This window comes from Uloborus diversus, chromosome 4 (assembly GCF_026930045.1).
Source record: "Uloborus diversus isolate 005 chromosome 4, Udiv.v.3.1, whole genome shotgun sequence".
Classification (NCBI taxonomy): domain Eukaryota; kingdom Metazoa; phylum Arthropoda; class Arachnida; order Araneae; family Uloboridae; genus Uloborus; species Uloborus diversus.
Genome location: NC_072734.1, coordinates 55,730,330 through 55,874,508, shown reverse-complemented (window position 1 = coordinate 55,874,508; position 144,179 = coordinate 55,730,330). Strand labels below are relative to the sequence as shown.

At 33.7% G+C, this 144,179-nt stretch overlaps 1 protein-coding gene across 1 annotated transcript; it reads right to left on the bottom strand.

Annotated features, from left to right (window-relative positions):
* Window positions 1-23,165: 23,165 nt before the first annotated feature.
* On the bottom strand, window positions 23,166-88,167 carry LOC129220579 (calcitonin gene-related peptide type 1 receptor-like). The gene is made up of 6 exons (XM_054855010.1): window positions 87,898-88,167; window positions 36,376-36,516; window positions 28,545-28,636; window positions 25,780-25,883; window positions 24,155-24,284; window positions 23,166-23,180 (listed from the first exon to the last, which is right to left on the bottom strand). Exons 1-6 carry the CDS (start codon window positions 88,004-88,006, stop codon window positions 23,166-23,168), a joined length of 591 nt encoding a protein of 196 aa, XP_054710985.1. The 5' UTR covers window positions 88,007-88,167.
* Window positions 88,168-144,179: the final 56,012 nt, after the last annotated feature.

Here is a 144,179-nt window from a genome sequence, read left to right as displayed (position 1 = left end):
TTAATTGTGAGATGACACCTTTTGATACACCCATTGCAACAGCTACAGTGGTGGCACTTTAACCTGCTTCCAGTCGTCCAACCGCTCGTCCACGATCGTAAGTATTCAAATGATGTCTTGCTGGCATTTTACTCTTAAATATTTCAGGAACCAAACAGAATTTCACAGAATTTTTTTCTAACATCCAGCATTTTTTTTTTTTTTTTGTTAAACACCAACCAGCGTGAATTTTCGTACCAATTTTGAACTTTTATGCACTGTCTTTTATACAGATAACGAGTCTTGATCTACCACGCCATCTGAACTTGAAATTATTTCCATTGGTTAGCTGTATGAGGCATAAATTTGCATAAATCGCTTGTTCCGTAGAAATTGTCAATCCGTGTAGTTCCGTTCTTGCTATTGTATTGTACAGTGTACTTATCAAAAATTACTGTACAGTTTAACAATGTCACGAAGTGAAAAGTTTAATTTACTTACCTTCAAAAATTACATTATTACAAACATAATTAAGCAATATTTAAAATAATATATTCATAAATATATGAAAAGAACGCCAAATGTGAGATTTAGATAAATGAATCCAATACAAATTAAGTTTCTTAAGTGAAAAGAACGTTCGATAAAATCTCGAACAGAAAAGGAAACATGTCTGTGTTTCAGTATCGACAATTTAAGACTTGAAAGAACACAACAGCTGTCGCTTTAAGGATTGTTAATCACTAGTTCTGCTTGTATCTCCGAATCAAAATTTCGTAACTCGTTCGAAATTCTTTTCCACCGTCTGCAAAGTGCATCTTTGATTGCTTTTGAAGGAACATGTGTCGTTATTGAAGATTCAACAGCTCGATTCCTTGTATTAATGCTTCAGAAAGAAAGAAATTAGTCCTACAATTTGTGAAACGTAGTTCTCGCTGATAAGTCAATTTCAAAAGTAATTAAAATAAAATTCGGAATTCTAGAGAATACTAAAGTAAAAAATAAAACATCCTAGCAGGCAAAATTTTTTTTAATACCAGCGCAAAATGAAAAACAATCAAACCAAAAATAAATAGCAGAGTTAGGGAAATGTTAGTAAATTTATTTGATTTCTTAAAACGAAATGAAACATGAAGCTTTTCAAACAACGATTTATTAAAAAAAAATACTTAACCAGTAATTGATCAACTTTTTTGAAAAATTATACTTTAAAAATGAGTACAAAAAAATTAAATTTTTGGACCAGAATGTTCTTTCATCCCAAAACTCGAACATGTTTGGAACTTGCTCAACACCTATCTCCCTTACAAGCAATGCTCTACTCTGAAAGAATTCTGCTGGATGGTTCTGTTCTGATGAATTCATTCTGAATGATCTATTTTGAATTATATATTCTACATGTCTGACAGACTTCCTGAATATTGTACGAGTATTCAATCGTCAAAAAACCATATTCACCATTAAAAAGGCTTTTCTAAATTAACGTTTTGACTGTTTTGAAAGAAACAGAGTTAGTTCACTTACGGCTTTACTCGAAAAATTATTTGTGCCTTTAGTTGGTGCAGCTTCTAGTAAAGGCAATCTGACAAGCGACGTGATTCTCGTACCGGTCGAAAGTTTCCCAGTGTCGCCCCCCGTCGTCCCATTCAGTTATTCCCTATTCCAGACTGATGAGTCCGCAACAAGAACGAAACTGCAAACTCTGGATAACAGGGCTGTCGGTATACAGCATGTAGCTTTGCTTTGACCCTGGCTAAGGCCCCTATATATACGAGCCGACGCAGCAGCTTAAGATCAGCCTTTTTGGATCGGAGCGCGTGCTTGAGTGGTTGTCTTTTCTGGAGAGTTATCGCGTTGGTGAATGTTCACTATAAGCAATTATTAGCGGCACATGAATTGTTTATAAAATAAAATATTATTTTTTGCAAATTTGACGAAATCCGAAACTTTGGTGTGGTAACCCAAGCAGTGCAACAATGAAAAATCGGCTTGGGGGCGGTGACTTACTGATCGTTATTCGCGTTAATGGGTGAATGAAGATACTGAAATTGTTGCTGACGCTGTCACATAGTTGTGACTATAGTAGGACAAAATACTTAAGCATAACTTTATTATAAGTTTAGACTGCAAAAATCAACAAGCAAGCACAACATCAAAATCAAAACTATTGAGCTTACATACTATCATTTCAGAATAATAATTTAAAATAGAATTGCGTAAAACCTTGATTTTTACCAGAACTATTTTTACCAGAATTACTACTTCTGTTGCCGGCAAGAGATATCCTGCGAATGCTCCAAAAGTTCAACAAAAAATGTACCTGCTTCAAAAACGAAAATTTATCTCCAATAAGTCAACAGATAAGTAGGGTAAAGAAGGGTAAGATGACAAATTAAGCATTTCTATACTTCGTTTATTGATATCAACATCTCTCTGAGAGTAAATTTATATTTTTTAACTTTATAAAGTATGGAATTACTCGACAACATTTAGCAATATTTTTTCTCACTAATTATTTACAAAATTCAAGATTTAATGTAAAGGACCATGTGTTTTGTATGTTTTGTTTGAAATTGATGTCTGAAAAACGCCTAAACAAATGCGTCTTTAGGACATCAATTTCCATCATTACTGCAACCGAACAACTAAAAATTATTTTAAATTCCTTTCAGGGGACGCAAGTTACGGAGAGAAACATTTTGAAGACCCTTCTTTTCAGACAGGCTGGGAAGAAAAAAAAAAGAGGAGGGGGAAGAGAGGGGAACTTAATTTTCTAAGCAGTAAGCTGCATCTGTTAAAAAGATATTAAATTTAAAGATTTCTTTTTGAAAAACTTCACATCTTTTTTCCCCAACATAATTTGCTTTTCTTTTCTTTTTGTTGAAATAACCTCATTCCCAAGACACTTTCTTTTATTGAGTAAAAGGTACGGATCACCTGACCCCATCTAAACACCCCCATTACCTAGTACTCAGCTAACACAGGGATCCCAAACTTTAATGATTCGCGGCACCCTTTGAGGAATTAGAATTTTCTCAAAGCATCCTAATCTGGTTATATATATATATATATATATATATATATATATATATATATATATATATATATATATATATATATATATATATATATATATATATATATATATATATATATATATATATATATATATATATATATATATATATATATATAATTGTTACTATGGTCCCTTCGCGGCACTACTCACCTGTGCGGCACCTGGTTCGAAAATCTCTGATCTAACTTTTTATAATTTTTTTTATCACTATTATCACTATCATAATTCTTTCTTTTTTTTTTTTTTTTTTGTACCTAACAGTTTGGAAATTATTTGTGAGCAACTAAACTCAAAAATAACTACCTTTAGCAAGAAAAAAAAAATTCCGATTTCGGAGGGGGCCCGGGCCCTCTTAGTCCCTTCCTTATATACGCCTTTGTATAACTATAACCTTAAAAACACTGTTATTTTATTAAGAAAAAGAATGCAAACATAAAACTATCTTGACCTTGATGATATCAGATGTTTCAATGAACTTCCATCTGAATGTTTGCAGACACAAAAAACAACTGTTTAAACAACTTGCCTCAATCAGAAAAAGGCGGAATAGCAGAAACTTTGTTTCATGCTTCCAGCCTCTACCTAGTACTGCTACCTGTCATGGAGAAAGGCTTTTAAATATATACATTGAGTTATATAGGACCGGGACGGAGTTTAAACACTTTTTTCCTCATGGGTTCATGTAGCCCTTGGAGGCTCAAGTAGCCCCTTTTTACGGTATCTATTTTATTTGAGTACAACTCTAGAAATCAACAGTTATGCAGATAAAGATTTTTAAGTTTCGTATACTTCTCATAAAGTAGGAAAAAAAAAGATGTTCACGCCATTGAACCTCCCAATTTCTCTTACTTTTTTGGAGACTCAACCAAGTCAGCAAAACTACTTCCGTAACCTTGAAATTCCTTCAATCTTCCTTTACACCCATTAAAGTCCCTTACATTTTCCCCTCAGCTCCCTACTTGCTCAGTTGTCCCAGCTCTGGATAGATTGCAAAGAATCAAAAAAAAAAAAAAAAAAAAAGAAGTTGCCTCCTTACTACTATTCTCTGGACTCAACGATGTCTTAATATTAGGGGTTATAGGTTCGAAGCTTAATATTAGGGGTTATAGGTTCGAAGTTTAATATTAGGGGTTATAGGTTCGAAGCTTAATATTATTATTATGGTCCCATCTTCCCTTAATACACAAAAACGTGATAACAATTTTATTTTCAATGCTGTTGAGACTCCGCTCAAACTTTCAAGCAAAGGTTTTCTTTTTCTATGTTTGCGTTTTCCAGTTTCATTCTTTTCAGAAGGGGCAACACGAGAACGACTGCTTGTTATTTTACTTACTCCGAGAGCGCCAATCATAGGTCCCGTAATGATCCAGACGTACGGAGAACGTCCATAGCCTTCCCAGCAGTCCGTGTTCAGATGCGTCGTCATGGTAACGCACCAGCTGATAATGAGTGCAAGGGGAATACCTAGAGGGGGAAAATTGGAACAGTTGGCCCATAGGAAATAAATTGTAAATGCAATATTTAAAGCAAACAATGGTTTATTACAAGAGAAAAATACTATATCAAAGAATCATGTTAGAAATCTCAGGTATATCAGTGTGTAGTGAGGGCACGGGCTTTTTTATTTTCATAATTTGTTAGCATAGAAAATGTAAGTTTAAAATACTTTTTTAGTAAGATTTTACAGGAAAAAGTAAAATATTTATTTAAAAACCACGCAGTGATAATACAATCGAAGAACAATTCTCAAGTTATAGATTCAAAAAAAAAAAAAAAAAAAACCGAGCTGATGTGTGCATCACATGACTTCCTTTTACGCCAATTTAATGATAGTAGCGCCTTGGAGTAAGCAAAGAAACACTAAATATTTTCACGCCTAGTTTCTTGCGACCCGAAGCAAAAAAAAGTTTTACACAAAATTTTGTTCCTCATTATTGGCAATTTTAATGTGATTCAGTGGTTAAAACTCTTTTAAATGTCACCAACATTGGCCAAATTAAAACCAGATTTAAAAATTTGAAAAAAAAGAAAAATATTGCCAAATTTTTCGCCAAGTTGGCGATAAAACTTGGTGGCCAAAAGTATGGCGATATATAGCCAAGTGTTTGACAAAGTATAACACCACACGAGTTAGCATTGAAATTAACAATGATTTCCCCCAAAAAAGGTGTAAAAAACCCCCTTAGGAACATCCGAATGCAACCAAAAGGGAAGGTAACTAGATCCCACTAAGAGTCTACGTACAAATTTTAATCAACTTTCTATGACATACCGTTTTTGAGTTATGCGAGATACATACGCACATACGTACATACATACACACATACGCACATATGGACGTCACAAGAAAACTCGTAGTAATTAACTCGGGGATCGTCAAAATGGATATTTCGGGTGTCTGTACGTTCCGAGGCATATATCCACGTGTGGTCGGGTCGAAAAAAAAAAAAAAAAAAACTCACCATTCATTCGGGTTGAGCAAAATGGAAATTAAGGCCGATTTTTGAGTGAATTTTTTTTCGCGAATACAATAAATACTTCCTTTTTTGTAAAAGGAAGTAAAAAGGGTGCAAAACAATAAAAATGTTGGAACATAAGAAACGGAACTGACGCACTAATGGTGAACGATAATATAATTTAATGAACTTTGGTCCTGTTGGTAGATCAAATGAACTCGGGGTGTCCCAATGGGAAGTCACGGGAAGTCACTGTGACTTCCCCAAAAATTCCTTTATTCGGAAAATTTTGTCTGATGATTTCGCAAAATTATCATCCTTCGGCGAAATTTGGAGTTCCATTCGGCGAAATTATCATCATTCACAGGGAGTGGACTCAAATAAAATTTTCTGAAGGCAAAGTGAAATTATGAGGAAGCTCGACCCTCCTCCCTTAAGGCCGTAAAAATTCCTTAAATATGCATACGAAAATCAATAAAAACATTGAAAAAAAAAACATTAAAAAAATTTTTAGTTATTTTTTTTTTAATTTTAGAATGTGCTGTCAGTCCAAAATTTTCGAAAATTTCGGATCACAAACACCCTTGCATCATTCGGCGAAACTACGAGTTCGATTCGTTGAAAATGTCATCATTCAGCAAAATTTGGAGTTCGATTCGCCAAAATTATCATTACTCTGGAAAAATTGAAGTTCCATTGAAAGAGTTCTATAATAGGGTAGAGACTGAATCTGGCAACAGTTCCATGTTCCAGCAAGGGGAAAAATTAGAGAGGCAGAATACAAAAAATTGTATTGATTCCGAGTCAACTGAAATATTTACCACTCTAATTTTTATTACAAATGCTGTCCAACCACGGATTGCATGGCATTTTCAAATGTCCAGATAAGACGAATCTATGTGAATAAGGGGGAAAAGTAAAAATTTGATGCGCATATTCCGCTCATTTGAATGAGACTCTGCTTCTGCAAAAGCTGACATCGGTAAAAAATCATTGATTCGTCCATTTCCGACTGTAAAACGGATGTTGTCTTTCCATACAATCCGTGGTCAGACAGTACCACTCTAATCTCTCTCAAACCGATCTCCTGGTGGCTAATGGAAGCGATATACGAGTCGTTCCTCTACCCTATTATAGAACTCTTCGTTTTTATTCGGTAAAATTTGGAGTTTTATTTAACAGTTGAGAATTTTCGCTCTACCAATAATTTAAGTTCGTCAGTCCCTGAATTTACTATGAGATGGGATTTGAATTAACTTGAAAATCTGGCACTTTACGTAAAGTTGGATTTGATGCTTAGGTGCGAAATAACTTTTCGACCTGTCGAGCTACTGATATGTGTGAAATGGCTGCAGTCTATGAATTGGGGCATGTAAGCGGAAAAATTGTTTTTTGTTGCAATTCTTTGAGGAACATATCAGAAAACAACTGAACTAGAACATATAGATTCAGTGGAGGTCTGGACCACATGCAATATATCAGATAGCCATGTTATCACATCCAGAGACTGCAGTTTCGTTCTCATTAGAACTCTTCTGTCTGGAGTAGTGAATAACCGAGGGCGAGGCCGCAGGTGCGGTTTGCCTCAAAAATCGAAAGGCAAAGCTTGAGCATTAACAGTCACCCGCTGTTGAGATAAATTTCCTTTATCAAGCAGTCTCTTGGTGCTCTCAGCTTCATTGAGATAACGCCTGCCTCGGTTATTCACTATTCCAGACTGATGAGTTCTAATAAGAACGAAACTGCAGTCTCTGGATGTGATGACCGGGGTGTCTGATGTATTGCATGTGGTTCTGCCTTAGCGGCGGTAACTTAGTGCTAATATCCAAGCTTTTCCTTCAGTTTTCGAGTCGAACCGCACCATGGTTACTTGACACGTTTTTGAAAACTACAGAAAGAGGATTCCGAAATTCTCAGAAACGTTTTTGAAAACATGAATAGCAGCCGTCCCATAAATTAAGAAATGTTTCTGGATTTTTTCACAGAGAAAGAACACATTTGCGCTGCTTAACAATTAGGAAGGCTATTACTCCCAACCAGGAGAGGAAGGTCACTGTTACCCTCCCAAAAATGTCCTTATCCGGCACACTTGGTGTAACGATTCGGCAAAATTATCATCATTCGGCAGAATTTGTAGTTCTATTCGGCAAAATAATCATTTTTCGGCAAAATTTCGAGTTCCAATCGGCAAATTCAGAATGTTTTTGCTCTCCCGAAAAATTAAGTTCGGTACACCACTGCTCAGAACAATAAACACTTGATTTAAGACAGTTTATTAAAAGCAGATTCATCACACTTCCCAAACTATTCATTTGCGAACTGAATATAACCTTTCTCGAATCACAATCCTTAATTAAAGATTATCGCTCTGACTGCATTTCTTTGTCTTGCATGAGCTTTTACAACACTTAGCTCACAAATATTACAGAAACTAAATTTCGGCTTCTGCCGTTGAAAGGACGAGAAGCTAATTATACTTCAACTACTTAGTTTTCTCTTTGAAGTCGAACAAAAAGCACTAATGCTAATTGAGTAAATGACTAATATCTTCTACAAGCATGAGGAATACATATTGATTATATCCACAGCAATTCTCGGTAATTAATGGCAATGAGGTTTTGAAATGCATGCAGTAAATAACAGATTTTATTAATAGTGGCTTCAAGAATCTGAAAGTAAATATTTTATTAAACAAGCGATATAAGTACGGGTTGGAAAATAAGGACAGCGCTATATTTTAGTAAACGATGCGTATTCTTAACTCGACGTTCAATACGGTTGGAAGTTTGATTATTAGTTTCTTTTTTTTCTTCAACTGAAAGCATTTATATTTACTTAGAAATCATTTACGTCTAATGTCTCATCAGCCGCTATGGGTTTAATCAGACCACTTGAAGTTGATTACGATACAAAGGTTATTTCGATAATTCTTTCCTTGAAGGATTTTCGTTCTGAAAAAGAGAAATTCAGAAAATGCTAAGCAGGTTCCAGGAGGGATGGAACACAGATGCAGCCACTATACCTCAACTCCTCGTTTGTAGAAGTGCAGGGCTGAGGGTCAGACGCCAGGTCTTCTAATTCCAAACGTTCGACCATTAGCTGCTGGTCGAGTTTTGGCAAGAATTTAGCTCATAGTGATATATATAATTATTATTTAGTACATTAAATATGATTATTTTTGTTGAAAAACAGGTGCAATCGGAAATTCTAACCTAATCGGAACCCTAAAGCAACGTGTCAATAACGCAAAGAAAGTCATTTTCAAATGAAACTACAAGTTAAAAAAAACGAAAGCTAAGAATAATTTTTGTGTTTTAAGCCTTGAACGATGTTTAAGAAGCCCAGTGGGCTCAATGACAAATGTTTTTACCATTGCGACGAAAAGTTAGTTGCCGATCTTCTTTGCAATTTCAAGCTTTCATCTATACGAGTGCAATCTCATACCGTCAATTGTAAACATGGGTTCCCGAGCCTCCGCTCTTTTATCGTAGGGGATGTGGGGCAAAGTGAAATTGTTAAAGTGACTGAGCTTTTTTCAAAATGAACAAATTGGAAATTTATTTTGAAAATTACGGTGCATAAAGAAAGAACGTTCTACTTTATAAAAAAAAAACTTACATTGAAACTTTTTTTTTTTTTTTTTTTGGCCAGTAAACTTGCCCATTGGGAAAAAAAGGAAAATGTTCACTTTTTTTCCATGTGGCAAAGTGAAAAATAAAATGTTTTTATAATGAAATATTTTCTATTCAATAATAAAAAATATTTTCATCAAACGAATAATAAAAATGGTTATGGGAATGTAAATAAAAGGATAAATGAATAAATGAAAAAATACTAAAACAATAAACTGAAAATTAAGTTAGTTGATTAATTAATGTATCAAGAAAAATAAATGAACAAGTAAAAGAGTGAATGATTGAGAAAATAAATGAATGAATGAATAAATATATAAGTGAATTATTAAATAGAGGAATGCAAATGAATGAATTAATAAATGAGTTTGTAAATGATTTAGCAAATGATTGAGCGAGTAAACAGAAGAAAAAAACTATTTCATTTTGCCCCATCCACTTTACCCCACATCTACTTTACTGATTGCCGAAAATATTTAAAATACAAATAAGCTTAATATTAACTAAATAAATACTGCACCGAGTATTAAAAAGTCCCAATTTTTTCAAAATTGTGTGCCCCAATTAATAACAAGAACTTCATCACTTTCTAATAAGAAGAATAATTTTTGACTTGTGACGAAATATTACAATACGAGTATATTTTTTTTTAAATTGCCAGTACTATTATATACCTTAATCTATGGTGGTATTTTTTCCTGACTGTAATATATATTACATGTGATACGATATAGTCAAAATATTACCAGATAGGTGGCGCTAAAAGTAGAGTAAATAGTTCACCATTTCATTTTGTCCCCGCTATTTCACTTTGCTCCACATTCCCCTACTATATTTCTTCTGTTCATACAGTTGCAACTTATATAGCTTATATACCTCTTGCTTATGAAATGCAGAGCGGCTAGTGTTACAATTTGTAATTTATCATGGCAATGACAGAGGTTGACACCAAATCTGCTTTCTGGAATAAATGTTTTTGCCTACGCACTGACTGGTTTTCAATTTTCAGTGTAAAAACAATTCAGAAACGTTCCTCGAAAAGAATGAGCAGCTAATGTGCCTAAATTCTGCCAGTGAGTGACGTATTTAAAAAAAAAAAAAAAAAAAAAACAGAAAGGCTCCCAGCTAAAATTTAGTGACTTTCCGGAAAAAAAACTGGAATATTTCATATTTCTGAGGAATTCATAAACGTTCCTAATAAAAGTAAATCACGTTTTGGGGGGGAAAAAACAGCATTCTTCCTAGAAACGCTGCATATGTTTATAGTAAGGCCCCTAAGTGGATGAACCGACGCATCCACCATTTTGGAGCAAACTTGATCTGATTTACTAGGAAAAGCTCCTAAGGCCTTAGAAAAAACTGGGCCAAAGCTAACGCTGAACTACAAGTAAACATGCGGCCCCTTGTTTACCTTCACTTCCTGCAAAGCTACAGGATCTGGAGACTTTTTTTTTTTTTTTTTTTGGAGGTGCTTTTGGATCTTAGTCAATCCGCACGGATCGTAATGTAGCTGATACTGAAACATTTGATAAAAACTGCGATTATAATTTTAAAACTGGGAGTTAAAATTATTTTTCACTGCAGAGAGAAGTCCGCATTCACGTAACTTAAAGCTATTTAGGAAACCTTTTCGATGAGATTTTTGAATTTTCCAGGGAATTTGGTCCAAACCTGTGAAATTCCGGAATGTTGCCCGGAAATAATCTGAGAGGTTTTGTAATTTTCTTAGTGTTGTTAAATGAGCAAGAGACTTTAAAACACTGTACTCTCTTAAAAAATTCCAGCGATTTTAACTCAGACTGAGTAAATTTTCACTCCTTTCCAGTGTCGAAAACGCACTTTCCTTATAGGAGTGAATTTCATTCCTTTTCCGGAGCGGTTATTTTCACTTTGGATAAGCTAATTTCACTCCCTTTTGATAAGTGTTTTTCACTCTTTTTAAAGACTAAATTAATATCCTAAATGAGTGGCTGCTTTCCGTTTTGGAAAGCCGCTATTTCACTCTTTTTTAGAATAAAATAGGTAAAATCATTTCACTCTCATTTGGTGAAATTTTTTTAAAACGTGTTTTCATGTGCGAATGCTGTGTACTTGAATTTAAAAATGTTTTTTAAACTGTTATTTCATTTGAAAAAAAAATTAGTTTTTAAGTTAAAAAAATGAAGAAAAAAAAACTGTTTTTAGTGTTTCCGAAGAGGATGCAGAAAAACTGTATGGTAAGTACGAAGAATTTTCTTTTTTATTAAAACTTTTACTGGTAATATTTCTTGAACTACTCGTATATCGTTACAAATCACCCACGTGCAATATTACGTACATTTCCGAATCTAAAGATTGAAATAAAATTAAAAAACTCACACAGTTCCAAATAAATAGATTTAAAATTTTGAAACTCTATATTGATATTCTCGGTTGTGCCTTTTTACATTAATAATGTTTTAAAAGTTACATCAGTCCAAATTAATTTAAAAAGTCACTCATAAATTGTGACAAGATACGTTTGAATTCAATTTTGTTTCTTCGGGGCCATTCATTAATTACGTAAGGACAATTTCGGCAATTTTTGACCTTCCCTTCCCCCTATGTAAGGGTATGTAAGACTCCCCCCCCCCCACCTTACGCAATATTCTTTTTTTACTTCACAAGAATGAAATAACAAATATTACACCACTGGAATCGTTCTTAAATTAACTATCTTTTTTTTTTTTTTTTTAAACATTTTCGAGTAAAGAAATGTTTACTGTAAGGAATCTAGACCGAATGTTTTTTCGACAAATAATTTTTGTATATGATGTGATAATTAAAAATAAGACATGCAAAACACAGTGCGATTCTTTTATTATATTTTACACGTTTCATTCTTTGAAACACAAGTAAAAAACAGCTCATCCTATAATACATACTTTTACCTTCCTGAAGCAAATAAAATACAATATTTCCCAAACCACTTGACCGCGGATTTCTAATGTAAAATATCGGCTTGGAAAATATTATGTAAGAATGGATCTACCCCCCCCCTCTCCAAGCAAGGGTATGTAGAGAATTTTCCACCCCCTCCCCGTCAGGACACTTACTTAATGAATTGGATGTTACACATATGAATGAGTGTATTGTACAAAGTTTATGATACTCTTTAAAGTTTATTATGCACACAAACAATATTTCATTGATTTAAAATATACGCAGTGGTTGGAGCTCCGACCATCGGGAGCGGATTCGGTATCCGACCTATAGATTTGCGCATGGTCGGGTCTGTAACACCTGCCTAAAATATATATACAGTACACACACACACACCAAAGATGGTAACGACTGTTTCAAATGTCCTATTTTTGATTCGATGACAGAAACAAAATTGTTGATGAAAGTTTCATTCGTTTGGAAGAAAAAGTTACAAAAAGTTCGCCGTAACATTGCACGTGGATGATTTGTAATGATATACGAGCAGTTCAAGAAATATTAACAGTTACAAGTTTTAATAAAAAAGAAAATTCTTCGCACTTACCATGCAGTTTTTGTGCACTTCCTTCAGAAACCTCATTCGGCAACAAATATTGTTTAAATTCATTAAATGAAGACATTTAGCTAGCGACATCCACTTGGTACTCGCGACCAACGTTGGGTAAGCCTAACGTGGAGGTATAGAAGATTCTCCCTAAACAAAATCACGTGACAGAATCGAACCAATGAAAATGTTTTTGAGTCCTTTTTAACCGACTTCAAAAAGGAGGCGGTTATCAGTTCATACCGTATGTATGTTTTTTTTTTTTTTTTTGTTTGTCCACTCACAGCGTCTCACCTAATGAACCGATTTGATGATTATTTTTTTAATGGATAGGGGATGGCTCAACTTAGGTCCCACTACTTTGTTTGACCATATTTGTTCTTTAGAAAAAAAGTTTATGGGCAAAAAACAATAAATTTCATGCAATTTCCCTATTAAATGATTAAATTTAAAACCCATTGTTATGAAGTTTGGTGCCATACGACAGTAACATTAATAGTAATTGTGATGACAATTTTGAATGAAGGCTTCTCTGAAGCAAGCATCAAGTTTCCTCAGGGGGATATTTCGACAATCGGGAATCTGGCTCTGTCTTCTCATTTTTTGGCGTAAATAATTTTATTTTGGTAACCCTGCTAATTTATAGCAACAATATGTGAATTATCGAAATCTTCCCTTCTTCAGTGTTATTGCTCCATAGTGGGGTAAACCTAACCTGGAAGCGAGGGTGATGCAATGATTAGGATCTGCTTAGACTTCACAATATGCTACCATTAGGTTTGCCTCAACTACAGTAGTATTTTTTTCGTTACCATCTATGCCAATAACAGATGATCAGGGCTAAGTAAGAAGATACAGAATTGCATAATAAGCAACTTAGATGCTGTGAAATGAAAATTAGTTAGGAAAAACGTAATACTTAAATAGTTATAATTAAATTAACTACACATGAATTCTAGAAAGGAAGAAAGATAAGTTTTTAGTGCCAATCGCTTAAAGTTTAACGCTTATTTATAGTTTTTTTTTTTTTTTTTTTTAGTATGGAGCATTTTTATAAAAAAAAAATAAGGTGAAGTTTCGTGATGGTAACTTCTTACTATTTCTGAAATACCTACATTTACACTAAAAAGAATGAAATAAAAAATTTTTGAAAAAAAAAAATAGAACCGACTTCAAAATTGCTCTAAAAAGTGAAAAATAATTTTATTCTTTAAACATCATCGATAATGCTTTTAAACATAATTTTTGAAGTTGGCGCAAAAACAATACATAAAATCATTCACAGACATAACTCAACTACAACTATAAATTTAACCAGGTCCAGTTTCTTCACTATCACATACGTTATGCTTTGCTGACAACATATTTGAATAACGATATAAATGCTTCGTTCGTAACTTTGGATGCTTTTCTGAAAAAAATTATGAACGAAGCATGGTTACACTGGATTTTACGTTTTGTTTTTTGCGCCAACTTCAAAAATTATGTTTAAAAGCATTATCGATGATGTTTAAAGAATAAAATTATTTTTCACTTTTTAGAGCAATTTTGAAGTCGGTTCTATTTTTTTTTTTCAAAATTTTTTAAAGAATGTTTTTATATTTCGCTCACCAAACGGAGTGTTTCCGAATTTCACGTGAATAAGGACGAATTTTAGTCTTTGTTTTTTCGTAAAGCGTCTTTTTTCGATAAAGCTAGCACTCAGAAAGAATGAATGCACCCGCAATAGATTTCACTCTTTTTAAGAGTTATTTTTTCGTTCTTTTGAATTACTGTAGTCAATCGGAAAATGTTGAAGCTTCTGTGATGAATTTAAGATAAAATACATTTCTTTTAAAGAATGATAATAATAATAGGTGATAGCATGAAGTTATTTATTGTTTTAAATACGTAAGAAAACGGTGGAAAATAAGGCGTTGCGTATGTATATCCTATCGTTCGAAATTTTAAGCTCGTATTAGCTAACCAATTAGAATATTGTTACCCTTATCTTCAGAGTTGCTTCGAAATCTAGTTTTGCTTAAAAATGTCCATAATTTGGTACTGTTTGGCTTAATGAAGGAACTAAACAAGCATTCGGCATACATTTCTAAGAATTTCTACTGGTTAAAACTAAATGTAAGATAAATTAATGCTAGTGAAAAAATTATGCTTAGATAAAAAGGTAATTTTTCCTCCCGCAAATTTATATGAAAGCTTTCATCAAAGGATGTGATACTGAAATCAAAGGCGAATTAAAGAGGTCTTATTAATAGCAGATCTTTGTACTAAAATGGAATTATCTCGCTAAACAACCACACAAAAAATGCGAAACAAACATCCTCCGATGCCGATAATATCCTCATGTCAAAGGAAAATCAATGCTTAATCAGAAGGCTTCAACATAATACGAAATAAAGGGAGAACGAAAGCTTTGATCCTGTTTCAGTCAACAAAAAGTTTCGAGTTCCCTTAATCATAGTTACGCAAATGTCACAATGGCAGATGCACCATTTCTATTGGCTCGCTTTGTCGTTTACCAACTACTAAGCCAATCAGCGAAGGGCATTATGCGCAGCGAAGTTAGTTCTTCGATACGAAAAGTAATAATAACGATGGGTAATGACGAATTCAATTGATTTAGTCATTCCTCTATTAATCCTGATTAATGACATGCCATGCAATTCATCAAATGCAAAGCAATTTCTAAGAAATAGTACAGTCGTTCAGGGTAACTTTGATTCATAATGTAGGTATGTATTTTTTACCACACCACTTCTATTTTAATGGTGTTGTTGCAACAAATGGCAAGTTGATGAAAACAACTTGCAAAAACATATTGTTCCTAATATTAATTTAGAATCTGATTACATAATACAAATAAAAACTTACAATATTTGTTAGAAGTAAACAAAAGCAAAAATAATAATAATAATAATAATAATAATAAAAAGAATAATAATAAGAAGATTGTGTAGAAAGCAAAGCTGAAATAAGTAAAAGACATTTTTTTTCACTGAGTTTATGTTTTTTTTTTTACTGATAAAGAAAATTCATTAAAAAGATCTACTTTAAGTTTAAACCTAGTTCATTTTGTAATTTGATGTTATATAAAAATTTTTTTTTTACAATGTTAATACACTTCTACGTAGTTATGTGAAAATTTAGAGCAGGCCGTGGGGGGCCTGATCGGTAAGTCGTTGGACTCGCAACTGAAAGATCCAAGGTTCAATGCCAGCTAGTCGAAGATCCTCAGCGTTAATAATGGATGAGGCACGTTAAATATGTCGTAGTAACAAAAGTACTCCCAAGTGAATCAATACCTCTGAGGAGTGCTGTACCAAGGATTTCTCGGCTTCTGGTCTGGGTCAAACGCAGAACTGTGTTTAGGCCTTATCCAACTGGTTAAACCACAAATAGTGAGGTACGAGACACTGGAACGTGATATGATGGGTGAAGATTTAGACGAATTTCAAGGGTAGTAACTCGGCCAGAGTTTTACTTTCTGATTGGTAAGGATTTGGTAATAACAGTTCTTATAGGGGGGGGGGTATAAACTCATATTATAATTGGAAATATTTATTAAAACCAAAGGTTCTGCAAGGTTGACTGTTAAAACCCTCCTCGATGTGCTTCTTGGAGGTTTTGTTTTTATGGATGCCATTTTCAGTTTTCGATTATAGTGCCACCTACATGTCTTTAGCTAAAACTGTACCAATGGGGGGAAAACTTGATGAGATAATAATCAAAATGATAATAATAATAATAATGATAATTAAAAAAATCTGTGCGAATCTTACATAGTTCTTTCAATAAATTTTCTTTATCTGTGCAATACTTTATGGATACCCTGCACAGGGTGTTTGAGGAAGAACTTCCTAATTTGAAATGAAATAACAGCAAAACCGTATGAGATAGAAAGATGAAACAAGTGGATGTTGCTCATATAGGTTTGGAATATATTTTACACTGGTTTTCAAAAAATATTTCAAAAATTGGGTATCAGAGAGCGCTGTAGCCAAATGTTTTTTTAATTGGAGTAGGGGGTGAAAGTGTATGGGATTTGACCTGTTCAATAACCACACTTTTATGAACGAACCCAAAATACATTTGACTACAGCGACCTCTAATGCACAATTTTTGAAAACCGGTGTACTAAAAAATTAGAGACTTCTTTGTCAAACATAGCATTTGTTTCCCCTTTCATTCTCTCATTATTTAGCTGTAACGTCATTTCAAAACAGGGGATTCCGTTTTTAAACACCTCGCATTTAAAAATTTAATTCGGGTTAGGAAGATCATGGTAAGAATGAAAACTTCCGTCTTTTTGCCTCAGCCTTAAAACATATTTTGCATGTCGAAAAACATCGATTGAAGGAAAAGTTGCAAACCTCAAGTAACATTCTAGGTTTAAAAACTAAAAACACCCGAGAGTATTTTTTGCAGACAAAAATTATTTTCAAAACTAAGTCAATAAGAATTATCCTTGTATACAGAAGGCACTCATGAAAGTTTAGCTTATTACCAAAATATATGTAAACGTGAGTTAAACTATTAAAGAAAGAGTTCGTGTATACTCAAAAGGAGTAACAGGTCCTTCAATGACCCTTCCAAGAAAGCCATTTGGGATATGTTTACAGTACAATAAATTTTATCTCTTGGCGTAAGGCTATTTTTACGAAACATCTTACAAGAGCCACAAAGAAGTGTATGGTGTAAACGGTATGAAACGTAAAAATGGCACATTGAACGAAATACAGTTTTCCTGAATTAGAGCATTTAAGGTTTTATATTTTTAAGAACGCAGGTGGAGTACCTCACGGGCGCTTTAAACTCAGTCGTTTCCTGTTGATGTGTAAAGTAATAAGAATACACGCAACAAGACTCATTCGAGGAAAATTGAAACAGATCGTGAGTATACTACGTTCCGTTACATTGTGCTTGTTAAAAAACCATTTTGCACTTGCCAACATTTGAAGCTAATGGTCCAAAAAATAAATAAAATAAATAAATAAAGGGAAAGAAAACTTCACATATATGTCGCAGCAAAATATTTATGAGTTACAACAACTTTTCTCGCTTTGCGTAAATCATGTAGTAGGACCATTTTGAAACTCTCAGGTTGCTGGCTTACCTATTTATTGCAAAAAACAACGTGGAAAAACGCATTTGCGAAAATAAAATCGAATTGAGCACTTAATTTTGCAGATACAAAAAACGCACGATTTCAAAAGCACGAAGTTTTCATAATTAAATAGCTTTTATAATTTAACCTGGACACAAAATGTGTTCATTTTAATTAGAAAAAAGCTCTTGTTGCCTACTTTTGTGGTTAAATGTGGTTTTATTAAATTATTAGATAATTTTTCTAACATAGCCGGACTTTTCGGTGTTTATTGCGATTTTAAAATGTAAAATTCTTACTCTTAACGTTAAGATAAACAAACGTCAAATCGACTTAAATTTGAAAAATAAAACTTAAAACGTAAAACTAAATTATGAAACATACTAAATATGACTCAAATATTTTAAGAATACATAAAAACAGACTCAAATTCAGTAGTAGCAACAATATTTCTGTTTAATCACAAATTATTAGTAGCGAAAATGATTCTAAATTTACAGCATTATTTGTAGAAGAGCTTGATGATGATGTATGAAAATACCATTACTAAGAAATAAGGAATAGGGGAAGATTGCCGTCAAAGCACCGGTTCCTGGAATGGGCTACGAAGATATTTCCCCTTCCAAAGTTTATGCATGTGCGGAATCAGTTCTAGTACCTTCCTTTATCTGAAAACAATCTAACACAGAATCGCCAAGGATTTAAACGGGAACATAAATTTGAAAGAGTGCATTTTCAAGTACAATTCCCCATATTTTATGCTTTATCAGGAATCGTCATAACAGTTACAACTACTAGAATATTCAAAATGGCCCAGTTGCTAACATTGGACCGCTAAGTGTTTCTAGAAATGAACCACCTGACAAAGTGATTCATTCATATCAAATCAAGAATATTATTATTATTCCATCTCAATTATCGTTAGTTGCTCAAATTTGTTTAATAAATATGATAATAACGGAAAACACATTTCCTAATAATTCATAGAAACTAATTTAGGTTATTATAACTTCAACTTAAAAAAAAAAAAACTTTTATAATCTATTCAATATTTTTAAGATAAATTTTAATACAGTAACAAATATTTTTGCGGTTCCAGATAAAGTCGAAAAGAGTGGAGTATGGATATCGGAAAATAGAGCATGGAACATGCTATAGCAACCTACTGGATAAGTGAAGCCTTAACGAAGTCTGACGATAATATAAAGGCCCGAAGGCAAGTGAAAGTCAAAAACCGTTTTGCTGTTGATGGGAAACAACTTATTGAGAGTCTGAGAGATATACCACCTGAAATAGAAGAAGAATCAATGAATCATGTTCTCAAACTAGACGTGACGTTTTTGGAATCACTTATAACGCTTTGCGGGAATTAGTATTTCAAGTGGCTGAAAGAAATAATTTATCCAACAGATTTAACCAAAACAAAAAGTCTGGAAGAAAAAATGGTGTTCTAATTTCACGCGACGGCACCCTGAATCAAAACTAACAGAGAATACTACAGTAGCTAGAGCCACTGGTTTCAATAAAGAAAGCGTCAATTTCTTTGAAAATTTAGAGAGCATTTTTGACATCTTGATGGAACAAAAATGTTCAACATTGATACAGGGTTTCTCAACAGTTCAAAAGAGGCATCAAAAAACTTCAGCTAAGAATGGTAACTCACAGTTTGAAACATTTATCAAGTGATGAACGAGATGTAATTACAACAGCTGTGTAATGTGTTAGTGCTGCGAGGCTTTTTGATCATTACAAGCTAAATAATAATAATAATACCAATGAAAACCTAAAAAAAAAAACTTTTTTGAATCATTTATAATTTTTTCTGCGTTTATTCATCTCCCGTAATAACTATTTGTAATTTACACATTGATAGTCCAATTTGAGAATGAAATCCATCGATGTAAACTTGATGGTCTATTCACAGCAACCGGCTGCCCTGAATGCACCACTTGTTAGAATATTTATTTTAAATTTTGATTTTTTATTGAATAAATTTTTCATAAAAGTGAATAATCTTCTTTAAAGAAAAATATACTAAGTAACTATTCCTATAGTTAATGTAAAATTTGAGTGTCAACTACTTTCGAAAACTATTAACAAATGTTATTTGGTCCATTGGCGGCATCCTTCCTCTAATGAAAAGTGACTTAAAACGTCTTCAAACATTTTGAATGAAGCGGCCCAGCCACTAAAAAAAGATTGTCAACACCTGCACTGATGGGTAGAGTAGAATCGTGACAACTAGGCACTCAATAACCTGGCATTTGCAGAAACTCTGTCATTTGTCGGTTTCACATTAAGCCAAATTTTCGGCACTCTACTGTAAATAGATGTTAGCAATATGCGCTTCCGGTAGCATGTATTTATTATTGGGAAAATGGAATGCAAAGGGTTATACTTACAGTCAAAAAGGCATTTGGAAGGGGCGAGTTTTATGTGTTAGTATTGTTTTTCTATGTTTATGATTTTCCTAAATATGAACATGAGGACCTGGGGGGTAGGGTGGCTCAAAAAAAAAAAAAAAAAAAGCTAGAGTCCAGGACGACCCCTATTTTTTGGACTTGTTGATAATATTATGCTGTAAACGTTTTAGCTTCTTACTCACATTTTAAGAGGGTTCTCAATGGCCCCCCTCAATTTAACATTAGCCGTAGCATAGAAATTGTCACAAATTTAGAAACATTTAATTTTCCCAGCTGTTTTTTTTGTAAGTAATTATTTTTTTGCAATGTATATGCATATTACTCGTGCATATTATAATATGTAGCATTGTTTTTTCAGTTCAATGTATTTGTTTAACCCCCTTCCCCATACTTATGAAGTTTGGGGAGGGTGTTGAGCACCCTCTCTCAGTTGAAATAGGAAACTAAAATTTTTCCAGCATATTACTGTCCACAAGTCTAAAAATATTGCGGTGCGCCTGTTATCTAGGAAAAACATTTTTTTACACATATTTTTGAACCACCCTACTAGGGGACCATATAAAAAATAGAATTGAAATCTTTCCCTAACTCAACTCTGCATCTAACGATTGCGAAAATGGAGGTCAATCACATTAGACTCGGACACGCTGACCATCTAACGAGCAATATCGAAAAAGAATTGCTTGCTTAACTCACAAATATCCGTTTATGGTAAAAATAAACTGCAATAATATCCTGTTATCACAAGAATTCGTTATAATAATACTCATATATTTTTTTCTGATCGATAATGTTCATTTTTAGCAATCCCTAGATCCCGGGAATGCTTTCTTCACCAGATTCTGAGAATAGTCAACGAATGTGTTTGTCTAATAGCATATTTGGGGTAATAAATATATGATACTTATGCTTCAGATGTAATTTTTCTTATAAGATATCCCTGGATTATTTCATTTTTATGCTGAGCAATAAACAGTGAATATTTCGCCCTTTTGCGTGCTGCCAAGCATTTCATCATGGAGGGCAAAAATGAGTCTCAGTAAAAGCAAAATTCTATTTTTATTGGGTTACTGGTGAGCATTTCAAGTTGCTTTCATATTTATTTATCTTGTTATTTTTATATTTATTACTATATCTTGTTGTTTGTGCGTGTTTTGTAACAAAACATTAGTCAAATTAGTAGTACACATTAAGAAATCTAACAACTTTCAGATGTTGTTTTTATAAAAACATTGCATTGCTTCCTTTCCAGTTTTAATTTTTAAATTTCTGAAACTGAACTCAATACATAATATGCTAAAACTTTTCTGTTTCTTAAAATGCAAAGAAAAATTGATTCATTCAATCGCCAAACAGACGCGAAAACATTTATTTTGTAGAAATTACCACCAAAATGAAAAATACGCGGAAGAGATATGGAATTTATAGTAACGATTTTTTTTACGTAGTTTTTTCAAGCTTTCAAAAAATGTTTTTGAAGAAATTTGTCATGTATTTGTATAAAATAAAACATGATTTTACATCTTTTATTTTTCTATTAAAAATGTAGTCAAGAAAAACTATTAAATTAGTCTAATTAATCCGAGTTATTACGATTGTATCTAATCTCTCCATTGATGGGGATGATTGAAATTTTTATTTTATTCATAAAAACGGTTTTTAGCTAAAAATAATTAAAAAGTGTAAATGTGCCCGTCATTACAAAATTTCCAGGAGGGGGGGGGGCAAAGGGTATCTGTTCAATGCATTTAATAGGAAAAAACATCGCAACACATACCAAAATGCATAATTTCAATAACCTTTTTTAATCCGTGGGGGGGGGGGGGCGGATCAATTGACCCCTCCCTCCTCTCCTGATTGCCCAAATGACGGGCCTGACACGTTCTCAAAAAACATGGGTTGTGTTGATTCAACGCTGCCTTAGTGCTAGAAGCCTATCGCATTTGCCTCAAAACGTTTACTCCTTTTATGGTGATAATTCGGAAAACAGCGCTACCCAGCGCCCATTGTAACGAAGTCGTTGCTATGGCGATGAATCCAAACAGTTCAAATTAAATTAGTAAATTGTTAATTTCTAAATTTAGATTTAGAAATCAATCAATTGATAACTTCTCCGATATAAGATTCTAAGTCTCCTATAGATGGCAGGGATCTCCGAACAGTTTTGAATGCGTTTTCGCTCTATGTTAAAATTGAGAAAATGATATAGTATTACGGGAGCGTTGAATAGTTATAATTACAGAAACAGGGAGATGAACTTACCCCAACCGATGAGATAGTAGAGTTTGAAAGGTGCATCCTTTTGGAAGATGTTTGTGGTGATCCTACTGTGTAGCAGCATTCCTTCCACAAACATCCAGTTGATGCTGGCGAGCGCCGCGTACATCTTCACAGATACCACACTCTTGCACAGCAGTTCTAGGGAGAGAGACAGGTAACCACAATGTGCTGGAAGTGATTTTTCAAGGCCGTTTCTTAAGTTATTTACTCTGCCATAATGTCTACCGATTTCGCTTTTTTAATTGTTGCCATAATTTAGGGTTTAATTTAGCGCCAATCGTTCCCAGGAGTGGATTTTTTTTTTCTTTTTGGGCGAATAAAAATAATTTTATTAGTGCAGCGAAAAGAAAGATAAACCGTAATAGACTGCCGCCTGCGCATTTCGCGTGATTTTAATTGTTGGGAAATGATCGAAATGATGTCTCAACGACTTAAAACTTTTAACTATTGACATCTTATGTTTGTTAACAAATAAAATGTTTGTTCAAGCAAGGCTTTTAAAATAACTTTCAATTTTTGCTCTTTGTTTTGCTTTTGCGATAATTCTTAAATTGGGACGGTCGTCCAGTTTTTTTTTTTTTTTTTTTTTTTTTGCGTGTGTAATTTTGTTTTTGTTGGCAGTATTGCTTCCTTGTCAAACATGGGGAGGGAGCAGAATTTATATGAAAAATATAGAAGAAAGCTTCGCGATAGCCACAACATACTAGTTAGTTCAGCAAATGCTAAAGTAGACAATACAATTAAATTAAAAAATTCGTTGAAAGAAATATAAGATGTGTAATTTTTTACTAAAAGCTTTTACTAAACCGTCTATATTTATTCAACTCTTAATTTTTAATTTGAATTTTATTGCTTATTTTTGCTATATTTATTGATTTATTTTAAAGATGCCGAACACCGAAGCCATTAATTCAAGAGCCCTCCATTACTTTTTTGACAGTGATTTCATATTGCGATAGTACAATACAACTTTCTAAATGTTCAAAAGTCATTGGTTGTTTAGAGTCACATAAAGAACATTCTATACAATCCACCATTCTTATTCCAAAAGAAGGTCTCGTAAACAATCACGTCCATTGAGGTATCTATAGATAGTCACTACAGTCTTCTTCGATAATACCTGAGAATCGTTATGTCCCTTCAAGTCGTTATGTCCAATTGGATTCCTGAGAATCGTTATGTTTTTTCCTCTAAGTCTTCCATCTCTGCTTAAGAGCACGTTGCACCATATTTTGCTTGAGAATTTTCCTGAGGGTCATATGTTAACAAATAATTTCGTTGTTTGGAAGAAAATTAGATGATTTATGCATTGTTCTACTAAGACTCCTTTCTTAGCCATTGTGTAACAGTTTCTTTATTGCCCACAAATTCGCAGTGATCAGGCTATTTTATAACTAACCAAAATAAAGACGTAAAGATTCTCTGCAGTTTTTGAATTTTGTAATCAAAAAAGATATCATGTACTTGTTTTATTTCATACTTTTTTTGTGAAAATCGAGATTCTAGAATAGTCTCCAAGTTTTTTTTTTTTTTTTTAATATTTTGTTTTTAAGAAAACAAATGACTGTATTTTAAAGGAATTTTCACTTACGACTGAGAAATTCCGTTTCTGTATGCCTGACTAATTAATAGTAGAGGAATATGGAGCAAACCAAAATTGTGTAAAATATTTTTATCAGTTTGCAGATCAACTTACCAGATCTCTATAGGATGGTATATTCGGCCCGCCCACCACTGGTAAGGATATGACAACAAGCATCAAGGAGTGGATGATGAGAGCTACCACAAGATTCCTGTGCACTCGTAGCCGAGAACACTGCAGCGATCTGCAATTTCAAAGAGTCGAAGATATACATGAAAAGATGAACAAAAATAATTCAAGCGAGCATATAAGTGCTTATAGAAGAGTTAAAAACAGGTTCTTTTTTTTCGAAAAATGTGTTCGTCCCATTTCCAATTTTCATTAATCAGAATTTTCTCAAAATTAAATGGCTTGCTGCAAGAATGAGGTAAGCTCCAGTTTTAATGTTTTCACGAAGTCCGCTTAAGAGCTTTAAACACCAAATTACATTTTTAAACTTTTAAAAATGTGATGACCCTTCTTGTACACACGGTATCACTAAAAGTATTAGGACACTTTCAGAAACCTATATTTTTACAAATTCCTCAAGGAACAATACACTAATTGTAAATTTTGTGTAAATGAATGGGTGATTTACTTTTTATTGGAAAATGGTAGATGAAGCATATCACTTATGTGACAAAAGTTACAGACGATTAATCTATTATTTCTCGAGAAACATAAATTTGTGAAAATTTCACGATACTTTTGGTGATATAGTGCATACCTGTACTAAAAAGCATACAAAGGGAGTTATTAAAATATTTAAAGAAAAAAAAATGAACGATGTTTTAAGTTAAAATTCAGACCTTGTAGGAACATTTATATTGGAGCTACTTCATTTTTGCAGCAGCAAGCACTTCAACTGTCTTAAGAAATAAAGTTTTCTCAATATGTAGTTAAAAGTTAACTCAAACCTTTATTAAAATATTAGAAAAGCTGTATGTGAGTACTTTTCTTTTATTACGTGATTTTAAAGAGCAGACTTACAGACTGATATTTAGTACCTATGATAGCCTTACAGGTACTGATTAGGTTGAGACTGGTGTACTGTAGAGTTCAAATGTCATTTAAAATGTATACCAAAGTACAAAAAGCAAGATTAGTTAGTAAATTTTAAAACGTAAGTACGGGGTTGACGAACCAATCGAGCAGTAGGCGGAGCTCCTAGTATGTGATGAAAAACGGGTGGAAAACAGGTGCAGTATTGAAGCTTGCGTGAAAACTTTAGTGTATATATTATTTTTCGTATTTCTTTCATTTTTTTAATTTGTCAAATCGAAGAAGGAAAATATCCAATACAAAAGAGGAATTTTTGAAAAATTAAGGCTCGTAAAAATATCAGTTGTTGAAAAACTGATACAATGAAATTCTACACTTCTAGAAAGAATAGTAAATCAATAGTTTAAAAAAATCCGTGATCAAAAATCACTATTAAAAAATACCAAAACCAATTCCTCCTCAGCACTTAGAAACTAAGGAAATGAAATAGAAAAAAAACTGAATTCATCTTTTCCCATATCTTTCTTAATCAGCGTTAAACTTACAGAAAAATAAGTTTGTTTTTCTTCTGTTTGTCTGAAAAACTGAAGCAATAGAAAGAAATACAACAAGCTCTTATCCTTCTAATCTGTTTCGTTTTGTGTCCGATCGGCTGTCAAAAACAGAAGAGCAATAAAAAGAAATTCTCTAATGCTTACTTGAAGTAGAAGAAGATGAAAATGGTGACTGCGAGGAAAAACAGAGATATTAAGGAGCACACAAGTAGGATGAGAGAGACAGTCAGAGGTGCTTTTGCTACCCCCTGTAAAGAGAAAAGAGGGATAAGTATGAGGATAACGTTTTATGAGATATATTTTGAGAAACAGTTTAACTTTTATAGCACAAAGAAAGTATTAAAACTAAGCATGACAGAAAAATATTTGGAAATAGGAACTTGATTAGTAGCGTTACTACATGGCGGCGGAAGAGGTGGGTCGCCACGAGTGACACCTGAGGAGGTCACAGCTAAAAGACATTATGAAAATTATAGATTAGTTCAATTCGGAAATTTGCCACCTCCCTGTATATTTTACATAATTCATTCAACTGTCAATAACTCGAAATCCAAAAAGACCGCCTAAAACTTTCGTGTTATTGGTAGTTCGAGTTATGGGAAGTTTCTACAGCCTTCTCAAGAGTAATGGACGATAGAAAGGAATATTCGAGTTATCGAGAGTTAACTATGTTTTACCTATCACACGTATGTATGGGGCCTCCGTTGCTCTATGATAGAAGCGTCGCTTCATATGCCGGAGGTTGCGGGTTTGATTCTGCGCTGGTGCCCTGGATGTTATTTCCTCTCTATATGCTGTAAATCTTAGTTGTGTTGTCTTATCTGCTAATAAAGAAGTCCAACCTTTCGAGGCAATGGCACCAATCTTTCTGTAGTACTTTATTACCGACACGCCAACAGCAACAACACGTTATGTATTTTATATTAAACAGTATGTTCCTCACACAATGAATTCAAAATTTATCTCTCTATCTTGATTCACGTAACGTGATTTAAACTTACGTTGCACCAAAATAACAACGAGCAGTTTAAGAAAATTGTATGAACTTGTTTACATGCATCATTAAAAAGGTTATTTTTTTCTTTGCGTGTGTGTGTTGGTCTAGGGTGGAAAACACCCCAAATTAATTACCTCTACTAGTGACTCCAGTACTGAGAACGCCACTGCTTTAATGTCATGATAATTATTTTATTCTTGTCGCCTTTAGACCATATAGCGCAATAGTATATTAAAATGATATTTACTTGTAAAAAAATCAGGTAAATAATAAGTGTTTGTATGGTTTTTTCAAATTAATATCAGTGACATACTAATCAAATCGAAATTTATAAGCAGGGAATTAGAAAATAATCTTACATGAAAAAGAGCCCTAAATGAAAGAGAAAGTGAAAAACAAAACTGAAAGTAGTGGAATGTAGTGCAAAGTAAAATGGTTAAGATAACTTACTTTTTTCAACACGAAAAATTTGGAAATTTGCTTTGAAAATTACGGTACATAAAGAAAGTGCAATTTTTTTTATAAAACTTGCATTGAAACTTTATTTTCAATTTTTGGCGCTAAATTTATACTTTCAAAAAAGAGTAAAATTTGCACTCTTTTTTTATATTGGACAAAGTGAAAAATAAAATATTCTTCTAATAAAAATTTTATTTTTAGTAATTCAAAATATTTTTGGTCTAATAGAATAAAATAGAGAATGAATGAGAAAATAAGTAAGTTATTAAATGAAGGAACGTAAATTAATTAATTAATAAAGGAATACGTAAGTGATTTCATATATGATTAAACAAGTATGTGAAATGAACTATTTCACTTTGCCCCATCAACTTTACCCCGTATGCACTTGACTTATTGTACAAATTATTTAAAATTAAATTAAGCTAAATAAAAAAAAGCTTAGAAATAAGTTAAGTAAATAAATAAATACTGCAGCGAATATTAGTTTATTGTTACTTTACGTTCAAAATGTTAATAACAAGAATTTTATCAGTTTATAGTATTTAAATTAATTTTTGATTGAAAGCAAAACATTGCAAAATGAATATCAATTTTTGAAAATCGCCTGTATTATCATATGCTTGAATCTTCAGAGATAACTTTTTCCTGACTGTAATAGACTACATAAGGTATTAAATGGCTTAATGGTAAATAGCTTGGTGGCGCTGAAAACAAAATAAATATTGTACCATTTCACTTTGCCGCACATTTCCCTACAACATTAATGGCATAACAAAGAGATGATCTGCTGATATAATGAAAAAAATTTCGATTATTAAAGCTGGTTATCTATACTAGCTAACTTCACAAGTTCTTGCAGGTCAAAAATCAAAGTTGAAACATCCAGGAATAAAGTGCAAATCTATGCGTAAAAATGTCTCATTTGGGCTATTGAATTGATTATGTTAGTTTCAAACTTTAACAAACAATTCATGAATTTGAGCTCACAATGCACTGTAGCGTAAAGGAATAATAAAAGTAGTGTTATATTTATTTTAAAGCACATTAAAAGAAAAATGGCAACCTACATTGTTTATCGTACTAACACGCGTCTCAGAATGTAAGTTATAGGGCCCTTAATAGGTACAAAAGCAATTTTTGCCCATTAAAGATATCCTCTCACGAAGTAAGCTTATGGAATTTGGGACATAGGTGGCAAAAAAGTGTAAAACTGTAAAAATTGATTAAAATGCATACATGCACTGCAACAGCTACGTCTTTCCTGTATTAGTAATAACACAAACGGTACTCAATGGACTTATAAAACCAGCTGTATACATAATCAACTCCTCTGTATAACACCAGCCTACTTTAAAAAATGTTATAATCGTTTTTATGATAATATAGACTATATAAGCATCTTTAAGCACATTACAAAACATGTTTTGAGAAAACGTCAATTCATTCTTACCGTGGTTGTGAAATTCAAGCACTCGTTGTAATTGGTCCAGTTTCCCCATAACCATTCTCCATCTTTATTACACACTCTATACGCTTTGGCTTCTGTAATAAAAAACCAAGTTCATTCAGAAATAATGCAAAGAGCCATTAACACACAAAACAATGGACAGGAATAGCTTTTCTTTTATTTTGGAACTATTAATACACGATGACTGCAGAAAGACAAGACAAAATGCTTTGAAAAAAAAAACATATCAAACAGGGAGTTGTTTGGGAGGTTGTTACATAGTACTCTCCATAAACCATTAAGACGACACTTTCAAGTTGATGAGAAAATTAACGCAATTGTTATATGCACATTAAACTAATGTTTATGTGCATATAACTTGTGTTTGTGCTAATGATTATGTGTTAATTAATGTTGAAGCTAATTCAAGTTTAAAATGTGTGCTGCAATATGGTACCCGTATAAAATCTGTGAATTAGTTAAGACTTTATGTTCATCATGTTTTGTGAAGAAAAGGAGATTTACTGGAATATGATATGCTAAAAAATAAATTAATGCTAAATGACTAATAAGTAAGGGTAAATACGTGATAAAAAAACGTGCTTTGTGAAAGGTGAATTCCAGCCAGGAAGGACAGTTTGAACAAAAAAATTGATGTATTTCTGTCTGTGAGCATATCAATATATATATATATTTTCAAAAACTAATGCATAGACCTTTATACACATCATAGTAAGTTGCTAAAAAAGCCAAAGCCAGGAATTTTTTGCCAGTAACTTTTCTTAAAAATAAAATTTAAAAAGCGGTAACGAAAGGACATTTTTGCAACATGATTTTCACTCAATCATGTTCTCTCCAAAAGTTCAACCAAACTATAAAAGGGAAAATTCTATAAAAATTAGAGCACATACGGGAGTGTTCAATCATTAAAATTTCGCATTTAGTTTAAAAAAAATAATTATTATTTTAAGCATATAAATTATGTACTTGTTAAGGGTAACGGAAGGACAAGAAGTCGAAAAGAAATTAACTTGGTAAATTTCAACTTACATCTATTCAGCTAATACAGCAGTCTGAAACAATGACGTCTAATACCTGAGCCATCTGTTACAATTCTGATCCTTGAAATATTCAAAAATATTATCAGAATCCGTAGAACATTTATCTTCTTTGTCAGGGAATACAAAGATCATTCTCACATGCATTTCAACCAAGATATTTTTACTCCTTTATCTTCGATATGAAGTACCTGTCCAACATTGCCCTTTGTTAATTCTTTTTCCTTACCTTCAACTAACAAAACATGTCCAAATATTATAAATCCTTTCCCATATTCTCATTATTTGGTGCTTTTGATTCAGCTGTATATTCTTTTTAATATTATTTATAACTGTCAGTCTGTTGACTGTCAGTCTGAAGTGAAATCTCCTTCGATTCGTTGAAATACTGACTTGATTCAATAACATAACTTGCTACAGGGTTCAACATATTTTGTGGGTCAAGATGAGAATGGATATTACTCCATCTTTTTGAAAATTGATCTTTGAATTCACTGATCTCTTCGCAGTATGATTAAGGGTTGAACTAATGCTTTCAACAGCCCTTTCTTGTGTTAACAAATACGAAAGCAGTTTCAATATTGTATTGTTCCAGTATAAGTATCAAGTTTGTAAGCAATGGTTTCTGCTTAAATTGGCTTGTCATATAACAAACATGTTATACCAAAATGATTTTCACATGCTTAGGAACTTTTAAGTGTAGTTTTCATGATTTTTATCACATACAATAGAATAAATAAAATCACAAAACATTTTTTTTAAAATCAAATAAAAGTTTATTTTTTAAATGAAAAGCACACATAGTTTTTGTACAAATATTACTTATATATGTTTTAAATGTGCCTACTAACTTTAAACAATAGTTTGTTTTCCACTAGCATTTTAAAATTTTACCCTGTATCAGATTATAGATAAAATATCCTTCCGTTACCGTATTTTTTTGTCCTTCCGTTACCATTAAAAAACCATGTAAATTAAATCTATATTAAAATACCAACTGAGCCCCTTTGACAAGGAATATAATTCTGCTTTGCATAAGAAAAACATTCGTTTCAATAGGTTCTTGGTGAAGTAAGTGAGATGTAGTATTTTGGTAACGGAAGGACACCAAACTGTCACCTCAGTAATAGACCTATTTCACGGTTAATAAAAAATTAATTTTAGATTACTTGCCGAAAAGTTTAACTAGACATTCAAAAGATAAAAGCTAACCTAAATATTATATGCTGACAACAAGTATATTGAAATTACAGTATGTAACGAAAAAGAGATTTTTTGATCTGTAAAAACACAAAGAGAAAAACTTGATTTTGTACTTAATTTTCCAAAAGTCATCAAACTATTGGGAAAAACAGGTTGAGATTCAAGAAATTTGTTTATCTCTTAAGAGAATGGTATATGGCAAGTGTCAGAATATTAATTTTAAAAATTCAAGTATCATGTCCTCCTTTTTCCTGGAATTCACCAAAACACGAAAGCGACATAAGAATCGAAAAAATCGTAAGTTTTGTAACTTACGTTAGTCCAGTTCTGAGGCACAGAATTTTATATAGAAAAAATCTGTACCTCATAACCGGAATAAATTAAGTCACACAATAGCGACTTTACAAGGGGGACAGGAAAAGGTTGTCTGACGCCTGCAAAAGATGGAACACGCGCTCTTTTAAAGCTGGTAAATAATTTTTAAAAGGTCTTTTTTTTTAGAATTTCGTTCACATGGCTTGATGCGGAATTCGCAACTCCAATAAACTATAGGGCGCACTGCAGCCACTGTCCTAATGGCGGATGAAAAAGGTAAAACCAAAAAACACAGCCCCGTAACTTATAACTTGCAATGACGCTTAGTGAATGACATTAATTTTTCATCTTGTTTGTGGGACAGCTTTTTTTTCTATTCTTCTGGAAACTACATTACATCATAAACTGTCTGAAGACTGTAGTTAACTGTAAAGAAAACACGTGGAATGGAATTTTTTTTAACCTTTTTCTTTAGTATTGTTAATCACCGCAAGGTAGCGTACTTGAGTTCTGAAATTGCGAATAGAATTCTACAATCTACATACGATGCACTAATAAACGAAAAATCGCAATTTTTTGGACTTGCGACAGTCTTCCTCTGAGGTACAGAAATGAAGCCTATAGGAAGTGACGTCAACAACTCTTGGTTTGTAAGTTTCCTTCCGTTTCCTTACTTTGCCATGAAACACAGGAGAAAAAAAAATCAAACACATAAAAAATATAAATGCGCTCTGGCCCGCGAGAGAATGAATAGCTGCCCTCCAGTAAAAAAGAAATGAGCATCACTGATGTGTGCATATTTTTCTTAGAGGTCATCAGTCATCAGCTAGCCCCCCATATTCATAAAAAATGGCTACCCAAAAACCATGTCTTAGTCGCCATAAGTGGCCGACCATATGTTTTTGCATTTTCTAAAAATCGTATCGTATATCATACTGCGACAACACGCTTCAGGAAAAAAATGGAAGGAGCAAGTCCAATGATTGGACTATAGCAAAAGTTGACCCAAAAACCCCAAATCACATGACTCGGCAACGACAAAGGGTTGGCCTGTTTTGCGTGAAATAAGCGAAAGAAACCTGATTTCTTCCAATGTTTTTGCTTTAAAATCTATCACGTGACTTGAGGTCTTGGCTTCACGAATGAAATTCTTCACTACCTCCTTTTTATCTCCTCTGAATTTTCTAGTCCTTGATAGTCTAAGATCCGGCTGCAGAATTGCTGCACTCATCGAGTATAAAGTCAAAATCAAATTTTTATAATGCATTATGAAAGGGGCAATGTGTTTTGGCTAGGTTGCCTAGCAAGAAGTACCCGCAAGTGTTTCTTTTATCAAATTAATATTGTTTGACATTTTGGGAAAAAATTGACGCATTTGTTATTAAAATAAACTATACTGTATTTTAAAGAAATATACCTAAAGAACTTGAAAAGTTATGACTGCCGTTGCGTAACTGACCGCTACATATTCGCAGCTACATGCAAACGGGTACTATTGGTGCACATTTATGCACTCATAAAGTATACTCATCATTTATTTATCAAATTAAAGCTATTTTTTTTCTGAACGTGATAAACTAAGGTTGCCTATGCAAAAATGATCACAAGTGGGGGTTGCCAGCTTTTAAATATTGCTTAGAATGAAAGAGTTAGCGCTTTGCAATATTCGTTCAACAGGGATGGCGATAGCCCGCTCTGCGCATGGGCGTATCCAAAGGGGAGCAAGGTAGGGCAGCTCCCCCTCTTCGAAAATAAAAAAATATTTTGAATTTAAAAAAAAACTTTAAATTGACGGTTGTTTGAATTTCTGAATTTATCAAAGAGTTCAGATGTAGTAACTTGTTTCTGAGTTTGAGAGTGTATACATCGTCTTTGGAAGCTCATTGAAAAGAGAAAGTAATTGGTGTCTAGTTGGGTTAATACCGCACTCAATTTAGAATTTCATTGCCTGCAAAATCTTGGAATAAAAGGGGGGGGGGGCGCTCCCTCCATTTACTAATTCCTGCTATAAATGGTAGCCAGTGGCTACTATCCAGAAGTCCTAGTCTACAGCTTTACACTCAAGATATTTTGATAGGGAATAAAACATTTTCTAAATTTTATGTCGCCTTAAAGCTAACTAAAGAGGTATTAAATAATTATTTTTATTAGCAACTTAAATGCAAAGAGTCAAAAAGAGAACAACGGGATCTGAAATTAAAATTAAGGAATTAATGAAAACCCATTGATCCGAAAAGAGGCAAGCTTGACAAGTTCTAAATAAACTTTCAAACTCTCGAAAATCGATAATAAAGCGATTTCAAAAGCATATTTGAATGGCAGAAATGAATAATCTCATTCCGCTCTGAATAGTCTTGTAGATTTTAACAAACGGCAAAAGTGCATCGGATGACGTTTTCTACTTGAATTGTTAGTTCGATTGTCTGCATTTTTCGTTTCACTTTCTGCATTAAACGACGTATTGGCAGGCGATGGAAAATAAATTCCGCTTTGGTTCAAGAAAAGACTTGAGATATTTGTAGCAAAACTTTTGTCTAAGATTAAATCGTTAAACGTTATTTTGAACTGATTTTGACTTTAAGTCAAGTAAATCTAGTTCTGTCAACTATTTTAACCCTTTTTGCCTAGTTTTATAAAAGTTTCCCGTTTTCCTTTTGGTTTTATATATAGGGTGATCTAAAAATCAGAAGAGTTTTTAAAATCTTCTAATTTTTAAATGATTTACGATAAAATAATGAGATTTTCACATAAATGTTCAGCAACATAAGGGATTTTAGCTTAGAATGGAAACAAGATTTTTTTTACATTCGTTACATTTTTGTCCGGAATGTGCCATTGGAGTTTACCTAATGAAATAATATTATGCAGCTCATTTTCATTAATGAAAGAGTCTCAATGCAACAGCTATTCAATTAATTGCCAATCATTAAAATTGACACTCCCCCTGCACAGTGTAAAAAGGAATCTCATAGAGTAAATCTGATACATGAGGGCGTATCGCTTCTATTAACCAAATCAAACAAGTTGACCGATCTCTATAAATAGAGTCGACTCTCGATAACTCGAAGCCATATAGCTCGAATAATCCTTTATCTTGAAGCTTTCATTCGATCCCGAAATAATTCGGTGCTTTCAATAGAAAGTTGTCTCTACATGTCGAATGTACTCCTTGAAAGTCGAAGTTTTTACGCGAGTTTCGTTTCCACTTTATTCATATAAATGCAGTTAAACTAAGGGAAATAAAGTGTTTTTTTTTCCTTTAACACATTGCTTTGCTTATAAACTTGTTGAGAGGGGTAATTCATCTATAATAGCGCTCTTAATTGCCACAGTTGCAAGATTACGTGAAAAGTAACCAATTGGACTACTTTTTGTCTGGCTGCCGAACAAAATGTTTTTGCTGGTTAATCATTGAGAAACTTTAAATTTTGGCAAAAATAGAAAAAAAATAGCTTTTATTTTTTGTATTTACCAAACAATCAGCTTTTAGGACAAAAGCTAGGTTTAAAAGCAATGCGAACTGAAATCATCGAGAGAAAAGAAATTGGGCCTATACGGCATACAAAATTAATATCATTTTAAGATGCGATAAAGAATGTTAACAGTCAAAAAAACTTCCTTTTTCGAAGCATTTTCATTTTTTTTTTCTTTGTAAAGATATTTTTGCGTGGTACTAAAAATTAGTTGTAGCCAAACTATAAGTGTAATAGTCTATCAATTATGCACTTTCCAAAAAAATATATCTATCATTCTTCAGAAGCCTGGAAGAGAAACTTCCGATAACTAGAACTACCGATCACTTGAAGATTTTAACCGATCTTTTGGGACTTCGAGTTACCAAGAGCTAACTGTACTTGAATTGAATATCCCAACGCCAAGAAGTCACAAGATTTAAGATCTGGAGACCATGGTGGCCATTTATACCGAAAACATCGGTAAAGGACATGCCTGTCTCCAAATGTCAACCTGTAAAGTGGTCATTTGAAAGATGATTAGTTTTTAAAAAACTTTAAGTTTTTGACAAAATTTTATTCTGTGTAAAAAAAAATAATAAAGGCTAAAATAATTGAATGATGCCAGTTTTGATCGGTTTCAGTTTTCCATCAGTTAACTAAATAATTTAACAAGGGATCTCCCTTTTGAAACCCGAAACGAGAGACTTTAAATAGCACTGCAGGTCCCTTTTTAACCATCATCATTGTTAATACTCTATAGTCTAATGTATAGTGTTAGTATTTTTTCATTAAATTTTATTAAATAAGTTAATTATGTAAAGTAATTTTTTTTTCTAATTTGTTTTGATGTTTCACTAATCATTTCTAAACAAGCTATTTTGATTTAAATGCACATTTTGAATGAATATTGTTTAATCCTGTAAAAACTAAACATAGTAACTTCGAAGAAAATTATTTTGAGATAATGTCGAGCAATTAATCATCCCATATAGTTACTGATTATAAAGAGAGCGCAATTGTTGTAGTTTTGTAAAAAAATCTTTAAGATGTTTAGGCGCTACAGTAACTGAATTGATAAATAAATAAAGCGTAAAACAAGATATTGGTATTTAACTCAAATTGGAGAAAGGTTTTAGTCGGCAAAAACTTATTGATTATCCTAGGAGACTACTAAAGCGTCTTTTTTTAGAGGTATAGAAATTTAGGTTGGCAACACTGTTTGATACGAGTATGTGTGTCATTTTTATAGCTGTCACTTGTTTGTGTTCAGTTCGGTTTGCCATTTCATCATGAATAGACAACAAGACGGTGCAACATGCCACACAGCGCGTGTCACAATTGATTTGTTGAAAGAAACGTTCCGTGAACAAATAATTTCGCGTAATGGACCCGTGAATTGGCCTGCAAGATCATACGATTTTACACCGCTGGACTACTTTTTGTGGAGCTATGTGGAGTTTCTGACCTGCACCGATAATCCACAGACGATTGACGCCTTGGATGAGAACATTCGCCACCATATTACTGAAATACGGCCTCTATTGCTGAAAAAAGTGAGAAAATTGGACTTTTCAATTGGACTTTCTCTGAACCAGCCGAGAAGGTCTTATGCTAGAAATCATATTTAACGGCAAAGAATTATCTTTCGAATAAAGCAACATTCATGGCAATTAACAACATTTAACTGTGTTTAATTTGAACCTAAAGTTCTGTACTTCTAATAAAAACACCCTTTACTAACTTCTGGAATTAATAAAATACCAGAATGTCTTAAATTACTTCTGAGCATTCTAAGTGAGGTACCTGGTGGAAGAACGACACTCTTCACGTCTAGAGAGTCCACGTACTGTAGTACCTGTGTACAGGACCTCCAGGCTGTTTGCCCAGCTGGAATGGAAGGCCAACAGAGCACCGTGTCCCACGCAGGATCGCAGAAGACGACATCTGCAACAAAAATCCGTCCTTAATTCCATTTGCATACAGCCATATTAATCAAAAAATGAACAAAAAACCAATTCTCAAAAATATGTACCGTTACGAATAATATCCCAGTTTAAACAATACTTAGGAGACTTTTTAAACTTTCGTTTGGCGCCTTTTAAGCCTCTCGCAAAATTAAATCACCCCCGGGTTACCAATACGAGGCGTACGCGCGTAGACTGAAAGGAAGCGATAAGTGTCTGTGGCAGGGGATGGTCCAGGGTCCTTTTTGATGCAAACCCAGTGCTTTAACCGCTGAGCCAAAAGGATATTAAGGCTCAGGGACAAAGTTAGGTTATGTGCTTTCTGAGCGTACGCCACAAAACCAACCAAAATATAGCAAGCTTATTACTAACATATCTTCTGTTTGCTCATTAGCAAAAGGGGCTGTTACAAACGTACTCTTACTCTAATGCGCTTACTACCATACCAGTTTAGTTATTTAACGCATCAATTTTTATTTTTTAATTTTGTTTTTAATTCAAAGACATCACAGGGAAATTCAAAGCCGATTTGCGAATCGTAAGAAATTTTTGTTGGCGGATAACAGAATAGTTACGAACACGTTCTCGTTCAAGAAACGTTCTTGGTCATCATGGCGTGCCGATAAGTTTTAGATACATTCTCGTTCTCTCCAAAATATGTTGCTGATTTAGTAAAGTTCTGAATAGAAAATTTAAAATTGACTTAGGCTTCTATATTGTATAAGTTGTACAAATTCTAATTCATCAGGTGATAGCTGATTTTAGAAAAATAAGTTTTCACTAAATCAATTTTAGCTAGACTGAATACACAACGCATATATCAAACACCTCGACTGCACATTCAGATTATGTAGTTTCACGCATTCTGCAAAAGACATAACCGAGCAGGAGGCCCATATCATTCATTGAAACTGAGATAATCTTCAAACAAGCAGCGAAAACTAATTGAGCACACCAGCGAGATTCAGCAAGCATGCAAAGTAATGGTAAAAACTCAGCTTATAAGTTCTTACCAGGGAACCACACTACTTCAGTAATCATGTAAAGTTCAAAATGGTCGCATTCAAAAGAGCATATTTAGACATTTTTTTGACCCATAGACTGTGTGACCTCGCCCCTCGTTTTCGCGATATAGGGTCTTAAAGTCTGCCGAAATCTCAAGAAAAACACTACAACCAACACTGCAATACTAAAAACAAACATTTTTTCACCTGAATAACATAATCCATTTTCATGTTTATTTCAATTTTTGTTGTGAGAAATAAAAATTTTGATCGAAAAGTCACTCCTTGTGGCTTGTTACATTTCTGTCTTTCTTCAATTGAAATTCGCAGTTCTAAAACTTGAATATGCCACTTGGCGGTGATCCAAGAAATTAGCCAAAGATGTGAAACATTTCAATTATTCGCGGGAAAAGCAAATTTCTCAATGGACAGGTATACTGCGGTGTGCAGGTAAAGGGCAGTATCAGCAGAAATTAGTTTTCGAGATATTTGAAGAAATGCGTGTCGGATTCAATACAAACCATCAGGAAATCTTCGAACTAGACTTTTTTCCGCGCCTTTTTTTCAGCGGAAACCAAATAAGCAAGCTTGTACAATAACGCTTCCGTACAGTAGGTGACAAAAATACAAAATATATATATATATATATATATATATATATATATATATATATATATAAATTGCAGTTACTGCCCTTTACCCGCCCTTGACAGTGTAAGTGCGTAGATTTTTGTTTGACCTCTTTCAGCAACCATTGACTAGAGACTGCAACGCCGCCTGTAAGTTATTTGAATTGCGAATCAAAGGCTAAATCAAAAGACAAAAGTGATCACAAAAAATTAGCATCGGTGTGTGTATTTGTAACATCAATCGCACATGCCAATACTGCTATTCGTCACTCTCTTAATAACAACATATCTAAGCAAGCTACTAAGTTATTCTCCATGAAATGTTATTCTTTGCTAATGCTTCGATTCATTATTTTGATGCAATTTTCCTCATGAGGTATTCTTTTGGACAAGAGCAAGTCAGTTTATGTCGAAAACGTGGGGGAGTATTATTATTTACTGAGCGAATTCCATTAGTTTTCGCAATACGTATATTCGATATTTTTGTGTGGATGTCAAAAAGTAATACCACGAGTTTCATTTTGAGCAGTTGAGAAGAGCCGGATTATAAAAAATAGTTTGGGTTTTATTTTATACTAGAACTAGATGGAAACATCAATTCTAAAAATAGCGAAAAGCCATTTTTCAACTTCAATTTCATATTATAATTGATTCCGTTGAATTCAATCCATTTTAAGAAATGTTCTTTTTAATCGTAAGACTGTTTTCATATGTCGAAGAAAAATATTACTTTTTTATATTGAATAATGTACAAAAAACATGAATACATTATAATATAAAACATAAAAAAAAATCTTTGACTGTTATAATGAAAAAGCACTTTTTTATGAATAGTACATTAACAAAATTGATTTTTGAAAGACGATTCTGCATTCACATAATGATTTACTTCTTTAAATTACGGCCTGAAGCTATTTCGGGGTACGATAAAATGTATAAAATGAATAACATACAATTTTACGTCTTTGGAATTGGTTTGATAAATTTGTTTGTGATTTTGTATAGCTCGAATTATGTCGAAAATTTAGAGACTTATTATTTTTTCTTGAGTTTTAGAATTAGTGAAACTAGAAACAAAATGTTACACTTATTATTATCAGGAAATGTAGATTTTAAAATATTTTAATATTTGGGCATAACATGAAATAAATTCACTTGGAAATGAATAACATAATGACGCGAAAATTTTCCATTATGCAACTTAAGAGAAGGGAAAAAATAAAATATACAAATTTAACTATTAAAATCAAATTTAGGCAGTCAAAACAAATCAATAATAGAAAATACATGTCTTTTACAAGACTTTGTTTTCGAAAAAATGTTCAGAACTTTCTGTGCAATGAAATAAGCAAAATATTTCATCAAATAATCTTCATAGTTAAATGTCAAAAAATTCTGAACCTCGAAAATAATTAATAGTTTTATCTAAAGTAATATCGCTGTTCCAACAATATGAAACCTGACCTTGAAAATATTTACTTCTTTTCGGAGAGTTCAGTGAAAAGGGAGGGATTATAGATTTTGAGTTCAGGTTGGGTTACCTTCGTAGCGTTGTTGCTAATGTATTCCTGCTGAAATCCAGGCGAATAAAATGTCCGCTTTTCAGTAAACGCCCCAGGAAGAAATAATCATTCAAAAGTTGTGTTATCGAAGCGAAATCCTGCTGTTGATAAAAATTCAGTACTCATTGCACATGTGTTCTTTAGAGCAGCCATTCATACCTATGCAAATTTGTTACATTTTAGTTTTAATTCATCGAGTTCTTCATCATGTACGTTAAATTTCATTGGTTAATAGTTTATTGAGCAATCACATTGCTTATTGTTCTCACTTGACCGTTTTTGATGTCCTATGTTTTTATCCCCCCCCCCCCCTTACTCCCTCTGCAGCACCACCGCCGGCCAGCCGCCTCACGATGCTGCTCCTCTAGCGAAAACCGTCTTCAGGTTGGACCACTTGCCTACACACACACACACGCATACATACACACACATACACACAAACACACATACACGCACACTAATGAACACATACACACAAACACATATACACACACCTACACATGCACACACACGCACACATACACACACATACACACACGCACACATACATGCACACACACGCACACATACATACACACACACGCACACACATACACGCACACACACATACACACACTCATGCATGCACACAGACACACACACCTACATACACATGCACATTCGTGATTGCGAAAAACATAATTTGAATTCCAGATGTCAAAATTTGAATTAACTTTTATTATTTTTTCATCTGCGCTTAATTAAACCGAAAAGTTCAGCTAAAAATATTCAATATTTTCTTTTAAACTGTAAATTTATTTGTAAAATTCATCAGCATTTACGAAGATAAATTTGTAATGCTATGAATTCAAGATGAATGCACGAATAAAAGTATTTCAAGATGAAAGATTCGTCAAAGTATCAGTTCATCACGATACGAATTTATTACTCGTTGTAGCCATAAATGAGGCAGTGAGAAGCAAAGGGATGCAAGTGGCAAAATTAAAAATTTGGAGATAACTAGTACAAATGGTAGGTGAGCCGTTTCTCTGTTTTGTGGCAGGAGGTAGTACTAGTAGTCCTCGTACTGTTCGTTTTCCCTAGCCGAGACTTAACGCCGATTTGCACATGCGTCAGGTCTGCTCTGATTTTATCAAAATAGGGAGGGAAACCCGGAAGTAAAAGGTGCAAACTAACATGTTCAGCAGTTCTTCCATTGTAGCATCGAACAAGACAGCGACAGCAAGTGCGAGCGGAAAGTGCCCATCCTCAACCAATCACCCCCTTTTGAAATGGAATCGGTCCTGAGCGGAAGTCTTTGCTTTCGAGAACGGACAGTAGGTGCTGTTATACAGTATGAATTAGAAAAACTTTTCGATGGAAACCCGCAAAGGACCTTATCTTTGAACGTGTTTTACTCAAAACTTAAAAATGTCCACTTCCATCCCTTTACTTCTCACTCTCTCATATGTGATCATTATTTACTGGGGTAAATTTCATTTTTTTATGTGCTCTTCTATCAAGACGCTAATAAAAATTTGTTATTTTGTTTCTTTGCATTTATATTAATACTACTATGGATATATATATATATATATATATATATATATATATATATATATATATATATATACTTTTTCCAAATGTAGAGGAGTTTCTTCAGTTCGATATTCGCCCTTTCATCGTCATGAAATTGATACTTGTTTATCTACCAAGTAAATAGGTCATCGTTGACAAGATTCACGGCAACTGGCTAACCATCAATAGATGGCGTCACCAGTACATTCAACTTTCGTTCTTTAAATATAAGACTGAAAAGGATGAAATGTTTTCCCAGCATCTTAAATCTATTGTAAATTGCTTAACCATTAGCTGTGGAACATTCGAGCCCAACGAATTTTAAGAGCATGCACTTTACTCAATGGTGGGACCTTTATAGCTCCAGGCATCAAACCTAAGTTCCTCCGGTACCATGTTCGATGCTCTAACCTTAGCCTCCAGTACTTATTAGATGTTATTCTCCCTCGAAAGTAAACAAATCTTTGTTTTAGTTTAAAATAGATCGAAAAATAATGTCGTATATAGCAGTGTAACAAAATTCGTGCTAGTAATTACGAATGCTTACACTTTTATTTCGTCTTTTTGCAGGAAAGAGCATAAACTATCGTGGTAGTCATTCCAAAAACGACCGTTAAGGAATTAATTCTTGGTCTGATTTTAATTAATCGATTACTTCCAAAATTAAAAATTATGATGGATGATTTATTTTCATCACCACCTTAAATGATATCATTTTTGAAAAAATATCTCATCGCGTATTTATAAGCAGTGCATAGTTCGTACAACAACTAGCCAAATTACTTCATTAAGATTTCTGACGTAAGTATAATTTAATAAATTACATAATAAGACATGGTTAGAAAGAAAATAAACCCTTTTGAAATATTTTAAACAAAGACAACAACAGTATTTAATCAAGCAACAAAATGCCTTTGCTTAATAATACAGCGGACGCCGATAACCAAGTTCATCCTATTAAATGAAGTGATGGTGATGAAAAAACAACACCCCTCTCACCGCACTTGATCAATACACCCGAAGAAGATTGAAGATTTTTTTGCTTTAATATATCAGAGTTGAATTGATTTTCGTTGAAGAATGACACCAAATACACTGATAGTTTTTTGTTTTTTTTTGTTTTTGCCCCGAAGGGCAAGTAATATCGTCCTCCCTTATTTTTTTTCTTCTTTTTTGCCGTGAAAGGGCATTTCAGGATATATCTTCATGTTCACGAATAGATAGTTTTCTGTTCTTTAAAATTGTTTTGCTGTTCTGTATCAGAAAGAGATGAATATTCATACATTTATTTTGAACCTAATGTGACATTTACGTTTCTCAATTTGCCAGACGATCTTTGCTATTTTTTTTTAAATTTATCAATTATCTATCAATTGATTGCTGGAAATATCGTGTTTCCTATAGTTTTTTAGAAATGTGGGCTCATTTGGTGCCCAGTCTTGTGTTTAAAAATCTTCTGTGACAAAGGATTTACGTAAACTTTTTTCAAAAAATAAGATGTGACTTTAAAATTCTTTCATTTGTTTGTAACTACTTTTAATAAGAGATATAAAAGAGAATGTTAACCAGAAAGAAAAGCCAGCTTTTTACAAGATGCCTGATCTAGGAAACTCTTACAGTGCATCCACATTATTTTGAAATCCAGCGTCGTACTATTGGTATTTAATAGTTTAAAGGCTTCTGTTACTAGTTATTCTACTAAAAGTTTTGATCAAGTGCTTGTCAATGTTGCGTCGTTTACTATTTATGATATCTTGAGCTATTGAGTTTTTGAGCATGGATTTCAAAAATTGAAAACAATCGTCCATCATTACTCTTCGTGCAAATAATAGACTTAACAAAATCGCCTAGTGAAACAGATAAATATACACAAAGATAAATGAAAAAGAAGCCAAGTTCGGTCGAAAGGAAACTCGGGTTGGACGGTGTCATCGTCAAAAGAGCTCAAATCTAAAGGGTACCAAGTGCCATAGCAGTTCCTGATATATACGTATATATAGATGTTGGATTTTCCCATGTTCAGTCTTCAGTCCGTCAGTGTAAAAAATGGCTTTCAGATCTTAATAATTCAATTAATGTAAGAGGTATATTCAGAAAATTTAAAATTATAGAGCAGACCACTGTTTCCTAACCGGTGGTTCGTGAACCCTCAGAGGTTCGCGAGGTATACAAATATGGTCCACGAAAATAATACTATAATGGCGGATTTTTGACACGCTTTCTTCAGTTTCTCTCTCTATTGCTTTTTATCAGATAATATTCAATCCAAACTTGATAAAAACATTTGTTAAAAAAAATCGCATAGGAGAATATGCGAACTTTGAAACATCTTTTAATAACTTTTGAAAATTAATTTCATAACCATTTGAGTATGACAATCCCTATACCGTTTCCGTTGCGTTGCTCCAGAAATGCGGAGAAATGTGATAGCGCCTGTCGCGTAGACCCCAAGGTGGGGGAAAAGTTTTGTGAATAGGCTAAGAGATAAAAGGTGTGTATCAATGCAGCGAATACAAATGACATGACTAACAAGTGGTTTTTCCCGCGTCAAAGAGATTTTGAGGGAGTCGGGGTACTCCTTTACAGAATTGGGAAAATTTCAAGCCAACGAAATTATGTTTATCCTTTATCTCAAGCCAGGCTCAATATTCAAGACATTTTAGTACATATTGCGTCTGTACTAGATGAAGAAATTGCATTGCAAAATAACCCAAGGTCCCATGAAACAACGCCGCGACAACGCCGCGTCACTAAATAAAAAATGCGAGCTTTGAAAAAGTTAAGCATAATGTATATTTAGAAGAAAATTCCAACATTTAGAAACCAACTCCAGACTCAGACACACTCAGTTGATGGGATACTTTTGGTGGCCATAATGTGACGTAAACGATTCTTTTTCGAATTGTTTCCGAAATGAGTAGTAAAATTTTTCGATTGTTAAAAATAGTGCAAATAGAATTTTGTGCTGTTTGAGCATTTGCGTAAATTAGTTGGCTGATTATGTTCCATTCTAACAGAAGTTTGGATTCTTTTAATGTCGATAATTTTTATGCATCGTGAAAGCCGAGAAACAATATTATGTGGTTTTAGGGAATCTTTTTGCAAAAATTTTAACGAGATTCCTGATTGAAAGAATAAGTTAGAAAAAACATTACTTTAAGATTTGAACAGTCCGACGAAAAGTGAAAATTATAAACGCAATTGTATATATCGATACAGAGATAAGATCATAAACGAAATACAGAACTGAGTTTATGAAAGCCTTCAAACATGGCGCAAAAAATCTTATAACTGTTTTTCATTCAATTTATAAGCTTCTGCTTTTTCTGCTGAAGCTTCAGCTGAAAAATCAGCGCTTTCGATGGATATATAACTTTAATATGTGCAAGTATGTTTTCACCCCATATTAGGGAATTCATATGAAAATTGGATCTTAACCCTTCTATGAGGTTTTTTTCCACATAGCGGGTCAAAAATTACGCTGTGTGAATTTTTGAGCATTTAAGAACCCCTGTGCTAAATTTTAAAAAAAGTCGACGTAAACTGGGAATTTGTATAAGAACCATACACACACACGCACACAAATAAACTTCTTTTTTTTAATACATGTTGTTCCCGTTTAACCTGCAAAACGTCTATTTTCGCTACCGTTAGTCCTAGATGCAGATATATATATAATATATATATATATATATATATATATATATATATATGTATATAAACTCTAGGTCTGAACCTAGTTAACCTAGGTCTTTAACCTGGGGGCGCCGCCTCAGATTAAGAACCTTTGGGCTTGAGTATTTTGCTAAGGTAAAGCACAGTGAATTTAACTGTTTAAATATAAATATTGGACAGAATTATTAATGAGATTTGAAATAAGAAGTACGATGTAAAATGCTATAATTATAAAACATAACTCAAAGTTTTATAAATAAAAAATATTTGCTATACAAAAACATTATTTGGTTCAAGTAAATTTGTTATGATTTGTTTCTGGGATAAAAAAAAAAACTTTAGAAAAAAATTCCCAATGAAAGTTTTGACTTCTCAAAACATATTTATTTGCTGAAAATAGACTTGAACACCGCATTTGGTTCTAAGTAATTGCTCATCACAAAATAATTAGCAATAAGTGAAAGCCTCCTTAGACGGCTATAATGATCATTTGGATTGAAAAAAAAGGTAAAAGAATTGTATCGAATTTCCTCAGTAACTAAACAAATAAGAAAATAAATATAATTTTTAAAACAGAGAGAAAAGAATATTTCATTTAAACATCATTCTCCAAATAACTCCCTGCACAAAATTAAGTGAAAGGCTTTTTTTTTGTTTTGTTTTGATGTCGATATAATCTAGGAAGAAAACGGTAAAAAATAAAAATGTCTGAAAATAAAGAGCGAAAGCAAGCATGTTTTCAATCAAATATGAAAGAAAAAGAGTAAAGTATTTTTTCAAAAAAATACAGCACATACACGTTTAATGATTAACTTTAAAGCTCAGACTAAACATTATCGGTATTATTATTCCGTAATGAGATTGTGAAGATTTATTTTCTTCTTAAATTTAGAGTTTTCAATGAAAAACTAAATTACTCTTACAAAGATGTTCAAAGAAACATTTTGCTAAATTTGGTTACTAACTGCTCTTTTTGTTTGATATTTCCCTTTTTAACCCATCAGAGTAAATATGTTTTTTAATGCAATTTCAGAATGAACTGTGAAAAGTTAAGCGATCCACTATCATATGTGATTATGTTTGTGACGATAAAAAGCATTTTATCAGTTGACTGGTTTTTTTTTTCTTTCTAATCTTGGAATTTCATCAGTCTGGAATAGTTAACTACCAAGCTGGAGGCAGAATATATTTTTAAAGCACGAAGTTTAACTAAAACATAAAAAATAAAGCTACTGTTTTTTTTTTCATTTTTCAATACAAGAACACAAAGTATTCCCTTCAAATGTATTGTGTTTATGACAACTGACTCAACAGAGATCAAGTTGCAAAGTATTAACTAAAAAAATTGTAACTTGTAATTACTCTTCAATTCTTCTTGAAAATATTTAAAAATAAATGCATTTTTCAATAAAATAATAGTTATAATAGGTTTGCTAGATACCATGTTGCCATCTTGTGATAATCGGTTAAAAAATCATTTCATTATGAAAACAGAGTTGATCTGACCTGATCTTAAATTCAGGTTTTTCCAACATAGATATGAAGAAAATATATCAACAATCATCGTAAATGCTGTTGTTCTGTTCTATCAATAAACAATATTGCAACTTCAGGATAACATAACGTTTAATTTCTTCGCAAAACCCAGACAAAAAATAAATAGAAGGGAAATACAATGCAAAAATAAAATACACTGGGCCTGTTTTTGTACGGTGGATAGGGACCGCATACAAAAATCGCATTTAAAAAATCGTTCGTTTTATAAATACCTTCGTCCAATTTTTTTTTTTTTTTTTTTTTTTTTGGGGGGGGGGGTGCGTGCGAAAGTCCGTGCAGAGGTGCAATAGATGGTGTCAGTAAAGTCCTAGATCGTAAGCGACACGTCCGCTATCTCTGGGATGAACGTTGCTTTCCTCTATGTCTGTTACGGTGAAGTAGCGTATTTTGTTTCTTGAATGTGGTATTTCTTGATTGCGAATTAACATGTAGTTAATAAGAAACCGCAATTAAGAAGCAAAACACGCTACTTCACCATAGCAGACATAGAAGAAAGCATCGTTTATCCCCAAGATGGTGGACGTGTTTCAGGTGTCAGAAGCGGCGCAAAGTGTTGTCATTAATACCGGCATCTACGTAAGACAGATCGTTGGAAAGGTGGCGTGTGCAGTGTTTATTTGACACAAAATAATTTGTGTAGGTGCAAACTGCTTCGAGAAAATTTATTTTCAAAATGAGTGTCGATAAGGTGCATTTGCGTCATGTTATGCTTTATGAGTTTCGAAAGGGAATAAGCGTTGCGGCAGTTATAAAAAAAACTCAAGAGGTTCATCAAGATCCAGTACAAACCAAACGAACTGTGTAAAAATGGTTTGCGAAGATTCGCCGTGGAGAGTTTGAATTTGAAGACGAGCTACGCTCAGGTCGATCTTCAGACATTGAGAATATGAACCGAGAAATCAAACAGAAACGTCCAATTTTGTCTAATCGCAAGGGCGTAGTCTTTTATCACGAGAACGCCAGACAACACGTTTCGACACACGCTGAGCAAATTGAATAGCCTGTAATGGGATGTCTTAACTCATCCACACCGCATTTTTCTGATATTACACCACCTGATTATCACTTGTTCCGGTCATTGCAAATTCATTTAAATGGAAAAAAACTTGACTCTTTGGATGCCCTACAAAACGTCGGCGACGTGTCTTCGTTCTTCGAATCTAAACCGCACAAGTTTAATAATCAGGGCATCCGTATGCCGCCAGAACGTTGGAAACAGATTGTAGACAACGTTGGATTGAATAAAGAAGTTTTTTGTGAGGGCCACAACATACTAGTTTAATAGACGACAAGCATTTCCTTCCCTCATGAAAATTATAAATTTTAAAAGAAAAAATATTTTTAAACTGATCGCAAATTTGTTTTAATTTGTTAAAATTTACCGATCTGGAAGTGTGCTTAGAATGATTTTTAAATGCGCAAACTTTACAGAAAGGCGATCAAAAATCAGCGACCTTTTCTACTCTTTTGTAAAAAAAAATAAATAATTGAACCAGCAGTATACAATTGAATCATTGTTCTTCGTGGTGTTTTTTAGACTTAAAATCTGCTTATTACCACTAGGAGCAGATACTTCTCATAAATTCATTAAAAGTATAGATTACAGATCATGTAATATAAATAAGGTGATACGAAATATAAATGACGTACAAAAAGGGCTATTTTTTATATTTACACCATTATATTTATGTAAAATAAGAAACAGAAACATTTAACTTTTATAGCCAATGTCTGTTTACACAAAAAATGTTACATTATTTCGTTTTAAAAAGAAATTCAAGTCAGGATGAAAACGTAAAGTTATTTTTTTTATTATTAACGAGTTCACCGATTTAATAATGACATAAAAATTCGAATAAGGTAATTGATATAACGAGAAGAAAAATGTGACGTCTAAAGAGATCTTTGCTTAAACAAATGAGAAGAAAGAAGAAGCTGTTGTATGTTATTACAACAGCAGAAAAAAAACTTCTCGACGAGCTGACAGATCCTTTAAAATAACGACGTTCGCTCAGCTAGAGATATGTGAAAGATATATGACGTCACTCAAAGTTTTACAGTTACATTTTGAATCTAGAGACAGGTCACGAAACGTTCCGATTTAAACTACAGAATGATTGATGACTCAAAAAGTTTTTGTTTCTAACATTACCATGATCTCTACATAGTATAAAATGAAGTCTCCAAAAAGCGTCTGTGTGTTTGAACTCGCAAAACTGGAGAACTACCCGGCTGATTTCGCTGAAATTTTCACAATTTGTTCCTTTAAGTCCTGAAAAGGTTTGCAGACAGGTTCGAAAAAAATTCAATGGATAGTTCTTTTTTTATTCCGATTTAGACCTATTTTTCACAAAAATTCCCGAATATGGGGGTGAAAAATTACTTGCACATATTAATATTAGTACCTGGACGACCGAGCTTCGCTCGGCTTTAAAAGAATTATTTTTTTGTCAGCTTGTGTTTTTCTAAGGTTCAATACTTTTCTAAATAAGCTTGAAAAGCTTCACGTTTACGAAATATTAAGCAATCGACCTTCTTATAACACTAAATTACCAAACAAAGAAGATTCTGAATGTAATTAAATCAACATTTTGCTTTAAACTATCTGTCACATTTGTTTCCACTATACAATTTTCTTGTCAGTAATTAAAATATTTTGACCTTGGAGCCAGTTTTGCTGTGGTGAAATCGGTTTTTAACGGAATACTTCCTTTCATACTATGATGCGTTTCATTATTTTATTTCAATCGAGATTTCTTTTTGAATAAGTTCTTTTAGTGTAGTTGGTCACTTTACGCCAGAAAATGCTACATATAGCATGATATCCATCCAAAATGATGATCCACAAACCATTCCAACAAATGATAACAACTGTCTTAACAAAACATAAACAGTCTCAAGACATACGTTTCTTCGAAATAAAATTTAGATGCGTGATTTAAAAAACATGTTAAGCTATTTGAAGTGTAGAAAGAAAATAAATAAATAAAATAAAATAGGACGGTCAAGCAATAGTTTCACTTAAAAAAAGAAAAAAGCCTTACGTCGACTTACATAATGCTTTTGAATTTGTTTTCAGCCAAGTGTGTTTGAAATTAACCAAAGTGGCCAATATCAGCCAAGCCTGGCAACCCTAAGCAAGTTAAAACTTTAAAGCAAGAAGAGACAAATTTTCATTGTTATGGTTGCAAATCGTCTGCTTGATGCGTCAATTCACAGTTTACTTCAAGGCTTAACTCAATTAGACTTTGTATTAAAAAACCTTTTCTTGTAAAAAATCGCGTTTTTACAGAAAAAATTCTGATGTAGATCAACTTAGAATGCTAATTTACAATTAAATCCAAAATTTCATCCAAATCGTTAGAGCCGTTTTCGAGAGACGAAATATATACATACTCACAAGAATTGCTCGTTTAAATATATAAGATGTATCAGTGGAAAGAGTAGAGCTTCCCGCGTTCTACGCAATTTGTTTCAATGCTCTAACTTACTTACGGCGGGGGTTATTTGTTTTCTTAGCTAAAATTTGTTTAGGCTTAGCCGAAATTTCGGCACTACTTTCTTCATTGAATCTATCAATAAAAGTGAAGGAATTGTACCACAGTTTTCATTTTGACACCATTATAAAAAGCGACATTTTTTACTCCAGATCTATTTCGACCTACGGTCAAAAACTAAGCTTCTATCTCGAAAGGAAAAAAAGTTACAAGCCTTTTTAAATTAAGCTCAAAAAATCTCATTTGCTTTCAAATTGTTAACCATTTTCTTTCGCATTTTAATTCCTTAAAATTATCTTATTCTGTGTTGTTCCCATGGTTACGCTTTTTAAATCCATCTTTCTTGATTTAATTTCTTTAAAGTATTTTAATATCTGTCGTTATTGTTTGGGAGGGAAACTTTGCATAATGTTTTTTATTTATTTATTTAAGCCTGATTGTTGAATATACGTCACTTGATACAATTTTTATTTTCAAGGTAGACCGGGCAAAGCCGGACAACACGGCTAGTACTTCATATATGTTGGTAAATTTAATAATTAATAGCGTTTTACTCTTCCTTAGACTTTTTTTTTGTTTTTAATACAAATTCAATTTTTAACTCGGGATAACTTACACCCAGAAAAAATCCAAGTTCAAAATCTTATTTTATTTTACTAGAATGCACTGTAAGTCCACCTACCTGTTTTAAGCCAAAAAGCAAATGACTGAGCAGTGATCCTAACAGATAACGTTAGCGTTGTATATAGTTGATTTTTTTCTGTCTGGGATGCAATTAAGAACTATTACCTCACCAAAAGTGAAAAAAAAAATCCATGTTTTGTTCGACTTATATTTTTATTTATTTATATGTTTGTAGTAAGTGTTACTTTATATTTAAATTATATGTATATGAATTTGCGTGCAATTTGTTTGTTCTGAATGCAAATTCATACTTCCCAATTTTGGCACAGAGGTACTTGAATGCCCAGAAATTTACATAGAATAAAATTTCAAAAGTTCCAAAACGTTCTAAATTTAAATTAAATTAAAATCTCTGTTTTGCTTCGAAATTTATAACACGTTAAAGAGTAAAGTCAGTAAAAAACTGCACCAGAGGAAATTATTACGAAGTAGAGGAGCTACACTTAGACTACTTGTTTGTAATAAAAAAAAAATTGAGAATGCTTCGCTCAAGTTGCCTCAGACTGTCAAAGAACCAGTGAAGCAATAAAAAAGTGATACTGTCAAAACGTCCTCTTTCAATCCTATTTAAACGCTACTATGAGTTAGTATCTAGGAGGTAAGGGGTTAGGTGCCTCGTAATAGTTTCGTCGGGAGCCCTGATTAGCCAGTCGGCCATGTTTTCCCCTATCCAACGCATGCAAACAAATTTTGCTTCTCAAATGCTCAAAATTCACATTAGAATGTTTTAATCCCCCCCCCTCTTCTTCGAATACTGTCTAAAAGACCTTATATGGAGATGAAACAAAAACTAGAGAATGCAAAACAAGATATACATCTGATGGATAACGTTTTTACGGGGTAGCCAATCAGTAATCTTCAAATTATTGCTTGGTCTCTAGCAAAGTAAAAGTTCTTTATATGCTACCCTGCGAACACCCGGGTAATATGCTACTACGAGTAAACCATTAAGGACAACGCAATAAGAACCCAATGTTGCAAAAACATTACCTGTTAATGGTTCAGAGGTAAAGAGAAATCTGTTATCAGAGAATTAGGAAGTGCGTTTCTAATAAGCGTCAACATTGACAATTTATGGTTCAATTACTTTTTTTTTTCAGGTATTTTCTAGGTTGGGAACAACTAAATGCATAGCAAGTCAGTGAATGGTACTGTACGACTCTTCTTCAAGATTTCTGATATCCAAGTTGTGTTTTGTCTAATTTGTATTTTTATTGGAAATTTTTAACAGAATTAAGATAAAACTTAAACATCCGAGTGAAAACGTTAACTCTGTGCTGTTCAGCAGTTTGACTGGCAAAGTTCAAGGAACTTCAAATAGCTCTAAAACTAAATAATTTTAAATCGGAATTTTGTAACCAAGATTATTAAACCTAAGGGCGATCGAATAATGCTTTTTCTTAATATAGGCGTCTGTGGGGCAAAATTGGAAGTTTGTTTCAAAATGTGCAGTACATGAAGAAACGAGAAGTTCCGTCTAGAACTAAACGAGCCTACTTTCCGGTATACTCTTATCTACATTCTAGTATCTGATCAATAATCCGATTTCTAGGAATAAAATATGCCTTACTCATCTAAAGAATTAGATGCCTAAAAAAATAAATAAATAAACGAACAAATAAAATAGCAGCACCTTTTAAACAAAGCAGCTAAAACACTTTTTTCCATTAAAAAAAAGTCCTTTACCCGCTTTGAAAAAGAAAAAAATAAAATTAATAAGATCATTAAACTAAATAATTCATATCAAAAAAAAAAAAAAAAAAAACTTTGTTTTTCCCCTGTTGCAAAAAAATAATTTTTTAATGAACTAATGTACTTTCCAAAACAAATAAAAAAAATAAATTTAAATGTCAAAAAAAAAAAATCATCTGTGCATATCTTAATGTAAAGGACTTCGAGTTTATCCGCCGAAAACTGAATACAAAAATTAAAAATTTAAAGTGGAAATAAAAACAAGTCATATTAACAATAAGTATTTCAGTTTAAACCATATGGTTGCGGAGTCGAAGTCAATCTCATTTTGGGATAAAAGTGTCAGATTCGGGAAACGAAGGTAATTAATTCAAAGATACATAGTTGGAATCGGTCCCTTAGAGTATGCAACTCTGACAATGCTTGCGGAGTCGGAGACGGACTCATTTCTGGATAAAGGAGTCGGAGTTGAGTCAAATATCCAAGAATCGGAGTCAGTCATTTTTCCTCCATATATAAATTTTTGCTAAAACTACGAAATCTAAGTCGAAGTCAGGGAGTCGGAGTCCGATTAATTGTCGGGCACAAAAGTCGGAGTCGGTGTCAGGTGCCCCAAAATTCTCGGAGTCGCAGCCGGGAATTTGTCGGCAAGAACTATTTTCAACAAAATTTGTTTGAAGTAAATCCGCCTTCAAGTGCGGAATCTATATGGACTTTCAGTTTCCCCGGTAGCGCTTATGCTAAGGGATTTTAACTGTTCAAAATTGACCGGATAATTGTTCAAATCAAAAAGATATTTTATATAAGTTGCGCCAAAGCCGAAATCGGCCAGTTCGCGAATTGGCCAGTTAATTCGCGAACTGGCCAACATTGCAAAAAACTTACCGGCAAAAGTCCGAAATTTTCTTCATTTCGGGCTTTGGCTAGCCAATTCGCGAAGTGGCTATGGACGATCGACCAAAGTACGAAGAGGAAAATGAAGAGCAGATTGTATTACACTGTTAAAAATGCAGCATTTTAAAATGAGTACTACTTCTGTGCACTGTTTTTTTTTTTCTTGACATACACTTGTTACAGAAACGAGTTCAAATATGAGGGATACTTTTGTGTTAAAAATGAGTTCATAATACATAAAAATATTATCTCGTGTTATTCTACTTTTATATCAATGCTGTAATAGATATTATTCAGTGACAATATATGATGTAATAATGCGATAGCGTAAAGAAGAACATTTGCTCCCTTCAAATGAGCGAATTATATCTTAAATAAATGCGTTGTGTTAAGTGTGCGAATGCAAAGGTAAATTGAATTAAGGACGATCGACTGTCTTTTTCTGCTCCGTAGACCTTTTTTTTTAGCTTGTAATTAATAAAAGTACTCTCATAATTTTCGAAATGGCTTATCGCACCAACGCACATTGGAGCCAAATCCCGAAAAGCTGACCAAAACCTCAAAAATGAAAATTTGATTCGGGAAATTTTGACTTGTGGAATAGATAGAGGAATAACTGCTGTGTTAAATTTCAAAAGGAGAAGGGTCTATCCTCATACCTACGCTTGTGCCCTTCTTCAAAACTACTATAAACTACTACCTAACGTAACTGGCAACCCTCGTGAGTTGAACACTAATTTAACTAAACACGAAATTGGTCTTTAAATCTGAACCTACTCAGTTACTTTAGGAGGCCTCGACTTCAAAAGGTTATTAAAAATTAAGAGATCGTATATAATTAGTTAGGTATTAAAATAATTCATTGTACGGTAATAAAAATCAGTGTTTAATTTATAATTGGGTGTTTAGTTTAGTTGATTTTTTACAGGAACTGTAAAATAAATTTGATTTATCCTTTTGGGTAAAAAATCGTATGTAAGTATGATCCATTATTTTTTACTTTTCAGTTCCTTTTTGTTTTTTGAAGTCGGTTCTTTTTTTATTTGAAAATAATTTATTCTTTTGCTTTTTAGTGGTGTAAATATAAAATGAGTATGTGGTTCACTCTTTACGTACATCTCGAGTGAGAAAGCACAGGAGATGTTTTAGCTGAAAACAGCTAAGATGAACAAAATAGAGAAAGAAAAAGAGAACAGCGTCTCGGAGACTTCCGAAGACTGTGAAGAAATGCTTTTTCAAATGCGTAATTATTTGCAAAAAAAAAAAAAAAATGTCTTCATCATCAGTTTGACTTTATTGAAGTATGCTTTCCGAAAACAATTCACGAGTCACTAAAAACAACCTAAATCGCTTTGACTTTGCCCATAGAATTTGAAGAGTTTTCTTGATTTTTCAAGGATTCCAGCTTCAGATACTGATTTGATGACCATGGGATCACCTGGGAAGTATATACTTTTTCAAACGAGAAAAAAAAAAAAAAAAAAAAAAAAAAAAAAGATTTTTCCAAATTGGTAAATGCGTGTTTGAGTTTACAGGGGACATACATAAAAAGATTCTGACGAATTGAGAACGACTTTTTTGAAGTCGGTTAAAAAAAGAAAAATTCTTAATGCGCATAACATTTTATACGATTGGCACTAAAAGCTGATCTTTGTTCCTCTCCAGGATTTATTTGTGTGCTAATTTAATTAGAACCATTTAAATGTTAATGGTTTTCCAAACTATTTTATATTTCACAATAATACGTGTCACGTAACTCGTGAAAAAAAATCACATTTCTCTTTACTAGGCCCCGTTATAGATCAATACCACACTAGAAACAGAATATCTACTGTGATGTTGTATATGGGGCATTCCAAGGTATTTTTAAAATTATGTAGAGTCCGTAACGTGACCTTTTTTTGCCATAAATTTTTAATTTACCGTTTGATTTGCAAATTATTTTAATTTGAGCTGGTGTGTTGGTAGGAAAAGATCAAAATAAAATAATATGCTAATCAAACAGTAAATAAAAAAGTTATGGCAAAAAAGGTCACGTTACGGACTCTACATAAATGTCAAAAATACCTTGGAATGCCCCATGTATGAAGATCAAAATACTACTAGACGCTATGAGTTTACAAACAACAAAGCGCGAGTATGAAATTTATTTTATAATTCCAGTACAGAAATCAACTAAACTGAACACCGGATTATAAAAAAAATACTGATTTTAATTACTATACGATGAATTATTTTAATACCTAACTAATTATATACGATCTCTTAATTTTTTATAACCTTTTGAAGTCGGGGCCTCCTATAAACTACTACATAACGTAATGACAACCCACCTGAGTTGAACACTGATTTAACTAAACGCGAAATTAGTCTTTAAATCTATCCTCTCCCTCGATTTCTCCAGGATCCCTTATACCCGGACTTGAAGACCATTAGACGACAGGGAGAAGTATACCGTTTCAAACAGAAAAAGAATTTTCCTAATCTGTGCAGGCGTCTTCTAGTAATCGGGGAGCATAGTACATAAAAAAATTCCAACTAAGTCTGTAAATTAATATTACCCTAACTGTAAATTAAGCTGTCGGCGTCATGAAATATTAAATCTAGAATACTAGTTAAACTTCAGAAATCGAACGCCAGTTACGATATATTTATTAAGGAACATAAATTTAATCTTCGGAGGGAGCGGCGGAGGAATTTTTGTCTTAATTACCCCTTGAATTTAACGCTAAATATATTTCAAAATTGAAATATTAAAAAAATAATAATAATAATGACTAAATGAAGTTATTTATTAGGAAAAAAAATTATAATAAATTAATTAATCAACTTTTTTCGTAGCAAAATACATTTAATTTAGTTTTTGAGTAAGAAATACATTAGTAAGACAAAATTAAAAGTAGCAGGCGGCGCCATGAAAATCAAACCCCGATGCGAGAGAATTACATACGTATTGTTCAAAACAAGATACCTCCGTCGAAAAAATGCACCGTTCACGCCAAAACCATGTGACCTCCTTTGACGTATCTCGCAGTGACGACAGCTGGTCTAAGTAGCCACAACGGTGTGAAATTTAAAGTTTCTTAGATTTCTCCGGGACCCCTCAACAGATCCAGACAAAATTAACATGGGACCATCTGGGAAGCATATCCTTCCAAACAAAAAAGGAATTTTTACAATCGGTCCAGTATTCTTGAAGTAATACGAAAACACACATAAAAAGCCGCAAGCCCCTTAATCATAACCTCCTTTTTTGAAGTCGGTTAATTACTAATTCACGATCCACAAATAATAGCACATGCATTACTACCATATGGTCAATTACCATAAGATGTGCAAAAAAGCAGAAACAAAGATATTAAAAGATATTGCGAAGATGTTTTTTTTTAAATGTTCGAGAGCTAAAACTATAGAAGATATTTTTCAATCGGCTCATGATATCTTCTGATCCGTATATTTCCAGTGTTAGAAAATTGCCACAAAAAAACTAAGGAACTTATACAAGGAAGCTGTCGAATTATTACTCTAAATTCCAAATCTGAAATTGATTTTAACTAGTTGATTGATAAAATGTATTTTATTTCCAGTACAATAGTGGATTATTTGATTCTTTGTTCTCATTTTTTTTCTTTCTTTTTTCTTTTTCTTTAAATATTTTTTATTCCTTAATTCCAAAATATTTTTTATATATGTAATAAATAAAATATTTTCATTTTGAAGCAGATATTGATTATTATAATCGGTGATTTCAAAAACCACCATTTACTAATTCTTATAAAATCCTTACATTTTTCGCATATGCTTCCATCATATTGGATCCGCCATTTCGTTTACAGTAATTTTGACTTCAGATTTATAATCAGCGACCTCAAAAACCCCTATATATCAATTTTGGCACAAATCTAAGTTTATTTGAGGTTTTGGCCAGCTTTTGGGGATTTGGCCCCACTGTGCAACGCAACGATGTGACTAGCATGTGAGTACAGACTAATCGCACGGACTCGGCGCTAAACATGCTAAATATCCCCTCTTCGCTATCTCGTTTTTGAATTGTCATTTATAAACAAATGAAAGCAGAAAGAAACAAAGATATATTTGTAGCTTCTCAAATCTCAAACTTTTATCTTCCAACAAAGCATATTTCAAGAAAAAGAAATCAGACATGAATATTTAGTTAATTTCTAAATGGAAACAAGTTTACATTAGTTGTGCAATAAGTTATTTCTAAAACATGTGTTACCGACGATTAAGTTGCTATATTTGGATTTTCATCACTACTTTATAGCTAATTTTTTAGTCATGATTCATTTTGGCTTGGAGATTTTCTCTAAGAAGTGGTTTCGTAGAAATTCGAGTTTAAGAGGGATTTTAAATAGAACCGATTTTAAATAGAATTCTGAGAAGGGTTTCACACACTAAATTGCTTATTTGTCATTAGGTTTCGCAATGAAAATGATGTTTAAAATTTGTGTCACAAACACTGAAAGGTTGAGAAACACGGCCTTAGGCTTAACCTCAGCTGAGACCGGTCAAGCATTATGTAAGCAGAAAGGGGAGACTAAGGGCTGATTCTTTTCTCTGACAAGAGGAGTGGGGTCACAAAAATTCTTAGGCAAGCATTAAATAATGAAGCAATTACAGTGCAACAACAAAAAACATGGGAAAATAACATCCTGTGACGTACAATAATGTCATAAAATCTCATTTAAGCAAAAGAGGAAGGGGATATAATGCTTGCTTATTTTTTCTCACAAGGTGGGGGGGGGGGGGGTGGAGGTACAAAATGATTAAAAAATGCTTACACAATACTTGAATGACACCTTATTAGCGATCGCATATAATTTCAACTGAAAGTATTCTCATATAGAGGTGCAAATACGAGAAATACATACTCATAGCTCAGTCGAAGAACTAACGCCAAGGAAAAACTGGTCGAAATTTTGAATTTCTATTTGCACGACCTTTACAGGGACGTGGTAGCATCCTCCGAGCCCAGTGAGATGACATCATATCAGCCTAGTCGGAAACTAGGGACCCGACTCGGGCAAAGTAGTATAAATTTGACTGGTTTTATAGGGTGAGGTGGGCCTGGTGACGAAAATGACAAGGGACTCGATTTGATTCTTGGCGGACCTCGGGCACCCTCCTTTCTACTTGCACGCCGCGGCGTCACATTGGAAGCGACAGATGTGTCGTCTACCTGTTAATCTAAAATCTTCCGTAATCATTTCGGGCTTTGGCCAAGGACTTCCGGCCACTTCGCCAAATGGCCAGCCAAAGCAGGAAATACAATATTAATTGCAAGTAATTCGGGCTTTGGCCAAACCTCTTGGCCAATTCGCGAACTGGCCGAACTTCGGGCTTTGGCCGTAACATATACATGTTTTTCATCAAAAGCTTTTTCCCACGAGTTTGTTTGAAGCAAATTCGCTTCTAAGGTCGGAATTGCCTAGAACTTCCCCTTAAGCGGTAATGTTTAGTTTTTTTGAACTGTTCAAAATTGAACGAAAAATAGTTCAAACCAAAAAGTGAAATATAGAAATGAGGTGTCCTCGCCGAGATCTTTCGAACAAAAAAAAAAAAAGTTCGAATCGGACTATTCACTCAAACGTTATTAGGGGTGGGACAGACAGACCAACAGACAGATAGCCCGACAGACATTTTTCCCGATCTTAAAACCTTACTTTCCAATTTTTAGCCTACTTTCCCAGATAAAGTCAGAGAAAGAAGAAAAAAAATTAAAAATTAATTTGAATTTTCACGTCAGAAATTCAAATTATGTGTTTCGCAATCACGTGTGTGTTGCAGGCATCAGTGTGTGAGTATGTGTGTGTGCGTGTATGTGTTTGTGTATGTGTGTGTAGGTAGGCGTGTGTGTGTGTGTGTGTGCAGGCATGAGTGTGTGTAGTTGTGTATGTATGCGTGTGTATATAGGGTATGGACGCAACCTGGAGGCGGTTTTCGCTATAGGAGCAGCATCGTGAGGCCGCTCGATGGTGGAGCTACAAAGGGAGGCGAGGGGGGAGGGAAACCATAGGAATTCAAAACAGTCAAGTGTGAACAATAAGCAATGTGATTGCTCAAAAAGTATGAAAGAAGTAGGATATTGAGATGAGAAAAAATGTCTGTCGGTCTTTCTCTCCCCCCCCCCCCCAATAACTTTTGAGTAATAGTCTGATTCGAATTTTTTTTTTTTTTTTTTGTTCGAAAGATCTTGGCGAGGACACCTCATTTCTATATTTCACTTTTTAATTTGAATATTTTTCGTCTAGTTTTGAACAATTTAAAAAAACTTAACATTAGCGCTTTCGGGGAAAGTCAAGGCAATTCCGAACTTAGAGGCGAATTTTCTTCAAACAAACTTTGTAGGAAAAAGCTTTTGATGAAAAACGTGTGCATAAAACATATTTTTTGAATTGAACAATTTTCCGTTCAATTTTGAACAGTTGAAATTCTTTAACAATAGCGCCTACGGGGAAACTGAAAATTAATGTCGATTCCGCACTTGAAGTCGGATTTACTTCAAACAAATTTTGTTGGAAATAGCTCTTGACGATAAACTCCCGACTACGACTCCGAGAATTTTGGGGCACCTGACTCCGACTTCGACTCCTGTACCCGACAATTAGTCGGACTCCGACTCCCCGACTTCGACTCTGACTTCGTAGCTTTGGCATAAATTTATACACGGAGGAAAAATGACTGACTTTGATTACTGGATATTCGATTCCAACTCCGACTCCGAAAACATTGGCAGAGTTGCGGACTCTAAGGGAAATGACCAATTCCAACTCCGAGTCTTTAAATTAAATATCTTCGGCTCCCGAATCTGACTATTTTTTCCCAAAATGAGATTGATTCCGACTCCGACTTCGTAGCCATGGTTTTAACTGTGAAATAATTATTGTTAATATGACTTGTTTTTATTTTCACTCTGAATTTTTAATTTTTGTATTCAGTTTTCGGAGGATAAACTCAAAGTCCTTTATGTTTCTACATTAAGACACAGACATTTTTTTTTTTTTTTGACATTGAAAATTATTTCTTTAAGTTGACATTTTATTGTTTTTATTTGTTTTGGAAAGTACATTAATTCATTAAAAAAATATTTTTTGTCAACACGGGAAAAACAAACTTTGATATGATGTATTTATTTTAATAAGTTTATTAATTTTAATTATTTTTTTTTCTTTTTGAAAGCGTGTAAGAAATTTTTTTTAATGGAAAAAAAGTGTATTCACTGCTTTGTTTAAAAGATGCTGCTATTTTATGTGTTCGTTTATTTATATATTTATTTTGACGCATCTATTTTTTTAGATGAGCGAGGCATATTTTAGTCCTAGAAGTCAACTTAAAATAGTTAAAAAATATGTTTCATACAAATTGCGATTTTAACTATTTTTGAGAATATTGATCAAATACTAGAAAGTAGATATGGATATACGGGAAAGTAGGTTCGTTTACTTGTATACGGAACTTCTTGTCAATTTTTCGATAATTATTTATTTATTTATTTATTTTTTAATTATTTTTTTTTTGCGATATTTTCTAGATGCATTAAGCCTTCTTTCATGCTTATTTCTTCTTTCTCTGACTTTTACTGGAAAAGTAGGTTAAAAATCATTTATTTAATAATAAAACATGCATTAAAACATTATTTTTCACTTTTGGCAGGAAATTTGAACATTCAATAATAATAAAAAAAACCATGAAAGTTTTTACTTTTATTTTGCATGGGGCAACTTGACAAAGGAAATATTATTCTTATTAAATACTTTTTATTTGGTTATTAAAACTATTTTTCATGAAGAGAATGGATAAATAAACAAAAAAGTAACTAATGAAACAATAAAAAAATAAGTAAATAAATGAATTGTTATTTAATAAATATGTTTTATTTATTTAATATGTTTTTAAATATGTTTTATTTAATGAATTATTATTAAATAAAACTGAATGAATGATAGTGAATAATTGAACGAGGGAATGCAAATGAGTTAACTAATAAAATATTGTATAAGTGTATTAAAAACTAATGAAAAATTAAGCTAAATGTTTTATTTCATTTTCACTTCTCCCCGCATGCACTCAACTAATTGATCAAAAAATTTGAAATAAAAACATGCCTAATATTAAATAAATAAGGAGTGCACCGAATATTAGAAAGTCCCAAAAATATATATCAAAATTCTTAGTATCAAGGAAATTTATCGTTTTAAAAAACAGCAAATAATTTTTGACGTAAAACAAACTATTACAATATGAGGTTCAATTTTCGAAAATTGCTTATTCTGTATAATATGCTTTAAATAACTTTTTCTTGAATGGAGTTTACTACATGTGTTTCTACGAAGTTAAAATATTACTAGATAAATGGCGCTTAAAACCCAGTAAATATTTCACTTTACCCCACACTCTGCTTCTCAGGATATTTTGTAGATGCGTAGCCTTTCAAAGAACGAAACAAAACAAAACAAAAAAACTTTTTGGAACACATTGCCGGTGTAATTTCACGACTATTTTTTGGGTCAAATTTCTGTGACCTCATCGTCCACTTAATACTACATCATAACGACATTATTTTGCTGAATACATAATTCAGAATTTCAACTGATGAAAACACTTGAACTCCGAAAATCATCCCAACAATCCGTATTTGTAGGGAATTTTGAACGCTTTAGAAGGAAAAGGATATTTGCTTTTTATGGAGAAAGTAATAACCTCTCTTCTTTTCAAGGCGACTCCGCCCCGAGCGACGCCTGAAAATCAGAGCTCACGAGTGTTTTTTCGAAAGAGTTCCACTCCATCACAAACAAAAATCCACTTTCACAGTTTACTGCCAGTCACTTTAATTGCTTTTTGTAGAAAGTCTCTTTTATCTCTACGAGTAAAAAAAGAGGATTCAAAGCATTAATTTCTTTGTTATTGCTTTTTTGCCCGGTATTGCGTAAATGAAAATAAAAATCACTAGAAAAATAAGTATGTCATAATTATCGTGGAAAAACAACCAGTGGGAAAAAATGTGTTCAAATGAGATTTCTTCCCAGTTGAATGAGTCTTCTGCTTTTTCTTTTTAATTTTTATTGCTATCATGTCTTCTACATTAAAAACAATTCAGCTGAAATGAAATATAGTCGAAATGCGTTCCAAGAACCTTCGCGTAAGTCGAAATTTCGCGTTGTGGAAAAGTGTTGTGTCATATGATTTTTTTATTAACATACCCAATCATTTTAGACATTTAAACACGTTTGAAACTATTTTTGACCATTTTTTAACTATATATTACCGTTTCTCACATAAAGAGCTCAATTTTTAATGTATTTTTCTTTTTAAGTTGCATTATTTAACATAAAATACTGTTACGATACACAAAATCAATGATCAATGGGAGAGAGATTTATAAAAATAAAACAGTACGAAACGTACAGTATGTAGTAATACTAAAGCACTGCACTTCAATAGTACTATACAGTAGATACAATAAGTTACATTTATAACTTAAAAATTGAAGATGATGATTTATCCTGCGCAATCTGATCGTCATTCTAATATATTTTTAAATACAGTAGCTTCGAAATTGCTTTTATAACATTTACATCTATGTTAATATTCTTCTGGGACGCCCTGGATTTATAGATTGCCTTCTCTTGACTTTTAATTATACGTATGAAAGATTCACTCATCTACCTAATTGTCGTGCTACCTTCGACCCACTTTCTAGTTGTTCAAGCTTATCAATAGTCTTTACCTTTTCTTAAATTGTCGCAAACGCAATTGTCGTCGTTGGTTTTAGTTTCCGTCTTCAAACTTTACATGAAACAGCGTGCCTAGGTGCCACAATATTTCATCACCTTTCATATTTAGAATTTAAAAAAAAAAAAAGAAAGAAAAATTAGGAGTAGTGAAACATACACACTAACGATGCTATGTTTATAGTGCGATATGTGGGAGCTTGCGCAGTCAGTGATGCTGAAAAGATGAAAGCACATTCACGAATTAGTGTTTAGTAGTCAATAACAAAACCGAAACTTAGCATAACAATTCCTTTCCAAATATTTTCGAGTTGAGAGCGAAAAATTCGCTTTAGCTCTAAAATTCGTTGCTCCGGAAAAACTCGCGTTATAGCCATTTCGCGTAAGTCAGATCGCGTTCTAGCAGGAGTCCACTGTATATAGATTGATATTAGTTGGTGTTTGCTTCCCTTCAAAGTAAGTGCAGAAAAATTCCTTGGGTTTTTTTTTTTTTTTTTTTTTGGTAACCAAAGATTTCAATTTATTCCAGGAGAATAATTTGTTTCCCAAAGACACTTTGGTTCTGCTAGAAAATATTTCAAATAACTAGGTATATATTAAATAATTAATTAAAGCTTCATTTCCCCTTTTTTATGAAATAAACTCAAATCTTCTTATCTACTCTCTTCGGAACTAAAAATTCCTAAAGATTTGTACGACTATTTGAAACACTATTCGGTAAAATTTTTTCTAATTTAATCTTAGGGAATTTTTGGAAATTTATGATTAGTTATGCCTTATTATACTAGAGGCCGAACTTAACGCACTAATAATTCACAGATAAAAGAAGGAAACTATAATGGTTAAAATGTCTAGATAAATAATTTTATTTCAATCTCAATTATAACAATGTAATGCACAGATGGAAAATGAGCTATTCTTAAAAAAAAAACTTTTAAAACTCAAATTCTTAAAGTATCGTAACACATAAATATTTATGGTGTATAGTTTCGCAAATAATATTGTATTAAGGTGAAATTACACTAATTTCAGCGTGAAAAAAAATATGTACTTTTATTAGGTGTGTCACGACTCATTTAAAAAGAAAAAAAATCGCCTAACTGGTCAAAACAACAAAGTGCTTATTTGATAAATTAAATTTAAAATTTAATGTTTGGTTTTTAAATAAAGCAATTTATAAAATAAGATGTGTGCCAAACAAATGAACTAAACCATTAAGGACATTAAATGCTCCGCCAGCTCAGTCATTCCATCAGAGGACTGTAGTTCCGTGCTTATTAGCACTCATCAGCCCGGAATAGGAAGTGAATGAACTAGAGGTGAAAAACCACTTAAGAAGCCAAGAGTGCTAAACAAACTGGTGGCTAACATAGAATTAGCACAAACCAGAATAGTGACCGAAGCAATGGTTTGGTTCAACTCGAAGATTGAAAGCAAAGCAAGGTATTTTCAATTGAAAATAAAGCATTAAGTATTTCAACTTTAGATGTGTGAGGAGGTCAATCTAATTGTTGGATCTGTTTCAAGTTTGATGTTTTTTTTTTCTTTCTCTGCTGTATTTATATTTAAAATTCATTTCCTATCACTACTTTTGAATAACAGTGTGATCTGTTTTCATATATATATATATATATATATATATATATATATATATATACTAGCAGTACCCGCACAGTGATGCCCGTGCTAAAAATTTAATGGAAGTCCGTTGAATAAAAAAAATTGACGCCCCCTCCCCCTCTGATGTGAAACGATCGTTTTTCTTTGTATAAAATACGTACAAACCTTTTCAAAAAAAAAAAAAAAAAAAACTATTTAAGTTTCTTCGGAATTTAAAACTTTTCGTCAAATCATTAAATTAGATATACAGTTGCTTTAAAACTCTATTTAGCGAGTGAAGCAGTTTTTACTGCAATTTAAAATATTTCGCCAAATAAACAAAAAAAAAAAAGACATAAAATAATATCTTTCAAATGTAAAAATAATTCCGCAGCTCTATTGTTTATCGCCAAACTTACCCAGCAACCCCGCTATCATAATCCATCCGTCTCACGAAAAAAAAAAAAAAAAAACATCCCGTGGAACATTCAAAAATCATCGTCAGAAAAAAAGAAGAAAATGTCGTACATTTCACTCGGATAAAAACAAATCAAAAGTTTCTTTTCTTTCGAAACAAATCACAAAAACAATGAATTACATTAACGGTTGCCTTAAAACAATAATCCTAGACTGAACCCCTGCTCAGCGCCTAACGTACCAAGCGACTACGCTATCGGAATCCAGCCCTTTTGCGAGTGAAGTGGATGTTTTTTCTTTGGCAATAATAAATGTTTCGCCAAACAAACAAAAAGGTATAAAATCACATTAACAGTAGCTATCAAATATTTATATATTAAGAGCTGCGTTGCCCGGTTTTGCCCGGTCTACCTTGAGAACAAAAATCATGTCAAGTGACCTATATTCAACAATTAATTAAAAGAATAACTTAATAACTTAAAGAATAACTTAAATAAAAGAAAAAAAAAACACCATGCAAAATTACCCTTCCAAACAATGACGACACATATTAAAATACTTTTAAGAAATTAAAATGTGAAAGATCGATTTTAAAAGCGTTGCCATGGAAACATGAAATAAAATCAGTTTAAGCAATCAGATGCAAAATAAGTAAATAAAAGATGGATTCAAAAAGCGTAACCATGGAACCGCGAAAATAAAATGGTTGACAACCTGAATCAAAATGACATATTTCGAAATTGATTTAAAAACGCTTGTAACTATTTTTCCTTTAAAGATAGAAGCAAATTTTTTCGACCAAAGGTCGACAGAGATCTGAAGTAAAAAATCTCGCTTTTTCCAATGCTGTCAAAAAGAAAACTGTGGGACAATTCCTTCACTTTTTATTGATAGATTTAATGAAGAAAGTAGTGCTTAAATTTCAGCTAAGCCTAAAATAGTTCGAGCTAAAAACGCATATTACTCCCGCTGTAATTAAGTTAGAGCATTGAAATAAATTGTTTAGAACGCAGAAAATTCTGCCCTTTTTAACGATATATAATATTAATATGTGCAAGTAATTTTTCACCCCTTTAATAGCCAATAATAGGCAATTTACTTGAAATTTGGGGGGCCTAAATGTGAATAAAAAAGAACTATTTATCGGATTTTTTTCGAATTATAGCCTATGTTACTCAGTAAGAAAGCACCTTTCATTTAGTGAAAAGAATTTTATATATATATATATATATATAAATCTTCTGTGCGGACGTTTGTCACCATAAGGCTTTTAAAACGGCTGGACCGATTTTGATAAAAAATTTTGTGTGTAATCAAGTTGTGGCAAGCATGGTTTCGAAGCGCGATGGATCGGAATCGGAAACGTTTTTGTTAATTAATTAATAATTTAAACCTTGGATGGTTATATCTCTCAAATGATTAATATTTATTTTAACCTAATATTGAGCGAGAACTGAAACAAATATTTAACCCGTTGCCAAAGGACAATAAGAAAGCCAGCTCTGCTTTTTGTAATGAAATTTCCTCCTGTGATAATGAGAGAGAGAGAGAGTAATGCCTTCATTTCTTGAAAGCAACGATTTTAGGTCCAGTAATATATCTATACATATAATAAAATAAGATGTTTGTGTGTGTGTGTGTTTGTGGCGCGCATCCCGGGAAAACGGTAAGGCCTAGAAAGATGAAATTTGGTACACAGGTGTAGTTTTTGCTGAAGTTGTGCACCTCGGGCTTCGATTTTTGATATTTTATTTAGAAAAAAAGTTATTTAATGTTTTATGTGATTTTTAACACTTTTTAGTACTTTTAAACTCACAGACCCTGAACCAATCGCGCCAGACAAATATTTTTTGCACTATAGTGTCCGAAATTTAATTTTAAATACGATGAACAAAAAAATTTTGAAGATTTTTGTATTTTTTTATGAATTTTTGAAAAAACCTTTATTTTGCATTTTTTTCTGGGTTTAATTTTTTTCTAAACGCATCCCGTGAAAAATATAATAACCGCTTTTCTACAATTTTACTATGTAGTAGCCAGAACATTTCGCCCTCTACAGAAAAAAAAAGTTTTCAAAAATGTTCAAAAGTTTTTTTTTTTACAATTTTTTAAAGGCAAAACGAAGATATGAGCTATCGCTTCACCGAAGATCCGCTGACCGCTGCGAATATGACGTAACACAACCACGTGATCTAACTGAAGTGCGGAACTTGCTTTTTCTTTTCTTTCCTTTCCAAGGATTCATTCGCTTTTTTTTTCTTTCCAGGTATTTCATTTGTTTCCCCCCCCCCCGGATGTTTTGCTAAACATTCGATTTCGGTTAACCAGACGGACCACATCGGATCGTTTTGGTCCCAGTCACTTTTTTTTTTTTTTTTTGAATTTCAATAAAAACAATGATAGGTTCACGCAAAACTCGTATTTTTCGTCGTAGTTAAAGCACCGATCCGATCACATGGTTTAAGTTTTTCTAAACAAATGATCGGAAAGTACCCTACATAATATTTGTTTCTCGGTTCAAATCCATCAAAGTTTTGGAACCAATGGCAAGAATACTTTAAGGATCGTCAAACTAATCAGTACATTATTAAAGTAAAAGATGGTGGAATTTGAAGACGAAACAAATTTTATTTTCGTCCAAATAAATTACAACAGGGTAGCTCTGTACACACAAGATTAGTGCAGTGGAAGATTTTTATCTTTGATGGAAAGAACAAATTAGGCAATATATAAAGTTTTCGTTCAAAAAGATCAGACCGCTAATCGGTCGGAGTTTGTTTCACTTACTGATCGGCTGGATTACAGGAACATGGTGGCTTGGTGACTTTGGTCATAAACAATACAGTTACGTGATTATTTGTTTACTACTATTAATGTAATTTATTGCATTTTTTGTTCATTTGGTGAAACATTTTAAATTGCAAAGATTTTTTTTTTTTTTTTTGGTTTTTAAAGAGTGTTTAGTTATTTTAGTTGAAGAACGTGTTTATTTTAAATCGGAAAGGGGAGAGGGGTGATTTTCGCTAATTCATGGAACTGTTTTTACATTTATCATTTTTTTAAACGATATCCCCATTCGATTGTTTTATTCGTTTTCATATGGGGGACGTTGCAGCGGGATTACCCGTTTGTTCTGGGTGGGTAGTTAGTTTTTTATACTTAATATCTACGATGATTTTTATCCGTTGAGTATGTCTGAAGGAACAAACCATACAATCTATGAAGATGTTTCAGGTACGCGAGGAAAAATAGTTTATAAAACAACTGCTCAGTGGGCATTAGATAAATCAAGTTGTAATAAATACACGCATTCTTACACCAAGCAGCTTAAAACATTTTCCATTTACTTATTTTTTTCAACAAAACGGTTCAAATACTTGATAGTTTATTGAAATTTTTCAACATTTCAATTTACAAAGTTTGAACAGAACAACGTCTGTTGGGTCTTCTAGTATATATATATATATATATATATATATATATATATATATATATATATATATATATATATATATATATATATATATATATATATATATATATATATATATAAAAGCTGAGAGTAACTACATACGAATACGGGGAAAGGGGACATAAAAGGATTCATGTGCAGTTTTGGAATCATCTTTTACAGATTAGAAACAAGCTATTCTGTAGGACTCGACCGATGCATCGGCCTGGCCGATGCATCGGCGCCGATGGTTCAACAATTTAGCCATCGGCATCGGCATCGGCGGCCGATGCTAACTTGCGGCAAACATCGGCCCATCGGCCTTAAAAAACATCAAAAAACCGATGGAATTGGCCGATGTTTTGGAAAAAAAAGGACCTTTGTTGTTTTACTGTTTAATACAAAGTATTAAAAAGTGTTATTGTTTTCATATAAAAGTTATTGTGTTCAGTTGTTGAGTAATTGTTTTCATATAAAATTGTTTACTTAAATTTCAGTATGAATTTCTATTTTAATCACCCCTGAAAGAGTTTTTAATACTGCATTCAGGTACCAAACAAGTTAATTATTGCGTTGTTTCTTGCGGCTGGATGTACGTATGTATCTCTCATAAGTCATAACTCAAAAATGGTAAGCTGCAGAAGGCTAAATTTTCGCATATGGGATGTGCGTACGTTCCAGTTGTGCACTTCCCTTTTTGTTTTCGATCGGGTGTTCTAAAAAGCCTATTTAGTCATTTTTTGTGGCTATTAATTACTTATTTCAATGGAAAATTAATATAGCGTCTCTGACTGACGATCCTTTGGTGATGTATTGCCGAATTGGAGGCCATGGAAAAAATATGAGAAGGCGAAACCGGTTTAGTTTCATTTTAATAGACTCCCATTAAACCGACGGTAATTTTTAATTTTTCGATATTTGTAATATGAATCATAGTAATGCAGTCTTTTCTGTATCGCTTCGGTGCGGCGGAGCTACAAGTTTGGGGGCCGTCGAAATACATTTGGGGCCCTATTTCTCTATCACAGAAGTTGAAAAACATTTATCATAAGCATTTTTGTAACTCCTACGGTGCCCCTATATGGCTATGGGGCTTCTCGTGCAATCGCATCATTTGCTATTTTTTTAAATCCGCCACTGCACGTCAAAAGAAACTCGGGTGCAAGTTTTAAAAGGGTTTTTTTGCTCAATGTTTATGATTGTTTTGAACTCTATTTTTATGACTATTTTTTGTATTTCCGAGAACACTTGAGTGCTCCTCTTCTCACTCCCTCAATTTCTGAAATTAAACTCTAGTTTGTACTTCTTAGTTGTTTAAAACTAACACCATTCTTAAAATTAGAGATTTTTTTTTTCAAGCTTTATATATTGTTTAGGAAGAATTTAGAGCATTAACCCCTTCAGTCGGAATTATGAAATATTGGACCAAAAATTTTGATATTTGGTACACAGTGTACTATGGTAATGGGTATCTTATTGACAAAATTTTGAGTTTGTAGGAGAAAAATTAAAAGAGTTATGGCACGTCCAATATTCCTGACTTATATTTTTGAAATCAATATTTCATATACAAAAACGATAAAATACCGAACAAACTTCATTATACAATGTTCTACAAACAATTATAAAACATAATATAAGCGTTTGAAACTATTAATTAAAGATTGTATATTTTTAAAAAAATCAGGTAAAAACCTCGCTTTTCAAATGAAAATCCATTGTTGGAAAAATGAGCCACTCTCTATCTCTCAATCCTTATATGTCAGTGTTGTCAACCCCAAAACGAAAAAATTACTTCAAATTATAATAACTAGAATGTAAAGAGTCAACTACAAAAAAAATCAACTAATTAAATCAACTATTAAATGATTAGCAGCTGTTTAAACAGTGTTGCCAGATTGGGGGAAATTTCCCCATTTTGGGGAAATCTGGTGCTCTCTGGGCAAATTTTGGGGAAATGGGTTTTGAGGGGAATTCTTTGGGGAAACATTTTTTTCTTGGGGAAAAGCTGGGGGAAAAAAACCTCGGGGCAAAAATAATTTTTTTCGTATTTAAATTCGCATCAATAAGTTGTTTGTATCAAACAGCGTTGATTTAGCTTTGCTCAACTTTATGGAATTCGTGTTTCGCATTATGTGGAATATTATGCTACGGAATTCGCATTAATGTTCTGCGTGAGTAACTAGTTATGATACGTGAATTAGGTAAAAATAAGTGATGAAGAACGTTCTTGGATAAATGTATACAAAAATCATAGTTGAAATGTATATGCAGAAGCAGCGTAGTAAATGCGAGTAGAAAAAAGTATTTGGTTATTTCTTATCTTTCAGTCAGGCGCTTGTATTTATGACTAGTGGCACCTGCACGGATTTGCCCGTAGTAGAAAATTAAAAGGTCTTTTGGTTCCCCTGTATACTTACAAATAACGCATGATGAATATCTCGCCAATTGGCTTGCGGACATCACGGTTCCACATTATGATCACTTGGTAATTTACTCGTCCATTTCATCATAATTTTGCTCGGAAAAATGTTCTTAAAATTAGAATAGAAAAGGAACAAAATCGAATTTTCGAAAAATCGCTTAAAGGTGCACACCCCCATGCTACAAACTAATTCTTTGCCAAATTTCATGAAAATCGGCCTAACGGTCTAGGCGCTATGCGCGTCACAGAGATTTTGACAGAGAGAGATCCAGACGAGAGACTTTCAGCTTTATTATTTGTAAAAAAAGATAAAGATAAAGAAGACAAAAAAAAAAAAAAAAAAGAAAGAAAAGAAAGCGAAAGTGTTTTTAAAAAAAAAGTTGGGGAATTTTGTAAGAAAATGTGGCTATTTGGAGAAAAAAAAAAATTTTCAAGAGACAAAAATATTAGAGGAAGTCGATTCATTTTATGAAAATATAAGTAGAAAAATAATTTTTGAATTTGGGGAATTTTGATAGAAAACATCGCTTTTTGGGGAAAAGTTGAAAGGGAATTGGGGAAATCTGGATTTGACCATCTGGCAACACTGTGTTTAGTTTAAAAGTATGTCCGGTGTACCGGACACCAGGTCTGAAGGGGTTTATGTAAGAAATTGATTAAAGACGTTTTGAATGGTGACATAATTCGGAAATCAAAGGCACTTTTGAATTTTTTCTTCGAAAGTGCTGAAATAGATTCAGAAACTCTTCCGAGACGTTGATGGTAGCGGTTCTGTACTAAAAAAATGAGACTGAAGTTGGGGGCCAAAGTTTAATGTTGTGAGTTACTCCAAAATCGGAGGGTGTCCCCCCAAACCCACCCTCGTCGTTTCAAGCATTTCTTAAATATTTAGCGATTATTTATTTTGGCTAAGAAATGTCATTTTGCGTATTTCTTATACTTGTTTCAATGATCCTTCAAATTCCTGACAATCTTATCAATTTATTTCTGTTAGATATTTTTGAGCAATCACGATTGCTTATTGTTCTCATTTGACTGTCCTTGACGTTAGGCTGATTTTATTTCCCCCCCCCCCCCCGCTTCCCTCTGCCGAACTTCCGCCCATCGTCCTCTGCAGGCGCGGCTCCTCCTGTCCTGAAAAATGTCCCCCGAAATCCGCTTCTCCTGGTCAGTGGCGTCCATGTCCTACACAGCTCACACGCACACACACACGCCTATGTGCATACACAAGCCCATGCACACACGAGCCTACACATGCACAAGCACCTACACACAGAGAGACATACACGCCTACGTGTGTGCACAGGTCTACGCACACACAAACCTACATATGCATGCGCGCCTATACACACATACACACACACACAACTATACACACGTAACCACCCAGGAGAAGGGCAGGTTTTGGAGGTCAGGAGCAGTTTCTGGAAACAATAACTCCAATAAGTAGTGTCCTGTCGCAACTCGTGATTGCGAAAAACATAATTTGAATTAAAAATATCAGAATTCAAATTAATCTTTTTATTTATTTATTTATTTTTTGCCATCGGCCAACGGCATCGGCCATCGGCCATCGGCCATTTGGAGGAAAACTATCGGCCATCGGCCATCGGCCATCTTTGAACAATCGGCCAACAATCGGCATCGGCCCATCGGCCAAAAAATGCCATCGGTCGAGCCCTACTATTCTGACGGCCATCAATTTCAGCTGAACACAGGAGTGGAATTTCACATTTTTCCTGGGTCGGGGGGAGCTGGGATTTATACTTAAAGTAACTTATGCCCAAAGCAGGAAGAACCAAGCCCATTTACACAAAATATTTTAAGTTTTCCGAAGTCAGGGATACCATTGACCCCCCCTCCTTACCCGCCCAAAATGACGGACCTGCATGAACACAACCTAGCTGCGGAGAGTTTTAAGATAAAAGTGAAAATGAGTCCAAGAATTAAAAGGACGGGAAACATTTTTACTGATTTTAAAAAGGAACAAATAAGTACGAAATGAAAAAAAAGTGGTAAACAAAGAGAAAAAAAAAAGCAGAAAAAGTCACATCTTAATCTTTTTTGAATAAGTGTAAATCATTTACACAATCAACACGTGCTTTCACTTTCCACCCAAGATCCGTTAAAATCCATCAACATGTATGATTAGTTTTGGCTTTCAACATCTGCATTAAATTTTAACATACTATGGAGCTGTTATTGAAAGAACAAACAATTTATATTTAGCCCCTTTCACTTAAGCGAGCAAAGGGTCTGAGGGAGCTATATATAAGCGCGAGTATCTTGCTGACAAATTTATTCTTGTGGGAAATAACAGAGTTGTGCAGTAAGTGAGGAAGCAATCAATAACATTTAAAATAAGGAAGGGATGGTGTTTTGGGAAAGGAAACAAAATTAAGACAGACAAAATAAAAAGGAAATTAAATAAAAGGGCAATCAATTGTAACTTGAAGTAAATATAAGCGAGTCGAAATTGCATTGAAAAAGTTATATCAGTTTTCAATATAACTTCATACATGTAATTATAACAAACATATATAACTTTCTTATTTTCAATGTTATACTTCAAATGATATATTGTTCACTAAATCAATATTGAACACGTTCATATATATCAATATAATCATGTTCATATAGATCAATATATATATGCATGAAGTTCAATGTATACTTCATATATATATCAATATAACAATCATATATACCTTCCTTATTTTCAATGTCGTATCAATACATTGAAAATAAGGAAGAGATAGGGTTTTGCGAAAGGAAACAAAATTAAGACAATCAAAATAAAAATGAAAGGAAATAAAAGCAAGTATTGTAACTTGAAGTAAATACAAGCGAGTCAAAATTTCATTGAAAAAACTTATATCAGTTTTGTTTAACTTATACCGAGAGTTAAAGCACTATAACTACGGATCTTTGATTTTACGAAAGTTATATAAATGTGATACAGTGTTTACCACTGAAAGAGTTAATTGTAGTGAAAAGTCATAGTTTCCGTTACGAAAATAATTACAATTGTAATTTTTTACAATCTGCCAGCGGATTACGCAATGTACTTACATCACATTGTGCTCTTTTTGAATATGATTCACGAAAAAATTCATCTAAATTATGTAATTATTGTATAATAAATGTTTCTCTTGTGATGAATTACACGTAAACATTATTATAAACTATGCTATTTTTTGTTTTATATTACAAGTTAAATTGAAGCATTCACCTATTCTTATTTCTCATTTACGTTTCTAAAGTACTAGAACACTTTCAACCAACTAAATTTGTGCAGTTGCAAAATTTATTAATGTTGAACATAAATATAACGTCTTTGAAAAAATGTAGTTGCTGTTAGTATAAGCTGCTAAAGCAAAAGAGTAAACAACTATTCATACAAATATTTAGAACTGGCAGCAAAATGCATTCATTTTGTACGGTTCGGTTTCGATATTATTTATTTTTTTCTTTAAAAGAAAAAAAAAGACACAACAAAGTGTAGGATGAATAAGTAAAAGAATAATAAAATCATGACGAAACAGATAATGGGGTTGTTTCCATCAATCAAAAGTAGTACTTCTAGTTACTGAAATTGATAGAATAAGCAAAAAGAAAAAAAAAAAAAAACATGAGCCCAGAAAATTCTTTCATTTTCCCCAACAGTTTTTTTTTTAATTATTTTTTTCAAAATGTCCGATTTTGCAAACAAGGCGCTTCTTGATGACGTCACAAATGATGCTATTTGGCGCATTTTGTACCGCGTTTCCACGTTATGATAATCAAGAAGCGAATTAAAGTTACGCTCTACGCTTGCTATCAACCATATCGTTGCCAATACACGTGAGTAAAGATGCGAATTAAATTTTTTGCTCTGTGAATGGCAACACAGAATGGCATTTCATCATTTGTGATGTCATCGGCAAGAAATGTAAAAAATGTCAGCGCAACGATTTAAGTAATTTTTTTTAAATATTAAACTTAAACAAATTATTTGAAAAATGTTTAGATCCTATGTTTTTAAGCATGTCCTTTCAGAAAAAAATACTTTTAAAATTTTGGAAACGACCTCATTGCATGTAAAAATTATTTCAATCATTAAATACAGCGAAATTGAACAATTTATTGCTCGATTGCTTAGAAAGCTATAATCGGCTCTAATAAATTTAAAATTAGTAAAGTTTTTTTTATTTCCATTTCATTTTTTAAGCAGATGAAAGAAAAAAAAGGCATAGGTGATTTTACTTTAAAAAAAAGAAGTATAACACTGCCGTGGAAAGGTAAAGTGCACTACCCGCAGAAATCAGTTTCTGAGATATTTGAAGAAACTTGTTTCGCGGATTCCCTAGTAACGACAGAGAAATGTTGAAATTTGACGTTTTTTTTTCGAGCTTTATTTTGAGCAAAAGCCAAATAAACTAGCTTTTACAATAAAGCTAAATACAATCGAGGACAAAACTTTAAAAAAAAAAAGGAAAGAAAAAGAAAATTTGCAGATACTACGCTTTATTTTCCCATGGCAGAACAAGCGAAGCGAATTAATGAAAAAAAAAGTATGTTGAAACACCAGCAAATAACGATTATCACATCTTACTGCAATAAAAAAGTTTAACAAAATAGTTAACTACACAATAGTCTTTCAAAATTGTGATAGATATAGTACACTAAAACGCAAACTTGCGATTTTTTTTTAGGTTTTAGACGAAACGAAAAAAGAAATACGTAAACCGGGGTACTTGGAACCGAAATTTCATATTTTTATAGAATAAGTTTTATACTGATTTGTTCAGTAAACTCATAATGTGCACTGATAACCTTGTATTTATCACTTTTCAGTTATTTTGCTACCACCTGAACCTTTTTTTTAAAACAACTTTAACCCTTTATACATTTTTTTCTATTTTTAAAAATTGGGTAAATAAGTAACCCCGCGCTGAGACTATTTGTTACAACTCAGCAAATCCATTAGAAAATGCCGTAAAACATGCCTTGAAATTAGTTCTTTAGCTTTTATTAACAAAATTAACTTCATAATTACTATTATTTTTCATTTATGGCAACAATTAAAAAGTGGATTTCGAGTACTATTTAGTTTTCTCGTTGTGTGTAATCTATTTTATTCATTAAAATGTACAATTTCGTTGTGAATATGTTTAAGTCAGGCGCAGAAAGAACAAGAGCGGGACGACAGAGAAAAAGTGCATGTGATGTGAGAGTTCGGAATGTAAAAAAAAGAGAAAAGGCAAAAGTTTGGCATCTTTCTTGTGTCTTTACTACACGATTTTTTTTCTTTTTCCAGCTAAGTTACTGTTAAAACTAAAATATTCGAGAATAGAAACATTAGATACTTCCACTCCCAAATAAACGAATTTCCACATGAGCTACCACTCTCCATGACTTCGTCTAATCACGATAAAAACTAATACTAGTGTCACGCAATAGCCGGGCACGTCAAGAGTTATCCAACTTTTCTCAGCAACAAATAAGCGCGAGATCCAACGTTATTAGATACGAGAAAAAAGTAAACTGTCGACTCGGGGTGATTAATTTCTTTAATACTGAAAGAAAAGCAGCTTTAAGGACCGGCCAAGTTTTAATCTTGATCGGACACAGACGGTATCTATTGTTACCTTTACTAGATCGGGAAGTTAATCTGGCATCAAGTGCCGTTAATTAAATCCCTTGTTAAAATTCTTTCACAGAACTGTTGCACTTGACATTTGCTCTTCTGTGAGTTTGATTCAATTTTCAACGCGTAGGCGTTGAAGTGCCAATATTTCATTTCTAAACAGCTGCAAATTTGAAGATAGCCTCAAAAGTTATTCATAGATACTAGTTACAGCTGCAGTTTTCTCTCTATTATAGTTTAGTACATTCATTGTGATATATGTTTGTTATATCTAATTAAGTATTAATTTCATTTATCCAGAAATGTTACCCGCCGTAATAATATTGACATTATGTAGAATGCAAACAACAAGTAGTACATATTTTGCAATCCATGATGAAATGTTAAGATCTATCAACATATATATGCTCCAGTTTGTGAAAATTGCAACACCATGAAGGAAGCATCATAGTTGAAAGAAATTTAATACACAGTTGAGTGGTAATGGTACAAATAAATGATTACATTTTCAAACCAAACAAGCAATAAAAAGAGATAGAAATTAGTATTTTGTGTGGCCACCACGCGCCGCAATAAGAGCTGCTACACGACTCGGCATGGAGTGAAACAAAGTTTAAATATCTGCTACTGGCCCCTGATATTAGGGGCCAGTAGCTTTATTCTGAATTTTTTCGAAATTGAAGAGTTTAAAAGTGAGAAAGAGGTGAATTATGACTGACCTTAGAAAGTTTTTGAAGTTGAATCTTAAAGGCACAATTTCAGGCGACAGATAAAATTATTCCTATAGTGGCTAACCCTGATGGGTAATAAAACTCAGATTAGTATATGAAAGTAAAAGTAAATTTATTTTTAATTTTGGGAAAGCGTTTTTATCGATTTTTTAAGTGTCAAATTTGAAAGATGTGGAATGAAAACATGCGAGCCTCATGGAACCCCTAAGAGGGTTTAGTGGAACCCTGGGGTTCCACTATTTAAGAAACGCTGATCTAGACCAATTCTAACTTTATAAAATTAAATCATTTATTTCGCAAATTTCTTACACTTTTGAAAATATTTTCACGGTCCACCGAAACGGAAAAGTACAACTTTATCTATCTTTTCGCATTTATTAAATTAATTCTTACCCAAACTTTCTACCTGTTTCCACTTGAATCAGTGGCTTAGCATTGTATAGCCCAATGACGTACCTTTTGGCATTAAACCAAATAAAATGAACATAACAATCAAGCATGATCCGTTAGAATAGAAACATAACAAGTGTTCAGAAAACTCGAGATTCAGATAGTTCTCTTCAGAATCCCTCTTGCGTAAATACTAGTTCATCTCTGCGATTTATGCCCCTTCTACTTACGCGAAACCTTCGAAATTAAATTTAAATTTAACTCAATCGTGCTCCTTTCAATTAACGGAGGCCTTATACGGCCCCGAAGCCATTTCATATGGAGATATCTGCTTTGAGAAATGGTGGGAGAAATTTCCATCTCAGCTTTATGGAGATAAAAGCTGACTAAATTACGTTCGTCATGTTTTGTAAACAGGAGTGATTGTTTATGGTTAATACACATCTGACGCTTGCAAATTTTGTAAAATAATGGGGGCATTTCCGAAATTGTAAAAGTATTTTTTTCTGAAAGAGCATGCTTAAGGATATGAGCATTTTTAAAATAATTTACAAAGATTAATATTTTTTTTAAAAATTTGTTCGCTTCTTTACTCACATGTATTGACAACGATGCGGTTGATTGCAAGCGTAGAGCGCAATATTTAATTCGCTTCTTGATTATCTTAACCTGGAAACGTGGTAGACATCAAGAGTAAGCATTCAGCGCCGAAAGTTCATCACTTGTGACGTTATAAAGACCACGCCTTGTTTGAAAAATTCGAAATTTAAAATAATTAATTAAAAACTAAACATTTTGAGAAGAAAAGTTTGTCCTTGCACCAGGTTATTTTATTTTTTGTTCATTCTATCAACTTCAGTGACTAAAAGTAGTACTTTTGACTAATGGAAACAACCCCATTTGCAAACCGTTCTACTACTCAACTCATAGTAATGGTATTGATATAGTAGATAGAAATTTACATTTAGGCAATTCTTTCTGCTCGTAATATTTGGAAGCATATTATGGAAGCATTTTGATTAAATTTTGCCCAAAATATCCTTTTTGCTCACCTTCGAAAGTTGTCTCGTTTTTACGGCACGAACGTACGTGCTTATGCACCAATGAACGTATGAGCAATCGAAATAGCCATTCTCACCATCCCTGTATAACTTTTCACGAATTTTCTCGTGATGTTTGTATGTACGTATTTCGCGAAATTGAAAAAAAAAAAAATAGTATTCTATAACATGTGAATGTAGGTGAGAAAGAGAATAAATATTTTACAGGTAAGTTGTTCCTTTTGAAATATATCAGTGAAGAAAAAATATGAGTATATTTAGTCAAAATACCTGGTGAAATGGAATGTTGCAGCGCACCGATGGTAGCCATATTAGACAGACCAGTGGGGCGTCTGCTATATAAAAAGCTGAGTAAGTTCATCACTGATTGACTTTTGAAAATATATTCCTTTTTGAACATTATTTTGTTTTTTTTTTCGCGAATTTGAATAGATATTGTTTCGTTCTTTTGTGGTTTTATGCAAAAATAGATTCAGCCTAATATACTTCGTTAAAACGATTTACGTTTCGTCATCTAAGCTACTAGCACCAGAAAAAAGAGCAATTAGATCCAAGAAACTTATTGCCTTTATTCATCTGCAAAAAAAGAGCAATTACCCCCATATGTATATGTCCTTGAAAAATTAGTTATAGGTTCGGTAACGAAACGTAAAATGTTTCAGCGAAGTATATTAAGATGCTTAATCTATATTTGCATTAAAGCACCACCAAACTACACACAATCTTTTAAAATTCGTGAAAAAACCTAAAAAGTTCAAAGGCAAAAATATTTCCAAAGGTAGATCAGCGATGCACATTTTCAGCTTCTAATATACCTCACGCCACTGGCTTGACTAAAATGGCTGCCATTTGTGAGCTACTACATTCTATCTCCCTTGGTATTTTCCTGAATATATTTATCTTTTTTCTTAATTGAGTTATTTCAAATGGAACAACTTACCCGCAGAACTCTTAGCCGCGCTCTCCCCTACATCTCCTTTAACTCCAGCGTCGTAATGGTCACATATATATACCTATATATACATACATACATACTTATACCTAAGTGCATACATAGGTATACATACATACATACACGTACATTACAGTGTCTCCCCCCCCCCCCCCCAAAAAAAAAGAAATTCTTCTATGAAAATTATAAGAGGTTGTGCGACTTAGAAAATCGACTTTCGTTTTTTTTTTGGAACACTCTAACGTACAAACATACACTGGTGTCCAAAAGTTAAGCATAATTGCTATTTGTTTGAGTAATGAATGAAATATACATCGGAATAGGAGGAAACGTAATATGCGAATGCAACACGATTACAAAACAAGGAAATTACTCAAAACAAAACGGTACTATTTACTTTTAGTATCCAAAAAAATAGTTTGAAAGAAGATTAGCCATATGAGGAGCTTCCTCTTTACACACACACACACACACAAAAAAAAAAAAGATGCTGCTGCACAACGATTACTCATACTTTCTATGAGACGGTGGATGAGTTGTGGGCTCAAACAGTTCCAAGCATGCTGGAGAGCTCTTTTGTAGCTCCGGAATGGAGCTTGGCGGGGGCAAACGTGCAGCAAGTTGTCTCCTGAGCATGTCCCAGACATGCTTGATAGGGTTCAAATCATGAGAGTTCGCAAGCCACGTCATTCGTTGAACATTTTCTGATTCAAGGAAGTCATCGACCACAGAAATACGGTGACATGGTGCGTTATCATCATGTATATGAAGTCAGGACCGACAGCACCTCGAAACAAGCGAGAATAAGGTACAAAAACTTCGTATCAGTATCTTTGACCAGTGACTGGACCTGTCTCAAAAATATGGAGATCGTTGCGGTCGTCCAACATAATGCCCGCCCACACCGTTACTCCCGCTAACGCAAAATTATGTCTTTCTCTTATCAGGGCTCCCAACACATTTTAGCCATAGAAAAGGGTAAAAGAGGACCACTTTGAATCAAAAAGGGGACCAAAGAGGACCAGTTAGGATTAAAAAGAGGACCTTGGGAGGACCATTCATAGTTAAACCCAGGGTAGCACCAAACGGCAAATTAGCTGCCTGGCAATAAATATGTGAAGATAATTCGTTAATTAACCAAATAATGATTTTTAATGATAAATCCTTATCACCTTCTGTACATCTGAACTTCTTATCCATTGAAATATATTATTCACACAAACATTTGGATGGGGGGGGGGGAGTGACAAGCAAGCATGTGACTGACCATCTTACAGAATAACTTTAATTCTAAAATAAATTTTCTACTACTTAACAGGTAAAAACTGGCTAGTTAAAAATAAATACCCAAGTGACCGATCAATCAGTGCATACCTAATAAAGACCTTTTAGATACAGTTATTACAGTAAACACCTTAGTACATAGTAGTTTACAAAATTTTTCACATAACCAGTTTAAAGAGAATTCATTTTGATATAAGGTACCACAAGACAAGAAGATATAGTTTGGAGGCCAGGAGGTCCCCCTCCCCCTCCACAGCCCTTGGTTTTTACACATATTTCCAACCAAAATATGGTAAGTTTATATACATATGAGAGTTTATGACTAAACACCAAAGCAGGAGGTAATTTCTGGCTACGCTACTAACTGACTAAGCTCAAAAATATTAGAGGTTTGCAAATCATTTATTAGTATGCTAAGTATCCAAACCATTTCTTCATATGTATGTATTATTTTTTCGGGCACCAAAAAAATATTGTAACTGTCTTCAAGTGCATATAAAAATAAGTGAGAAAGAAATTTTTTTTATTAAAGTCACCATACCCAAAAATATACAAATGCTGCTTAAGTGATAAATACACTGAATTTAAATTTGAGCCTGCTTTTACTGGATAACTTAATGTAATGAATAAATGTGTAAGTTTAGATTCATGGAGATATATTTTCAAATTGAAAATACTCATTATGAGTACTTAAAAAAATAAGGATACAAAGTTTTTTAGTTTTTAAAAATAAAATTAAATAAAAAAATTTGAGGTAGCACATGTCAAAACAGGTTCCAATTTTAAAAAATATTAAAATAATTAAAAGATGCAAAAGGATTGAAATCTTGCACAAGAGAATCAAATTTTCGCGAAGTATGTTCACTGTTGGCATAATTTCCAAAAAAAAAAAAAAAAAAAGAATATTCTCTAAAACTAAACATGACTGAAATTGAACATAAAATATGCTAGTCTAGGATAGCATATGTGATAATAACATTCGATTGCGCAAAATATCAAAATATGTACAAGATGCAAAACGATTGAAATCTCAAAGACAAGAAGCAATTCCTCGCGAAGTTCGAGTAAGTGCAATGGTTCCAAAAATAAGAAAGTTTATTATGTATTAAAATTAAACAAAAAATAAGCTATTCTATGATGGCGTATGTCAAAATAACTTCCGATTGCCAAAAATATCATAACATTAACAAGAGCAAAAAGATCGCGAAGTGCGAGTAAGTTCAATGTTGCCATGGTTTCGAAAAAAAAAGTGGTTTATTACCTATTAAAATTAAACAAAAAATAAGGTGGCGTATGCCAAAATAACTCCCGATTGCCAAAAATATCAAAATATTAACAAGATGCAAAAAGATTGAAATCTCAAACACGACAAGCAATTTTCCGCCAAGTGCGAGTAAGTTCAATGTTGCCATGGTTTTGAAAAAAAAAGTAGTCTCTTATCTATTAAAATTAAACAAAAAATAAGCTAATCTATGGTGGAGTGTGTCAAAATAACTTCTGATTGACAAAAATATCAAATTATTTACAAGATGCAAAAAGATTGAAATCTCAAACACGACAAGCACTTTCGCGAAGTGCGAGAAAGTTCAATATTGCTACGGTACCAAAAATATAAAAATTAATTGTCTATTAAAATTAACCAAAAAATAAGCTAATCTAAGGAGGTGTTATGTCAAAATAACTTCCGATTGTAAAAAATATCATAACATTAACAAGATGCAAAAAGATCGCGAAGTGCGAGTAAGTTCAATGTTGCCATGGTTTCGAAAAAAAAGTAGTATCTTATCTATTAAAATTAAACAAAAAATAAGCTAATCTATGGTGGAGTGTGTCAAAATAACTTCTGATTGCCAAAAATATCAAAATATTTACAAGATGCAAAGAGATTGAAATCTCAAAACCCAGCAAGCAATTTTCGGCGAAGTCCAAGAAAGTTTGATGTTATCATGGTTCCGAAAAAAAAGTTTATTATCTATTGTAATTTAACATAAAATAAGCTAATATAAGTTAATGAATGTTAAAGTAACTTCTGATTGTCAAAAACATCAAAATATTAACAAGATGCAAAAAGATTGAACTCGCAAACACAGGAAGTAATTTTTCGCGATGCTACATATCGAACACAAGTTCAGAAAACTGCACTGATGAAACATTCTTGATTTTTTTCAAGTGCGTACGAACCCGTGAAACATATCCGTAGCAAAATGCTTTGATTTCACGTCATAACTCTTCCCCCAAACTTCTCCATTTGCTAGATTTCCATGTTACAGCGGTGGGAGGAGGAGTAATGACGTCAATCTGAAGCAAAAGATGGCTGTGAGCGAAATAATACCAGAAAGTCGAGTTCAATAGAAAAGCGGCGCCGCGGCAGCGTATTCAGGCTTAATATAAGTCAGCACACAGTATCTTTTAATGTAATGAAAATTTTTAAAATCTGATTTTCTAGTAAAAACAATACAAAAGCGGACTAAACGGACCAAAATGTTAAAAAGCAGTCTAAAGCGGACTTTACCCTAAAAAACGGACTTTGGCGGGAAAAGCGGACCATTTGGGAGCCCTGTCTTATGTTTCGCAGTGGGAAACGAGTTCCCTTTTCTCTCCATGAGAATCATTCCGCAGAGTAAAGGGGGACTCATCACTGAACATCACATTGGCCCACTGTCCCACACACCAATGCCGATGTTGCAAGCCCCAGTTTAAACGAGCGCGTTTATGCGCTACGTGAGATGAAGTCAAACTTCTGGTCTTCTGGCATACATACCAACATGATTGAGTCTCCTGTAAACAGTTTGCCTTGAAATTTTAATTCATGTGGCGGCACTGAAATCCGAACGCAGTTTTCTGGCACAGCTGACCCTATGACGTCGCACAGAAATTGCCAGAAATCGATCGGGCGAGTGGTTGTGACTCTTTGTCGACCTGGTACTGGTCGTCGGTTAACATCTCCCGTGTTTTGAAACATTTGCCACAGTCTCGAGATTACACACTGAGGCACATTAAGAATACGAGACACTTCGGTTTGTGACCGTCCAGATTCTTGCTTTCTAACGATCCTTACCCTCTCAAACTTGTCCAATTGGCTCCTTTGTGCCATTATTAATCCTGTTTCACCAAAACCAATGTTTCTTGTCACAGCAGTTGCATGAAACACGCCTGAATTCTCTAAAGCGTGTGAGCCGTTTTATCCACATTCAGAAATCCGACCTGTTTCGCGCATGACGCCATCCACTATGATATTTTTTTTATAAACATAATGTTTCTCCACAAGTAATTTCATATAATTTAACAAAAATGTACAATATTTTTCTCGCATTTTATGAATTATGTTTAACTTTCGGACACCAGTGTATGTATAAATACATAGTACTGTAAAAACTTTTATTTTCGCTAGTCGCAATTTTCGTAAAAAAATGCAGATATCGTTTGTTTCGCCAGCTGAAAATTTCGCGAATTTCATATGAACAAGACCGAAAGTAGCGAAATCAGCCGTCAAAAAATATTTCACGAGGCTAAAATTTTCGCGATCACGGCGAGCTCGTGAAAGAGCAACATATAAATCTATGTATTGTTTTGACCACTGATTTGGAAAAGCAAACTTCCAGTTTAAAGGCAGAAATGGACGCATCTATTGATTTTCAGGGATGCTAGCTTTTGCAGATGAATGTTAGCCTTTAATTTAAGCAGAAATCACTTTCAAATAAGCGCATCAAAAATTTTTACTTTTCCCCCTCCTTCAGACAGACTCGTCTTAACTGAACGTTTACCAATTTCATATAATTCGTGCTCAAATTGTAGTATTATATTTTTCAGATTGGATGATACCATTTTATCCGACAATCGCTTAAACACTTTGAAATCAGTATTAATGAAAACCTGCAGTTTAACTGGTTGGTTTTGTTGGCGCAAGAGCCTTAATAGGCTATACTGCGCGTAAAGGTACTTTTAAAGAACTAAGAGAGTAAAAAAATGCCAAAAGTGCAAAGTTGCTTGAAATATGAAAGACATAAAACTTCTGGAATTTATAAAGAATTTCCGAAAGAAAGAACAAAGAAGTTTTGAATTTTGGAAAATAAGCCGAAAAATCAGCAGTACAATAACTTTTAATAGCAAAAAACACATATTATTACAAAACAAAGAGCAGGCAAAAATTCAAACTGTTGGAGGAAGGAGAACAATTGGGGATAAGAAGTGTCCCCCAGAAGTTCCTTCAAAAAATGATGAAACTGATACAAAAATTTGAAACAAATATGATTGAAAATTTATTAATTGCACCTGATGTTTAGAATGCAGGTGAGAGAAAGAGAGAATGAACTTAAACAAAAAGGGAAAATTTTAAATCATAAAGTAGAAAAGAGGATTATACTTCTTCAATGACGAAATGTCGCTTTTAATCACCAATAAAAATGTTTACAAGAAATGCTTTTATTGAAACAACTAAAATTTTACTCAAACTAATTTTTTTAAAGCTATTAACATAGTAGAGCTTTGTAGTGCATTTATAATTCGTTAACCAATTTCTTAAACACACTAGTTACTTATTTAAAACAATATGCGTAAATAATTTCCCACTATTGGAGCTAATGATAAAAGTTTTATCTTGCATTCTATGCTTTTAGATCTTATGTCTCCCCCCCCCCGGAAAAAAGCACTCTCATTTAAAAGTACACGAATCTTAGAAATAAATTATAAAATGTGTATTGTAAAACATTATCACATGCAAATTAAAAATCGGTTATATTAATACCTGTTGCTACTTTAAACTATCGCATCCATTTTTCAATTTTCTTGAACGAAGTCATGAATAAAAGATAAACTCCCAAAGAATAAATATTGCTTTCAACCTGTAATGCTATACGAAACAAGATATGCATCTGGTGATCAAAAATGCGTTGTTCATTGCAAATAAGCAAAAATTCTCTGAAAAAAGGTTTTTCATTTTGATATTTGTTACGGAATATTACTTTAAATTTTAAAGTGATTAAAGGGGGAAGCCGATTATTTATATTTTCCCCCTTAAACAAGATAATTAGCAAAACACACATGATTTTTTTCTTAGATTATTCCATCATATTGAATGATCAATTTTATTAAACAATATTGGTTCAAACAAAACAATGTTGTACAAATAATCTTTAATAAAATGTCTAGAAATAAAAGTAAATTAACTTGAATTTGCTCATTAAAAAGTACATTTTTCGCAACTACAAACAGGAGCCAAATTAGAAATACCACGATTACTTGTTTCTAAAAGTTAAAATTTTGAATAAATTTCATTACTTCTTTCTAAAAAAGAACACTAGTGAATCGTATTAGTTTAAAACTTATACCGTAATGCATGAAGAAAGCATCAAAAAACGAAACTTATGCAAAACCAATGTGCACAATTTTAATATTGAGGGAAATTTTCCATTTAAAGAAATGTAATACTAAAAGGCATAAATTTTATTATAAAAAGGGAACAACACAAAGGTGGAAAACATATTATTAATGGATTCATAAAAAATCTTTGATGTAAAAAAAATAAATCAGGTATGACTTTAATAATTGCATCCTTGCGTTAAATGTTAAATAATAACATAACAATGTAAGAATAACCATTACTAATTCCCAAATTTTGTTTTTTTTAATGGAGAAATAAAATGTATTGACTGAAAAAAAAACCTTGGGTTTACACATGCGAAAAAACAGATGATAATATTTAACTGAAGAGAACGATCTTCATTGGACAAGTCACAAGGGTTCACGTGGCTACTATGTACTAATCACAAAGTCAATGATTTTGAGAAATGCCAGGCCTGTAACTAGCTGACCCGTGCACAGCATTAGCACTTGACTAAAGGAATTCAGAACCGTTTTTATCTGTTTTTTTTTTTTTTTTTTTTCAATTTTTTAAATTACATCAAAAATGTGACCATTTTGTTCATTTTTTTAAAAAGTTATATTGCGATTTACCGTGTTACAATTAATGCACCGTTTCCTGATTTTAACAACAACTGAATTGTAGCTCAGAATCTTGCAATAAGATTCGATTGCATAATCATGGAAACTTGAATTAAAATTCAGCTGATAAAAATTAGTCATCCAAACACTACATTTTCTGGCCTATGGAAAGATCGACCCAGTTAACTTACATTCCTGCAATGAGTGCAGATTATATAGAAGTTCGGATCAGAATTCTATTGAAGAAAATCAGTCAATCAAACGATATTTTTCGGACCATGGTTATTAATTTAAAACCTTCATATTATTAGCACTACGCTCTACAAACTAAGCCAATTGTTCTTCATTTCGAGATGCTATGTAGCGAAGCCATGTGTAAAAATTCAGTCAATTAGCAACATGTGCAGATTATGCCAAACATACTTTTTAACATTTAAAGTTGATTTATAAAAACATAATAAACTAACAGGTCATAGTTGACTAGGTTAACATTTGCGCATAATTCGAATGTTTACACAGCCACTTCGTCACAGTAGCACACTTTTCGGCTATGGCTCCGAAACCCACCGATATTAGTTTGTCAGAGAATATGTAAGGCAACGACCTAGGACACGTTTTGCTCTGACTTTTAATTGTACTTAGCCTTGCCATTAAAAACAAAAATTAATAATAATTGTAATTATACAACAAAAATTCTATTACTATAAAACTTTTGAACTTTCGTAAAATTCACAAAATTTTCCCCAACTGAAAAATTTTAAATTTAAACTAACTCCACCAAAACTAAATTCTCAGCTAAGGAAGAATTTTAAATAAAAAAAAATCACTGTAGGATTACTAAAATATAATACTAATAAATATTTAAGTGAGGTAACGAAAAAGAACTAACTGAAGCTTTGAAATCAGTTTCCCCACCTTCACTAATTTATTGCTTATGTACATCCACCAAACTCTTACAAGAAATGCGAAAAGTACTTACCATTTCCATTTGTTTCATTCCTAGCATAATGCTGGAAACAGTCTTCCGGCGACTTTGGGACATAAAACTCCTCTTGTCCGATATAAGTTGATTCCATTCCTCTAAACATGATTGTCACCAGACAGCAATGCTTCGTTTTTTTACGGGGCAAGTTAAAGCTTTGGCACAAAAGTAAATGGTCACCAGTCAGATTGTCAGTGAACTTGCACTAATCTCAATTTCACGAAGATGACGGAATTGAAGGGAAACAGAGATAGTCCATGATAAAATATATATTGCAGAAGCACTAATCTCAATTCTACCAAGAATTCATCACATAAACTCAATCAAATCATCTTGCTCTATTCTCAATTTCATACACATCGCAAAGTTGAACAAAAGTGAAGTTATGCATTGATCAAATAAGTCTTCAAGTAGCACCAATGTTCTTTGAGGTAAACACAAACAAAATGGTACCTGTATATCATTACCCAAGTTGCAATGGCTTCATGTCTGTACAGTTAACTGTTAGCACCGATGAAAATGTCACTGAATTTTAAGGAGCTCAACTCTGTAAATGAATCTGTAAGTTGGGCACCAACAATAATTATCCTTACTCAAGGATTACTACTCTTAGTTTGTTTTAAACAACGCTTTGAGCTGGTGTATTAGTTTCGAAAAAGAGTTTTAATAAATGTGTGTCTGTATGTTTACGTTTCCCACTTAAAGTAATTGCTTTTCGCACTTTTCACTTATTTAATATATTTTTTGGAAAGATAATGTGTTCTTTATTCTTCTCCAGTCAAGTTAAATACACCTCAGTTCTACGTTGGCTAAGCTTGGAGTTTGCTCATCAGTAAAAAATTATGTGCAATAGTGATAATTTCAATGAAGGAGATGCTTTTAATAAAAGAGTTATTAATGACACATCCCAAGTAAATCTTCGCTATTTACTTAGATATTTTACAAGGAAAAGTTATCTTAAAATTCATTACAAATTAGTCCTTGCACCTTTCCTGTAAATAACTTTTTTCCATTTATAAAAAAAATGAGTTAAAACATCTACCTTCTTAACTTTTCGTGCGTCATTTATTTTTCGTAAATGTTTTTCGTAATTTAGATGTTAATTTTCTGCGTTCACACTTCTAGGAACCATGAACTCTAGTAATGAATTGTACTCAATGGTGCTCATAAAAAGCAGAACTTTTCTACTAAAATTTTGAACATGGTCTTGTCTACCAACATCGTACAGAAGTAGTCATAGCATTCATATTTATCTGTTGCTTTTATGACAGTGGAAATGAATTTCCTCTACTTAAAGATATATTGAAAATATTTGACTTTTTACTACCAGTATTGAATTTTCTTAAAAGATGGACACAAATTACTTTTTAAATAGTATATTCCAACTGCCATCATAAACTTGGGCATACTTTCTTAGATAGAGAACCTTATTAAAATTTCATTGAGGAACAAAAATAACCAGAATTACTTTTCGGTTGCATAGAATATCGTCTGCAATTTCGAATCTTTCTGCATAGAAGTGAAACAAGTATATATATTTTTTCAAATGCCTGAAAGATATGAAAAATTATTCACTCCCGAGGATAGGATATTGAAAACGTAGTTTTTTTTTTTTTTTTGTAAGCAAGAGTAATTTTTTTAATAAGACGTTCTAACGACAATAAATATATATATGTATATATTTTGGTTTATATAAGATTTTGCTGTGTTGTAATAGCGGTAAATCTTGGCAACGCACTATTAAATATTTTATTTTACATATTCTGCTCATAAGGTAAGTGTTTTCGCAACAACTTGTTGAATAATTTATTTTTGATACACTGATGAATTGCTAATAAAAAGTAAATGTAATGTCCCATGAATTATTCGGAATTTAAATTTGCAAAATCTATGAACTTAGAAACTAATTGATATACTAACAACGGTACTAAAATAGTGTACAATTAATCTTAAGCAATATTGAATAACATTTGAAACACATTTTTTTGTTAAGGATTAAAATATATTTGGAAGTTTAGGCTGTATTTTGATTGAACTTGTTATTTCTCCTAGTAAGACAAACTCTTTGCTGTTTGAAAAAAGCGTATGTTGTTTAGTTTGAACTACGAGTATAATGTCATATCTAGCATTATTTCTAAACGTTTGAAAATAATAATGGAAAAAAGCCTTATGATTAATGCAAACTTTACAATTAAAAGCTAGACTTAGATGAAGTTATGATTCGAAAATCCTATTGAGAAAAAAACAAGTGTCTCTGAAAAAGGTTTGTTTTTTATTAATAAAGTTACTTATTTGTAACAAATATTCTAGTTTGAATTTGAAAAAATTTAAACTTTATATTTGAAAATCAAATAACCTTTTATAATAAGTAGTGTAAATGAAAAAGGCAAAAATTTAAAGTTTACGATAACGTATATTTCAATGTCGAGGTTAAAATAATAGAAAAAGTTAAAATAAACACAAAATTTCTAATTCTTAAAAGTATTTTAACTATACATATCTATGCTTAAGCATTCATAATAATTTTAAATCGGCTGGATAGAAAATAAATAATAATATTTTTTTTTTATCGCGATGCAGAGATTAATGATGGCAAAAGATCAGTTGATAATTAATGATATATTTTTAATGCTCTTTTTCACTCGATAAAGTAAATGATTATATTTCTCAGTTTTCCTTTGTTTGCAATTTTGTTTTACCAGAGGAGTTAAAGCAAACTCCACAAAAAGGAATTCTTTTTTAGGATGAATAGGTCTTTGATTGGAGAATTATAATTATTTTTTCGCAACTTGAATAATACACTCAATTTATGAAGTTTATTCAAAATACATAGCAATAATTTTCATTTATTTCCAGCTGAGCTTTTCATAAAATTCTTTTTTTATATAGTCAGGCAAATGAGCGATATTTTTTCATTGCATTTCTTTGTGAAAGATAATTCGGATGTAAAATTCCTTAATTTTCTGTAATTTTTTTTAATAGTTATTAAACTATTCTTAGAAGCCTTTACAAACTGTAAAAGTCTTTCAAGCTTACAATACCAGACTCCTTAGATTTCAATTCATCTTTTGAAAGGATTCCTTTAAAATATTTCAAAATAAATTTTGCAGACAAGGTGAAATTTAGACACAATATTTCTGATTTTCCAACAACCGTCTACCTCACTGGGACTTCTCAAAAATCGGACATCGATACTCACGCAAGAGTTAGCGTCGTCTGCAAGGGGTGTCGTGACCACCGCACTCCTTGGAATCGAGCCACCGAATGGTCTTCGAATGCTGGATGGCGCGCTTTTCAGGAGCAGCGCGCATCAAGTTTTGAAACGCATGCGCCACCTAAGTGAGGAAGATAACTTTTATCTTCAAAGAGGCCCACAAATCGATGGTCGACATTCATTCATTGGCTCTCTGAGTTGTGGGTGTTTGTAGGTGGTTGAAAGGTATAAGATGGGGACACTTGTTTGCGCTTGTCGCTACTTCCATGCACAGATTTCTCCATGAAGTGTCCCGTGAGATCCGTCTGTTTTCGGTAGAATCAGATGTAGTCATGGGTCACACAAAATTTTTTATAATTCCTACAGTCTATAATTTTGAAACCATATAGAGTGCTTCAAAAAGGACTGATGGTTTTCAAAATGTAACTGCAAGATCTCGATGGCAGATAATTGGTAAAATTCATTCTTGCGGATTACGAACGAGCGAACTCAAGAATATTTGCCTTCAAACAGGACCGAACCTTGGGTGACGGCCACCCGAGTGGAATGACCTAATGTGCCGCCTCAGTAGAAAATTTTGCACATTACGTCGTTAGCCATCTTCCTTTAAATTTCTGTATTAAGTTCCAATTTAAAAAAAATAAAAAAAGAAGAATGATTTTATAAAAAGTAAGAAAAGTTTTATAATGAGGAACTCTTTATGTAGAGTGTATTACTGTTAAGAAAGTAATAAGATTCCAAACATCACAAGCCGTAAAAACACATTTTAGTCTCTCTTCAGTGACATAAGAGGAAGGACAGAGGCGAGACGACTGGAGCATCTCTTCCTGAAACGTTTCGAAATTAACGTATGAAAAAAAGTATGAAATAAATCTTCAGTTGTGTAAGTCTTTTAGAAGCAGAGAATCGGGAACGTTCAAGGTATTTCCACGGAGAAAATTTTAAACTTGATGTCATAAATTGCAATTTAAGATGCTTTGTGGAAACTTTATAAGTAATCTTGGGGTTTCCACCAGACATTCTTCCAAAATGAAGCCAACCTTAACTTTGGAAGGATCGTGGCTCTTCCCTAAAATTCACCATAGCTAAAGTTTTAAACACGCAATTTTGTGCTATCTTTGTTCATGTCATGGTAAGGAAGGGGGGGGGGGATTCAGTCGTCTTCTATCTAAAGTTTTCGAAACAGAAGTCTGACACGCAAATTTAAGCTGTCATTAGCGAAAGAATGGGTACCGGTAGCATTTACGTGGAAATTCCTCGGCAATATAGTTTTAAAACATATTTTCTGGCTATATTTGGTATCGTAAGAGGAAAGGTGACGGAATTACCAACCGAAATTTTGGGAACCGGAACTGAAATCCATTTTAAGCTATTTCTGGGGAGGAATGATTTGGGGGCTTCCCCAAGTAGATATTTCTTAAAACACAGTTTCAGTCTTTGGTGACTTTAAGAAAGCTGAGAAACTTTAGTGGATACAGTCGACGCTCGATATAACGACCATCTCCGTCCCAGAGAAAAAGATCTTTATAACGAGTGGTCGTTATAAGAGGTATAATTTTAAAAAATGTACACAGTCATCATGCAAGCCCTGTTGTTCCATTAAAAAAATGGTACTTTTCCAAACGTTCCAGTTTAATGCCCAAATTACTTTTATCATAGGAATTTTTAGAAAAATTGTGCAAAATACTATGATAGAATATTAAACAAATTTTAAAGTAGAAAATATAGGGAGGAAAATGTTAGACACTTACGAATCTGCTACTACTACTGCTACCACTACATTTTCTGAAGAAAAAACCAGAAACAGATGTTTGCCTTTTTAGCAGACGTGATTTTTGCAAAACATTTTCCGTTTCAGATGTACCCTTTTCTTAGGAATGTGGAAAATTTTCGATTTTTCCTCCCATTATTTTTTCTGTGTTAGCTGTGGTGAATGATAATTCCCCCCCCCCCTCTCAAAGTTGGATTTGACATTGAAAACTTCAGGCAGACCTCCGTAAACAATAATCAAGGTCATTTCAAGCTACAAATTTGTTTTATTGGAAAGAACACCAGAAACAGCGTCTGCTGAATTCGGTCGTTGTATTGGATTAGACGATACAGAACGGTCGTTATAACGAAGGCAAATTAACGTAGAGTTCATAGGAACAAAGTTAGGACTTTTACCACTGGTCGTTATAATGGGACGGTCTTTATAATGTGTGGTCGTTATAATGAGCGTCGACTGTATTTCTGGAAATTTTTCGACATTAGTCTGAAAAATACAATTGTATACTGTAGGTATAGGTAAGAGGACTGCTCTAATGTCGCGAAAAGTTCACTGTAAAAACGAATCAGAAACGTTCACGGAAAATAATAGGCAGCTGATGTGCCTTGAATGTGTGATGATTATCCTTGAAACTTTCTTGAATACCGGGAAATCTCAACTGTTAAAGCGAGTCATGTCTCGGGAATCTTCTAGAAAAATTAAGTAAGATTAATGTAATTGATTATAAGCTTCCTGATTTACCAAGAAAGCTCCAGAAGCATTAGAGCAACCACGGCCAAAGCTACGCGAGAATTGTAAGCAAAACCTAAGCATATTCCTTGCCTGCAATTCCTAGCAGCAATCCAGGGACTTATTTGCTCCCATTAGGAGCTTAGTCAATCCGGACGGGCGGTAACCAAGGTGGAGCCGATACACTTAATGCAGTGTTGGGCATCAACTAAAAAAATCAACTAAATTTGTAATTGATTGATTAGTTGACTAAAGTAATCTGACTCCCATTTAGTTCAGACTAATATTTTAAAAATTTAATTCAATTGCAGACGAAGATTAACGTTAGTTTAAACTAACTCGTTAGTTGACTAAAAAAACTAATTTAGTTCAGATTGATTTAGTTCAGATTAAATTTAGTCAGACTAAAAGTAATCAGATTAAAAGTAATCAAATTGATTTGATTACTTTTTTAATTCAGATTACATTCGTAAAATATAAATATCACATGAACAGAGGCACATTTGTATTTCTACGTGTATATATATATTTATGCAAGCATACACGAGTTAATGCGTGTACATACGACTACGTGCGGGTATATACGTATATAAACGTGTTATCCCGCGTATGCTCGTGTACGGAGGTATATTTGAAATTTTAAGTAAATATACATATTTATGTGTGCATACACCAGTAAATACGTGTATATACGAGTATGTACGTGTATATAAGAGTATGTACGTGTACACATGAGAATATGCGTCTAGATACGTGTTTCCCCGAGTATACTCGTGTAAAAAGGTACATTTGTATTTCTACGTCATATTCCAGCGTGCGTATACGAGAAAGTACGTGTATATACAAGAATGTTCGTGCACACACGAGAATATGCTTATAGATATGTGTTACCCCGAATATACTCGTGTAAAGAGGTACATTTCTATTTAAACGTGTATATACATATTTATGCAGGCATATACGAGAAAATACGTGTATATACGAGTAAGTACGTGCACACACGACAATAGGCTTATAGATACGTGTTTAACCCGAGTATACTCGTGTAAGATGGCACATTTGTATTTCTACGTGTATGTGCATATTTATGCGTTTATAAGCGAGTAAATACGTGTATATACGAGTATGTACGTGTACACACGATTATGCGTATAGATACGTGTTACCCCGAGTATACTCGTGTACAGAGGTAAATTTGCTTTTAATTGTGTATATACATATTTATGCGTACACACTAGCTAAGATACGTGCATATACGTGTACACATGAGAATATGCGTATAGATACGTGTTACTCCGAGTATACTCGTGTAAAGAGGTACATTTGTATTTCTACGTTTATATACATATTTAAGCGTGCATATACGAGAAGGTACGTGTATATACAAGTATGTTCATGAACACACGAGAATATACTTATACATACGTGTTACCCCGAGTATACTCGTGTACAGAGGTAAATTTCTATTTAAACGTGTATTTACATATCGATGAATGCATATACAAGAAAATACGTGCATATACGAGTAAGTACGTGCAGACATGATAATAGCCTTATAGATACGTGTTTAACTCGAGTATACTCGTGTAACATGGCACATTTGTATTTCTACGTGTATGTGCATATTTATGCGTTTATAAACGAGTAAATACGTGTATATACGAGTATGTATCTGTACACACGATTATGCGTATAGATACGTGTTACCCCCGAGTATACTCGTGTACACACGATTATGCGTATAGATACGTGTTACCCCAAGTATATTCGTGTACAGAGGTAAATTTGCTTTTAATTGTGTATATACATATTTATGCGTGCACACAAGCGAAGATACGTGTATATACGTGTACACATGAGAATATGCGTATAGATATGTGTTACCCCGAGTATACTCGTGTAAAAAGGTACATTTGTATTTCTACGTTTATATACATATTTAAGCGTGCATATACGAGAAAGTACGTGTATATACAAGTATGTTCGAGTACACACGAGAATATGCATATAGATACGTGTTAACCCGAGTATACTCGTGCACAGAGGTGAATTCGTATTTAATCTAGTACATGCACTTTTATGCGTGCATATACGAGATAAGACAAGTATATACGAGTATGTTCATGTACGCACGATAATATGCGTATAGATACGTGGTTAACCCGAGTATACTCGTGTACAGAGGTACATTTGTACTTGTACGTTAAAATACATATTTATGTGTGCATACACGAGTAATACGTGTATATACGAGTAAGTACGTGTATATACGAGTATTTTTGTGCATATACGTGTTGACTCGACGATATTCGTATATACAGGAATTTTGTATTTCTACGTGTATATACCTGCAAGTACGTGTGAACACAAGTAAATATGTGTATATACGATACATATTTGTAAACACGAGTTTATACGTATAAATACGTGTTATCCCGAGTATATTCGTGCACGGAGATATGTTTAATTTCTAAGTGTATGTACAAATTTATTTGTGCATACACGAGTAAATACATGTATGCACGAGTATATACGTGTACACAAAGGAATATACGTATGGATACGTGTTAATCCGAGTATACTCGTGAACAGAGGTAAATTTGTATTTAAACGTATATATACATATTTAGGCAGGCATATACGAGAAAATACGTGTATATTCGAGTAAGTTCGTGTACAAGCAAGAATAGATTTCTAGATTCCTTTTTTAGCCCGAGTATACTCGTGTACAATGCTACATTTGTATTTCTATGTGTATATGCATATTTGTGCGTTTATACATAAATAAATGCGTGTATAAACGAATATGTACGTGAACACACGAGAGAATATATGTATAGATACTTGTTACCCCGAATATACTCGTGTACAGAGAAATTTGCTTTGTATATACATATTTATGCGTGCATGTAAGAGAATACGAGTATGTACGTATTCACACGAGTATATGCGTATAGATAAATGTTACACCGAGTATACTCGTGTGTAGAGGTACATTTGTATTTAAGATTGCACATACATTTTTATGCGTGCATACATGAGAAAATACAAGTATATACGAGTATGTACGTGCACACACAAGAATATGCGTATAGATACGTGTTTAACCCGAGTATACTCGAGTAGAGAGGTACATTTGTATTTTTGGTTAAAATACATATTTATGAGTGCATACACGAGTTAGTACGTGTATATACGAGTAAGTACGTGTATATACGAGTGTGTACGTGTATATACGGAGCTGTACGTGTTAACCTGAGTATATTCGTGTCTACAGGAATTTTGTATCTCTACGTGCAAACAGAAGTAAATACGTGTATATACGAGTTCGTAAGTGTAAACACGAAATTTTACGTATAAATACGTATTTCCCGAGTCTATTAGTGCACGGATTTATATTCAAACTTCTAAGTGTACACAATGTTTATCAGTACAGCGTTTACAGACTTTCAGGGCAGATAGAGTACACCTAGACGGGGGAAACACATAGCAATGCATGGTCGGAAACACTTTCCTGGCGCGGTAGTGACAACACCAATCACCAAAAAGACAAAACACGAATAAGAAAAGAGAACATGTTCAGAATCTTTAGTACAGCAAAAACCTAAGGAAAAAGAAAATTAAGGGGCCAACGATCATCATCAAAGAAGGTATTCGAAATTACGACCCCGCCCGTAATATTGAAATTTAGCAAAAATACCGGGCGGGTCCCGGACTTCCTGGTGGAACAAAAACCACGTGTGCGCATGCACCGTCATCTGATGCTTCGGTTTACGTAGCAACATCTGTTGTATGCACCAGACAAATCTTACCAGTATTTTTGCTGCATTAAAAATAATAAACATGTTTTCTCCTCTTAATCGTGCCCTGTCGTACGCTTTGTGTCGTCACTGTCGCGTCTAGGTACACTGTATCTGCCCTGAAAGTATGTAAACGCTGTAATGATACATCCTGTACACTTATTTATGTGTGCAAACACGAGTAAATACTTGTATATACGAGTATGTTCGTGTACATACTAGAATTTGTGTATGGATACGTGTTAACCCGACTAAACTCGCGTACAAAGGTAAATTTGTATTTAAACGTTTATATACATATTTATGCATGCATATACGAGAAAATACGTGTACAAACGAGTAAGTGCGATTCCACACGAGAAAAGACGTAAAGATACGTGTTTAATCTGAGTATACTCGAGTACAATGGTACATTTGTATTTCTACGCGTATATGCATATTTATGCATTTTTACACGAGTAAATACGTGTATATACGAGTGTGTACTTGTACACACGAGAATATGCGTATAGATACGTGTTACCCTAAGTGTACTCGTGTACAGAGGTAAATTAGCTTTTAAACGTGTATATATATATATATTCATGCGTGCATATAAGAAAAAATACTTGTATTTTCGAGTATGTACGTGTACAGACGAGAATATGCGTGTAGATACTTGTTTAACCCGAGTATACTCGTGTACAGACGTACATTTGTATTTGTAAGTTAAAATACATATTTATGATGCATACACGAGTTAATGCGTATATATACGAGTAAGTACGTGTATATACGAGTATGTGCGTGTATACACGTATGTAAACGTGTTAATCCGAGTATATTCCTTTACACACTAATTTTGTATTTGCCCGTGTATGTACATCAAAGTACGTGCAAACACAAGTAAATACGTGTATATACGAGTATATAAGTGTAACTTGTTATCCCGAGTATTTTGGTGAACAGATGTATATTTTTTTGTCCAAGTGTATGTCAATTGCAGATACAAAGAGGGGTCATGAAGGTCAGGACCCGCTCCCCCCCCCCACACCGCGGGGAAAATTTTGAACGTTTGCTTGAAAAATACAAAAAAATATCGAAACCATGAAAAAATGTAATAATCTTTTTGAATTTTTTTTTTTTTGGGGGGGGGGGGCATTACTGTAGAACCTCGATAATTTGAATTAATTGGAATCCGACCCAATCCGGAATATCGAAAATCCGGAGAATGAAAAAAACAAAACAAAATAAAACATACTCACTGAAAATCACCTTAAAAGGAAACACATAGAATTACAAATAAACAGTAAACATGTCCACTTTGTTATTACAAAGTCTGTAATCTTCTCCTGTGACAGTTCAATTTTTTCCCTATCGAGTAAAACAAATTGATTCAAAAGTTGCATTGCGAAGAAAAGGGAACTCAATCAACGACATAACACGGTCTTGCCCGTGAGAGGGTTAAATAAATAACTATTATGGAATTTTGACGATCGCTCTTTAAATGTAAAGGGAAATCGGTCAAATCGATCGAGCCGGATTATCCGGTGATCCAGACTAACGGGGTCCGTGGCGCCGACTTCAAACTTGTAAGGTTTGTTTTTGAAAATTTTCGTGTTTTAATAGGTTTTTGAAGGTGGGGGAGCCCCCCAGAATATGAGGGACTTTCTTATTTAAGGAGGGGTATCCCCTTACATAAGTTACTCAGAAACAGACCATGCATCAGCCATCTGGATTTAAAAAAATCAAACATTTTATTCCAATAAAACCAGAAGCAGTGTGGTCTACGGGGGGGGGAGGGGGGGCGTGGTCAGTGGAGTAGTTGGTTCAAACTTAAAATTTTTAGCGCTTGTTTTTGAAAAAAAGTTGTACTTATGTTTTTTGGGGGGAGCCCCCTTCCCCCGTAATTTGAGGGGGGTTCAATCTGAGGGGGGTATCCCCTTAAGTAAGTTACTTTGAAACAGAACAAGCATCGGCCATCTGGATAAAAAAATTCAAGCATTTTATTCGAATAAGATCAGAAGTGGTGTGGCCTACAGGGGGGGGGGAATTAGTGGGGCGGGTGGCGCAGACTTCAAAATTTTAGGGTTTGTTTTTGGAAAATTTTCGCGTTTTTAACCACCCCCCATAATTTGAGTGGAGTGAATTTCTTTTTGAGAGGGGGGGCATCCCTCATATAAGTAACTGCAATAGGGAATAGGCATCGGCTATCTGGATATGAAAAAAAATCAAGCCTTTATTCCAGTACTAGTGGTACCCGCACGGCTTTGCCCGTAATAGAAAATTAAAAGGTCTTTTGGTTCGCCTGTATATTTACAAATAATGTATGGTGAATTTTATCGCCAATTGGCTTATGCCCATGTTATGGTTCCACGTTATGGTAATCTCGTCCATCTTATGATAATTTCGTTCCTAAAATCGGAATAGAAAAATAACCACATCGAATTTTCGAAAAATCGCTTCGAGGTGCACACCCCCATGATACAAACTAACTTTGCCAAATTTCATGAAAATCGGCCGAACAGTTAAGCGCTATGTGCGTCACAGAGATTCAGACATCCAGACATCCTCCAAACAGAGAGACTTTCAGCTTTATTATTAGTAAAGATTATGTGTAAAAGGGCTTAAAAGTTTAATAAAAAATTAATAAAATCGAATTTTCGAAAAATCGCTTCGAGGTGTACACCCCCATGCTTCAAACTAATTGTGTGTCAAATTTCATGAAAATCGGCTGAATGGTCTAGGCGCTATGCGCGTCACAGAGATCCAAACATCCATACAGAGAGACTTTCAGGTTTGTTATTTAAAAAGAAAGGAAAAGGAGAAAGATAAAGAAGTAAAGAAAAGAAAGATAAAGAAAGATAATTTTCAGAACAAATTCTTTCCCATTTTATTAAATTTCTGTGAAAAATGGGCTTAAAATTGGAATAGAAAAAGAACAAAATCGAATTTTCGAAAAATCGCTTCGAGGTGCACACCACTATGCAACAAACTAACTGTGTGCCAAATTTCATGAAAATCGGCCGAACGGTCTAGGCGCTATGCGCGTCACAAAGATCCAGACATCAAGACATCCTCCGGACAGAGAGAATTTCAGCTTTATTATTATTAAAGATTGTGAAAAAGGGCTTAAAATTTTAATAGAAAATTAATAAAATGGAATTTTCAAAAAATCGCTTCGAGGTGCACACCCCCATGCTTCAAACTAATTGTGTGTCAAATTTCATGAAAATCGGCTGCACGGTCTAGGCGCTATGCGCGTCACAGAGATCCAAACAGAGAGACATTCAGGTTTGTTATTTAAAAAGAAAAGAAAAGGAGAAAGATAAAGAAATAAAGAAAAGAAAGATAAAGAAAGATAATTTTCAGAACAAATTCTTCCCATTTTATTAAATTTCTGTGAAAAATGGGCTTAAAATTGGAATAGAAAAAGAACAAAATCGAATTTTTGAAAAATCGCTTCGAGGTGCACACCCCCATGCTACAAACTAACTTTGTGCCAAATTTCATGAAAATCGGCCGAACGGTCTAGGCGCTATGCGCGTCACAGAGATCCAGACATCCTACAGACATCCTCCCGACAGAGAGACTTACAGCTTTATTATTAGTAAAGATAAAGAAGATAAAGATAAGGAACACCAAAAGCAGTATTGTGTACCAAATGGGGGGGGGGGGGGTAGTGTGGGTCATGTCGCAAACTGCGTCACTTCAAAGGGGGTGTTTTTAAATATTATTGATTTTTTAAGGTCTTAATTCGGTAAGGGGGGCGACCCCCAACCCCCAATGTCCCCCCCGTAACACATTAGGAGCTACTTAATATTCATTGGGGGGGGGGGAGAAGAGAAAGGAACCCCTTAAAGAATCCAAACGCAATCTGTAGTTTTAACAGTGTAGATATTTTTCAATCTGATTAGATTTAGTATAAATTTTAATCTGACGAAATTTAATCTGATTACTTTAGTTGACTAAATCAATCTGATTAAATTAGTTTGACTAAATTCAATCTGATTAATTTAATCTGAACTAAATCAATCTGAACTAAATTAGTTTTTTTAGTCAACTAACGAGTTAGTTTAAACTAACGTTTATCTTCGTCTGCAATTGAATTAAATTTTTAAAATATTAGTCTGAACTAAATGGGAGTCACATTACTTTAGTCGATAGAGGATTTAGTTGATTAATGCCCAACACTGACTTAATGAACACGCTCAGTCAATATTCAAACTGGTAGCAAAAATAATTTTTACACCTGTGAAAAGTCTGCAATCGTGCATATTTTAGCAATTCAGGAAACTTTTTTTGCGAAAATACTTGATTTTACGGGGAAATAGGTGAAAACCTCTTAAATCCCGAGATGCTCCGCGGAAATCACCAGTAACGTTTCGGAATTTTTTTATAGGGTTATATAAGCCAGGCGGTTTTGCTCCAAAAATTTTAGACATTGAAATTGAAGCCCCCCCCCCCAAAAAAAACGCATTTTTAGGCATTGTTAAAACAATATGAGAAAGAGCTGAAGGGGGTAGGAAGGGGGCGTGAAGGTGCTCTTGGGAACTTAGTTTTTGGTCAATTTAGTTTTGTAAAGGAAGGGTTTAGTGGTTCCGCGGAGTCGAGTAAAACGACATTTTAGGCTATATGTGTTAGGTTGGACCAAGAGAAAGAGAGGATCCGGTGGTCCTTCAACGAAAATTCCTTAAAACTGATGATTTAAAAAAGCATTTTTAGTCTGTTATGAATACGTTAGGTGAAATTAGGGATCTATCTCGAAAATGCTTTGAAATTAAAATCTTTAATACGCTGATTCATCTTTGGTAGTAATGTTAGGGAATGGGATCCAGGGATATCCTCCATAAATGTTTAAAAATTAAAGTATCATCAAGTCTTTTAGACAGTCTTTGGTGACGTTAGGAAAAAGACCAAAGTTTGGGAGTACAAACCTTACACACAAAACACATATACACATTTAAGAGTCATATTTAGAGACTTTACACATGAGGGGACTGTAAATTGTAAAAAACTGAAATCTCAAAGAAAACATAAAACAATATCACATTTTAGGCTATACTTTTGGTCAAAATAAGGCAGAGGGGGTGGGTAGGAGGCTACGATCGGGTTCTAAAGGTTATTTGCTCACCCAGGAAAATGTTCCGAAATTAAAAGACTGAAAACGAAATTTTAAATTCTCTTTTGTCTCGTCAAAGGAGTCTTGGCCTTCTTTTGGATCTGCGATTCGGAGTCACACTTGAATTTGCCATCCAGGGTATGGGCCCTGCTCTTCTACCCAATTTGAAACTGGGCAGTGGATTTAAGATTTTAACTATCTCCCAAAAAAATTGCTGTAAAGGGAGAAAATTAATTTTGCTTCGTTATTCATATATATTTGACTCTCCGAAAAGTGGAAATTATCCATTCTCTTCCCCTTCATCCACATAGTTGAGAGTAGAATTTTTTGTTTGAAGTGCTCGCGAATGGATCCTCAGAATAGTTTTTCTTTTCTAAAATATGTTTGATAGATTAGGGTTCATATAATCTTGGAAGGAAGCAGTAGTGGCTACCCCTGGCTTCCTGTTTAGGAAGCAGCCCCCCACCTTAAAATTTTGCATATGGGCGCCCTTGGTTATAGCTCTAGTTCAACATTCTAACCAGAAACTATATTAACATTCAGAGTATTTTAGGAAGAAAACTTTTCATTTGACGATAAGGATATTAAAGACTATTTAGTTTTATGGCTCCAATACTGTTTTGTAAACTGTTTCAATGCAATATGATGCAATACAAATACGTCTTTTCTTTTGAAGCTGTTTCCTTTTATTGATTTAACTTTCAATAAAAATCATTTTTTTTTTACCGATTATCAAGAAGATAACTTATTTATTTTTATACTGACAACAGATATGACATTTAAAGTGTCTAAAACATTTTCTTTACGTTAATCAAAAACTTAACAGTAAACAGAAACACAGTTTCTGTTTACTGTTAATTAATGACACTGTATTATAAAAGTTTTTCAATGTGACTGAACACAAAGACCCAGGAGGCTAAAATTTACTACATGTACAGACATGTCCAAGTCCATGCCTGCACGATAGCCGCCAGTAACGCATCTCGGGGCTCAGTTGTTCATTAGCAGTGACAAATTAAAGTGTGAACTATTGCATCGTGGACACGTAGTGAAGTAAGGGCTGTTTTGAGATTTTATTTTGCACGTGGTTTAAGTTATAGATCAATGCTTAGAGGAAATGAATCTTGCATTTCATAATAATTAATGAATGTCCAACTGACCCATGGTGTGACTTGGTGCTTAAAGATGTTAAAAGTATTTAATAAAAGGCCCCGTAACTGGTGAGGAACTTGGATGCACTTAATGATATGCCGAACAAAGCTCAAAACAAAGTTAGGGTCTTTGACGATGAGGGTACACTGATAAATGTCAGAAAATCTCGATTTGTGAAGGGAAAAAAAAAGATCGCTGTATTTTTCAGATCGAACGGAACTGTAGATCGTGTCATTTTGACTTGACAGAACGTGACAGGAGACAGTCACAACTAGGTGGTACACGGAGCAGTGTCTGCCTAAAGTCATCGAGTTCATGAAAAATCTGCGCCCAAAGTCAAGAATAGACACCTAGTACCTCCACCCTGACAATGCTCCAACTTACCGTGCCAGAGCCTTCATCAAATGTCTTGCTCACCCTTCTTACAGCTCAGACCTTGCTCCCGGTAACTTTGCACTTTTCCTGCTTGTGAAATTGAAACCTTAAAGGAAAACGTTTTTCTGATGACGAGGACCTTCTGAAAGCTCGGAACAACGAATATACCTCTCTCCGGATGAAACTTGGAAGAGTTGGTTCAAGGACTGGTTTCAGCGAATGGAAAAGTGTATTAAATGTGGTGAAAATTATTTTGAGAAAATTAAATAAATAAAGATGAATTGCGAAACCTTTTTCGTACTCTTTCCAAGACACAACAAAGATATTCTTCTTTGATATCTAGAGACAAAAATTCGTTAAGTTTTGATTTTCGCCGATTATAAGAATGGAAGTCAACAGGGTTAAAAAAAAAACAATTATTTTTAAAAGTTAACACCAAATCGGTTTTTAATCATGACAAGTATGTGATTTGTCTTCCAAAATAAAAAAAAAGTTCAATAGTAGAGAAAAAAAAATCTATTGACTATTTTTATTTTGTTTAATGCGTCGTTTGCCATCCCGGCATAATTTATGACACTATTGTTTCCTAAAAGCATTAAAAACTAATGTTTGAAATAAATGTGTTACATTTTTATCCCCGAACTTTTGCTGCAAGCAATAACAGCAAAGTTAAGACTATAAAAATTATTTTGAAGCAGTTATTTGCTTTATCGCTGTCATGGGATTAAAAAACGACTTGTCTTTTTTTTTTTTTTTTTTTTGGTTTCATAATATGGGTAATGTATTTATTTTGTTTTATCGTTCTTTTTTTCTTTACATAGTAGACTATGTTGGCTCCAAATGGAAGAAAAATGCTTCAAGACTTTTAAAGCAAACTAACATTTTTCCTCTGTCCACTAGAAAAACTTTCTAAAAAAGCACTATTCTCTGAAATGTGTATTTTCTACGTGTTTGAACTGCAGAAAGTAAAAATGTAAGTTTTTTTTCTTCTTTGGAAAAGAATTAAAAATGTTATTTATAACATCTAATTGCTCTTCTAAAGGAATTTTGATACACTTTATAATATTGTGCGGATATGAATCCATAATTATTTATCCTTTTACTATTTTTTTTCGTAAATTAGAATGCAAGGAACTCAAGGCGATTTTAAACTTTCGAAAAATTAATTCAACTTTATAAGAAGTTGGTGCATTTTCTAGAAGTTCATTCAATTTCCTTGTTTAATTACACTGTAATAGATAATTACAAAGTACATACAGAACGGAAATTATCCTTCATTTTTTCCTTCATGTTCAGTAAGCATTAAGACTTATTTTTGGTTAAGAAATGCAATCACGCGTATCGTAACTTATATACTGTAGTTTAAAATATTATTTGATTAAATGAAATAATACTTTCCTAAATGGTATTTTCGAAAATACGAGCAACTTGAAAATTCGAATTACCTATGGTCCTGTTGAAACGGATTTTTGACGTTCTACGGAACCAAAGATACAGATCAATTAAAAACAATTTTGACTTTTGTAAATTAATAAGAATTTTGAATGGTTGTTTGAAAATAGAGTAACGAATTAAAATACTCAGAGAAAAATATTTTGACTTAAAGTACTGTTCATGTACCCATTTAATTCACATCCGAGTCCTACTCTTTTCATTCATGCACCTAAGTGTATGTTATGAAAACTCATGCAGTTAATAAATAAAAAAAAAAACCTTTGTGCTAGAAGTAACAGAAAATAACCAAATTTTGTAACACTAATATACAGATTTCTACACACACGTGTTCCGAGGTTTCAAAGAGCTTCTTTTTGTATACAAAATAATGAGCTTTTTGATATAAAGACACATCTATAAATTCAGTATTTTGCATTAAAAAAGGGGTTCCTTAAAACCTCGAAACACGTGTCTGCAGTAATCTGCATACTTATGCTACATAACGTTGGCTATTTCCTGTTATTTTATCCTGCAGTTGTAAATTATCACGGTCAACATCATACGATCCTTCGCTGTCGGAAATTTAATGTTAACAAGTTCAGTGCAGTAAAGTCAATGCTATAAGCTATTCCAATGCAGTGTGCTATATTAATCCCACAAATTATCATTAATGAATCTTCATAAATTCAGAAGGTACTGACTCCATCCGTTCAATTTCTGATACATTGATGCAGATGATACATATCACATGACACGTCTATTATACTGGTAAATCCTTCATTCGATGAGGGTAAATAAATTGGGATGAGTGCTCCCAAATCGAGTCCGCACTTATTATAATAATTAATAGGAAACATCATAAATTAAATTAAGTAAACTACTTTTTATGCAAATTTATGCATGTTATGAATGCACAGCCGGAGGCAAAACAGAGGTCAATAAGCCACCAGTGAAATATATGTTTCAAAAAAAAAAAAAAAAATCAAGGGAGAAAAAGTGGAAACAAAAGAAAAAGTGAGATTTTAAAATGTTTTGCAAACGTTTCTGAAAATCATTCCAAATTTGTAATTTCCGCTAAATTGATTTTAAGTTTTATAAGTAACCTGTCTGAAGTCCTCTAATTTCTAATTCTTCTAGGTTAAAACCGACTTTGTGAAATCATACATATACATATTGAAAAATTAATAACATTTTCTATTTAAAAAGAAAAATTCGAATTCAATTTTTAGAGATCCTAAGGGATTTTTGCTTTAACGCATGTTTCGAAAATGTTTTTTGCTAAATGATTACTATAATCACCTCCACAATTCTGTGCGTTCACATTCTTATATATTTATCAGCAAATGCTCTGTAGCTAATTATGCTAAAAGTCACAAAAATTCTGAATAAAAATTGCTTATTAAAGTATAACACGACCTTAAAATTTAACAATTTTTAAAATGCTTATCCAATGCTCAGTTTTGTCAAATATATTGTACTGACTTCAAAAAATACAATTTTAAAGCGGAATATTCAATATAAAAAGTTTTTAGGGACGCCATTAACATTCAAACAGAAAATAATTGAATATTTTTGACAAAGCAATGTGCATTTGTGCTTTTTAAATAAGTCGCTGATCTCGCGCCTCATAAAATCACCCATAACATTTGAAGCATTTGAACTAGGGCGATGAAACATTTTACGTGTGTTTGGCATAGTTTGAAGTTTTTAAATAGACAGTTAAAATGATTTCGAGAGCTAACGTTTAGCTTTAAAAATCAGTTTAAATCTTTTTTGGAGATTTTACAGGAAAGAAAAACGTAGCACGCTCTTCCCAATCATTCAAATTTTCCAAATGAATAATTTTTCATTCGAATAACCTCTGGTATTGAACATCACTTTTGTATTAGTTTCTAAATCAACAGTATTGCGCAATTAATTGAAAATAGCAATAATTTGGGTTGCCAATTTATTTTGACAATCATTTTCTCTTTATTGATTTTTTTTTATATTCCAATTAAACTTATGTGGTTTATCTCTTTTAAACTATGCACTAGCTTGTAAAACGAAAATTGTAAACCAACTTATGAAAAAAATTTAGCCGATGTTATATGTACGTTCATTCAGTACCCCCTTAAGTAGAAGCGAAGTATAAGCTGGTATAACAGAAATTGGTTTTTGGTAGCGGTTTTCGACCTAATTGGGAGAGATTCATTTCAAGTAGACTAATCTTCGTCGCATGCACAAAAATTCACATAAAACTGCAGAAAAGTTGGTTCACCCCCCCCCCCCCATGTTTCGTATACACTACTAATTTCCTTCCCCCTCTCATGGCGAAATTCCTCAAAATAGACAAAACTGTAATGGGATACTCTTCCGGTTCGCCGACACTATTTATCCAAAAATGAAAGATTAAATGGATAATTAAATATATTTATTATTAGAAAGATATTTATATGTATATTTGATGATTTTGCAGTCATTTATAAAGTAAATATGAAAAGCAGTCGTTAATAACTTGACAGAGTACTTAAATCTTTAATTCTATTTGGTTCCACTCGACGACGCAGTATTTTGCAATATTTTGTAACTATAGTATTTTGTAGCATTTTTTTTTTTTTTTTTTTAAGTCTGGTAACCCTGACACCGGTTTCTTATCAACGGACCCATAATACTAAAAAAGTAATTAAAGATGCATACATAATTAAATATTTCATGATATTCACATGTCTGTCTGAAGATATGACATTTTTAGCCGTTAAAAGAAAGAAAAAAAAAATAAAGTGAGACACCCACATGACTTAAAATACGAGAAATAATTTTTGTCCGCTTTGCCGACGAGAAATTTCATTTCTCCATTTTTCCCAATTTTCCATCGCTTCATCGACATTAAATCCCTTATTATCTCAAAAGGTATGATTGAAGGAGGGGAAGAAGGGGGAAGTGTGGAGGAAATTTCATGTAAAAGCAGAACTAATTCCAACTGCAATCAGTAGCGTAACTAGAGGTTGGTAGGAGTGGCTCTCGCAATATTCCAGGCCCCACAATGTATGCCCGTAAAAATTTTTAGGTCCAGAGATTTTCTCTTTAGAATCTTGATCTGTAGGTGTTCTAATGTGAGAATATCTTGGGTAGACATGTTGAATCCTGCGCGAAATAATTTTACAGGCCATCAAAGATAGCGGCCATTTTGGTTCACTTGCTCATTACGTTTTTCGCAACGGGCGTACCTACAAATTCATTTTTAGTTTTGAACTGCAGTTTTTGGAGTTAAGGAAGTCAATTAATGTAATAGTTATGTCATAAAAACCGCTCTGGCTTTTTCCACAATTTTTACGTGAGGTATCTCTGACGTTTTTTGTTCAACATTCTGGTTACTTAAAAATGTACAAAAATTAATAACTCTTAATGAAACCAAACGATTTTAAAGTGTAAAACCTTTTGTGTAAATCAATATTTTTCAAGGTCACCAGTGCAGCCAGCAATATCTTCAGTAGGGGTTTTTTTGGTCAAAAATACCTTCTGAAGGGGGTTTTTTCGATCAAAAATACCTTCTGAAGGGGATTCTTTGATTGAAAATACCTCATGAAGGGGATTTTTTGATCAAAACAGCCCTTTCATATGCATAAGCTATACTGTAATAAAATTTGCATTCATGTTAAAACCAGTGGCTATAGGGATTTTTTCACCCCCCCTCCCCGTCGCTCCACGCTGTTCAAGGTTATTTATCGTCTGCTATCAAGGTAATTGTTTTCGAGTAAAAATATTCCACAGTTCCAAAAACTTTTTGTTTCATGTTTTTCTGTGACAATAACTATTTTAGCAATGGCTGATATTTCTAAACTGAGTTCAGAAAGTTTTGGTAGGCAATTGAAGACATCTTGAAGACAGTTTTAACAAACGTTTGTCAAAAGGAGTCAAGAGAAAAATTATGTTCTTCGACAAAAACGAGTTCGGGAAGCTGCTGAAATACGCAAAGACGCAATATTGAAAAACGCGGCAAGAAAATATGGTGTGTCATTGCAGCAACTAGTCCTATAAGAAATACACGAGAGGAAAAATGCTAAAAAAAATGGTAGAAAAAAATGCACAGACAAGTTATTTTGAAAGTGAAAACAATGTTTAAAAAAAATCAGAAAGTACTGAAGGAGGTCCAAATCAAGACGAAGTTTTTGACAGAGTAGCAGATCTTAACAGCGATATGAATGTTTCTGCTGCGAATTCATATGCACATCCAAACTGTATAAGTTCTTATATTCGAAAGTATGAGCGAGAAACCAATACACAGTCTGCGCAACATCTATCCTCAAAATTTGAACTGTTTAAAAAGGCAAATGAAATATTAAAGCCTCTGTTAAATGCTGGGCATGGATTTATTCTTTCAGAAATAAAAGAGTTGATGCTCAATGCTCAATGTAGATGAAAATGCATTGGTTTTTATTAATAAAACAAAACTATTTCTCGTAACAACGTATAATGAAAGGATTCTTTTCTGTGCTTCCAAAAGAAAGAATGAACCTTTGTTGTTTTTTTTTAGTCATTTATCTCTAAAAGGACTTGCTGCTGCTTTTAGCTCACAAGAAGCTGTGAAGACTGCAGAAAATTATTGAGAATCTTGAGAAAATCATTATAAGATGTTGATTTTAGACTACAAGAGAAGTTCTGCTAAGCAAGTAAAGACGGTTCAAGATGCTCTTGGCTCAAAGGATGAAGAAAAAAGTCAAATAATGATTCAATCGCTGCGCACAAATATTGAAAGCTTGAAAACAGAGATTGAGTTTTTGTTAAAGGATGTAGTGACAAATCAGAAATGTGCAAGTGTTGGGAAGTGTTTCGTTCACTGGTATCACTTGTAAAACACTTGATTATTGCTGATCGCGAAGAAAATTACAAATTATACGTTCAAACTGTTGAATTACTGTTTCCAGTCTTTCATGTATTTGACTGCATCATTTATTTACTATATGAAACATGGTACGTAGAGAGGCTAAATGCGCTAGAAAATGAGTGTCCCTACATGTAAGAAAAATTCATTCAAGGCAAATTTGTTGTTAAAATTCAATGCTGTGAAGCCAGAGATGAAATTGGAACAAACGATTCAACGGTCACAGAAAAGTGCCGGAGAAATTGCAGGGCAGACGAGAAAAAGTATGTTGCCGAGTGGCATTTAGAGTATCATGAAATTTTAATGATATGCAATGTGATTCGTGGTCTTACTAGTTCTCATTTAATGGATCACTGTGAGAGTGTCCCGCATCCTTATTTTTATAGGCAATCGTAGCCAGTATTTTGATGAAAATGTCAAAAGACTTGTTGATTTTATCTATCAACATGTAAATCCCTATGATATTTCTGAAACAGAGCAACTTTACAGCTTTTTCACTAAACAACTTGTGAATGGTAGTGTCAGAATTCGCCTTCTCAGCATCATGAATATCATGAATCATTGATCAGAACAGTACCGCCAGTTTAGACTGGATACATTTTGTTTCAAAAATTGTCTGATTTACTTTCCAAAGTCAACCTACCATGCTTTGAGGCACACAGTTCTTCATAAAATATCATTTCTAAGCTAATGGGAAAGAATCAACTTTAACAAGGGTACAGAGACATGGAAATAGCGAAAGAAAGGGGAGAATGCATCAAAAATATTTTAGCTCATGACTTGTTTCCAACGAACACATTATGTGATGGTCAGGGGCGTGCACAGAAAATCTGGGGCCCGTCACAAATGCCCACAAATGTTTTGGCCACCCTTCCATATTGTTTAAGCACATATTTCATCCCTAGTTTTAAAAATAATAGGCCCCCTTCAGGCTCAAGCCCGGGCCAACAGGTTTCTCTTCTCTCCCCTCCCCCCCTGTGCACGCCCCTGGTGGTGGGGATTCACCTACCAAGCTATATTGCAGAAATATCCGTTCCCAGAACATTTTTTATTCAGCAAAGTATCCCCAATGAAAACTGCCTTCGTTATATATTTCATGCCACAAGTCCGCTAAATAAAGAAAACTTTTGGCGAAGTTATCAGCAATGTTCTGCACGGATTCATTCCTGTGTGCTCTTTTCATAAACTTCATCCTGTGTTCGATAGTTATTTGCAGCATGTTGTGAAATAATTCGAAAAGATGAGAAGAGAATCAACTAAGGGCAGAACAAACATTGCTGTAATTGACAGAAAAACACTAGTACCAATGCAGGTAGAAAAATTCTGGTCTTCAGTGTCAAATAAGGAAAATTTACAGTAACTAGCACGCAAGGAAATAGAAGAAATGTCCAAAAATGCTACATTTTCAGCTATTGCTTGTGGTTTAACATTTAATGAAGACGCAATCTGCAATACTTTTCATAGGAGATTTGAGACACATCATTGAAGAGCTTAATTAGAATAACTCAAGAGAAGATGCAGATCTACGAATTTTTCCACACATAGACTGGGCTGATAAAAATTGCTCAAAAAGAGTGGCTGCTGCATCAAATGATACAGACGTCCGTCGTAGTGCAATAACATGCAATGCAAAAACAGATCGTAACCTTTTTTAAAAGTAACTAATCTTGTATTTTTCGTTTATTGTGTTGCTGAAGAAACATGTATGTAATAAACAGGAGTTTAAAATGAGCATTTTGGATTATTTATTAAATTTTGTACCCTTTTTAGTAACCAGAATATTCAACAACAAATGTCGGAGATGTCTCCACGTAAAATTGTGGAAACAGCATGAGCGGCTTTTATGACATAATTAATACATTAATTGACTTCCTTAACTCCAAAAACTGCAGTTCAAAACTAAAAATAAATTTGTAGGTACGCCCGTTGCGAAAAACGTAATGAGCAAGTGAACCAAAATGGCCGCTATCTTTGATGGCCTGTAAAATTATTTCGCGCAGGATTCAACATGTCTACCCAAGATATTCTCACATTAGAACACCTACAGATCAAGATTCTAAAGAGAAAATCTCTGGACCTAAAAATTTTTACGGGACTACATTGTGGGGCCAGGACTACAAGGGGCGCAGCACAGGGAGGCGGCATTTCAACTGATTAAAGAAAATTCAAGAGTTTTTTTTATCATTATGTTTTAGAAAAATTTAAAAAACTCGCAAGAAAAGAGCTAGAGTCACATCTGAAGAGGAACATTTGGCATCATTTGAATCAATTCTAAATAAGAAAATAAAAAACAATGCTGCCTCTTATTTGTCGAATGAACTAATCAAAATATTCCAAAAAAAAATTTTTTTTTGGAGGTCAAAATGACCTCCGGTGACTTCTCAAGTGAGCGACCCTGGGGAGGGCCCCACTTATTTAGTTCGCCAGACGCGCTAGACCCCATAATTAATTTACTGACTGCAATGAAAGAAAAGCCCTGTTAGAAACCAATTATCGCATGATTTGCCATATTTGAAATTAACTCTTATCTATTAAATATCTTTCGTGATGAAGCAATAAAGAACACATGGTTATTATATCTCACGGAAATGAAAATTAAAATTTTGAGATTAAAATGACACCTAACGATTATTCCTTAAAAGCTAAGAGAAGGGGGAGGGGGAGAACTAAATTGAAGTAGATAAGTTTAGCGACTCATCCAATTTCGCTAAAAGGCTAATGCTCGAAAAAAGTGCATAAAAATTTGATGATGAGTTTCGTCTTAAAGCTGTAAAATGAGAAGGAAGCTTTCCATTCCAGGAGATAAAGTTAAAAATAATTCGGAAAGAAATGAGAAATCATTAATTATTCTTGCCTCATTAATATTGCATCATAATGGAATTTATCTTTCGCGCAATTTGAAGTAACATTTTGTAAGTTTAGTTTTGTCAGAAAGATAACTAATGCTCCTTGCCTTCTATTTATAATTCTTCGTAGCAATATTTTATCTGAAAACATTTTTTTAAGATAAACATTTTGAAATATAGTTGTAGTTTGCGACTAAAAACTTCTAGTTTTAACTTATCAAAATGAAGTCTTAAGAATGATATATGTGTAAACAGAGAAGAGAGTAAAAATTAATCTGGATAAATCGGATAAAACAGTTAGCTAAAAGAAGTAAGCTCATAGTTTAATTTAAAAGGGGAGTAGAGCGTATCCTGTATAAGTGTGATGTCAAATTGCTAAACTTTGTGTATTTTTTTCTCAAGAAATTTTTATGATAGAAACTTAAAATTTCTACAGTGTTCCCAAGAAATATTTAAATGTATACTGAAGTGAAATTTTAATGTAATTGGGTTGTCTCCGAAATTTTAAAAGTATTTGTTTCTGAAACAGCATGCCTTAAAACATAGGTTTTAACCATTTTTTAAAATAATATGACAAAGTTTAGTAATTTAAAAAATATATATTTTAATTGTTGAGCAGATTCAATTTCATTTTTTACGCTTCCGCTCAGGACATCACAAGTGATGAAACGCCATTCACTGATGCCATCAGCGCAGAGCGCAATATTTTGGCATTAGATAAAAATATTACAGCGCAATAATACTAATGAATGTCATATTAACTTCAGAAAAGCCTGCAGTCAAAATTATCATTATTCTTGCTGTTTAATGGCAACCTTGTTTTCAACAATGCGTAAATGTTCATCGCTACTGCCAATGGAGTGTTGCGCCGAAGTTCATCACTTACTGAAGTCATAAAAACCACACCTTATTTCCGAAACCAAACATAAAGAAAAATTAAATCAAAAACAACTATTAAGGAACTAAGCTCTCCCCCCCCCCCCTCTTTTTTTGGCTTATTCTACTAATATCAGTGACTAAAAGTAGTAGGGGAATTTGGGGCATAGTGAATTGTTTAAGATGACTGAGTTATTTCAAAAAGAACAAATCAGAAATTTGTTTTTAAATTTACAGTACATAAAGAAAGAACATTCTATTTAAAATAAAACTTGCGTTGAAACAATATGCTTTATTTTTGGCAGTAAATTTAAGTCTTCAAAAAAAAGTGGAAAAATGTCCCTTTTTTTAGTATGGGGCAAGTGAAGAGTAAAATATTTTTCTAATGAAATAATTTCTGTTTGATTATAAAACAGACTTTTGGTCAAAAGAATCAGTAAATAAAAGGTTGAATGAATAAATGAAAAGATAATGAAACAAAAAACGAACAATTAAATCAATAAATCAATTGATATATGAAAAATAAATGAGCGAGTAAAAGAATGAATGAATAAGAAAATAAGTGAATGAATAAATAAAAATATAAGTCAACTACTAAATGAAGAAATGTAAATGAATTAATTAATAAATGAAAACGTAAGTGATTTATGTTAAATGATTGAGTGAGTAAAAGAAACAAACTATTTCACTTTGCCGCGTATGTACTTGACTAATTGCATAATTTATTTAAAATACAAATAAGCTCAAAATTAACTAAAAATTTGCTGCATTGAATATTAGGAGATCTCAAATAACATTTCAAATGGGAATAACAAGAACTTAATCATTTTATAATAACAAAAATAATTTTTGACTTACAACAAAATATTACAATATAGGTACCAATTTTTTAAAACTGCCTGCATTATCATATGCTTCAATCTTCGGCGGTATTATTTCCTGACTGGAATAGACTGCATATGGTACTACATAGGTAAATAATACCTGATAATTGGAGCTAAAGCAGGGTAAATATTTCACTATTTCACTTTGCCCCATGTTCCCCTACTTTTGACTGAAAGAAACTACTCCATTCTCTTTGTTTCACAATTTATTAAATTTTAGCCAATAATCACTTGTTAAATGAAAAAAAAAGACTGTTTTTGGCCATAAAAACAGCTGTTTATGAAAAAGTGTGTGCTCTAAAGCAAAAATTTTTTACCTCAGTATAAGTATGAGCATATAAATAAAATGTGGTAAAAATTTCAAAATAACTTGTACAGTGTATTCAGTAAATTACTGCCCTATAGCCAGGTCTAAGACAGAAATACATGAAATACACCGCCAGCTCTTGAGCTGACGGTGTATTTCATGAATTTGTACAGTGGTTTTTCTGAAAAAAGAAATTTGAGTTTTTAAGGTTCATGTTTTGAGAAAAAAGTGTTTGAAAGAAAAATTGTATTTATAATTTAAAATATTCCTGTCTCAGTAATATTTAAATTGGGTCACTTTTAATCTACATTGAAACTGTGGGGAAAAAAGTCAATCAATCAAGCTGTCAACGACTAACTTTTATTTTCAATTATGTTTTTCTGCATCTGGCAACGCTGAGTTGTTGTTGATCTTAGAAGTTTGGATTCGAATGTGATATGGAAATGTGTACTGTGATATAATGTCGGAATTGTGCTAAAGTTAATAAAGACATAAACTGGTGAATGTTGATATCTATCTCTCTTCTTTCACAAGTGAACTAATGTAAAGGAATAATAGCGTACCTATGACTTTGGTATCGTTTGAAAGCTCTTGATTTGAATGTTGTAAATATTCAAATGCGAAAAATTAATTTCTTTTTAAAGGTTTTAATGTACCAATGATCAAAAAATGTAGGTAAAGAAATTTTCATAAAGACAACATCAAATATATATAGATGAAGCTTGATTTAATTTCCTTTAATTTGTTTGAATTGTCCAGGATAAAAATAGTTTATGTTAATGTTTCTTAGTATAACGTGAGGTGTTCAGAGCCCTCTAGCGAGTGAAGTATTAGACGAAACATTACCAAATTTCATCGTCATACACAGTAGACCATGGGATTTCGATTTCTGAAATAAAAAAAATAGTACCAAAAGTCTCCACCAGGGGAAATTTTGGCGTTGAAAAGGTGTATTAATTTGACTATTGAAGGATTAAATGCTGATTGATAAAATATGCATCAACTTTATTTGCAAAATATGATTTTTACCAACAAGTGAGGTTCAATATGACCAACATCGATGTACTTTCCATGTACTGCATACAATGCACAATATTTTCCACACATAGTGGAGGGGGAGGGATTAATTTCGCCTACCTGTAACATTTTTCTGGTTTTGAAAGTTAAGATATCGGGAACATGTCGCAGATACTTAACACCGTTAAGAAATCCGCATGGTTAAAAATCACAAGGTGAAAGATTGGGCGACCGCGGTCTCCATACAGTAGGATATTCATGACTAATAAAACCGCTATCAAGGAAATGTTGCCGCCATACACTCAGTACCTTAAGTTCAGTGCACCATCTTACATGAATATTATTCAGAAAGAAATCCTTGCTGCCGCGCCGAAATTTCTTCCTGACGACGTTTGGTAAAATTCTTCTCTTGTTACAAACAATCACCCTGAGTGTGTATATATATACTCAAAAGTCAAAACATTATGACCACCTTGGCAGTAACGAGTTGGCCCACCGTTGGCGCGCAACACAGCTTCAACCCGCCTTGGCATGGATGCCACAAGTCCTTGGTAGAGTGCCGGAGACAGATTGTATCAGATGTTTAAGGAATTATTTCGCAAATCCGAGATACTGCGAATTGGTGGTCTTTGAACTCTGAGCTGCCGTCTCATGACATCCCAAATGTGTTCTATCGGATTGAGATCTGGTGAGTTAGGCTGACAGGACATTAACTAGAATTCAGCATCATGTTCCTCAGCCACTCCAACACAATTTTAGCGTTGTGACACGGGGCGTTGTCCTGTTGGAACATTCCATTTCCAGCAGGAAAAACAGAGGCCATGTAAGAGTGCAACTGGTCCGCATTGATGTTCAGATATCCTGTGGCATTCAGCGTCTGCTGTACCACAATCAAGGGTCCCAGAGACGCCCAAGAGAACGTCCCCCAAAGCATAATATCGCCACCACCGTCCTGTGTATGACCTACTGTACATTGAGGGAGCAACTGTTCTCCCGGAAGATGGCGTATCCTGGCATGGCTATCGCCGTGATGCATGACAAAACGTGATTCATCTGACCAGGCAACTCTCTCCCACTGATCCATGGACCAGACGCAATGTTCCCGGGCCCAGCGCAGGCGCAGTTTGGCAGTGACGCTTGGTCAGCAAAGGCACACGAGTGGGACGTTTGCTGCGTAGCCCCATATCCAACAGTATCCGCTGAACAGTGTGCTTCGATACTATTCTACTTGGCCCTGGATTGTATTGGGCTGTCAGCTGAGACACTGTCTGGCTCCGGTTTTGCTTCACCATGCGAGACTGTCTCCGACGACCTTTTTCTTCGATAGCGTGTGGACGTTCAATAACATGTTGTCTACTGCTGGTTTCACCGTCATTCATCCACTTTGTATAAGTACTATCAACTGTAGGTCGCGAACAGCCTACGAGTCGTGCAGTTTCTGAAATACTTGTTCCGAGCAGTCGAGCCATTAAAATCTACCCTCTATCAAAGTCGCTTAGATCCGCAGCCTTTCCCATCACACACAGAAGTAAGTGAAAGAATGATTCTTCAGACTCTCTAGCAGCAGTTAAATACCACTTCCACCTGATCACGTGCCTTCCACGTTATCCAGGCAAGTTCATTGGAAAATGTAGGGGTGGTCATAATGTTTTGGCTCTTGAGTGTATATATATATATATATATATATATATAATATATATATATATATACATATATATATATATATATATATATATATATATATATATATATATATATATATATATATATATATATATATATATATATATATATATATATAATGATATTTATTGTTATAAAAAAAAGCACATGAACAGAGGAAAAAATAAAATTGAACTGTAGCTCATTTGGCATCCGGGAATACGAAATTCTGATGATCTTGAAAAAACTTATTATTTTAAAGTGTCTTATTGAATGAAATCCCATGGGTTGTTACTTTTTCCGTCGTTCCTTTTTATCTCTTTTGTTATTTTTGTTTTGTTTTTAACACAGATTATTTCCCTTCGAAAATTAGCCGCAGGACATATATTATTACATGGGGTTTTCACCGCGAGTTTATAGAGGTTCATTTTCTAAAAATGTGTTGCATTTTGTCTGATTTTTTTAACTGTTCTGTTTTGGCTTTAAAAAACTAGTTGGACTGCGAATTTCATTAATATTTGTTGGTCATTAAATCCGTTTCATACCACAAATCTTTTGACTATTATTTCACTACTACAATAAATTCAGCCTTTACCTCTACCAACCGGAAAGGAGGCCTCACATGTAGATGCAAGTCTCTTTGAAATCTGCACTTTGCTGGCGTGGCAAACTTTCAAAGTCTACATCCTCTCCTCTGGCTGAGACGAACCTAAAAGGCGAACGTAAATTCATTAGCTCAGGCCCCTTTAAAGCTCACTTCCCCAATTTCCCACAGCTCGACTACACATTCTTTGATGTAAGCCGAAGTCTTTGAAAATCTTGTTACGAATGGGGTTCAAAGGCATCTCCTTGAGGTAAAAGCTTTCGGATAGCCATTTCCTTACCCCGTCGCACACATTAGCAAGTTTATTTAAACATAAACCACTATGAAAACAACATTGCCTTTGATAAGGAGACTTTGTAGGAAGTACATTTTTAGATTCAATGTACTTTCGGAATTTTTTGAGATTATTTAAAGCTAAGTTTTGATGAAAGATTGTGTATTTAATATATTCGCGTAACACCTTATACAGCATATCACTGTGTCTCAACCATTTACTTTTTCAGAGAAGTGTTTTCGTCCGTCAACGTAATAAATTAATCTTGTACTGAAAATAATTCCACACCTTTTCTCTTTCAATTTGTAAGTTAAAATTTTTTGAACCATGAAATTGATATACACGCGTTATTGCATACGCAACATTAGGATCTGATGAAGGAAAGTGGTCAATAGGGTGAAACAATCATAAATGAAAGAAAAGCTATTATTTGAACCAAATAAAAGAATGAAGGTAAATTTTTATTTTAGATTTCAACGAAGTTTTGAACTGAAAGTTTTAATACTGACAATATTTGATTTTGGGAAAAAAAGCCTTTTTGTTTGCTTATTAAGCGTTTTAAAAATTGGGTACCCTTTTTAACTTCTCTGTCAAATTTGGTCTGTTGGGATTTACATCAGGTCGACTGTGCGGGAAGCTTTCCACAATTCTCAAGAACACATCTACATTAAGCTCTGGATTCATTTCATATAATATTTTAGAGCAGTTTAAGTATGGTGGTGTAAACTGGTCGTAGCTTAGGTCTTACACACATTCTCTATCTAAAATCATTTTATGTTCGCTTATAAGACATATATCAATCAAATATTCAGTTTACTAAATATGAACTGGTTTTAAGGTAAACTGGATTAAATAAAACAGTAGACCTTAGTTTTACACGGGGGTTACGTTCTACGGAAATACCGCGTAAATTGAAACCTGATAGTAATGTTAAATAGGGGTTAGGTTCCGTAGATAAAAAAAATACTTGATTCTAGTGATGGCTAATTGTATAAGTTTACAGTGTACTTATATCGATTTTTATGCACAACATGCATAAAGAAAACATAAATTAATTTCGTGTTCTGTTTATAAAGAGGAGCTGGCTATCATAGTCTTTTGGCAGTGATTAAGAATGTTTCTGTGTCATTCCTTGCAGAGCATTAACGCATCCATGATCACTTGCGCCATTTCCATGATAGACTCTTCCTTCACTAACAAATCAGAAAGATCATTTCTCTTGTTAAGGAATGGCTCAAAATTTTCAGTGTGAACGTTTTTGGTTTTGTTTCACCGGTGTCGGTATCCTCGTTGGTTTTGGAATCCTTTGTCACTCCTAAAAGCTCATCTTCCAGTAAGTTCTGAACTGTGTGAGATTAATAACTTTACTTCTGGAAAGAGCTTTGGACCCAATTGCATAAAATGTCTCCAGTGGCCCAAGCTCGATTATTAGCACGCCAAAATGCAGTTGATTACGCGTAATCTGCAATCTTTAGGAGTTTGGATTTTGAAAGAGGTTAAAATGTTATCTGTTTGCATTGCCGCATCCGCGTGAAACCGAAACTCGTCTGCGTGAAATAAATAGCATATCGAATGAATTAAAGCAAGATTGTAATCCTACAATGTTTGAAAAAATCATAGAATTTTTTTCTGCTACCACAGTTTGCATTTTTTTCTAGTAGAATAATTTATGCCACCCCCCCCCCTCCCAACTAAAAAATAAAAATAAATCTTGTGTGAACTATTAGTAAAAAATAGAAACTTAAAACTAGAAATTTTTCGCATACATTGAATAAACAGATAAAACTTGATCATTCTCCCCCCCCCCTCCTTTTTAAAATCAAGAAACACTTTTTTGGAACTCTATTTTGGTGTAATATTTTTTTGTTATATAATTCAGTTAATTTAGACATTATTCAGACGCTATCCGTAACATGCTCTTAAAGAAGTAAAACATAGCAAATTATTACACCTTCCCCGATGATCCAGGAGTGAAATATGATTAAAACTCTTGGTGAACCAACTTTTGACAATAGTTGACAATGCAAAATTTGCATTTTATTTAAATTTAGTTAAATTTCTTCAAAAGATCTGGGTGGTTTTAGATTTTTTTTTTTTTTTTTTGAACTATGACCATTTTACTCCACGCCAGGTCATTTACACATATGAAAAAGAAAATGCCATTAAGCTATTAAAATTGATTTTTTTCTTCCGAAATTCTTTGTCGCAAAACTCTAATGAACGTTAGATTGATAAGTAAATAAACAAGAGATTTATCTTTTAAAACAACGGAGAAAACGAAAAGAAATCGTGCACTTAATTACGTCTAAAAAACACTCGCTCGTAATTTTCCTAAAAATTGGTGTAATTGTCAATAACACGTAAGCAGGTACATATGAGTACTAGCGTGTGATTCGAAAAAATCTATTTCATTATTTTGGAGCTGCGTTACCTCTTTAAAGTTTTAGTTTGATACCCTTAATTGGGGAAAAAATGAAAAAAAATCGAAGTTTACATTTTCAGTTCACGCATGAGGCTGAAAGTTTAAAAAAAAATTGCTAAAAATTGAAAATTTCACAGAATAATAAAATTAGTTTTTCTTTTATTTTTTCATAATGCAACAGCCATAAGTTGTCAGTATATAGTGTATTTTGAACCTAAAAAATAGTTTATACCTTTTACATAACATCTTTAGTTCGCGCATACGCCTTATATTGGGCGGGATATTTTTGTCCAATTTAAGGCGTATACGCAAACGAAAGATGTTATGTAAAAGCAATAAAAGAAATGCTTCGTTTCACGTTTTTTTCTGACAATTTATGGCTGTTGCGTTATAAAAATATTTAAATAAATATTTTAATTTTTTCTGAGAAATTAAATTTTAGTTTTTTTTTTTCAAACTTTCAGCCTCATGCGCGAACTGCAGACGTCAGCTTAGAATTTTTTAATTATTTTTCCCCAATTTAGGATATCAAACTGCAACTTTTGAGAGGTAACGCGATTCCAAAATAAAGAAATAGTTTTTTTCAAACCACCCTAATGAGCACTTTTCCACATAAAGAGGAAGTTGTGTAAAAATTTCAAGTCAATTCGTCAATAACTTTCCAGTTTTTGCAGCCGCAAACACACGTACGTTTCACTTTTAGCCTACTTCCCCGAAAAAGTAAAAGAAAGAACAAGTATGAAAGAAGGTTAAAAGAGAAGGCATTTAAAAAAATATCGCTAAAAACGCTAACATAGTCAAAAATAAATAAAATACCGAATGATTGAAAATTGGAAAGTAAGGTTTTGAGATAAGGAAAATGTATGTCAGTTGGTCTGTCTGTCTGCCGCCCCCTTCTAATAACTTTCTAATAAATAGTTCGATTCGGACAAACGTTTTTTTGTTCAAACGTTCTTAGCAATGACACCTCATTTACATACTTTATTTTTTAGTTTGAAAAATCGTTTGTAAAACGTGAAACAGTTCAAAAAACATTAGCATTAGCGCATACGGGGAAAATACGGCAGGCACGTGTTTCAGTGATTCAAGGCATACCGTTTTGCAATGTGGCAAACTGTTTAGCTTCGGAGTAGCAGTAATGCGCGAAAAATCTCGTAAAGGTGAAAATGGTAGTTGAGGTTGGTTTTGTGTAAAACCATAAAAGCTACGAAGTACTTTGTCACATCGATTTCCGGATAAAACGTGAAAAAAGACAACTTCAAAACTTTTTCTTCTCCTTTTCAAATCCATACATTTTACGAGATTATTTTACATTTTAGTTGTATTCAGTGTGCTGTTTAGGCCGTGAAGCTTCACAGCGTTTTTATACTAACTCAATCCAGTAGGACAAATGTGACATTTGTTTGCATATTTTTGCACATAGTTCCAAGAGTTTTAAGCTTTGGGGGAGTTTTTATATAAAGATTCATTCGGGTGCAAGTATCCATTATTCATTATAATACAAAATATAATTTCTCCAAAAAGTTTTCATGCAAAGCAGAACTTCGTTTATCTTGCTTTATTCCCAATATTTACTTATCAAAAAAAACATATGTGTTCAAAGAAAATAAGCTTTCAGAAATAACAATGCGTATACCTACTTGTTTAGTCAATACAAAAATTACTTTTTTAAAGGCATTATCTTTATATGTGTTTTACATTTCCTGGAAAGCTAACACTCTCGTCTTTCGACAAAAAGAAAAAAAAAACCCTGAAGCAGTTCCACCTACTATGTCTCGGAATTCTCAACAAGTAAAAGATGGAAATAGCAAAGTAATTTAAATATCGATCCTGTCATGCATTTTTTGTGCTTTCAGCCCGTACAGCAAGTTTGGCATTGGACGGGAGCGTTTTTAATCATCCGCCCGCATGCTTTTAGCAGATCCATCTAAAATAGTTAGCTGTTCGTAGTCGCGACCTGCGGCATATCGTCAATGGAGGCCAGATTACTCCTTCCGAAATCTAACGGATATGTATAGGTACAAGAACTCGAGCGTGAAATGACGTTGCCTCGCTTCTGCATTCGGCTTTTGAAATCGCTGACTTTTTTCGAATCTTCCTCCATATCTGATGTCAGGTGGTAAACAGTTTCTTTGTTATGCATAAAATGAAAATGAATAATAATAGTTATTTTTATTCGTCTTCATTTAAAAGTGAATATAGGTACTATAGGTGGAGGAGTATGCACTATTCTAATGCATAATTCTGGAAACGTTTTTGTTTGTTGCGTTGTTCTATCTATTGTCCTATATAAAAATAAATAAATAAATATATATACAGGATGATTACAATTAAAGTTCCACTTACAAAACGCTGTAAAAATAAAACCACTGGTCAGAATGACGTCAAACTTCAACGGAATATTATCGAAGAAGGGGGAAAACGAATGGCAGAAGAAAAATAAATGTTTGGAATTTTTAGCAATAAATGGCTGTGCCGGTGTCAAAATATGTAAATCAAAACACCTGTATGCGAACGACTCATTGAAGTTGCCATTTCCGTTCAGCCTGACCGCACCGATCACCTGGTCTTAACCTGTGTGATTTCTGGCTATGGGGCTATCTGAAAGTTGTTGTGTTCAATGCTCCGATTACAAACTTTGCTCAGCTGAAGGGACGCATTGCGCAACACATTAAAAGTGGCCCCGGAAACACTTCGATCAGTTGTGGAACATGCTGTTTCTCGATTTCAACTTGTTTCAGAAAACAGACGGGGGACAGCGTATTGAACATCTTTTGCGTCAGTCTCACGAAAATTAAAGATCGATTTGATTTTTACTGATGCTTTTTCTGTGGTTTTTGGCCTCAGGACAATTAAAAACCGATTTAATTAAATTATGATGTTTACAGCGCTATCTACTGCTGAAAATTCCAACTATTTATTTTTCTTCTGCCATACGTTTCCCCCGTCTTCGATAATATTCCGTTCAAATTTGACGTCATTCTGACCAGTGGTTTTATTTTTACAGCGTTTTGAAAGTGGAACTTTAATTATAATCACCCTGTATATATATATATATATATATATATATATATATATATATATATATATATATATATATATATATATATATATATATATATATATATATATATATATATATATATATATATATATATACAGGGCATTTATAAAGCATTTATAAAGCTATTTTTTTATTCACAAAAAAAAAAAATAATTTGAATTTTGATATCTTGAATTCAAATTATGTCTTTCGCAATCACGAGTGTGTGTGTGTTTGTGTATGTTGGCGTGTGTATATGTGTGTGTGGGTACGCGTGTGTACATGTGTGTGTATGTATGTGTGTGTACGTATGTATGTATGTGCGCGTATGTATGCATGTGTGCGTATGTATGTGTGTATGTATATGTGATGTATGTAGGTGTGTATGTGGGTGTGTATGTAGGCGTGTGTAGGCGTGTGTGTATGTATGTGTGTAGGTGTGTGTATGTGTGTGTAATTGTGTAGGTGTGTGTGTGTGTGTAGATGTGTGTGTGTGTAGTTGTGTAGGTGTGTATGTGTGCGTGTAAGTGTGCGTGTAAGTGTAGGATATGGACATAACCTGGAGATGGCTTTCGCTAGAGGAGCAGCATCGTGAGGAGCCGGTCGACGGTGATGGTGCGGAGGGTGGCGGTGGGAAAATAAAATGCTAGGACGCCAAAAACAGTCAAATGAAAGCAATAAGCAATCGTGATTGCTCAAAAAAAAATTGAATTTTGACTCTTGAATTCAAATTATGTTTTTCGCAATCACGAGTGTGTGTGTGTGTGTGTGTATGTAGGCGTGTTTATTTGTGTCCAGGCAGAAGTGTGTGTGTGTGTGTGTGGGCGCGTGTGTATGTATGCGTGCGTTTGTGTCTGTGTGCATGCATGAGTGTGTGTATATGCCTGTGTGTCTGTGTGTGTGGGTATGAGTGTGTGTATGTGTAGGTGTGTGTGGGTATGAATGTGTGTAGGTGTGTGTGTGTGTGTGTGTGTTTAGGTGTGTGTATGTATGCGTGTGCGTATGGGATATCGACGCAACCTGGAGACTTAGCTCGCTATAGGAGCAGCATCGGGAGTGGCCGGTCGGCGGTGGTGCTGCAGAGAGAGGCGGGGGAAAATACAATCATACGACATCAAAACAGTCAAATGAGAACAATAAGCAATCGAGATTGCTCAAAAAAAAAAAAAAAAAATCAGCTCCCCCCCCCCCCCCCATCAAGCGATTGGCGCCAAAGTTGAACCAACGCATGTTTACATATGGATTCACATTTATTCCAAATTTCTTCCAGAACATAGCATTACTTCTTGAGATAGGGCACTCACAATGGAAAACATAGAACGTTCGATTGCGCCACCCCCTTTTCAGCTGTTGACGCCAAAATAGAATCAGCTCTTATACCTTCTAAGGGCTACTTGTCGATAAACTTTTGTTTGATTCCGTTCATTATTTCTTGAGATACAGCAGTCACAATTGACGACAAAAAATGTTCTATAGCTCAACCCCTGTTTGAGCTATTGACACCAAAATTGAATCAACACCTGTACCTGTTAGGGGCAACATATGGACCAAATTATGTTTGATTCCACCATTTACTTCCTGGGGAGTAGCAAGCACGCATAACTCAAGAAACGTCCTATTGCTCCTCCCCCCCTGGAGGAATTCGCGCCAAAAACCAATGGGCGCCAGTTCATATAGGGGCACATATGTGTACCAAATTTCGTTCGATTTCATGAGGTAGTTTTTGCTGTAGAGCGGACACAAAAAATTGGTCACACACATACGTGACACACACACGGACACACACGGACGGACGCACACACGGACGAACGCACACACACACACACAGACGTTTTCCAAACATGGTCGAAATGGACTCAGCACACCTCAAAACGTTCAAATCCTTCGAAATTCGAAAATTTGCACGAATCCAATACTTTCTTCTATCTTCTAGTAAAAATAAAATAGATTTCTGAGGCACTAATAGCTGCAAGAGATCTTTCTTTTCCCTTTTTTTTTTTTTCATTTCTTTCCTTTTGCCATGAACTATATGTTTCTGCTTTGAGTTCGAAAAATTCGTGTAATAAGTGAAAGAAAAAATCTTTTCAACTCTGAAATAGTCAGAAATAGATGAATTCAGATATTCTCAAAAATCTACGACGGGCGTCGCATCGATAAACCGAAATGCAAAACGAATCTGCCATACAAATAAATAGAGTCATTAATTTTTCTCAGAAGTTCCATTAAAATGTAAAACTAGAAGAAGAGTAGCAGACACGGGGGCGATGAAAACGTTGTTTTTCTCTACGATTCATCAATTTCCTTAAATTTTTTATTTGCGATACTCTTCCGTACGGTTTTTGTCCATTTCTTGGGAAATTGGGAAACACATTAAGTTTTTTTTTTTAAATATTTGTGTTATTCCGTGCTACAATATTTTTCATAAATAATTGTTCGTTGTTCAAATCCAATTACTACAAAGAATATCTTATTACATTGTTACAAATAAATATTCAATTTCAATAATGCATTTTTATTCCCAACAACAATTGAAGCCATTCCATTATAGAAAAAGTATTTGAGTTTGTTCGCATTCATTTAAAAACTATTCTATATTAAAGCTGAAAAAGTTGCTTTCGTTTAAACAGTGATTTGATTTGAGATTAATTTTCAAACTATTAAAATTGACTTAAAATGACGATGAGGATGATCAGCCAATTTTCTTAACCTATTCTTCTATAGCTTCTTCGGAGCCTAACTATTAAATTTGATTGGCTATGAAGTTGTGTTTGGCTTCTTATTCAGCGTCTCGCCCTTATTTTTCTTTTATCATTCGGATTGTAGGAGGAAATACTTTAAAGTGCTTCACATGAATCCGGTACATAATTTAACTGGTTTTCCTGCACAAATAAATGCAGTGCCTTAATGTACTACTTGTATGCAAACCTATTTACAAAAAAAAATATTGTGGCAACACAAACTTCCCCTCCAAAAACGCCCAAAAAACTTGTGAATTCAAAAAAGCATTAAAAAGAAGCTTACAATTTATTCTAGATGCTTAACTAATAAACCAATATTGTAACTAATGAATAAATAACTAAAATTAATTTACTGAATTCAATGTTCATTTTTTGTGTACAATATAACTGGTGAAATTTTGGCATAATAGCATCAATATGAGGCAAGTTTGAATTATAAACCTTTTGCTGACGTTTACAGGAATGTTTCAGAAATTTATGCTAGTAGGCTCAGCGCTCGACTCAGGCGGATCGTGCATAGCGCTGAATACCATATTATATATCTTAATATATAAAAATCTTCTGTGCGGACGTTGTGCACCATAAGGCTTTTATACGGCTGGACCGATTTTGATCAATTTTTTGGTGTATAATTAAGTTGTGTCAAGCATGGTTTCGAAGCGCGATGGATCGAATCGTTTCTGTTAATTAATTAATTTAAACATTGGATGGTTATGTCTCCCAAATGATTAATATTTATTTAAAGCTATTGTTGAGCGAGAAATGAAATAAATATTTAACCCGTTGCCAAAGGACAATAAGAAAGTCAGCTCTGCTTTTTGTAATGAAATTTCCCACTGTGATATGTCAATTGAGAATAGATAAAACGCAGAGAGGGAGAGAGAGAGAGAGTGAAGCCTTTTTTTTTTCCATTTCTTGAAAGCAACGATTTTTTGGTCCTGAGATATATTTTAAAGTAAAGAACTGGAAGGTTCACGCAAAACGTGTTTTCTGTAAACCATTTGACCGGATCGGTGCTTTAGGTTTTCCTAATCAAATGATCAGGAAGTACCGTACCAAGCAACATTAGTTTATCGGCTGAAATCCATCTGAGTATTGGCACCAGTGTCAAAAATACTTTGAGGATTACCTAACTAATCAGTACATTATTAAAGGAAAAGATGATGGAATTTAAAGACGAAACAAATTTTATTTTCGTCCAGATAAATTATAATAGGGTTAGTTTTGTACACAAAAGATCAATGCAGTGGAAGATCTTTATCTTGGCTGGAAAGAACAAACTACGCAATATATGAAGTTTTAAAAGTTTTCGTTCAAAAGATCGGAGTTGCCTTCGCTCATTGATCAGTTGGATTACAGTAACGTAGTGGCTTAGCGACTATGGATATAAACAATAGAGTAGTGTGATCATTTGTTTATATTTTAAAGCTACTGTTAATGTAATTTATTGTATATTTTGTTTATTTGGCGAAATATTTCAAATTACAAAGAACTTTTTTTCGTTTTTAAGGTAACAGTTTTTAAAGAGAGTCGACGGCTCTTTAAAATCCTCGTCTGCAATAGTTTCGAAAATATTCATCAGAATGGGTCTAAGAGCATAAAAAACACCTTTCAAATAAGAGAAATATTCCTCAGTATCGCCATTAAAACAAAATATATCATTCACTCTTTAAAATAACGTAAAAAAAACAGTAAGAGTCATATTTTTTTAAAGACTACGCATCCTTTAAAATCGTACATGAAAACATCGCCTTGCAAAAACCTAATCAAAAGGGAATATATTTTAAACGCCCTGCTACAGACAAAGCCCCAATGCCTTAAAAACCAATTGCAAGAAATTTTACTTTGCTATACTCAAACAAGAAATGGCAACAAATAATATTGTTTCATACAAACTAAAATTAACCTCGCGCAAAAATGGAGGAAGAAATTTCTGTCTGAAATAAATTAATTTTTACTTCAAACGCTTATAACTTTTTTTGTAGTCATTTTTCGATGTCCGCGGTTCTACCCTTTGCGGATATTTTCGAAATGATTATTTTTTATGGGCTTTCCAACGGTACAAAAACCAAAAAAATCGGACCTTTTTTGGCATAGACGTATGTTCAAGTGGACATAAAATTGAGTTTTTAACTAATATCTCCGTTAATTAGCATCCTACGTAGGTGAGGCTGAAATATTCATAACCCTCGTAAAATTTCGAATTTTTCAATATGTGGATCGACCCTGAACTCGAACACTTTCTTGAGAATTTAGCATATGAGTGCAGAACGTTCCCCATCCCGTTTCACCCCATTAAAATTGAAATTTCCAAAAATACTTTCTTAGCACGCGCTTACATTATAAGATTAACCTATGTTTTAAATTTCAGCTTTCTAGCCTCAGTAGTTTTTGTTGTGCGTTGATTGTCAGTTAAGACAAGCTATTTTATATATACAGATGGCTACTTCTGTATGTATGTATGTCCGGGCTAATCTTCAAAACTACTGGACAGATTTTAACAATTTTTTTACCACAAACAGCTACATTATCAGGAAGCAACATAGAATATAATTTATTTTTAAAAAACTAAAACTATTTTTAAAAAGTTATGATGGAAAACAGTCAATTTCATGTCATTTCCCCTATAAATGATTAAATACAAAACCCATTGTAACAAAAATTTGTTGCCTTACACATCAATTTTAATAGTAATCATAATGAAAATCTTGAATCAAGGCTTCTCCGGAGCAAACATGAGTTTAAAGTCATTTTAACATTTGGAAACTCTACTTTTTGCACACTTAGGGAAACATAGCAGAGAGGTTTTTTTTTCTTTCTTTCTTTTTGTGTGTGTGCGCTATTTAATTAAATAAAGCGCACGGTTTTTTTAGTGATCTTAGTTTTTGTTAGTTCATATTTTGGAAATTCTTCAAATTTTTATACGCTTTAATTCGTGCTTTCGTTTCTAAATAAATACTCGTTCGTTCTTTATACTTATTGCTATTTTACTTTTATGGATAAGGAAGAAGCACGATTTTTAATCACGTCGAAACGTAAAAATGGTCGACATTGAACGCTACCTGTCAACTATCAAAGTATCATCAAACAGGTAATGGTTTTGTTCAAATGTAGAAGCAATTTTCACTCGTCATACCTTGACGGGCGACTTTCTAGTGTTTAAATAATGAGCATTTCAATTGGTTTTAGCTGTAGTTAGATTATATTTCTAATTGAGAAATTATGTTTGCCTAAAAATATATTTTCATGAATGTACCTTGATTTTATATTAATTTATATAAATAATTTGTAATTTATAGAAATTAATAATAGTTTTCTCACTAGAATATATGTTTTGAGTTTTCTTTCAAAGTCATTGGTCCTTCTCGATACCACCACCTGTTTTACAGCTTTTTCTAATGAATTTGATGAGTGGGACCAAGGAGCCCCAGCGCGGGGATCCTTGAACCCAATTTTTAAAAATAGAAAAAAATATAAAGATTTAAAATCGTTGTTTAAAAAATGCTTAAGGTGGTAGCATAACGTCCGAAAAGTGGTAAAAAAAAGGTGATCAGTGCATATTATGGGTTTAACCAAAAAATCAGTGCAAAACTCTCAAAAAATTTGAAATTTCTGATCCAAGTGGCCCCAGTTTACGGTACTCACTCCTGCCTTGAAATACTTCTACGTTTCCCTAGGGGGTACGCCCACCTTCCAGGTTTAGAATTGCTTAAAACGTTATACTTAACAAATTTATAAATTTATTTATAAAAGAATGAATTTTGAAATTTGAATAATTCTAAACTTTATGAAGTGTATAAAAATATGTTCAGTATTTAATCATAAATCTTAATAGTTTACATTTATTAAGAGAACTATACTGAGTTAACTCACTGCTTACATCAGCTAAAACATCCCGAAGAATGGACACTTCAATTTTACACAATAAAACGTCTAGCCCCCCCCCCTCTTTTTTTGCGGTATAGAGAGGGGGGTTAACTATATTATATAAAAAGAGACCATTATTCATTGCAAAAGTTTAAATCGTAACTTTGTCGAAATGTTTATTTCATCATAGATTTATGAGGGAAAGTTTCTTGAATTTATCAACCAAATTAGTTTTCAACGCTGAAGTCTAAAAAACAAGACATTCCATTTTTCAACACACTTCAGTTAATTACGTTGGATATTACTGGGAAGATCACCTCTTTCCTTAGACTATGCGATCCTCATGAACATTGTGCCAATGAGAATTGATGACCTTCGGAAGAGTCATTGCTTATTGTCACAAATCCGTATGATTAATGTTTCTAACGGTAACGAAGAGCAACTGAAAAATTGCTTGCACTTTCTTTTTGTTTTACATATTTGATTAAAACCCTTCGTTTTTATTTTAAGTAGTACATTTATGTAAAATAACTTTTACTAGGGCTGGAAAATTCTAAAGCGTTCTTTTTTTTTCTCATCTCTGTGTATCACTAATTTGAAATAATGACTAAATTTAGTTGCAGAGTTTGTGTACTGATTTTTCGAAAGGGAAGAGGGTGTTTAATTTAGTTGACAATTGGTAATAACTATCATCATAAAAATAAATACACTTAGCGGACAATACAATTTTCCGACTCCGGAAAATAAATAAAAATTTATACGAAATTAAAAAAAATAACGAAATTGAGGACTTTTAAGAAACAATAAAACTGCATTTACTTTTTGTACACCAATGAGTTGAAACAATAGGTATTGCACGCAGGACTGCAGAGCTAAATATTTTTTTACTATGGGATAACCAAATGTTTAATATTTGTAAGTTACTTGTCACGAGTAGAATTCATTAGGGCCGTGGTAGCCTGATCAGTAAGGCGTCGGGCTCGTAACTAAAGGGTTCTGGGAGCAATTCCAGCCGGTTGAATATCCTCCGTGTTTGCTGACAAATGACTGGGGCACCGTTAAATATTTCACCCTCATTAAGTCCTCCAAGCGAATCAATGCCTCTAGGAATGTTGAACCAGGAGTTCTTCGGCTTCTGATTTGGATCAAAAGTATTTAAATGTTGATAGATGGTGCTACAATGTATAGTGTGCTGTCTGAGCTAAATGAAATTTCCACCTTAATGGTGCTCTGTAAACGGGAGCCGTACCTATCTTCCTTAAATTGGGTAGCATTGTCCACTTGGGCTCGGATACCTGAGTGGCTTAGGCAACAACGCAACAACCGAAGTCATTAACTCGATATTATGAAACAACTGAGCTCACGTCAAAATCATAAATAATGAGCAGTATTTTTTAATTGGAATTTTCTCATAAAAAGAGTCTTTACACACCTTGCACAGTTTAAATTTTGACACCGTTCGAAAAGTGTTTTTTACAGAAAATTTTTAAGTTTAAGTCTCAACTAGAACGGCTGCAGTTAATGCTTTTTTTTTAAATAAAACTCTTTAGATTTCCAATGACATTAATAACTTGTTTCATGTCATCGTTTTGTAAAATTTGCCTATATTCTCTTGGTATTTTCTACTGGAATTTTGCATTCAATGTAGCTAAAATGTTGTTGAAAAAATGGTAATTTATCTTTACCTAAATTAGTTTAAAAGCTGTTGCAAAAGTTTATCCATGAAGATTTACCATCAGTGTTTAAAACAATGTTTTTTTAAGTAAAAAAGTACATTTAAAAAATCAAGTAGGTTTTTGAGCTTTCCAAGCAGAACTCAAACAGGTCGGAAATGAAAGGCAAAGATATAAGAGAAGAAACTAAGCACAGTTAGTCGAATTTTGCCCACAAGCGAGTTCGCCATTCTATCGTGGGTACTCGGCAGACGACAAAACTCAACTAATTTACATACACATCGCTTCCAAAAATTTCAAAAGTAACGATGCTTTACGAAAAAAACTTGTTTTACCAATTTTTAATGTTAGGAACCTTGCCTTTCTTTATTTTCAATCGATTGAGAAGAAAATCATAGAAGTAGTATAACTAGATATGCAACTCTAAATAGCGGCTTCCACTGATCACCATTAAACGCGAAAGCATCAACGAATCTCGAAAGTAAACGGGCAAAAGTTGTTTGCGTCAGATAAAGAAAGATATCTTGCTTTGTCGAATGAAAATCGCAGTTGTTTGTTTTGGCTCTTTGTTACTTAAATTTCACTCTTTTTTTTCTTATTTAATAGTTTTTTCAGACGTTTACACGATGGTCTCTTTTGCCTTTCGAATCAGTTTCCTGCTGTGCATCTAGTTAATATCACATACATGGAAAAAAACTCGACCGACGACGAAGGCCAACATTCATGAGGAGGTTTCTATTGACAAAATCACTTATCGTCTCAAACACTCCACACTAACTTTAACTACTTGACACACAGTGCCGTTTATGAGAGGTCATTAATTTCATGTGCCTCTGCAGATTGACTTATCCTAGACGTCTTTGACTCCATACGCTATTGCAGACACTTTGACGTAATTTTAAGTCATGGAGGTTGGGATCAGCATCAACTAAAGCTTGACCAGGGTGCATGTCTGGCGGATGAACTGGACGTGGAAAAGGAACTCTTCATTTTGTAGTAGGTATGATCAGCGAGCAGTAAAAACTTTTTTGTTTACGCGTTCTCACTGATTCTAACTATAAGAAACGGAAGTGTTATGTTCTGCTTACATCCACCATCTCTCCATGGCACAGCCATAAATATTCAGAAGAAACTGATTTTGATTGACTCATTTTTTGACACCTTCACAACAAATGAACGAATATTTAATCTCTTGTATGTTATATAAAAGTATCTAGCACTACACTCTCATATATTTTATAGCGAATGATCGCGTAACGCACCTGACGTCATCAGCAATGAAACTCGCGCCACAACATGATCATTTGATTATATATTTTGGTAATATATGACATGAAAGTAAATGCTGTATTTCGACGAGTCTGAACTGGATCCGGCAACTTAACTGTTTTACTCGTAAGATTCCTTTTAGGAGAATGAAGAAACGAAAAAGTGGTCAACAATGAATGCTTCCTCCTGGAGTTTAGGGTTAATCCAGTGGAGTTAGAGTTAAAATTTCAACTATCAAAATATCACCGAACAAGCAATTGTTTCGTTCAAATGTTGAAGAAATTATTACCCGTCATAACTTGACGGGCGTTTTTACAGTACTACAGAATTTTCTAAGTAAATTACAAGAACTCATGAATGTTTTTTTTTCATAAGCAAGACAGATTTCCTTTCACATTTTTCACTATAATGGCACGTTTTAGCCCTTTTGAAATAACTGCTAGACGAAAATTACCATATAGACTCTGTTGCACTGAAAAGCAAATGAAAAACTCATTCAGCAAGTAGGAACACTATGTAGAGTATGGCCCGTTTTTCAGGAGAAGGCACTTCACCCCGCCTCCTCGAAAGCAGCATTCCATTTTACGCGAGGGTGATCGGAACGCAATATACGCGCTTCTAAATGGGACAACCAAACAGCCTTAACTTGGGCGTGCATTTTAATGTGCAAAAAAGTCTTAGTGTCCTTTACATCAGTTGCTTCACTTGTCTGTTGTCATTTTAGTTATTCTTACATTTTAAAAACTGCTGCTTTTACAACAAAATGCTATGATCCGAGTATACCTTCTGCCGAAAACAGCGAAATAGAATTACCGGATACCGAGTGACGAAGGAGGAGTCAAGTGCCTTCTTGTAGAAAACGGACAATAGAAGGCGAGTTATTTCGTCCCTAACGCACAATGGCTGATTTTCGGAGACGAGAAATCTAGTTCGCAGCTATAAAAATGTCATCCTCAATCGTAAACTGACTGCGGTCTTGAACACAGTCAGATATGTCGTGGTACTACAGCAATTGAGTTTATTAAATCCTTTAGTTATAGCTCGATAGAATCTTTAATTTTTACACTGTAAGTTGACTATGCAAGTGCGTTACGGTGTTTGGCTTTCTCCCAAACATGACTTCAAAAAGAAACGAATTAAAAGAAAAAAAAAATCAGTAAATGAAAGGGCACCAGATTTCCAGCAAAAACACATTGCATGAAGTGAATTTTTAGTTTCACTTCAAGCCTCAAGTGAAGAAGAAAGAAAAATTAATGCATACATAATTTAATTACTTCAGTAGAGAAGTTTTCTTTCCAAACATTCCAACTCATTGTTTTCCGTATGTTTCACTTCCGGAAAACAACATTGCAGAGTTTTTATTTTCATGTTTTAATGAATTTCAGGAAATAGGTAGGAAATGAGGATTTCCGGCACTTTTTTAGGTTTTTCTGTGCAGAGTCAGAGGTCATCTAAACTTCAAAAACATGAATGTGGAGCACTTTAATTTTTCATAAACACGCAACCGTAGGATTTAAAGTGCTCAAGATTTTGTGAGCCACATTTTAAAAATTATTTGCTGCCAAAAATTTCTTAAATAGTTTTTCTGAATATTAGTTTGATTGCTGGAATAAACGAAAATCGAGAAAAATTTAGTGGTTCATATAAATAATCTTATTTTTGCGCGGTTCAGTAAGAAATTGTTAGAAACAAGAATAACTGATTGTGTTGCAAGCAGATCTGCTCAAATTAGGAAAGGCTGGTGGATAATCTTTTTTCTGTATGGTACCATTGACACGTTAACCACCTATAAAAATACTTTTATTGACAAAAACGTCCATCGCTGAAAGTTTACATGCACCATAGTGAGTGTCCGTAAATTGTGTGTTTTTCAACATTTTTGACTGACCTCCCATCTTTCGTCAAAGTGTCCCACTTAACCTTACCCACCCCCCGTATCACATGTCGCGCTTTTTTCATATACACTCAAGTTTGAAAATCGCAACACCAAGAAGGAATTATGCAAATGAACTGAAATTCACAGGAAATGTATAGCAGGATTAGAAATGCAAATGATTAGAATTATAGAAACGTCGCGCATGCGTGGACCGAGTTACACCCTCTGAACTGCGGCGTAGACTTTGTATATTAAGGGCTGTAGAGGTTTTTTAGAATTATTGTATGATTATCTGCCGATGGTAGATGTTTCTCTAGTAGTCAACATGCCTCATCCAAAACGCAGAGTGTCATGCGATCGAGTAAAGGCGTTCGAATGGGGCCGCATGACCTGCAAGTGTGAGGGTGAACTTACGTATAGAGAAATGAGTGCCCGCACGTGGCACAATGCCTCAACTGTGATGCGTATTGGTAAAAGATGGACAGAGGACGATGAAATTTGCTGGAGGGTTCGCACCAGCCCACGCAACCGAATGACGCTACGGGATTCTCGACACCTCACCCGCCTAGCTGTGATGGATCGTATAGCATCCTCTCGTACAACGTTGGAGTATGACTGCAAGTGTCACACTTGCTGCATCCACAGTTCGTCGACGTCTGCTGCTGAAGGGCCGCCATTCATGGATTCCCCTATACAAGATTCCTTTTACCCTTAACCATTGTCATTTTCGGCTTCAATGGGCCCACCAGTCCACCCAATAGCGTGCGAACTAGCAATAGGTCGTCTTTTTAGATGAGTCCAGATTTAATCTACACTATAACGATGGACGTGTACGCGTCAGACGTTACACATGGGAACGACACCTCCCTGAGCGTGTAATCCGGTGTCATACCGGCATATGACACCGGAGCCGTCAGGTCTGACGTCATGGTCTGAAGCGCCATTGAATATCAAAAGTCCCATCTAGTCCTAATTACGAGTAAACCCAATAGCGGGCGCTATTTCAGGGATGCTGCGACGCCGGAGGTGTTACCATTTCCTCAGAGTATTCCTGGTGCAGTGTTTTAGAAGGAAAATGCATGTCCACTTGTCGCACGTAACGTACACGTGTTCTTCAGTGAATGACATATGTTACGCAACTTCCTTGGCCTGCCCGTTCTCCGGATATGACGCCCGTCATGCATGTCTCGGATTGTATTGGTTAGAGACTTCTATGCGCCTCGTCCGACAGTTGGTACGGATGAACTTTGGCATCACATTGAAGTCATATGGGATGATATTCCCAGTCGTGACATTCAGCACCTCTATGATTCCAGTTTGCTTGTCTAATCTCATAACACCGCTTGCCTGCATCTGCTTTCGCCCTGCGTTGCATTTCACAACACAGAAACTACCGATCTACCATCACCTTTGCCGTTAAGAAAACTGTCTCGGCACTGTGATACTATGCATAAGATTACCTAAGAAGAGTAGACAAGAATTTAGAGAACTACAGTTTAATCCCTACGTTGAACAACAGTTTTTGATTTTCCAAAACTCTATAACGCGTAGAAATAGAGGAATAACCACTTCAGTATAATAATAAAAGCTGACTAGTGTTCACTACTATTTGTGTTAAAACTACTTGCATATTTTTGAAATATACTACGTAGTATTTGGGAAATGAATTTGCACATGAATGAAGACCCAGTTTGTAGTTGATGGTCGCAGTATCGAGCAATAATTCCATTAATAGATTGGTACTTGAGCTTTACAGGTACATATTCTTGTCCTATATGCTTTTCGGCTCGGATATGGAGCTGTGACGGATCAAGGGTATTTCAAGTTGGACTCTAGCACCGGGGGGAGGGGCATCTTCCCTAGGTGGCAAATCCACCCTATTTCTATGTATTTTTTTCTCCTTAACTTGACGCAAAAACTTGTAGGAAAACGGGTAATAACGGCAGTTTTAAGTGTTTGCCCCGGTTTTGAAAAATCGTAGATTCGGCAATGGGAAATGTTAGAACAAAAAAATTCCTCCCGCCCCTCACTCTTTGCCAAGAAATTCAACATTTGATAAACACGCTCGTTGAACTTCCACGCAAAAAGAGCAAAATTACTCTCACACAGCTGCGTGGGAAATTTAAAGTAAGCGTTGTATCGCTCTCTACGATATAGTACTCGTCCAATACCACGCACGATTGTTTTCACTTTTCCACTGTGCCTTTTACCCGCAAATGTGTTTCATTTACAAGGAAATCGCGTGCATGGAGCAATCAGCCCTTGAAGAAGACGAAACACTCCTCCTTATTTAATTAGTATTTTCACGAAAAACACATGAATAAATTACAAAGAATAACAGCCACGTAAAATGTCGATCATTAAATTTCACTGTCTGACCCTCCATTACATGGAAAGGCTAATATCCAGTTTATAGGCGGAAATGGACGTATCTATTAGTTTATAGGGTTGTTAGCTGGTTTGTTTCAGATGTGCACTTTTGCCTTATTTAGCCTTAGTTTTGTAAAAATGAAAATTTGCTCACAGCAGCATATTTTAAATCTAAAGTATATTTGATCCATATTCTTAGGGCAAAAATGAATTGATTTATTTATTCACAACGAAGTTTTGAGCTTACCATTTTGCTTTTACGTTCCTGAACGAAATGAAAATATTTTATTTCCTTTTTGTTGTTTCCATGGTAACTATTTTTGTTTCCCCTATTTTATTTTTGAGAATGCAATAAATGAATAAGGCACTAGTGACATTATAAAATGCGTGCATAAAAATCCCACAGTTATTTTCCTTTCTCCCCTGCTAGATTCATTTAGATGGAATCGTCTTTACTTGGCAGATTGCCAAATTACATACAATCCGTGGTCAAACAGTACCAAGGGGTAATCTTCACATGTAAATGAACAATAAAGAATTAGCTCTCGCAATGAATATTTCGCATTTCCAGATTCAACTTACTTTACGATTGAAGCAGTTCACCAAATTATGTTAAATTAAATTTCATATAATATCTATAGTTTAAACAATCCTAACCTGACAGTGTCATAATGAAACGATTAAGATCTGCAGGGCCTTCACAATGCTGCCAGGTTAGGTTTGCCCCAACTATAGACAACCATTTTTATGGCATATTTTGTTTTTGTGATACAATAGTTAAATAATCCAGCTACTATTAATAGAAATAGTGAATAAAATTCCATTAATCATTTTAGCTCATGCACTTTTTCAATGGTTGCTAACTGCATATGCAAGACGTGTGTGAGGGAATTCATTCTTTCTTCCAGGCTGAAACCGGATTTACGGAATTTTATTCTTTGTTTTAACAACTATTACTATTAGTATTCGATTGTTGAAGCACTTTTAGGAGTAAGAAAATGTCAAAGCTTACAGTTAAGAGAGTAAAAAATGCGATTGTTTAAGGAATCAAGCAGAATTACGATCCATCCAGGCAATGAAAGAATGATATTCTAAAGAAAAGTGCACACAATTCAATACCATTGGATACTGGTACAAAGATTAATTTATATAACTGGTGGTGTACAAATGCCATAATAAAGAGTGGAGCATAACTTTAAACTACCCCAGTTCAGAACAAAAATTTACGAAATGATACACGGTTAAATAAGATCATATACAAAACAAACTATAGTTGAAACAAACTTAACTTGGCAGCACTATGAAGGTTACGCAGATCCTAATCACGGCACTTCGATGCTGACAGGTTAGGTTTGTCCCGAATATAGTAATAATAACATCTCATATTTTTTTTGAAAACGTTGATGTGTTTGAGCATAAATCAAATCACATTTCAAATGCTTTTTACTTCCTTTTGCAAAAAAGAAAGTATTGTATTAACGAAAAACATTTTCACTCAAAAATCGACCTTAAATTCCATTTTGCTCACCCTCGAATGAATATCGAGTTTTTTTCGACCCGACCACACGTGCATATATACCTAAGAACGTATAGACGCCCGAAATATCTATTTTGACGATTCCCGAGTTAATGACAACGAGTTTTCTCGTGAAGTCTGTATGTACGAACGTATGAGCGTATGTACGTATGTGCGTATGTATGTCGCATAACTTAAGAACGGTATGACCTGGAAAATTGAAATTTGGTGCGTAGACTCCTAGTGGGGTCTAGTTGTGCACCTCCCCTTTTACTTGCATTCGGATGTCTCTAAAAGGGTCTTTTGCACTTTTTTGGGGAGAAATCATTGTAAATTTCGATGCAAACTCAAGTGGTGTTAAAATTTGGCGGACACTTGGCGATATATCGCCAGTCTTTTGGCCGTCAAGTTTTGTCGTCAATTTGGCGACAAATTTGGTGTTTTTTTTTTTTTTTTTGAATCTGGCTTCAATTTGGCCACTGTTGGTGATATTTAGAGTTAACTATTAAATCACATTAGAATTACCAATAATGGGAAAATAACATTAAATTAGTGTAAAAAGAAGTCATGTGATGCACACATCAGCTCGTTTTTTTTTCTTTGGATCCTCTGCTCTATTGTTGCTGGTGAGTAATGCGTGTTTCGTTAGCTGTCAATGACTGTGACTATATGTGCCGTAAGCAGCTAATAACTGGGACGTGTTGAAAGTAGTCAAGGAATTAAGTCCCTCACACTTCACTGCTTATTTCACAACTCAGAACACGTGTGAATAATCTGTGAGCCTTGAAACATAAGTAAGGTAGGTGCGGGTATTAAGGCCTGTAGGGTAATAAGGCCTAAACAGCGAAAATATAATTTAAAATGGTTGTAGCCGCTCAAAAATGCTATCGTAGATAGTTTACACTCCCAGATGGCACCTCAAACTGGTCGCAACGCCATGCTCAGTTGTTTTGACCAGCGAGCCCAGATTCATTTTCAAGGAACGCTTGTAAGACACGAATAATAAAAAATCGTCAGATTGAAATGTAAGTAATTTTTGTAATATCATACTTTTATGCATAGTTTTCGCTACAGTTATCTGTCTTGAATGCTTCTATCGATATTTCATGTCTGAGTGAAATAATATGATGATCGAATTATTGTACTTTTTTGTATTTTTTTAAATTTGACGTCAGCGGCTAATAAGACCTACGAAAGTTGACCGTAGGCCTTATTATACTCCTTTTTTTTTGTAACGTAGTTTTTCAGCTGTGCATCTTATTTTGAACCTTTCTCAGCATGGTATGAGTGTTTATTAGTAATTGCGGCTGTTTACGACTTGGTTCATTCTTATTTTAATGCCTACATCACGATGCCCCCCAAACGAGCACTGTGGTCTGATAATGACTTAATGTCGGCTGTCCAAGCAGTAAGAAAAGGTATGCTGAGCTCATATAAAGCAGCTGTGAGGTATAATGTTCTCAGGAGAACCATTAGAAACCATCTCCAAACCGGAAGTTTGAAAAAAACACTTGGCAGAAAATCTATTCTCATTGATGACCAGGAAGCTGATCTTGTCATCAGAATTTTGGGGTTTGCTGAAGTAGGGTTGCCTGTGACACCACGTATTCTCCGACGCTTGGTTTATAAATTTTGTGAGCTTAATAACAAAAAGCATAATTTTAATAAACTTGCTAAAGTTGCTGGTAAAGATTGGCTTAAAGCATTTATGAAAAGACACCCGGAAATATCTAGACGAAAAGCTCAATTTATGAATCCGGCCAGAGCTCAAAAGCTTAACAAATTTATCGTTAATGATCACTTTAACAGACTGAATGAAATTTATGATAATCTGGACTTGAGAAGTCATCCTGAAAGAATATACAACATGGATGAGAAAGGCTGCCGTCTCACAATTCACCACCAGCAGACTGTTTTGGCAAAGAAGGGGACTAAAAGAGTTTATTTACAGTCTTCGGAACACGCCGAAAGTGTCACAATAGCTGGATGTGTAAATACACTTGGTACTGCTATACCACCAATGATAATATTTAAAGGCAAACGGTTGAAGGCAGAATTATATGACAATTTGCCACCGGGTTCTTTAGTAGAAAAATCTACAAAGGGTTATATGACTAATGAACTTTTTACAGAATTTCTAAAGCACCTATCTAGATTTAAAAGTGCAGGAAAGTCCCTTTTAATATTTGATGGAGCGGCTTGTCACCTAGACTTAACAATCGTTGAAGTCGCCGATTCTCTCGATATATCATTATACAGTTTACCATCGAACACCACTCATAAACTCCAACCCCTTGATAAAGCCGTCTATCGATCATTTGAACACCACTGGGATGCAGAAGTTTTATCATTTATGGAACAAAACCCAGACAGAAAGCTCACCAAGGCACGGTTTAATGTTATTCTTTCAAATGTCTGGTCTAAATGCATGACACATAGTAACATTACAAGCGGCTTTAAAGCCACTGGTTTGTATTTATTGAATCCACAGGCTATTTCAGAAACAGCTTTTGCTCCGTCTGTATTAACAGAAATTCCAGCTCCCGAAGCTGACAAATTTCAAGAAAAAAATTCGCGACCTCGCACCTCCCTCACGCCAATAACCCCAAGGCCTTCCACATCGACATCACAAGATGAAATAATTAATAGTACCCCAAACAAACCTCCTGGAACGACGTACGGCATGGTTTACGGTTCTAGTTCGGACGATGAAGAGGACAATGTACCACTAGCTCAACAAAAAAAAAGCATTTCAGGAGCGTATGCGTACTCCAGTGAAAAATACTGAAAAAACATCAATTTTAAGAAGAAAATCTATTAATTATCGAGGAATTAAAGTCACCAAAGAACTGTTTGAAGAATATAGAAAAGAGAAAAAAGCAAAAAATAACGTCAACCCTCAAAGAAAGACGATAAAATAAACACAAAAAAAAAATCGATGCTAATTGGTACTGTCACGCTTGTGAGGAGGATAAAATGATTGACATGAGGCCCTGTTCAAAATGCAACAGGTGGTATCATGAGCAAAGCTTTGGTTTGACAGCCGATGACGAAGATATTTTTGAGTGCCCTGACGGCTGTTATTTTTTTTTTTTTTTTTGTTATTTTAAAGATTTTTAGCATGAGTAATGCCTAAGGATATTACAAATGATCTCAATTAACAATGTTAATAGCTTATTTTGATTATTTACGAGTGTTAAAATATTAAGCCTTATTACCCTACCGTAGTATAATAAGGCCTAATTGCAATGTTTATTTAAATAATTAATTTTATAATTGTTTTTGGCAAGAAAGGCCGTTTTTTTGTTATTTTGGTGTAGTAATTGAATATTACTTTAATTAAATTTGCAATTTGCTGATTCGGATCATTTTCTTTCCATTTTATTCCAAATCTCCCTTAGGTAGGCCTTATTACCCGTAACTACCTTACATAGACTTTAAAATGAATCATTTACAGTAAAAATATGCCCCATTGCTTGAAAATTAATAAAATCTGAGAACCCTGTTTAATCTGAAAATAAAAAATATATGATACGACAAAGGAGATAAGGTTTAATCAACAAAATGTAAATATCATAATCAAAAACGCTATTAAGTTTGTCTATTTTACGTCTGTGTATTACTACGCTTGAGGGAAAAAAATGGCTTTAATTCCGGACATGATATCGTGGCAACAAGAAAATTTTCATTTGAAAGAAAAATTTTCAAATCAGTGAAGAATTGTTCAAAAACACCCACTCACTGTTTAAAAACATATTATAAGAAAGAACGTTAAATTATCTTTTGAAATGGAACGTAGCTTTTCAAGAAAATGAAAAGCAATTTATTGTTGCTGAACAAATAGCTTTTTCACCTTCCACGATGTTGTAGGTAATAGAAATCACATCTTACGAAAATTAGAAAGAATGATGCTGAAAATCTTTATTTGCATCGGAAAGAGGAAACTATCTTGCTGAAATTAAAACTATGAATAGGAAATTGCCATATCGTATAAAATTAAGTTGTTAATGTGTGTTTTTAATTAAGCTCTTTCACTAACAAAAAGTGCAAAAGCTAAGCTTTAGAGTTGTTGGTTATTGAAAACTTAAACAAGAGCTGGTTTTACGTTAGTGGACGAGTAATTTTATTTTGCTTTGTTCATTTCACCAAGCATCCCCCCCTCTCTCTCTTTTGAGGTTACCCCGTTTATATTCTTCGTTTCAATTTTTTATAAAAACATTTTGTTAAAAAGCCCTCAATTTAAGGTATTTTTAAAATTGAATCTTGTTGATTTAGTCTTTTTCATTGTTTCATATCTTTAAAACTTACTTACATTCACTGATAGCAATCATTTTACCCTCCTAAAGGTATAGGTAAATTTGCTTAAGTTATTGATTATGCACTATGACATACATGTTTACTTATGTTTATTTCATTTTATAGCAACGCACATAAATTGTAAAACAAATTGAGATTGTTGTGACAAGAAATCGAGCAAAGCGATAACGCCTAGGAACATAAAAAGAATCACCGGTGCACAAGTATTTGGTAGCAATTAAGAGCCTTAGTCATGGATTTTTAATAAGTTTAATTTATAAAACAGTTATTTCAAGTGTTAT

Excerpts from the sequence above, each read along its gene's own strand:
- LOC129220579 (XM_054855010.1), bottom strand. The coding sequence starts at position 88,006 with ATGTTTAGAGGAATGGAATCAACTTATATCGGACAAGAGGAGTTTTAT. Across the intron at positions 36,517-87,897 it reads GAATGAAACAAATGGAAATG|ATGTCGTCTTCTGCGATCCT; the intron begins GTAAGTACTTTT and ends TTTTTGTTGCAG. Across the intron at positions 24,285-25,779 it reads TTCATCTTCTTCTACTTCAA|ATCGCTGCAGTGTTCTCGGC; the intron begins GTAAGCATTAGA and ends TTGAAATTGCAG.